A 121,896-nucleotide genomic window follows, 5' to 3' on the forward strand; every position below is an offset into this window, starting at 1 on the left:
GATCCTTTGATGATTGGTAGAGTTGGCTTCCCTGCATGTTAATTGTACCCATTCTGAATACACAGCTTCTGGAGGTCTGCTACCAGACCTGAGGCTCATTGAGACCTGAAGGTGGAGGTCACCCTCCTTAATATTAGAAATGATTTTTCTCTTTTCTTTCCTTCTTTCTTTTGATGCTTTCCCCTTCCTATCCTTGTAGACTTCAGTTCACTTGCAGCTTTGCCTGCTATGAGGTCAGAAGGAGTAGGGCAAAGTTCTAGGGTTAGAGAGGCCTGTGTTTGAGTCTTGGATCTGCCAGTTAGTGGCAGCATGATATTTGAGCAGTTATCCTATGTCTCAGTTTCTAAAATGAGGGTGAGTATATCTCCTGTTTCATAAAGACGTGAGAATTAAATGAAATAATGTATTTGAAGCTGGTCTGGTGCCTAGTAGGGTGCTAGTGCAAGGCAGTTTTAATAATTCTGTTTGAAATTGCCCTTTGGGGTTGCCATCTGCACCTTTGAAGGCCAGGGTACTTGATCTTTAGGGTGGCTAGTACTCTTGGGTGTCCTTTGGGCAGGAATCTTGTAGAGTTGCTATTCTTGCTGGCCACTGGCTCATCCCCAGTGGCCTCAGGGTCTTTTTTGTGACCTTCTCAGAGCTCTTGCCCTCCTTGCAGAGAAGACTCTGACCTCAGAGGAGCTGACCCAGCTGCAGGAGCTGCTGTGCAATGGCTATTGGGCTTTCGAATGCCTCACTGTCCGAGACTACAATGACATGATCTGTGGCATCTGTGGTGTGGCCCCCAAAGTGGAAATGGCCCAGAGGAATGAAGAAAATGTGTTGGCACTGAAGAGTGTGGAAGTAAGTGCCTCCTGGCCACCTCTAGAACTGTCCTCACACTTCGGCAGCCACGTTCCTGCAAGCTGCTCCAGGAGCAGATGGCTCCATTCCTGCCTGGGGGAGATGAGTGGCTTTTTCATCTAAGGAAGGCTGGATGGAAATAGAAGCATTTGTTACTTTCCAATGAATTCATTAAATGTGAACCAGGTGCATTTTCTAGACACTTGAGACAGGGCAGTTAAAAACCCATTAAGTTTCTGTGTTCATGGGGCTCAAATTCTGGTGTAAGAAGATAGGAAATAAACATTATTAATAATTGCATATGTTATATTAATGTCTATTGTATAGGCAGTATGTAGTAATTAAAAGTAGCATAGTAAGAGTAAAGCAGGTAAGGAGAGAACAGTGTGGTGGAGAGACAGAGACTATCTAGAGGATAGGGGGAGGCCTCCCTGATATGGTGGCATTTGAGGGGAGATCTGAAGCCCACAAAGCGTTCAGGGGAGGAATATTGGCAGAGAGAGCAGCAAGACAGAGTCTGAAGTGGGCTTACTGTGCATGGTCGAGGAACAACAAGAAGGCCAGTGAAGCTGGAGCCATAGGAGTAGCGGAGGGAGTGGTAGGACTTGCGAGGTTCAAGAGGCTGCAGGCAGCCATACTCTCCATGGGGGCATGTGGGCCACTTTCAGGACTTAAAGCCAGTGAGCTGGAGATCCAAGGGTGGGTTTTATGGAAAAGAGACACCTAATCTGTGACTTGGTTCTTAACTAAAAAAGTGTTCACATGAAGATAATACCAAATTCATATGGCCTCAGACATTAATTCTAACAGCCAAGAAATACATGATCCTGATCATAAAAGACTGGCAAAAGCAGATAAATTTCCTCACCTCATTGTATAAGGCCAGATAACTTTGGAAATAAAGCCAGACATTTAATATAAGAGAACAAATTGGAGCTGATTGTATTCTTGACTGTAGATGCCATAGTGCTGAATAAGATAATAGCTAATCATCTATAACAGTGAAGGAAGTAACCCATAATGACAGGCTTAACCCAGGAAAGCAAGAGTGCTTGAAAATATACTAATGTAATTTGCTCCTGTATAGTTTAGAAGAAGAAAACCTGTATAATTATTTAATAGTTGTAGAAGAGGGTTTCATTATCATTCAACACCTATTTATGATAAAACTCCTAGTAAACTGAGAAGAGTAAGAATCTTTCTTGACCTGGTACACAGTGTTTTTAAAAAAAATCACATAGATTGCTGAACTCTGTCCCATGGTCATGCTGAGAAGTGTGGTCTGTGTGCATAGCTATGGAGTGCCCCATGGGTATGCTAGTAATAACATGGGGAATGGGGTGAGCTTTCCAACCCTGAACTCCAGCACAGAGACAGAGAGGACTGGAACATGAACTCTCCCTTTAGGCACTGGACCTGCAGCTCAACTGTTCACCACCAGGGGTGGTGCGGGCCCTTGAGAGAAAAGCCTGGGTGCATTTTGGCATGGCCAGCTGATCCTGTGAGGGATTTAATACATATATCTCCTTTTCTTCCCAATTTTAAAAAAAGTATACATTTTGATCACATACCCCATTTGAAAGGATGATGTTGCATAACAAGATACATGAAAGTAAGTATAATGCTTTCTGGAGTCTTCTAAATGTTCTTTGTAGATAAAATGACCGATAATAATTTTGCTTTTGTGTGTTATCTCACCAAGAGGCTATTTCTACACTCATTCAGATATCCTTGTCTGATGGTAATGTAATGGGGGTGGTTTTTGTTTTTTGTTTTTGTTAAGATTTTATTTCTTTATTTGACAAAGGGAGGGGTAGCACAGGCAGGCAGAGTGGCAGGCAGAGGGAGGCAAAGAGAGAAGGAAAAGCAGACTACCCACTGAGCAGAGAGCCCAGTGCAGGACTTGATCCCGAGACTCTGGGATCATGACCTGAGCTGAATGCAGGCGCTTAACCAGCTGAGCCACCCAGACACCCCTAATGGCATTGTTAGCAGTGACCCAGCTAGAATCTCGTTGAGCACGTTACCACCTATGCTGGGTTCTTACACTGTGCTTAATGCTTGACTGAAAAACACATCTAGCTGCAGAGACCATTTGGTTTTCAGAAGTGAAGAGAGGCCCACCCCCCTGCAAAAGCTCACATCTCCTAGTTCTGCCTGACATCTGCCTTGTCTGATCAAGGCTCTTACTCACAGAATGGAGTAGAAGTCCCTTCACTCTTGGTGTGCCTGTTTCTCCTCTTCTACGATACTGGGTATATCTTCTGAGAGATCGAGTCTAATTCATTTTCTCCCTTGTGCATGTGCAGAGTGGTGTGGTGCATGGGCAGAGAAGCAGGTAGAGGGTGTTCTGAGGTCAGTGAGAGGAAATAGTTACTGAACGAAACTCGAGTTGTTCAGGAGGAGACAGTTTGGTGGCCTCTCCCCTCAGGGACTATATAGAGGAGGACCCTCTAGACTAAAGACAGCATATCACACTCAGTTGGCATTCCTTGTCCCTTTGTTTTGTGGAGAGAGTGGGCTCAGTAGCTGTGAAGTGTGGTGGGCGTTTCGTGCTGTGTACTCATAGCATGCACTGGCATCATACAAACTGGTGGGGACACACGACTTGGGCTTTGGAACTAGACTTTCGTTCCCATTCTTATTCTGCCCCTTACTGCGGTGGTCTTACCTCATACAGCCCCCCAGACTTGTGCAGTAGTTAATCAGACAGTGTCCCGACACGTGACAGATTTCGGCTACAGTAGCTCCCCTTTCCTGGAGGCTCAAGGAAAGAGCTTGAACAAAGGCAGGTGCAGAAGGGACTAAGGGCTGTTCAGGTATTGGGGACAGCTGTGGTATGGGGGAGGGGAATGTGGCCAAAGGTAGGTACGTACTAAGATGTCAGCATTGGGGCCGGGTGCCCTGACAGTGCATGGCTGTCTGACACCAACCCCCACCTTGTTGTTCCCAAGTGGATCAAGAAGGGGAGCTCTTGTGTTGCTAGTAGTTGGTGGTGCCTACAGTTTGATCTTTTTTTATCCTGACCTTTTAGTTCACCTGGCCTGAGTTCTTGGGCCCTAGTGAGGTAAACGTGGAGGACTTTTGGGCCACGATGGAGACCGAGGTGATTGAGCAGGTGGCCTTCCCTGCCAGCATCCCTATCACCAAGTTTGATGCTTCTGTTATTGCCCCCTTCTTCCCACCACTCATGAGAGGAGCTGTGGTCGTCAACACTGAGAAGGACAAAAACCTGGATGTGCAGCCAGTACCTGGTAAGAGCACCTGGTGGCTGACTTGGATCAGGAGACAGCCCAGTCCAGACTCGGGAACATTTCCATGGCTAGACAGTACCAGTGGCAGAGCGGGGTGGGGATAGGCTCATGGAGAGGTGAGATATCGACCCACTGAGCTGACTTTATAAATATTTAATATGTTGTGATCCATTGGTTCTCACACAGTGCTTCCTAACATTAGATGCTGAGGGCCCGTCTCATACTTGCTGTTTCAAGGCCCAGAAATTGGTTTTTGTTAAGACTCCCACCTAGCTCACCGTTGCTTGTGCAGGTTCAGGAATACAGTGTAAAGAGAGTGTTTTTGGAATGAGACCTCCTTCTCATCATGTTGCTGCCCTTGTGGCAAGCCTCTGAGAGCTTGGTTCTGAAAAACCTCAAAAGAGTAAAAGCTTATCCATTTTGAGGTCCTTTGCAAGGGCACTCTGCTGGATCTCTCCCTAGACATTCAGGGGGCAGAAAGCCAGTTCTGAGAGACTTCGTATATCTGCAGAAGTTAGAAGATCTGCCTTGGTCCACCACCCTCAGCATGTAGGGCAGTGCTCAGGGTAGAGCCTGCTTGCGCCACTTCCTGGACTTGGGCCTCATCCCCGGGTCCTCATCCTCACACATAACAGGCTCCCCGTGTTGTACTGTCTGGTGGCAGTGCCCTCCCTTCAGTAAGGTCGTCTCTTGCAGGCCATGGCAGTACCCTGGTGAGGCTGCTTCACGAGGGCGCCTGCAAGCTTGAGGACATTGGCTCCTACGGTGAGGAGGAGCTGCGGCACCTGTTGACGCAGTGTGGCATCCCCTTTGGGACAGAAGACTCCAAGGTGAGTGGTGGGGGCGGCAGGGCAGAGAGGGACTTAGGGAGCAGGCTGGTTGCCTGCTTTCTGGGTGAGGAGAGGAGCCACCTGTGACAAGTACCTGTTTTGGACACAGGGTGCTAGCAGTCAGGGGCATGGTAGATCGTTCACAGCCAGGTCACCATAGCTATGCGAGTCCTTCCCCTCCAGTCAGTTCCTCTGGCAAAGGTCATTGGTCCAGACTCGGGGGTCATGTCCTGGCTCCCACACTGACTGGGCATGACCTTTCTAAGCTACCTTTCATCTCAGCCTCATTTTCCTGGTTCACAAATTGGAAATAACCAAACTACTGACCTGACGATGTTGTAAGGAAGGCACTTTGCAGTGCGTGGTTTATCTCCTCTCCAGGCACTTAGAGAATGAGCATCGTTCTATCGGGGGTGGGGGGAGTGTTATCCATACATTATTCACTTCATACTAAAGTCCTGCTGAAATTTCATGCTTTCTTCAAGTTTAGACTCAAATATTAGCTTCTCTTTGAAGCATCCGCTTCCCTGTGAGAAGTAGGAAGATCCGCTAGGCTCAAGATAGCACCTTGATAGCTCTGGCTGCCTCTCCCTGGGACCTACCTGGTCCTCTCAGGTCCTCAAAATCGCCATCTGTACCTAGAGGACGTTAAGCTAGTGAGGCGCCAAGGCACACACTGGCCTTGACAGTTTCTTCTTTTGCTTTGGGTGTTGAAGTGAGCGTTTGGTGCTGCACACTAGGCCTGGTCCCTTACCATTTACTGCTTTGTATTTAATCTTGTCCTGCTTCAGGAACAGCTCTGCTTCTCCTTGTTGGCCCTCTATGAATCTGTACAGAATGGAACCAGAACTAGACAGCCCCCATCTCATCTCACAGGGGGTAAAATCTACAAGGTGTGCCCCCATCAGGTAAGGGGGTAGTAAGGAGGAGCTTGGGCTGAATTTGTCCATGTCAGATTGCCCACACAGAGAATGTGGTTGATCCAGCTCATTCTGTGGGATCCGGCACTTAGGTCACTGGGCAGCCTGTGGGATAGCTTCTTATGGGTCAGGTGCCACCCTTTGGACTAGGAAGGGAACCTGTGTCATCACCAATGAATATTAAGCACCCTTTCACATCCTGGCCCTGCGTCAGCTGTTGAGGGTACAGAGGTGAGCAGTGAAGATTCATTCTTCTCTAGTTGACCTCATGTTAAGGGGGAGATAGAGTCATCATGGCTTAGGGAGCAAGCTCTAAAGGAACTAGACAAAGCCCTGAGATAGAAAGCGACTGAGAGGGACCTGCTGTCTGGGGTAGCTAGGGAAGGCTGAGCCCAGTGATGAGTTTTGGAAAGAATGTTCCAGCAGAGAGAAGACTGACCACTAAGTCCTGAGTGGGGAAGCCTGGTGAGCCCAGAGGAGGAAGGTTGGGACCTTCCAGAGGACCAGAGAGCAGACCATGTAGAGCTTTGTAGGCCACAGTAGTGGTCTAGGTTTCCCTCTGAGAATGCTGAGTGGCCTACTGGACAGTTCTGAGTGGGAATTGGGGAGCATGTAGTTCTGATTTTGGTTTAAGGAGAGCACCTTCACCTTCGCGTGGAGCGTGGACAGGGTAGGCACTGGGATAGCACTGGGAAGACTGAGCACTAGATGACAAAGCAGGCCCAGGAAGATACTGGGGTTGATAACCCCCTGAACGGGTACTAACTGGGGGAGGGATTGCTAGCAGAAACTTCAGTTCTCTCAGGTGTGAGAGTGGGCGGGTCGACTGGCTGTCAAAAGAGAATCCAGTTCTCAACTTCTTCAACCAAAGCTGCGTTTGAGGGACAGACTGGATGCCTTTGCCCTAGCAGAACAGAGCCTGTTCAGAGGACTGTGTTCATATGACTGGGGACCCTTTTGTGAGAAGCACTTGACCATAAGGGCTGTGAGAGTTACAGAGCCTCCAGGCTGTGATGAGCAAGCAGTCTTACTAGGAGGTGATAGCTACGGCTGGTGGGGGTGAAGGTAGGGAGGAGGCGGCTGATGCAGGATTTCCCACTATACACGAGCTCTGCCTCTCCAGCCACAAAGTGGCGCCTGGGAGCACTGTCAGTGCAGGTATTTACTAGTCTACGTTGAGGTTCCCATGAGGTTCCCATCTGCACAGTATATCTAGGTCTGGTGGGGAGCTGCCCAAAATAGAGCTGTTCAGAATGCCCCACCCCCAGAGTCTAGTGCCTTGGGTTTGGGGTGGGGCCCAGGAACCTCCATCTCTAACCAGCTGTAGCTACCAGTGCTGTGGGGCTGGGAATTGGAGCCCCTGGACTAGATGGTGCTTGGTATGGCAGTGTGGAGGGTGGGGTTTGGAGTAGATGCTCATGGGGGCCTCTCAGCCTCAGTCAAAGACTCCCAGCCATGTTCTCTCAGGAAGTCACGGATGAGCTGGCGACTTCATTTGGGGACAGAAATGGGAAGCAGAACGTGATGGGCTCTGGAAGGATGGCTGTGGTGTTAGTCATGAAACCTGATTTTTCATTTTCGTGGGAAGAAGACTCAACTCTGTGTGCTGCTTCACCCTTTGCTGTGACTTTCTTCTTCCTGCTCAGGTGATCTGTGGCTCCAAGTATCTTGTGCGGGGCGAGAGTGCCCGCGACCATGTGGATCTGCTGGTCTCTTCTCGTCATTGGCCACCTGTCTATGTGGTAGACATGGCCACACCAGTGGCCCTGTGTGCTGACCTCTGCTACCCAGAGCTGACCAACCAGATGTGGGGGAGGAACCAGGGCTGTTTCTCTAGCCCCACAGAGCCACCTGTGGTGAGTCCCTTCTGAAGAGCTGGAATAAATCCCTCAGACCGTGTCTCACCTCCTGGTTGTTTGGGAAGGTCTTCTGGGAGCCGTTTCCAGCATCCTTTGTCTCCAGTAATATTTTGTCTTGATGCTCTGAGCCAGCATTTCCTCCACAGATTTTTACTCACCAAACCCTGTGTGTGTGAGGCCCTAGCATGTCACTTAGGAGTGCCTAGGGTGTCCCAAACAGGTATTTTGCGGTTGCCTTCCAGATAAGCCTGTGAAATTGCTGCCTTTGGGAGACCTCATATACATTGGTGTACTAAAGGTCTGGACCAGTCAGGTCTTGGGTCTGCCCATGATTGTACTACATGGCATACCAGTTGTGACCTAGAGGCACAGAGACTTAGAAAACACCACCGTATCTAACTCTCTCCATTTAGTAAAAGGTAATGGTCCAGAGAGGGGAGATGGACTTAGCCAGTGTCACACAGCAGATAAGTGGCAGAGCCCTTGTACTGTGTATTTTGGTGCTTTGTACGAGACAGTGATTCTTCCTAGACCCACGTGCCCTTTTCTGGGAAGAGATGTTAGGACTGGCAACAGAAAGAAGGGGACATTATTGTTACCACTCAGCCTTTTCCTTATTCCCTGGGACTCACTGGCTGTGCGAGCTTGTGCCTGGCACTGCCGAAAGGCAACAGCCTCAGCAAGAGCCCCGCTGCCCACTCCTTGTAGCCCCAGCCAGAGTCGACTAGATACGGCAGTAAGCAGTAGCAGCTCAGGTAATCGAGCATCTGTTCTGAAAGGTGGTCCCTGTGACTGTCCCTGTCTTCATGAGGAGAGGGAAACACAGAGGAAGGGGACTTGCCCCAGGAGGTGTGAGCATATTTGGTGACGTGAGGGTGTAAATGGTGCTGACAGCCCCTCCTTTGCTGTCACCCACTCCACAGCTTCTACCTTAGTCATCCCTCATGTCAGATTGGTTTCTTCTCTCTCCTCCAGAGCGTATCCTGCCCAGAACTCTTGGACCAGCATTACACAGTGGACATGATGGAGGCTGAGCACTCTGTCCAGCACCCAGTCACCAAGACTGCCACACGTCACATCGTCCATGTAGACACACAGCCCAGTCCTGGTGACCCCAGTACTGGACACCACTCTTCAGCCCTGTGCCCTGAGTTGGCGCCCTACACAACCATCCTGGCCTCCATCGCAGACAGCAAACCAAACAGTGTCCGCCAGCGGCCCATTGCCTTTGACAATGCCACCCACTATTACCTCTACAACCGCCTCATGGACTTCCTCACCAGCCGTGAGATTGTCAACCGGCAGATCCATGACATTGTACAGAGTTGCCAACCTGGCGAGGTGGTTATCCGAGACACCCTCTACCGCCTCGGGGTAGCTCAGATTAAGACAGAGGCAGAGGAGGAGGGTGAGGAAGAGGAGGTGGCTGCAGTGACGGTCTGAGCCAGGCTCTTGCACAGGGACTGTACCATCAAGCCATAGTGAGGCCCTTGCCCGAGGCAGATCCATCCAGGGGACCGGCCGGCGCGTTCACCTTTGGGGAGGCCTCTGATGCTGGGACTGGCCAAAGAGCTTCCATTTCCTGAGCACGGTGGGGCCCGGGGTCAGGAGAAGCACCAGAACACTCCTTACTTGGGGACTTAGTATGTTCAACAGAGGGGAAAGGAGGCTGAAGGAATGCTGGTAGCTGGTGGCTTCCCTGGGGCCTCCTGCAGGTCAGGGTGGAGGTCCTGGGGTAGGCGAAGGTGGAATCCAGCACAGGGGAGGGGGAAGGCTGCAGAGGTATCTCTTCCCACCCCTGGGGAACGCTCTTTCCAGCCCCTGCAGCCGCACGACTTCCTTAGCCTGTTGCCTTTGACTTGGGGCCTTGAGGGCCTCATTAGCTCTAGGGGTCCCTTTGGGCTCTTGATTTTCCCAGAGGAGGGATGCATTTCCCTCCTCCTCTTCCTGCACCCAAATTGGGGGGAAGCTGAGGAGGGGAGAAACAGCCACAGCTTATTTCCAGGACTGTCTTCTCTGCCCTGAGCTTTGAGGAAGAGGATCCCCTTCCTCCTTTCCCTGGCCACTGCTGCTGCAGCCTACATCCTTTCTGGGCCCTGGACCCTCACCACAGAGGGGATGTGGCCCGTTGGCATGACATAACCTGGCAGCAGTAGGAAAAACTCCCTTCTGTGAAGGGGAAGCAGACTGGGCCATAAGGAAACAGCGGGACTGGCTCAAGTGCCTGAGGTTTGCTTAGGGCACGGGAATTGGCCGTGTTGTTATTTAATTTATTGAGAGGAGTGGAGTAGGTGGCTTTTTTCCCTCCTTCTTCCCCTGCCAAGAATAAAATTTATTAAATTATCTGTTTTGGTGAAGCAAGAGTCAATTCCATGCTCATTGTATGGGGTACAGCGTGGTGGCACCCCAGGTGTTGAGTTGGTCACTCAACATGAAGGAAGATGGAAGAGGTCCCAGGGAATCCGCAGGCCCCGAGTGGCACAGAGAACTGGAGGCCAGCTGTGTTAATGCTGTTAGTTTAATGACTGAGACATCCCGCAGGGCAACTGTTAGTTACAGGGAGTCAGCTTGGTGGCATGCATGCTGCTTGCTTGGTGTGGCCAGCCACACGGGCCCCCTGCCTTCCAACTCAGAGTGACGGGGGACTGGGCAGAACCCCGAACTTTAGCTGCCACCTGGCTCATTGTAGCGACCAGATTCGGGGTGGGTGGGGCTATAGGGACCAGAAGGTGGGGACTAAGAGGTATAGTTCCTTCTTAGAAAGGAGCCATGCCACGGCTCTGAGGTGCCTGGGCTTTTCAACGTTGGGAGGTACAACACGGGTCCATTTCCAGTGAGATAGTGGGGAGTAGGAAAAGGGGTTCCTGTAAGTGGGAACAAGGTTAAGAGAGTGAGCTGGGAGTTCTCCCAGTTGGCATAGCGAACACAAGGCCATAGCATTGAGAACAGTGGGCGGGGGGCTCAGCCCTAGCCCCTGACTGGCAGTGATGGCCCAGGCCCTGGAAGTGGGGTCCTCCCCACACTCCTGTGGATCTCACATTCCTGAGTTTCAGAGCTGGGCCGGGCTGTTGAGTGAAATGACCAAGGGCAGAGTCTGTATGTTCTCCTCGCGGTGCCCCATCCACGGTGGAGTTGAAGCTTGGAGGAAGGGGAAAGCAGTGCTTCCTGGCCATCCCCTCAACAGAACTGGTAGTTGTTGGGTTGCAGCAGGGGCTGGGCGATATCACCCTGCTCACAGCAGGCCAGGTTCTCACTGGAGCTCTCTGGCTCACTACTGCTGCCGCCACCACTGCCACTGCCACTGCCGCCACTGCTGCTGCCGCTGCTGCTGCTGCTGCTGGGCAGATTGGTGTAGTCCTGAGGGTGCGAGAGCCCAGGAGAGGTCAGTCCTGGCTTAGGCCCAGCCTGGCCTGCTGGAGCCAGCCACCCACCCTGAGGCTGGCCCAACTCACGGGTGCTCTCCTGTCCGCTGGGGCCTGCTCCTGGAGGAGGGAGCAGATCTGCTGGAAGGTGGGTCTGCGGGTGGGCTCCAGGGCCCAGCAGGCCTGCATGATGCTGTATCTGAGACAGAACAGAAGCTGCCTGTGGGTCTGGGTCCTGAAGCCTAGTGAGAAGCAAGCCTGACGCAAGAACTGTGCTAAGTCCTTGACATGCATTGTCTTATTTAATCTCCCCAGTAGCCCTTGGAAGGTATTTCCATCTTGCCCATTTGACAGCTGAAAGGAGAAAAAGCTCAGAGATGTTCTCTTTCCCCAACTCCTAGAACTAAGAAGGGGCACTTTCGCTGCCTACAGGTAGGTTTGCCAGGCGGACTGAGAGATGAGTGAGTGGCCAGCTGTAGCAAGAGGTGAATAGGGCACGTGGGCTGCAGGGGCCATGGATCTGGCGAGCCTGCGAGCAGTGAGTGTGGGGCATGGGGAGTGGCTGTGCCGAGAGTGGCAGGGGAGAGGTGCAGTGGGTGAATTCATGGCCCACTGGCCTGTGCAAAGGTGACGGTAGGGAGGTGGCTCGTGATGGGCCGGCTGCAGTGAGTTGGTGGAGGGGCTGTGGTGGCAGGCTGGTCGGCACCACAGATTGCCAGGACAGAAGAAATGACAGGAGCTTTCCCCGAGGTCGTAATAAGAGAGTGTGACTTAAAAATCTATCATCTGAGTTAGGATCAGTCCCAGTTAAGAAACCTCGGAGCACATCCTCTAGGCTACCTAGGAAACCAGTGGAAACCCTGAACTCACTTGGAAAAGGGGTTGGTTTAGGCTACTGTGAGGGAGATAAAGCCTGACCCTGGAACACTGGGCAGGGAGACCGGGCTCATACACACACTTCCATCCCCTTCAGTCAAAGTCTGAGATGTCCTCTTTCCTCCCTGGGGGCCTTCACTTACATGTTCTTTGGGGCGAACGCAGGCTGGGCCATTTGGTATCCATCCTTCACCAGTTTATAGAACTTGCTGTTCACCAGGATGCCAGGATAGGGGTTCAGCCCTGCAAAAGCCAAGATCATGTAGGAGACCATGCTCAGTGCTCACCCTCACCTGCCCCCATAACCACGTGCATCTTGGTGAGACTGGGCTGTGAAGAGTTAAAAAGGGCATAGGCTTCAGTGGAACTGGGGAGCCTTCACGCAGGCCTCACCAGACCCCACAGAGAATTCCAGCACAGGCTTTGGAATAAGAGGTCAGAGGAACTTGATGAAAGGCTTAGCCCAAGTCCCTGTGCTTAGTGCTCCAGAAATGGGATATGCACGTTATGAAAGAAAACCATTCAAGGAAGCAGCAACTGCTCCGGCAGGCAGAGGAGGGAAGAGTCCGGACGGAATGCCCAACAGAGGAGCATCAGCCCAGCCCACACAAGAGCTGCACTGCTTCGTTGTCAGATGCTTTGCCCATCATTTCACCAGCCTTTGCCCTGGGCACCAAGTTCCTTGACTGGCATCCTCCACAATGCATAGGACACTGTGGTGACCGAACACGATCGAGCCCGGGGCCGGCAGCTTACCGAGCGAGAAGATTTCCCAGAGCAGGATGCCGTAGGACCAGACGTCGCTCTGAACCGTGTAGACACAGTCGAAGATGCTCTCTGGAGCCATCCACTTCACGGGCAGGCGGGCCTGGCACAACAGACCCCGGTCACCTCGGACCCTGGCTCATTGCCCCTCCCCAGCCCGGCCCACCCTCCCCAGCACTCACATTGCCCTTCACAATGTAGTTGGAGTCATTCATGATGTCCCTGGCCAGCCCAAAGTCCCCAATCTTGGCCACATGCCCACTGGTCAGCAGGACATTTCGGGCTGCCACGTCCCGGTGGATGCACTGAAGGGAAGCACTTGTGGGTTAGTCTCGGCCCCTCCCCTGCTTGAGCCTGAGGTGCCAGGGGAACAGCCAGGGCCCTAGAAGGCCTTGGGCTCCTCACTGAGGGGATTGGCATCCGTTTTGGTCCTATACTCTGGCTCCTGTCCCCACCTTCTACCAAGACCCAGGTCTGAGGAAATTCAATGTGGTCAGACAGTTCAATATTTAAGAACCACTGTCACTGCGGCCCTCTGGCCCTGAGCAACGCTTGGGCAAGAAGCAATGAGCCCTGGTGCTGGAAACAGCCTCTGGACCCACCCCCCACCAGTTACCAATAATGGCAGCTGCCACCTCCAGGGCTCTGCCATGCCAGGCTCTTCTCAAAGCATCTGCACACATTGCAACCCTATTTTGCCCTCAAGACAATCCTGTGATTTTGCCCATTTTTATAGGTACAGAAACCAAGGCTCAGAGAATTGCTGTAGTTGCTCAAAGTCAAGCAGCAAATGGCAGAGCCAACGATCAAACTCTGGACCCCCAAATCTGTAAGGGGCACGGTCACAGCTCCCACTTACTGGGACCTTCGTGGGTTGAGTGTGTTGCACACGTCTTATCCTTTCACAACTCAGGGAGCTTCCTTTATCAGCCCCATAAGACCAGGGCCTTCACAAAGGGACACAATGGTTGTCTTGTTCACACTGTTAACCAAAACTGAAGGAATAAAGCCTGTTCTTGGAAATGGGGTCCTCCATTTGCTGCACACCAGGGAAACGGGTCTGCTCAGGCTGGGAGCTCCCACCGTCCCCCCATGGAGGAGCGCTCAGCCGTGGGTTTGTCTTGCGCACTCCTAGAGGCTGTGTGGCACTCTGGCTCCGCCTTGGCTCCATCATATACCCCCTTTCCTGCCCTTGTCCTCAATCATCCAGCCTCACAGCAGGGTGGCAGTGGGGGGGGGGCGGTCAGCTGCTTCCTGGTCACCCTGGGTGACCACACTCAGACCCAGTTTACAACTCACGTTCTTGGAAGCAAGGAAGGCCATGCCCTGGGCCACCTGGCTCGAGAAGTGGAGCAGGTCCCGCAGCTCCAATGGTCGCCCATCCTCCTTGTCCATGTCTGGTGTGGGGAGAAGAGTCATGGCAGCCCCAGCACACTCCTGCCCCTCCCTGCCCATCCCCCAGTCGCCCTTCTCCTCTGCCTCTGCCCCACCTGCATCCCAGTACCTCCTTACCTTGTTCAGAGAAGGAGTCATTTGAAGAAGAAGTAGAGACAGGCCTCATCTCCACATAGGTATCTACACCCTGGCTGGAGAAGCCGCTGTCCCTATACAGGAGAAAGGTTGGGGGATGGGTGAGAACCTGTTGCTACATTGCCCAGCTCAGGCCTTGGCCACTGGCTCCCCATGGTCTCTCCAATCGGCCAGGAAGGACGGGGATGTCAAGGTCCACTCAAACATCTGTTTCTGACAGGGAATCCCCTGCCACATTCTGTGCGTGTGATCATTGATCTCTGCTTGGCCATCCAGGGAGGAAGCTCACAATTCGTGAGCTCTCTGCCTGTTAGAAAGTTCTTCACTGTTCCTAATGCCACTCTGCCCCTGAGATTTTCCTCCTGCTGGTCCTCGCTCTGTCCTCAAGGGCCACAGAGAATGAGGCTCGCTTTTCCCATAGCAGCCCTGCAGGGATTTGAGCATACTCTAGGCCCCCTTCTCTGGGCAGTGGCTCTCACGGCTGGCTTCACATTCAATCACCTGGGGAGCTGTCAACTCTCCCTGTGCCCAGACCACCTCAGAAATTAGGGGCAAAACCCGGCCGGTCACACTTGGAAAGCTTCTTAAACTAATTCGCGAGCACATAATCCACCTGGGGCGGGGGGGGGGGGGGGGGGGGGGGGGGGGGGGGGTGGTCTTACTGAAATGTTGATTCTGCCGCAGCAGGTCTGGTGGCCTGAGCTCCTGCATTTCTAACAGCTCTCCGGTGATGCCTTTGAGCTCACTCTTTGGGTCACGGTTGGAGAAAGCACTTCTCTACATTGAATAACCACTGCTGCTTCTAATAATCCAACTAGGTATGATTTCTGGACTCCCCCCTCCTCGATCCCCTCTGTGATGGAGATGTGCGCCTCGACAATGCCCATACTCTAGTGTTCCCAGAAAGAGAAGGAGGTGGCCCACTTATGCTTTGACCATGGCAAAAACTATCCCCTCCCTTGGTTTAGAAACTCTACTTCCATTAATGTAGCCTGGGAACCAAACTGGCAGGATTGGTTCACATGCCGTGTGCCCTTGAGGTCACATCACTGAAGGCTTTCCCCACCTGTACATTTGAAGATCAGAAGTTAATAGTTTACTTCAGTTCTCATTTTGATTTGCCTGGCCTGAGATTCCAGCCTGCAGAGGCCCAGTGTGAGCTACCCTCTCAGAGGGACGGCAGAGAATAGAAGAGGAAGCAGATCCTGCTCAGTCCTCATCTTCCAGGATACCAGATGGAATGAAATGGCCTCCTTCCCCTTTTGCCTCCCCAGGCTTGGCAGCTGACAGTAGCTGAGACAGGGGCCCCGTGTACACCCTTTTTGTTCTGATCCTGTCTCAGCAGCCTCACCCTGAGGCCCCACATGCCCCAGCACTGAGACTTCAGGACAGCCAGGAGGCTTAGGTGAGTACCGGGCCAGGAGTCAAGGGAGCCGAGTTCTAGTGTGGGCTCCGCCTCTGCCCCTGACTCATGTGTGACACGAAACTGGCCACTTCCTCTTCTCTGGTTCCCTGTGTGGCTTTGTCCATCTGCCTCAAGGGTGGCTTCCAGGAATCACAGCATTACAGAATGACAGAGTAGGAAAGACTCTGAGAGGTTCAATCCCCCGATGGCTCACCCCGGGGAAACCAAGGCCCAAGTAGATCATGGGCCTGGCCACAGTCACCCTGTTTTATCCCCATCCCCAGACTCTGTCTGGGTGCTGTGCAGCCCCTGACAGCCTGAGCCTGTGGGAAAAATGGGCAGTTTGCCTTCAAGCTCTCCCCATCTCTGGCTAGAGCGCTGAAAGGATCTTGGTTGATCTTTTATGTACATTAAAGTGATGATTTCATTGGGGTGCTGGGTGGCTCAGTGGGTTAAAGCCTCTGCCTTCGGCTCAGGTCATGATCCTGGGGTCCTGGGATCGAGCCCCGCATCGGGGTCTCTGCTCAAAGGGGAGCCTGCTTCCCTTCCTCTCTTTGCCTGCCTCTCTGCCTACCTGTGATCTCTGTCTGTCAAATAAATAATTAAAATCTTTAAAAAAAAAAAAAGTGATGATTGCATTAACTAACGCCTGTCTCCACCAGACTGTGAGCTGCCCATCTTTGCTTCCATACTCCTAGTTGCCCAAACTGCCCAAATATTTGTTGGATGATAGGAATAAGTAGTAGAAAAACCGAGTTGGCCCATCTAAGCTGGGGTGGGGTGACTATTCCCCATGGCAGAGATGGGAATGTGAGAGTCACACGGCCACCCAAGCCTGAGTTAGCTTCACAGACAGACACAGCAACCCGCCCCACCCCGTCCTCCAGCCCCAGCCTCCTTCCTGTCCTTTGCCAGGGTCCTACCTGCGGACATATTTCTTCTCCAGGTGGATGTTCTTGTAGCCAGCGCCTGCCTCGGGGTCCTGGCCCACACTCAGGCTGGGTCCCAGCATGGCTTCGGCCTTCCTTCGCAGGAAGTTGAGCAGGTCTCCATAGCAACAGTACTCAGTGATGACCAGAACAGGGCCTAAAGCAGCCAGGACCGTGGGGTAAGTGCACTTCTTAGCCCACTGCCCCAAGTGGACAGACACATGGGGTGGGGTGCTATGGCCTTCTGAAATGGGACTCAGGAGCCCTGAGTTCTAATCCTGATTGTCTATGAGCAGCTTTTTCTGCTTTCTGTGCCTCAGTAATTCCATCTGTCTAAAGCAGAGGAATCTCAAAAAACTGTAGCCCAAGAATTCCTTCTTCGAAGGAAATCTGTGGCAGTTCCATATGGGTCAAGGCTGCTACAGAAGAGAATGGGACAGACTGGGAGTCCTGACAGGCTCTGCGGACCCTGTCATGAGTGTCCAAGTGTCTCTGAGTAGAAGCTTCACTCCAGACCCCCAGAGCCAGACTCCCGGCAGCAGGGCCCGGAGAACTGCACTCTTATACCCCTCTCTGGCTGACTTGGACATCCACCAAGGTTTGAGAACCATCGAACAGAGCTTATAGAACCTTCCCTCAGTCATAAGCAGCTTCTGACCAAACCAGGCACCTGGTCTAGGAATTTGAGGAATGCTGAGGTAGAGATCCTGCCATCACTTAGAGCAGGTGGGAAGAAGATGGAGTCAGGTGGCCCTGGGCCCTCAGACACCCAAGAGGCTCTAAGACCATGGGACCCAATGCCTGCCAGGACCCCTCACCTCCGTGAGTGCAGGCTCCCAGAAGGTTGACTATGTTCTCGTGCTGGCCTAGGTGACTCATGATCTTCAGCTCTGACATGAGGGCCTCCTTCTCGTCTGCGTGAGCCGTGGCTGGAAGAGGGAACCACAGGTCCCATAGATGGGGAGAGGGCAGGGCATAGAGAGCCACACAGACAGACATGAGACACCCAGGAGAGCAAGCAGGGCACACCCAGTGCCCCAAAGTGATTAGTGACCAAATGAGAGAAAAGGAAAAATTCAGACACACAGATAGGAGTTAGGGAGAGAGGAGAGATGGCCCGTCCCTGAGCTGCTCTCTAGGGGCAGGAAACCAAGCTGTGGCCAGACCATGGCCCAGGGTGGCCTCTGTGCGCCCCAGCCTCTCTGGGGCTCCATCAGAAGCCCCTCCACACCCAGGAGCCAGGGGGAGGCTGGAGCTCACAAAAGAAGCCAAGAGTCCTTGCCCCCAGTCCCAGGTCCTATCCCAGGCCAAAAATGTGGGTGGTGGCTCTTGTGATGACCAGGAGGCCCACCCCCAGCAGAAACCGCCTCCTCCCCACTCCCCGCAGATCCCAAAGCCCCCTCCCCTCACTCACACTTGAGCATCTTCACAGCCACCTTCAGGACAGCATCTTCCGTGCCCAGACCAAAGGCTGTGGCCTCCACCACCTTCCCAAAGGCACCGGCTCCGAGAGTCTTCCCTGCCACACACACACACACAAACACACACACAGTCTCCTTAGGTCCCTGGTAACAAAGAGCCCTTTGTCTAAGGGCCCACAGGCTCCCTACAGCACATGCTGACCCCATGGGGGGGGGTGGGTGCTAGGATCCCATCTCACCAAACTGCAGGTTGTTGCGGGGAAACTCCCACTTCTCATTGTAGGGCAGCTGGGTGGGGTCAATGAAGGTGTAGCTGTTGCCCTCGTAGCTCTCGATGATCTTCCAGCGCACCTGGTACTTGGGCTTCTGTAGAGGGAACGGGGCGGGGGGGGGCGCATATGTCAGCTGCCCGCAGGCAGATCTGGTATCTCATCCCTGACCCCCAAAAGCAGGGGTGTGGGAGGCCTGAGGCATGCGGGAGGAGGCGGGGTGGCCTGTCCTTGCCTGGCTTGGCCTCACCATGTGACCATCCCTCCTGCAAGCCTTGGTTTCCCTGCCTGTGTACTGAAAGACGGTGGGGGGCAGGATCACCCCCGAGAACCCTGCCAGCCCTGATAACTTGATAATTTCTGACCCGGCAGGGGGACATTTCCATCTCTCCATCCGTCCATCCTCCACTCCAAATACAGTCTGCTTTTGTTTTCAGGTTGGGGTTAGATACACACAACATGCAATTTACCATCTCAACCATTTCTGAGTGTACCATTCAGAAGTATTCATTCACACGGTTGTGTCACCAGCCTCCACAATGCTTTCCGTCTTGCAAAACTGGAACTCCGTCCTCATTAAGTGACTCCCCTTTCCTACCTCCCCTGAGCCCCTGGTCACTTGTTTCCCGAATCCAACGACTCTAGGTACCTCACTTAAGTCCAATCAGGCAGTATGTGTCCTTTTGTGACTGCCTTATTTCCCTCAGCCTAATGTCTTCAAGGTTCATCCATGTGTCAGAATTTCTTTCTTTTTTAAGGCTGAATAATATTTTCAGACAAATATTTCACCGAATTCCTATTTGTGCCAAACACCATTGATTCAGAGCTGAAGAAGATAAATGTAAAGCCCTTTCCCCCAGGCAAGGGGCTAAGACAGGCATTCAACTCACATACACACATGGGTCGGACATTTTCCGACAGTGCCGTAAGATAGTAAAGCGAGGTAGTGGGACAGAGAGCACCAGGTGCAACTGAAGGAAGGTCAGGGAAGGCCCCAGAGGAGGTGAGGAGAAGGCAGCCAGATGACTGATGGAGGAAGCTCTTTGCAGGCTTGTGAAGACCAGATGCAGAGCCCTGCAGGTGGGCTGAGTCCTGGCAAGTCTGAGGGACCGGAAGGAAGTTTCCCCAGGGGTGAGGGGCTTGAAGGAGGTGCAGATGTTCCAGAGACAGGAAAGTCTTGAGCGCTGGGATAGGTGAGTGGATTCCCTCCTAACTGCAGAGAGAAGCCCTTGAGGGTGCGACGCAGGGGAGGGATACTTTGGACTTTATGTTGTCAAAGGAGAGGGAGGGGGCACAGCCAGATGCAGGGAGGGAGGAGAGCAGCTGCCTCGCTCTTTCCTGCCCAGGATGGCAGCTGCTTGGGGGCATCACGCCAGGGGGTGCCCATGAGAAGTGCTGATGGAAGACGGACTTTAGGTGGAAAGTGGAAGCTGGGCCCGGGTGGTGGAGGACACTGAAGCCTTGGGTCAGCAGTCCCACTCTTTCCGGTCCGTCCTAGGGGACAGGGACCAGCTGGGCTGTGCTTAGCAGCTGGGCTCCTTCTCTGGGCACCCAGCCTGGGGGACCTAACGGGTGTGCGAGTGGGTGTTGGGGAGGGAGGCGGCCTGTGGCTGCAAGTTGCACGGGATTAGGAGAAAGACTCCAGAGAGCCATAGGGAAGAACTTCCGGAACTTGGAAGAGGAGACTGTAGTTAGACACAAGGAAGAACTTCTGGGTTCTGACTCAGGAGGGAGGCTGCAGGTAATCCTAAGAACATCCATGCCATGGCTTGGGAGGAAGAGTCTGAAGTGGGACCAAAGGAGGAACCTTGTGAATCACAGAGGATTCAAGCCCCACATGTGGGTCCCTTCCCGACCCTAAACATGGAGAGAAAGCCAGGAGGGGATTCTTTGACCCCCCTAAGCAACTTCCATCTCCAGGGGCTTCTGTGGCCAAAGCTTTTTTTCTTCTCACCACTTCTCCTTCTTCTGGCCCCTGCAGCTGGGCCTGAGTCAGTCTCCTCCCCAGCGCCGCACCCCCCCCCCCCACAGCCAGGCAGAGGATACTGGGGTAAGGTGGGGGAAAGGGGGTTGTCAAAGGAGGAAGAGGTTATCTGGTTGGATCTCAGGTCTCTGAATCCCAGACTCTACCCGCAGGAACACACAGCTCTCTCCTGCCTCCTCCTGTGCCTCGGGCATCCCTGCCCCTTCCTGGAAGATAGCCAGCAGCTCTGCTTCTGGACCACCTTGGCTACCCAGGGCTTCTACCTGGAGAGGTCTCCTCTGAAGGACAGCCCTTGCAGGGAAGTTGGGATGGGCCACTTTGGCCAGGTTTCCTAATGGAAGTAGTTGTCAGGATAGGAGGGAGTGCTCCCTGAGCGCTCCTGGTGAGCAGGGCACCGGGCTAGCACCCTCAGTGTGCGTCATCTCACGCCTTAGGACAAACCCAGGCTCACCCCACTTCCCCTTGGTGACTGAGATGGGCAGGGAGACGTCCCAGTCCTGTGACCCTCCCCATCTAGGCCTGATGGTTCTGGGCTGCTAGATGTTCTCTCTTAGGGAAGTAGCCACCTCAACACTTCCTGCTGGAAAACCTGAGGGGCCTCCCGTCTGGCCCCAGTCAGCCTCCAAGCCCCAGAGCTCAGTTCTGACTCCAGAATCCCAGCCTCCGTGCCTCCCTACCTCATCCTTTCCTACTTGCGTCCTTCCTCCTTCCAGCCTGCTGACTCCTGCCCTTTCCTCCACCCCCTTCGGCGCCCCCTGTGGTCTCTCTGGGGGCCAGAAAGGCGATGACTCAGCTCTGAGGCAGAACCAACCCCTCCCCCCACCAGAGCCACCCCTCACCGAAGGTTCAGGCAGTGAGGACAGGCCAGACAGAGTCCCCGGGGCAGAGGCAAAGCTCAGAGCCCCACGGGGCACAGCAGAAAGAAATTGGCTGGAGGGCCCAGAGGTAAGAGTATTACCATCTTGACCCTTCAAGGTCTCGTCCCATGAGATGCCCTCCTTTTCTTGGACTTCGATGGGTTCAGGGGACAGTTACATTTCCTGGTTGGGAAATGAGGTGGCTGGGACTACATGTTCCAAAAATGGTCCCATGGAGAGAAGGTAAGGTGTCCCCAAACCAAAATTGGTCAAGGGGGCTGGGCACCTAAAGGTAGAAGGGGCTGGAGAGGGAACTGGGCCTTCTCCAGAATCTCGGCAGAACTGTCCTGGGCTGAGGCCACAGCTCTGTGGGGCACAGGAGGGGGGCAGTTTTCTGTTCCATAAAAGGAAGAAACTGCTCAGAGAAGGAACTCATAAGAGTGAGTTAAGGCCTGTCCACAGGGGTGGGTGAGCGAGGCCGGGCAACCACCGTGAGTGTGTGGTCAAGGAGGTGCCAACCTCAGACACTCCTACAATCCCGAGAAGCGTGAGCTAACTCAGGTTCTCTACAGTCAGCTTTCTCCTGGGCCAAGGGCGTGCAGGGTCAACCCTGAGCACTGTATCCAGCACCCTGCTAAATCCCCTCCATGCGGTCTGTCGCTGAATCCTGACAGCCTGGCAGGGTGGCCTCCATTATTAAACCCATTTCACAAATGGAGAAATAGAGGCAGAGAACCGCCCCCCCCCCCAATTCCCCAGAGTTACAATAGCTGGAGACAGGCAGAGGCAGGACCCACGTCTGTCCAATTCCCAACCCCTGGCTCTTAAACCAGAGGCGGAAGACTGTTACTAATCCCATGGTACAGGTAGGGAAACTGAGGACCAGAGTGGGCAGTGAGTCAGCCAAGGTCGCATGGCAAGACAGTTTCAGAGCTGGACCCAGATCCCAGGACCTTTGTTTCTTGGAGTCTGCCTTCAGAGCTGCCTCTCCATGATGGGTGCTGGCGCGAACATGAGAGCCGCCCCTATGGGCCCCTACATCCCATCCACAGTGTCTTAGTCCTCTTCTCATACTAAAACCCCCAAGGCAGGGGTGCAGAAGAGAAAATGCAGAGGAGGAGGCCCACAAGGTGGGTTATTCACCCCTAAATCACACTGTTCCCTTGTTCAAACCCACTGACAGCTCTGAACCTACAGGATGGGCCCAAGTCCTTGGACCCCCCAGCCTGCCTCCTCTTCCAGGCACCAATATTTCTGGAACTCTTTTGGTCCCCCCAACCCTCCCCTTTGCACACAGTGCCCTCTCCCCCAGAGATACTTTTGCCCTGAGTCTCGTCTCCCCTTGCTGCACCCCCCATTCTCCCAGATCTGTCCTACCCATGCCTACCACCTTCTCCAAACGGGCTCCCTTCTCCACCAGGGACAACGGACACCATCTTTCATGTAGGACGGCAGTGAGGCAGGGTGGGGGAGGCCTCGGGCTGTCATGTGGGGAAGCACCGGGGACCCTTAGGCCAGTTCTTCCCCCTTGCCAGCCCTCAGTTTACGTACTATAAAATACTGACTGCTACAGTTCCTGCCTCCAGGTTGTGCGGGTAAGATAAGAGGAGTCAGTGTTTCACATAATGGCTACAAATACGGCTTCTTAAAAACCCAGCCTCTGCCACTCGAAGAGGGCAGCTGCCTCTCCCTTTCAGAATCTCAGCTTCCACCTCTGTAAAATGGGGTTAGTGATGCTGTCCACATGCTGTGACTGTCGAGGGCATTCAGCGAGAGGATGTAACAGGCTTCACGAAAATGCCCCTAAAGTTGCCATCACCAACTCTGAACTCAGTGACAGGCAGCGCACCACACGTCAATGGGCCATCAGTGGCAGCTTCGATGAGTAGTAACTAATGAGGAGGGTGATGATGGCTAAGCCTTCCTCCTCCACTAGACCACCCACCACCTGCAGGGACCCACGGGCCTGGCCCAATGATGCCTTCTCTGTGTGCTTGTGTCCCCCAGCGGGGACAGGACCCCATGTTCTCGCTGTCCTGGAACAATCCATCTCTCCCCCCAGTGCATCTTTTCCTCTGCACCCTCACTTTTCTGGTTGTTGGACGTGTAACCATCTCCTGCTCTAGACAATGAACCCAACAAGGGAAGAGCCTCCGAGCCTCCAAGTTTAGGCTCATTCAGCACCCAGCCACCCGCGTTGGCATAGAGAAGACACCCACTGAGGAGCTGTTGGCTGAATGGCTGACAGAACGAGTGGGTTCTCGGGGACTACAGGGTGAATCCTTGCAACCTGGTGGCAGCGTCCCAGGGTCTGACTCACTCGGTACCTGGTCACCCCCATCCCGGCCCCGCCCAGGCTTACCTGCTTGTACTTGTAGAAAAGCAGTAGGAGCAGCAGTAGCAGCAAGGCCATGATGGACATGCAGGTGACCAGCACGGGTGTGAAGAGTGGCTCGTCAGAAAGCTGCACGTGGGCTCCTGCAAGGGGTGGGGCAAAGGAGTGAGCTGGCAGAGGGGGCCTCCAAGACCTCCTGCCACCACTGAGATCAGACCACTGCACTGCCTGGAACACAGTAGGTGCTCAATAAATGCCTGTTGACTGAACACAGAGTCTTCTCACCCAGAAGCCTTCAGAGCCTCAGAGGGTCTTACTAGAGACCCTCCCCCAGCCGGAGGCCAGGAGGACAGCCCCTCCAGTTCTGCTTCTGTCCAGCCCCAGACCCTGCCTGGAGTCACAGCTTCTGTGGCTGGGGAGCCCCTCGGGTCACGTAGTACCCCCTTCTCTGCAGCAGACTGGCCTCGTGCCCAGCTGTGGCTTCTGTGTGTGTGCGCACACACCACACAGATACACACACACACACACACACACACCAGTGATGGGTGTCTACCCCCTGCACCTTCAGGCAGCTCAGACAGAAAGACCTAGAGGTTAACCTGAAATCTGTCCTTCCGGCCTTTCCCCCGCTGCTTTCCCAAGCACCCCTTGGAGCCACACAGCCCTTCTTAGGGTCTGAAAGCTTCGCTTATAGCCCCTAGGTCTCCTCCAGTTCCATAATCTTATTTCCTTTAATATGTTTAAAGGACACAGTGTCCATCCTCTTGCCCAGATCAACAGTGTGGGTCTGAGGCCAAATCTCACCTCTGCCACTTAGGACGCGTGTGACATGGAGTGTGGGATTTCTCCCTAAGCCTCCGGTTCCTCCTCTCCCAAGTGGGAAGGAACACAGTGCTAACCTCCGAGGGCCGTGTGAGCTCAGGGAGATAATGACCGTGAGGAGCTCCGCGCAGTGCCTGGCACAGGGGACGCACTCAGTGGAATGGCCATTTAGAAGGTTTGCTGTGGGACGCCAGCAGTGAGGCTGAGCAGCCACAGGCCTTGGGTGTGTAGAGTCCGGCCCCAGTCGCAGCGGCTTCAAGGCACCTGCGGGGCCATCTCTGAGCCAGACAGAGGCTTCCATTCTGTGTTGTCTGCCCAGAGAGTCTGGCCGGGACCTGGCACACAGCGGTGCTGAGTCCTGGTTGGTAGAAGTCTGGAGGGGCTGTGGGTCTCCACAGCTGTGGGCCACTTGCGCTCAGACAGCTGGGGTCTTTGTGCCACACAGGGAGAGGCATGCCTTCCTCTGAAGAAACCCCGCCTTTGTCAGCCCGGGGCTGGCCATCAGCCCTACCCAGGGACAGTGGCCCTGAACGGATAGGACTGTGTCTCTGGAGGGAAGAGAGTCCAGGAGGAATGGAAGAAGAGGTCGAGGCTGGCCCTGGGGTGCAGTTGGCCTGTGTCTCTCCCCAGCCTTTAATCTCCATGGACATCCTGACACCAAGTGAGTGCTCCCTGACACCGAGTGAGTGCCTGGCATACAGCTCATGCCAAGTACATACTTGTGAGTTCATGGGGGAGTTCAAAAGCAGGAAAATGAGCAGAAGGCCAGATGAGGCCTCGCTTCCAGCTGGTGTCTCCCTGGACCTCATGGCTTCCTGCCCTCTGTTCCTCTCCTCCCTGCTGCGAGTCCCATGGGTTCTAGATCCTCCACCTGGCCTCTGCAGGAGACTGTTGGTCAGTAGGCGGCTGCAGTTGGGCCCAGAGACACGGAACTCAGTATGGCTGGGACCTGCTCACTTTGGCACTCAGGCCAGGGCTCCTTGGCTCCCTGGGGCTGGCGCAGTTTCCTGGGCCCACCTCCCACCCTGCCCAGGAGGGGCGAAGGCTCACCTACAGAGATGGGCCCGAAGGCCTGGGAGCTGTTCCCCACACTGTTGAGGGCCTGGCACTCGTAAGTCCGGTTGTGTTCCAAGCTCCCCATGGCCAGCAGGCTGTGGACGATCACCTTGTGGAAGGGCTCCCGGCTCAGCACCTGCGACTGTGAGTCCTCTAGGACCAGCGCTTGGGCCTCATCACACCTGAGAAGAGCAGAGTGTGGCTTAGAGAGTCAGGACACTCCACCGCTTGGCCCCTCGGCCTGGGGTGAAGAGGGAGACCAGAGCCACCTACCTATCCATGTGGCTCCTGCACTCCAGCCATGTCACATTGGGCTGGGGGTACCCGGAGGCATCACAGAGCAGTGCGTCGGAGCCATTGACGACGGTCCATGTGACCCTCACCTCTGGGGGGTCTGAGCAGAAAAGAAGGGGTGGAAGAGGAAAGGATCAGCCCCGGAGGTCCCATGCGCTCTGTCTGACCACTCTGAACCCTTCATGCCCACCTGCAAGCCTTAGGGATGTAGAGGCTGCCCCAGGGACCTTAGTCTCCTGTAGCCCCTGTCTCCCCCACCCCGCCCACCTGCCGCATCACTCACATCGCAGCGTGAGCTCAAAGGTCAGAGAACTCTCGCCTCCAGTGTTTCTGGCCAGGAAGGAGTAGCGACCGGCCTCCGAGGGCTTCAGACGAGGCAGGGAGAGGATAGAGGTGTACCTGCACAAAGGGGCAAGCCATCTGGTGTGAACCCCAGTTCTGGTATGGCCCCTGCAAGAAAGTGGGCTCAGACAACCTTCCTAAAGGGCTTTGTTTTATTTTTGGTAAAGTGTCCAGGACACAAGGGCCTTGGCTGAGCCAGGGATCCAAGCTGAGTGCCATTAAGACACAGGAAAACCACGAACCGAATTTCCTTAATTGCTTCTCTCATTTTTTTTTTTTTAAAGATTTTATTTATTTAACAGACAGAGATCACAGGTAGGCAGAGAGGCAGGCAGAGAGAGAGGAGGAAGCAGGCTCCCTGCAGAGCAGAGAGCCCGATGTGGGGCTCGATCCCAGGACCCTGGGATCACGACCTGAGCCGAAAGCAGAGGCTTTAACCCACTGAGCCACCCAGGCGCCCCTGCTTCTCTCATTTGTCTTAAGATTTTATTTATTCATGTGTCAGAGAGAGAGCAAACACAAGCAGGGGGAGCAGCAGGCAGAGGGAGAAGCAGGCTCCCCGCTGAGCAAGGAGCCACTTTCGGGACTCCATCCTAGGACCCTGGGATCACGACCTGAGCCACCCAGTCCAACTTGCTTCTCTCATATGTAAAGTGGTTTTGTTCTGAGGTCTAATAGAAATGATGTCCGTGAAGTGCCGACACTGGACAGCACATCCCAGGCCTGCACTAAATGTACCTACTTTCACCATCGTCACTGGGCTAAGGAGTCCCTGCTCAAAACACCAGTACCCAGGCTAGCTGCTGTTCCTAAAACACCAGCCCTGCCAGGAGGGACTGTGAGAGGGATGAGAGTCAGGATGTAGCCGCAGGGCTACAGAAACTGGGGTTCAAGTTCTTGCGCTGTCTATCTTAGCTCTTTGATCTTAGACAAGTACTTAACCTCTCTGATCCTTTGCTTCCTTTTCTATGAGGGTGACACTGATGATAATTCATCCACAGGCTTGGCCTGAAGATTAAAGGGACATACATTCAGGGTGCTTGACACAGAGCCCAACTCATTATAGCTACGCAGTTCAACGGTGCCCTTTGTTACAGAAGACCCAGAAGCAGATATGGACAATATAATTTATTCTCAGCTGATTACAGGTAATTTTTCATTTTTTTTTCTTAAGCTCTATTTTAGCATTTCCTTAATGGACATGTATTGTTTAGGTAGTAAATAAGTTTTTTTTAAGTCAATTATAGCATTTAATTATAAATTATACTGGACTAATACATACGGTATTCAAAGGGCATCTCATTCAGCCAGACCTTTGGCATACAGAACCCCTCTACACATCTACCTCTTAAGCGGAAAGAATTTAACTTTTTTGCATGACTCAAAGTCACCATATGAACACACCCATCACATGAGCTCAATTGTGCGGCTGTTGGGTGCCCAGGCTTATCTGCCCTGTGCCAAATGGCCCCACACTACCGTGTTTGGGGGGATCTCCATGGTTTCTTTCTGCATGTCCCTGTTGCATTTGGACCCCTGAAACCTGTCCGTGGACCAACCCCCTCCCAGGGGTCTATAGACTCCAGATTCAGAACTTCTGCTTTAGACAAAGGGAAGCTAGAAATCCTGACCAGAATGGATGAGAAGGGAACTGAGAGGAGAAAAATGAGGACAAGGGAACATTTTTGTCCTGATGAACATTTTGTTCTGCTTTGATTCTGACAATAGGCAAACTGGGGAGGCCAGGCATTCATGAGATCTGGGCTTCAGGAGCTAGGAAGAGAACCCCAGAGAGTTCTGGAATTGGAAGATGGCTAAGGGATTACCTAGCAAATATCTAGCAAATCCCCAAATAATGGCCAACACGTCTCTTCTCCTGAGTCAGTTATAATGAAAATACTGGCTGAGAGACTGTGTCAAGAAGGACTCCCAGGCTGCACTCAGACCCTGTGGGAAAGGGCTCAACAGTGGATTAGAGATGTCTGTCAAGAGTGTGCGAGGGGGAACGGGTTGCACGCACAGCACATGCTTGCTGTCCTTGAGCGCCGTGCTCTCATTCAGACACAAGTGGGTAAAGAAGCTATCGTTTTTAACAAATGGTATTGGTGTTCCTCCTGTGGAGAAGGCTCTTACGTAGGAAACTACCTGTGAGGCCACTTTGGAGGGGCAAGTGACACTTCGAGGATGTAAGGAGACAGGAAATGGATTTCTAACGTGCTGTGTGTGTGTGGGAGAAGTCAGATTCTGGAAGTGGAGAGAAGGGAGGAAAGAGGAGATGGAGTCAGATAGCACTTTATGAGAAGCATTTTGAGCCTGTGAAGAAGAATAAGGGAGAAATTCTCAGGGGTGGGTGACCACAGGCCTTTAAAGAATTTTGATGTATCTGTGTTGGTGTGATGTTGATTCTCTCTGCCCCCGGCCCCAAGTCCATGGCTTACGTGGCAGACTCCCTGAGCCATCATTATTAGGAGTGTACCTAGGAGTAGAAATCATGGAACAGTGTCTTCTACATTTGGATTGGCCACGAAAGAAGAGACTGATGGGATTTGGAGTTCTCGAGTGAGCATGAGAATGCATGTCCCAGGAAATGGTAGAATTCTTGAGGAGGGCATGGGACTTCCCAAGGATGTGGGACAGAGGGGCAAGCCAATTTTGTCCTAGTCAAACACAGATGACTGATACTGAGCTCCTAGAGTCAGGGCAAGGGAGACCCAGAAAGGAGGAGGGATTTGCTCCAGGTCACCAGGAAGGTTGAGACATGACCCAGTCAGTGTCCTGCCTTCTGGCTGAAGAATTCCCCTTGTGGTTGTGGGTTGTGGGAGCTCATTGGTCATACCTGTATGTGTCCTTCATCATGACAAAATTGAGCTTGGACTGGTGGTCAGAGAAAGGTCCCAGATAGGTCCAGTTCCAACCTTGCAGGCCTGGGTAGGCTTCCACCTGGACTTGAAGATCGACCTTCTCACCCACAGTCACCTCCTGGAGGAGGTTCTGCTTGGAGGTCAAGTTCAGGTAGGCTCTCTCTGGAAAGCAGAATACATACAGATCTGGCATTAGTGGGAAGATGTCTCTGTTTGGTTGCTCATTTGGTGACCTACCCATTGATTCAGCCATTCAGCTGGAGCCTTCCTTAGTGCCTACTGTGTGCCAGGCTTATAGCCCCCGCCCCTAACCAAGACTCGCCCTCTGATACCTTCCCTCCCATCACTGCCCCACAGAAGTCCAAATTTTTCTCTTTGCTGAATTCTTGGAAGAACCTGGACAAATTCCTATCCTCCTTGGTACCTCTAGATCCTTATTTATATAACAAAGAGATTGAATATACTTGTGTTGTTACAACTTTTTGAAATTTTTTTCAGTGGCAAAAAAGTCTGTTTTTTTTTTGTTGTTGTTGGGGGGGGTGTTGGACACCCTCACCCATTTCCCCTTCTCCTGCTAATAGTTGGGGCAGTGAAGCTTCCACATCCAGCTCTAAGGGGGCATGTGACCCAGGCCAGCCAATCAAAGTAGCATGTCCCCTTTGGAACAGGGAGTGGTTTGGGGGGTAAGTCATGAGCCCACAGGTCCTATGACACTTATTTCCATGGTTTTTCTTGGAGTGCTGGGAAAGGAGAGGCCCTAACGTCACTGGGGTTGTCGAACCCTATGTGACAAGGAGTCCACAAGAAAAATGGAGAGCGAGAGGTAGAGGTGAGAAGCAACAAGTTCTTGTTCACATCAGCTGAACCCCTAGATCCGATTTACCTGACGCTCCTATCTACTGGTTTTTTAGCTAGAAGGCCAAGAAAAATCCTCTTGTGATCAGGCTAGCTCAAATTGATTTCTGTTCCCTATGCCTGAAAAAGTCCAGACTAGTTTCTTCTAATTAAAGCTTGCATGAATTCAAACCAAGTTGCTCTGGTTGAATCTCACAAAAAGGAGCTATGGCAAGGATCCCGCTCACTCAGTCTCTCCATGCCCCTTAGGGAAGCCCCTGAAAAGCTTTCTTAAGTCCCCAAGACTTTGCAAAAAGCCCTGGCCTATATGATCTCTAAGGGTTTCTCTCCTTACTCAGGTCTATGAAATCTAAAGTTCACTCTTGTACCCAGTGATACATCTGCTCTAATGTCCTTATGGCTCCCTGTTGCCTCCACCAGACAAAGTGGCATTCGAGCCTCTCTCAATCAAGTCTCCTCTTTATGCCCATGTAGCCAGCCCCCTCTTCCTACACACACACACACACATACACACACACATCTGAGTCTCTTAACATCCCCTGAACACACCAATACACAACAGTCTTTCCTACCTTGGAGGTTTTGTTCAAGCCATTTCCTCCACCAGGAGCCCTGTCCTCTTCCTCTTTTGTATTTAAAGCCTTCTCATCCTTCAAGGCTTATCCCTGTCAGGGGTTTGTGCCCCCCCAGTCCAGGCCACAGGGAGCCCTCCCTGCCCTGGACTCCTGCGCCCCTTCTGGACTACACATTCATTACGCACCACATCTAAGCTACTTCCGGCATCTGCTTCTCCCTTTGGGTAGCCATCCTCTCTGTCCAACCAGCCTGTGAGTTTTTAGGACAAGGCTTCTGTCCTCTTCTCTCTCACCCCCTCGATCATCTATCTGTCTACCTGTTCTCCACCCATCTTCCCATCACCTCTTCCATCACCGCCTCAATCAAGCCACTTTCTCCTCTAGCTTGGATAATAGCAGTAGCCTCCTACCTTGTCCCCCTGCTTCTACCCTCCACGCAGCACGAGAAAGCCATATTAAATCTCATTACATGCAAGTCAGATGATATCACACTCCATTACTCAGACCCTCCCATGGCACCCCATCTTTCTCAAGGGGAGAAGACCCAAGACCTTCCCTTACGGCCCTGTGGAAACTGCCTCCTCTTCCGCTCACCCCTCTGATTTCACCTGAGCCCCACCCTGGCCATGCTGGCTGGCTCATTCCTTGCACGCGGCAAGCACAGTGCCGCTCGCCCTCTGCCCCGCGGCTCCGTGCTGCCGCGCACCTGCAAGCTTACCCCTCCGCCAGCTTCACGCCATGGCTCAGATGGCAGCTGACCGGTGAGACCATCCTTGAGGACGCCCTATTTTAAACAGCAAACCCTAGAGAACTGATGTCGTCTCCAGAATTTGTCAGCTCATTGCTGGTCTTTCCCCAGCTGGAGCGCAAACTTCCCGTGGGCAGGGGCCTCCATGTTTGCAGCTGTGTCCTCAGCCTTTCAGAGCAGTGTCTGACCAGAAGTAGGCATGAACACAAACACGGAGTGACTGCTGTATCCGGGCCATGGGAAACACTCAGGCTCAGAGCCCACGGCTGTGCAACAATTCGCTGTGCTTCTCTCCTCCTTCACCGCGCGTGGCTCCCAGCGCAGGATGGGGGCCACGGCGGAGATCATATTGACGGCAAGCCTCGTGCAGTGCCGCTGCTCTCAGGGGTAATGGTCATGTGTGCTCTCCCCGATGCCCCCCTGTCTCCCATAACATTGAACACACGAGGCGTGGCCAGACTGCAATCACTCAGCCCGTCTTGACCTTGAGAAACTCCCCCTTAGCTTGTCCAGCCTCCGATCTCCCATTCAAAGCATAGGACATTGGACTGGCCTTCTCAGATGACCTCTCCTGTGCACACTTAGTGTTTACTCTGGGTCAGAGTAGATAGATAGATGGATTGACAGATTCACTTAATTCTCACAACTATGAGATAGTGACTGCTAGGAGTGTGGGCTGCTGGCCACCATGACGTACCCTGCCACGCAGTCTGCTCCCGTCACTCTCTCTTCAACTCCCAATGACTTCCCAACAGGATGCGCTGCCAACCAACACCCGCTTTACCGTCTGGACGCCGCCTCCATCCCTGCCTCTCTCTGGCCACATGTCACACCACTCACAGCCCTGCCATGGGCAGCTTCTCTCCACGTCTCTTTCCCTTTGCGCCTTCCACATGCTGTGCTCGTGCCTGTCCTTTCCCACTCTTCTGCCTCGCTAACCTACCTCTGTTCTTTGGGGCCTAGCTTAGGCCACTTTGTTCAAGCTGGGGCTGGGTGGTGGGGGGGGGGGGTTGGTGTTCCCAGCAACCCCGCGCTTCCGGCATGATCTCGCGGGGTGAGCATTGTCTGCTCCTGTGTGGTTGTTCCAGGCATGAAGGATGAATGAAGGAGAGAACAGCAGTCTAATAGGGAGCAGTCCCAAAACAGAAGGCAGTAATGCCCTGTAGGAGCTCCAGGAGGGGAGCGAGGGATTCTGGGGAAGGATCTGGGAAGGCTCCCAGCAGTGTGGCTCCCTCCACCATCAGCTCCCTCCTTCCCAATCTCCCTACACACTCCTTCACCCAAGATCCCTGGCAGCCCCCATCACCCTGATGCTCACCTACTACCCGGAAAACCATGGACCTGGAGTTGATGCCTCGGACATTGGTGGCCACGCAGGAGTAGTTGCCGGCATCTTGGAAGCCTACGTGATCGAGCTCAAGGGTCAGGACCTTTTGGTACTGGTTACCTTGGAAGTCGGATTGTTGAGGGATTGTGAGCTGTAGTCAGAAGGAGTGGAAATGGGGTAGCAACATTGTTTAGGAATTAGAAAACTCTGAGTTCGAATTGCCAGCCTTTAAAGAATACTATCTGCCATTCCTTGGGCAAAGGACTAACTCTGAGCCTCAGTCTTCATCTGTAAAATGGGATGAACACCAGCCCATGCTCCTAGGGTTGTAGTGAAGAATAACGAGTTATTACATGTAAATAGGGGTAGACACAGTGGGGCAGGGAGGAGCTCTTAGAAGCTGCCCAATGCCATTTGGAGATACTCCCTCTGCGTCCCCCTCTCTTCGTTTTTCTGAAATGGCCTTTATATTCCTGGGCTTCAAGGTGGCCAAGGAACCCCTTGCTAAGTCAGAGGTGAACTGACCTCTGGTTCTTGTCTATAGGCTGGGGCAAAGTTCATGGGTCAAGGGGGGAAGAGTACTACCTCCCCCCACCAACAATAATCAGTAGCATGAGCCCAGGTCCTGGTTTTGAATTAGTTATTGACTGGCAGTAAGATCTTAGGGCTGGGCTATGCCCTCAGTCCAGAGAACCAGCTGGTAGCTGGCCGCCATCCTGCAGTGCCTGGTGTGCAGGGAAAATGGGCACCCTTCCCCCTGCTGTCTCCCCACGGACTGACCTTGGTGTCTCCATGTTGGAGGAAGACGTCAAAGCTAACATCAACGTTGCTGGCTGCGCACACGATCTTGGCAGTCTCTCCCTGAATCCGTACCAACTCTGCAGGTTCCAGTGTCAAGGTCGGGGGCCCTGGGATGACTGAGGTCAGGGGAAGCGACCCATGAACACCCAGGCTGGAGCCGTCATCACTCTGCTCCCTGCCACAGGCCAGAAACCGGCTGGGGCCTCCCTAGGTCCCCTTGAAAATCCTGTGAGGCAGACCGGAGGCCTCTACAGCTCGTCTTGTCTTTGAAACAGACTCGGAGAAGTCCACTCCCTTTCGTCACCACACCTCTCCCCAGTCTCACCCTGTGTTCTGCTCTGGGCACCTGCAACACCCACCTAGAAGGACCCCACTTCCCCTCGGACCCCCGCACAGTGAGACTCCTTGAAGCAGTTCAAGGGGCCTCTTAGGAATGTAGATTGGATCACATGCGTCTCCTGGGCCAGTATCCAGTGGCTTCCCATCACTCTTGGGATGCAAGCCGGGCCCATGACCGACCCCCCAAGCCCCTGCCGCCTCGTGCTTATGCCCCGCTCTGCAACCTCACTGGCCTTCCCACCAGAAACTGCACACACACACCCCCTGAAGTACTCTTCCTTCCACACCGGGAGCCAGCAGCCGCTTTCACCCTCCAAATCTTCTGCTCTGAGAAGCCTTCTGTGACCGGTCAGCTGGGTGAGCCTCCCCCAGCCCACACACATTCAGCTTTCTCCAGCGCAACTTCTTGTGGATCAGCCAGCCTGTTATTTGCCCTCTCTATTCTGTCTCTCCCTGGAAGCTGATGCTATCCCCAGCAGCTTGTACAGTGCCTGATGCAGAGCACGCATTGAATTCAAGTTCATGGTTATTACTTACATTGAAAGATGATCTAATCCAGTTTCTCAAGGCCCAGAGACACTAAGGGACTCATCCAAGGTCACCGAGGGCCCAGGGCTTGACAGATGGAGTGCGGGGGAAAGAGACCTAATGGCCCCCTCTGCCCACATGGTGGGGTCCCATGACTTCCCAAACAGGTTTCATGGCTTCAGAGCCCAGGCACTGTTGCCTGCCACATGGCTGTGACCCTGGCCCTTGTTGCAGAAACCTGATTCCTATACTAAGCCAGGCGGCAAGCCTGGGGTCCTGCATACTCATGCCAGGCCTTTCAGAATGAGGAATCCTGTGTACCAACCTAGCCAGGGCAAGGGGGAGACTTCACACCATTGTCACCTCCACCATGAGAGCTGTCGCGTGCACCCACCCAGACTGTCCTGAGCTGTCTCTTTCTGCCCAGCACACCTTGCTTGTCTTGCCTCCGCAGGAGCCCCGTGGATGACCATGGTGCAGTTGGAAGGAAGAAGTGAAAGAAGAGGGATGGTCCGTTGTTCCCCACCAGGCCCGGGTCCTCCCTCGGCTCCCATGTCTGCGGGCTCTCCGGCCCTGCCCTCTGCCCTGGCCTGTCCCTCCCAGCCCCACGCACCTTTCTGCACTTTCAGCCAGATGCTCTTCGATGTCACCGTGCTGCCGCCTACCCGGGCGCTGCATTGGTAGCCGTGGGTCTCCATGAACTGGGCCTTATGGATGGTAAAGCCATACCAGGGCGAGAAGGAGTAGTTGGTTTGGCGCAGGACGGGCCGGCCACGCACCCGCATCAGCGAGACGCCGGCCTCCAACTCGGGGTCGGTGAGCAGGCAGGGCAGCAACGCGTCCTGACCTTCCATCACCGTCACCTCCTCGGCCAGCACCTTCCAAGGTCGGACGGGGTCTGCGGTAGAGGGATACAGGGTTACAACTGCCCTCCCTCCGCCAGGCTAAGTGGTGCCTGGACCCTGGGGACGGGGAAGCTCGGAGGGGCTGATGGTTTGCCTGAGGTCACACCATGTACCAGAGCAGCCCCGCGGATGCTTCTGAGTGGGGGGGTGCTGGAGCCAGACACAGCCCCGCTACTTGGTGCTGGGTTACTTTGGGCAAATGACTCAACCTGTCTGAGCCTTTGGAAAATGGGCACAATTGCGGCACCTATGTCACATTATGTTGCTATGAGAACTACATTGAATTGGAAGCACTGCCACCAGTCATGGTCAAAGGCATGCCCTTGCTTGGGGAGGAGCTGTTTTACTGTGGTTGCTAATGTTAGGGCCCAGCCCTCTTGCCCATTCTTGGTGGTTCCTGTTGGGCCAGGCATCTTGGGAGTGAGTGGGCCCAGAGTCCTCACCTTTGACATAGAGGTGAATGGTGGCGCTGTCCCTGAGTGGGCCTCCAGGCTCCGTGCAGCGGTAGGTCCCAGTGTTTAGGAAGGTGGCATTATTCGTGGTCAGGGTGCTGCTGGAGGCCTCAGTGTCCAGGTTCCAGTAGGGGAAGATGGGACCGTCCCATTCCACACTGTCGTTGCCCACACAACGCAGGGTCACCGTCGTGCCTGGCTCCACAACCAGCTCAGGGCCACTGGGTTCTATCACGGGGACTCCTTGTACTGGTGGCAGGGGGAGGGGGAAGGTGGTGAACAGCGGACAGAAGTAAGCCCTGAGGAGGCACGCGCTGGTCTGATGATCCTAGCCTCTGAGGTCCTCCTGGCAGGAGATATGCGGTGCTGGGGTTTAGCTGTGACTGGGGGTCACCTTGAGCAAGTCCTGGCCCTCTCTGTCATTTGCTCAGTCCCCCATTTCCAATCTGCTCATGGAGGGCCCGATGTCCAGCAGCCCCCTCCTCCGAGAAACGGGCCCTGGGAGATTTCTGGGCACCCAGGCAGCTGCTGACCCACGGGTCCTCCCCAGCCTCCTGTCTCAGCCTTCCCAGCTGTGCCTCCAACATCCTCCCCACGGGCGGACCCTTTCGGCCCCATGTACAAAATGGGCTCTGTCCCTAGTGCCAGACCCAGGACCTGGCTCAAAGCAGGGGGCTCGAACAAGCAATGGAAAAAAAAACAAGGGAATGGAATGTTCGTGGCAAAGTCCTCCGACTTGATCCATATTGGGAAAAAGAGAAGGGTCGTGGGATGTCGGCCCAGCCGAGTTAGAAGGGTACCGGGGGTCTTGTGTTGTGCCCACTCCCACCACTGGACGTCTGCCCTGCCGCATAGTGGGACGGCTCAGAGGCTCTGTGCCGCGGTTGCCCCGCCTGCAAAGTGGGGACAATAATTGTGCACATTTTTCGGGATGCCAGGAGGATTGAGCACATGAGAGGCCTTTGGAACCTCATCTGTCACCAAGTAAATACTCCGTAAGGGTGGCTTGGCAGCTGAGCCCAGCACGCGGCACTGCTGTTTACTAGGAAGCCAATCTCTTTTAAGGAAAATTTTCTTGAAGGAAAAAAAGAGAACTTGAAACCCCTATCAGGCCCTCCGGGAAGAAGGCCCGTTGCCTCTGCCGTGTCAGCATTTCTCCAGGCCTAAAATAGGGGCAAAGGAGGGAAGTGAGAGCTGATTCAAGGCCTTGGAGGGGCAGCCAGGCGCCCCCCGAGCCTGTGTGGGCGGAAGCACATTGCTGGTGTCCAGCCCGGCCCCTAGTTTCCGCTCAGCCCGCAGCCCTTCTCACTTCTGTTTCCTGGCCCTCCTGGCTACCGACCCCTCTCCCACGGAGAGACCCCCGGAAGAGGGAGGGCCACCTGCAGCACATTGGAACATTCTGGGCTGCAGGGCCTGGCTCTGCCACTGACGAGCTGGATGTCCCCACTGAATCAGACCCCTCCACTTTGGGGACAGAGTCCTGGATACTGCTGCCCCCAGGGCTTCAGCTGAATTCATGGTTCTCCACTGTCCTGCACAAAAGTGGCCAAAGTGGGTTTTTTCCTCCCCATCCCCACCACAGACTCCAGACCTGGAAAAATTTCTCTGTCGAGTTCCTCCAGGATGGCCTCTTGGTGTTTTGCTGTTATACCATCTAGAGGGATTGGCCTTGCCGTCAGCATAAAGAATCCAGCGCACTGTTGAACACTGCCAAGGCCAACGCCTGGGGATTGTGTCCGCGCTGGGCCACGTGACCCCCAGGGAGAGGGGCAAGCGTCTTTTCTGTCAGGCTGTGGGCAAATCCCAGCCGAGCTGCCGCAACGCGGGTTCCCGGCTAGGGTTTGACCATAGGGACGAGCTCGGCCTGTGGGGTCACATCCTCACCGCCTGATATTTGGTTCTCCCTTACGCCGGGTGCGTTGCTTACCCTCTCTGGCCCTCAGACTACTCTTCCTTCTAATGGGAATAGTCCCTTTCCACCTGGGAGGTCCCTGGAGGATTCAGGAAGGCCATAGCGGCCCCAGGCCCAGTCCACCGCTCTTACCCTGGGCTACTGCTTGCTGCGACATTTCTAACCTCCCTTTTGGTCCTGACACTCTAGTATCTAAAGTTTTAAACTTTTTAAATATTTTTTATTTTATTTTTAAAGTAGGCTCCATGCCCAGTGTGGACCCCAACGTAGAGTTTGAACTCATGACCCTAAGATCAAGACCTGAGCTGAGATCCAGAGTCGGATGCTTAACCGCCTGAGCCAAAAGTTCTAAACTTTTCAAGGTCACAGTCTCCTCCGAGATCTCGGAGTCTGTGAATCTCGCTGGGTTCCGCTTCCGCACCCACCCAGTCTCAGTGGCACCTTCTCCTTCCCCTCCCCTGCCCTGTCCCTCTAGTCCCTGTCTCAGTCTCCTGGAAATGCGGTCAGAGAAATGTGTCCTGTTTTGTCCTGTCCTGTTGTCCCGGATATTCACGCAGGGCCAGGCTGACACCCTCCACTTCTGCCCCTAACTTCCCCCTGATGGTTTAGCTGGCGGGAAGAGAAAGACTGCTCAGGCCCATCCTCCTTGTGGGTGGGGGCTGGGCTTGGCCGACACCGACCAAGATCGCCTTCTGTGCCGGCCTCTCGTCTCAGCTCCCAGAACGGAGACGCGGCCCAAACTCCACTCCTCTCCCTCAACACCACCCCCATACCACACACCAAGGCCTGGGACATAGCCCCCCTCCTCAGCCTAGAATCTTAGTGGGCCTCTCCCCAACTCAAGGGTGTTCGGAACCTGGCCCCTGACTCCCTCACGGCCGCCCCGGTACCCCTACTCTCTCACCACTGGTCTGTGGGGCTGAAACCTGAGGCTTCTAGCCTGCTGCTTCCTATCTTCTTTCTTCTGGGTCTAGACGCCAGACAACCTTTCCACTCCCCAACAGTGCCCCACAGGCAGGTGCTGGGCAGGCGGATAGGACAAGACAGTGAAATAAAACCCGTGGGACTTTCTGGAGAGAGGGGAACCGTTTCTGTCTTCACTGGGGTGGTGGGTACCCAAGCACAAGCATTTGTCAAACCTCATCAGACTGTGCACTTAAGAATCTGAGCATTCTACTGTATGTAAATTACATCTCAATAACAGAACAGACGCTCAAGCCCAGAAGATTGACAGGGCCACAAAAAGACCTTCAGCGGGCCGTCTCTTCACTGGGGTCCAGATACACCTTCTCCACAGGGTCCTGCAGCCCCAGAACTATGGGGAGGCCAGAGCTGAGGCTGCTTTCCCATCTCACCCCACCTCACCCCCATCCTGGCCTAAGATCCCCCCAAATAAGCATGTGATAAAATATAACTGAAGTTACCAGCCAAGCAGCAGCCCCTCCCCTCCAGTGAGGCGCCCTCCTGGGATGGAGTCCACCAGGGCTGCTGTCAGCAGAGCTGGAAGTGGGACCAGGTCTGCCACACAGCTCTCTGTGCCGAGGCCCAGCAGCCTGTGTCTGGGAGCACTCTGGCCAGGGAGACCCGCACTGCCCTCCCTCCAGGCCCTCCTCTAGTCCTCCTCTACTCTCCTCCCAAACTCACCTCACTCGAGCCCTGGGCCAGAGAGGCTAACCCCTTATCTCCCTTCCAGCCCCTTACCCACGCCTCCCAAGGAATGACTGCTGCCCCCTTTCTGAGTCGGGTCCTGCCTGCTCTCGAAGGCTCACAGGCTGGGAGCTAGCAGAGCCGTCAGGAGCTCTCTATGGCCTCCCGATCTCCTAGGAGCTTGTTAGAAACGCAGAATCTCACGTTGTACCTGGAACCTACTGAGTCAAAATGCACATTGTAACAAGATCCCTGGGGAATCTGTGTGCAGAGTGGAGTCTGAACAGCATTCTTTAGTCCAGCTCACCACGGCCCCCAACACCTGCCCTTGAATAGATGGGGACACTGAAGTCCTGGGGCTTGTTCAGGACACCTGGGGAGTCCCAGCCTCTGACCTGGTACAGATCCGCAGCCCTGGTGGAGTTGGTTCCACCCCCCACACACCCTCTTTTCCCTCCACTGCCTTTCCAAAGCAGACACATGCAAACCTGCGGTCCAGAGTGGCAACACCTGGGGACGGGCAAGGTTTTACGGGATCCTTGCACAGCGGTCTTCCCTGTCATGCACCCACCCCAACGCGCAGAGTCCCCAGTTTTGCTCTTACCACGCCAAGTTGTGGCCCCCAGCAGGACCAGCAGAGCCCCTGGGCCCATGGCCTCAGTGGGGAGGTGGCAGGCTGATGTGGAGCTGAGGGGTGGGCAAGGCACGGGGCAGGGGTCTCAGCTTCTAGCTCCACAGGGACCAGGACCTCTGGGCACACGTTCCTCTCTGCTGTACTAGCTGTTTCTCTTGTTTTCCTCTTCTTCCTCCTCCTTGGGCCGATCCTCTTCTTCCCCTTTTAGCTAGGCAAGGCAACCACAGAGTTTGGAAATCTTGGGTCTTCAGAAGAAAACAAAGCCATGACCCCCAGAGGGAGGGGTTGGAGACTGGGACAGGGCCAGCCTGAGCCTGGGGGAGCTGGTTAAGTTTAGGGCCCTTCTCAAGCCACCTCCAAAGGATCCTGGGAGAACAGACATGCCCAAAGTCAAGCAGTCAGTAGCACAAATGGGGGAGTCCCCAGGGTGACCAGGCAGCTCTGGCTTAGCCAAAAGCAAAGTTTGGTTGTTCTGGGAGAGCCTGGTGATAGAAGCAAGAAGCTTCCATTTCCAGGACTCTCCGCAGCTAAGCCCTTTACATTCACTGTTTCCTCCAGCTCCATAGAACCTTTATGGAATGGGCACTACTGCCATTCCCATTTTGCAAATGGAAAAACTGAGGCTCAGAGAGATCAAACACCTTAAACTTACCCATAATTACAGGGCTACCGAGTGGCAGAAGTGAGATTTGGATCTAGACAGCCTGGTTGTAGAACATTTTTTTACATCACTTATTTTTTTTTTTTAAAGATTTCATTTATTTATTTGACAGACAGAGATCACAAGTAGGCAGACAGGCAGGCGGAGAGAGAGAGGCGGAAGCAGGCTCCCCGCCAAGCAGAGAGACCAATGTGAGGTTTGATCCCAGGACCCCAGGATCATGACCTGAGCCGAAGGCAGAGGCTTTAACCCACTGAGCCACCCAGGTGCTCCTTAAGTTATTTTTTGTTTGTTTTTATGAAGAGTCTAATTCTGCTGCTGTATTTCTTCAGAAAAATAACATTCTTCTGCTCCTTCCTTTCCTGCAGTCAATTGTTTTTTACCCCTTTTAACGGATTCCCTTAGAGGAATCCTTATTTCTAAAGTTGTAAAGTTGTAATTTCTTGGTTGAAAAGTTATTTCTTGAAACTAAAAAAATTCCCATGTAATATTGATCCAGGAAAATGACTAGTCTTTTCATGTCCAGGTATATGTGATATATTTTATATATACATTTTTTTTCCCAGAAAAGTGTTTTGAACCTCAAGTAACCATGAATACCAACCAAAGCTGACTCAAGAAGAAATAGAAAAACTGAATAGACTTATAACTAGTAAAGAGATTAAATCAATAAACAAAAACCCTCCAACAAAGAAAAACCCACGACCAGATGACTTCACTGGTAAATTCTACAAAGTTCTTAAATAATTTACCCCCCCAAAAAAGAATTTACCCCCATTCTTCTCAAACTCATTCAAAAAATAGAAGATGAGGGAATACTTTTCAACTCATTTTATGAAGACAGCATTACGTTGATACTGAAGGCAGATGAAAACATCCCAAGAAAATAAAACTACAGACCAATGTCCCGATGAACATAAATGTAAACTTACTCAGCAAAATACTAGCAAGCCAAATCCAACAGCACATTACAGTGATTGTACATCAGGACCAGTGAGATTTATCCCAGAAATGCGAAGATGATTCAACACATGAAAATCAGTCTAAAACACTACATTGCCAGAGTGGGGAAAAAAAAAACACAAACAAACCCATGTGATCATCCCGATTGATGGAGGAAAAAGATTTGACAAAATTTGACAAACACCAACAAACTAGGAATATAAGGCAACATCTTTAACATGATTAAAACCGTAAATGAGGGACACTTGGGTGGCTCAGTTGGTTAACTGTCTGACTTCGGCTCTGGTCATGATCACAGGGTCCTGGGATTAAACCCCACATTGAGCTCCCTGCACAGTGGGGAACCTGCTTCTTCCTTTCCCTCTGCCTGCTGCTCCCCCTGCTTGTGCTCTCTCTCTCTCTCCAACAGATGAATAAATAAAATCTTAAAAAAAAAAAGTAGGTGAAAAACTCACAGTTAATTCAATGGTGAAAGATTGAAAGCTTCTCCCCTTAAATCAGGAACAAGGCAAGGATTCCACTTTCACTGCCTCTGTTCAACACTATACTGGAAGTTCTGAGCAGAGCAATCACAAAGAAAAAATCCAAAGTCAAAAGGAAGAAGTAAAACTATTTTTCTTCACGTATGAGATAATCCTATGTATAGAGAAATCCTAAAGAATCTATGGGGGGAAAACCCATTAGAGCTAATAAATTCATCGAAGTTGTAGGGTAGGAGATCAACACACAAAACTCTATTTTATTTCTATTCAGTGACCATGAGCAATCCAAAAAAGAGGTTTAAAAATTATTTTATTTGCAATAACACCAAAATGAGTAAAAATACTTGGGAATAACTTTAACCAAAAAGATGTAAGATATTTGCCCTGCAAACCACAAAACACTTCTGAAAGAAATTAAAAAGACTAAATAAATGGAAAGACATCTCTTGTTCATGCATTGGTATTGTATTGTAAATATTGTATGTAAACATTGTAAAGATGGCAATCCTCTCCAAAGTGATCTGCACGTTCCATGCAGTCCCTATTGAAAGCCCAGTGGCATTTTGCTTAGAAATGGGAAAGCTGATTCTCAAGTTCATATGGAATTTCAAGAGACTCCAAGTGATCAAAAGAATCTTAAAAAAGAACAAAGTTGGAAGAGTCACACTTCTCAGTTTCAAAACTTACTACAAAGCGACAGATACCAAAACAGTGTGGTATTGGCATAAGGTTAGGCATATAGATAAACAGAATAAAATTGAAAGTCCAGAAATAAACCTTTACATCTATGGTTAATTGATTTTCAATAAAGGTGCCCAGACTGTTAATGTGGAAAAAACAATGTCTTCAACAAAGGGTCTTAAAAGAACTGGATAGCCACATAGAGAAGAATGAAGTTAGATCCTTCACACAATATATAAAAATTATAAAAAATCAGATTTAAATATAAAAGCTACAACTAAAAAACTCTTAGAAGAAAACATAAGGGTAAATATTCATGACCTAGGCATGGAAATGGTCTCTGTGATATGTCACCAGCAAAGCAAGCAAAAAAAAGGTCAGTAAGTTGGACTTCATCAAAATGCAACATTTTGGTGCATCAAAGGACATTATCAAGAGAATAAAAAGACAACACACAGAACAGGAGAAAATATTTGCAAATCATATGTATGATAAGGATTCGATCTCCAGAGTATATGTATCTCTTCTAACTCACCAACAAAAAGGCAAACTACTCAATTAAAAGTGAGCAAAAAAGTTGAGTAGCTCTTTCTCCAAAGAAGACGTACAAATGACCAATAAGCATGAAAAGACGCTGAACATCACTGATCATCAAATTAGAACCACAAGGAGATACAGCCTCACACCAATTAGGTTGTCCATAATTGAAAAATCAGAAAATAACAAGTGAATGATGCGGAGAAAAGTGAACCCTTGTGCGTTGCTGGTGAGACTGTAAAATGGTGCAGCTGCTATGGTAATCAGTTTGGTAGTTCCTCAAAAAGTTGAACACAGGGGTGCCTGGATGGCTTAGTCAATTGAGAGGCTGACTCTTGATTTCGGCTCAGGTTCTGGGATCGAGCCCTGTGCTCAGTGGGGAGTCTGCTTGAGGATTCTCTTTCCCTCTCCCTCTGCCGCTTCCCCAGCTCGTGCATGCTCTGTTTCTCTCTCAAACAAATCAGTAAGTCTTTAAAAAAAAAAAAAAAAGTTAAACACAGAATTACCACATGACCCAGCAATTCCACTCGTAGGCATATCTAAAAGAATTAAAAATAGAGATTCAAGCAAATACTTGCACGTGAATTTTTTTTTTTTTGAAGATTTTATTATTTATTTGACTGACAGAGATCCCAAGTAGGCAGAGAGGCAGGCAGAGAGAGGGTGGGAAGCAGGCTCCCTGCCAAGCAGAGAGCCCGGTGGGGGACTCAATCCCAGGACCCTGGGATCATGACCTGAGCCCAAGGCAGAGGCTTTAACCCACTGAGCCACCCAGGCACCCCTGCACTTGAATGTTTAATGCAGCGGTATTCACCATAACTAAGAGGTGAAAGGGGTTGATGAGTGGATAGATAAAAATCCTGGCATCTCCACACAACGGAATGTTATTCAGCCATAAAGAGAATGAGAGGCACTGTTGGAAGAGCACAAGACTCTTGATCTCAGGGTTGTGAGTCTGAGCCCCACACTGGTTGTAGAGATTACTAAAAAAATAAAATAAATAATAAGAAAAGAGAAAATGAGTACTGATAAATGTCACGACACGCACAGACCTCAAAAATGTTATGCTAAGTGAAGGAAACCAGACACGAAGTCACGTACAGTACGACTCCATTTATATGAAACATCCAGAATACGAAAGTCTGCAGAAACAGAAAGCTGGAGGGAAGGGGTAGTGGGGAGTGACAGCTTGATGGGGAGAGTGTTCCTTTTTGGGGTGATGAAAATGTCTCAAAGCTAGAGGGAGGAGATGGTTGCACAACACAGTGCACTCGACGTCACTGAATTGAAGTCATAGGAGTTGAAGTTCATGTTATATGACTTTTACCTTGATTAAAAAAAGAAGAAGAGATCAAGACTTTCTTAGAAAAACAAAACCATAAAATTCATTGCCAGGAGATCAGCACTACAAAAGAAAAAAAAAAAAAAAAGAACAAAAAACCTTGGGGCACCTGGGTGGCTCAGTCGGTTAAGCAGCTGCCTTCTGCTCAGGTCATGACGCCAGGGTCCTGGGATCAAATCCCACATCAGGGGGCGCCTGGGTGGCTCAGTGGATTAAGCCGCTGCCTTCGGCTCAGGTCATGATCTCAGGGTCCTGGGATCGAGTCCCACATCGGGCTCTCTGCTCAGCAGGGAGCCTGCTTCCCTCTCTCTCTCTCTGGCTGCCTCTCTGTCTACTTGTGATTTCTCTCTGTCAAATAAATAAATTTAGAAAAAAAAAAAATCCCACATCAGGCTCCCTGCTCAGCAGAGAGCTTGCTTCTCCCTCAAGAAGATAACAGACTGTCTGAAGGAGACATTGTTGAAATCTTTTGTAAAGAACCGGATAGTGTCTATTTTAGGTTTGGCAAGCCATTCAGTTTGGGTGGCAACTGCTTAACGAAGCCATCATTGTAAAGAAGCAGCCGCAGACGACACCCGGGCTATTGACTACAGCTGTGTTCCAGGGAGACCTGACTTACAGAAACAAATGCAGGCTGGGTGTGGGCTGACTTAAAGCACTGAAGGTGGCCGATTATTATGTGTGTCTGGCTTCTGGGAGGCGTACAATGTAGGGCAAGGATATTACAGAAGACACGAAAGTGCACTCTGTAAGGCCCTTATACTATATTTAGAGCAGTATAATATGATTTGCAGGCAGGTTTTGGTTAATTAAAGATATATATTTTAAAATCTAAAATATTCATTAAAATTGTTTAAAAGGTGGGGCACCTGGGTGGCTCAGTGGGTTAAAGCCTCTGCCTTGGGCTCAGGTCATGATCTCAGGGTCCTGGGATCGAGCCCCACATTGGGCTCTCTGCTCAGTGGGGAGCCTGCTTCCTCCTCTCTCTCTCTGCCTGCCTCTCTGCCTACTTGGGATCTCTGTCAAATAAATAAATAAAATCTTAAAAAAAAAAAAAAGAAAGAAAGTCTAATTCTAAAATAAAAATTGTTTGAAAGGTATATGTTATAAGCCAACAGTGGAGGTAAGATAGAGTCATAATAGAGTCATGAAATATAGTCAATTAATCCAAAGAAGGAAAAAGAGTAGGAAGGAAAGACCGGGTAAAACAAAAAGAAACATCTAACAAGATGAGAGGTTTGTCTTATTAGCTTAAGCGTCAGCTCGTGTCCTAGAGGTAAGCAGCCCAAACATACCAAGTGAAGACAGAGATGGTCAGCACACTCCCGCTATTTGCTTTCTACAAGAAACCTACTCTAAAAATAAAGACACAGACAAGATAAATGCAAAAGGATGGAAAAAGATATTCCATGTAAACAATAATCAGAAAGGGTTGGTGTGCTGCACTGATAGACCAAGTAGGCTTTGGACATGGACTACGTCTCAGGATAATGAAGGACATTATATAATGGCAAAGGAGTCAATCACCCCCGATGACGTAATGATTCCAAATGCATATGCACCTCAGTTACAGCAGAGCTTCGAAATATAGGAAACAAGACCCATGGAATCGAAAGAACAGACAGACAAATCCTTGGCAACGCTTCTCTCCCCATAATAAATAAGCACAGGAGGAGAGAAAAGAGTAAAGATATTGAACAAGGCTATAATCCAACCTGACCTAATTGAAATTTATAGAATAATCCACTTAACGGTAGCAGAATACACATTCTTCTTTAGGGCACATGGAGCATTCATCAAGATTACTATATTCTGGGACATAAAATAAAATAAAATAAAAATCACAAATAACTAGGGGCACCTGTATGGTTCAGTTGGTTAAGCGTCTGCCTTCAGCTCAGGTCATGATCTCCAGATCCTGGGATGGAGCCCAGAGTCAGCTCCCTACTGAGTGGGGAGTCTGCTTGTCCCTCCACCCCTCCGCCTGCTCATGCACTCTCTCTCTTTCTCTCTATCTCGTTCTCTCTCTCAAATAAATAAATCAAGTCTTTAAAACAAAACACAAATAACTAAATCTTATAAATTATTTCTTTTTTTTATTTTTAAAGATTTTATTTATTTATTTGACAGAGAGATCCCAAGTAGGCAGAGAGGCAGGCAGAGAGAGAGGGAGAAGCAGGCTCCCCGCTGAGCAGAGAGCCCAATGAGGGGCTCGATCCCAGGACCCCGAGATCATGACCTGAGCTGAAGGCAGAGGCTTTAACCCACTGAGCCACCCAGGCGCCCCATAAATTATTTCTCGTACCAAAACAGAATTGAACTTGAATTCATTAACAGAAAGATATCTGGGAAATCCCAAATATTTGGAAATTGAATAACACACTTATAAACAACCCACGAGTCAAAGAGGAAATCACAAGAGAAATTAGAAAATACTTAGAATTGAATGAAAAAATAATCAATGATTTGTACTTCCAGCTTAAGAAACTAGAAAAAGAAGAATAAAACCCAAAACAACTATAAGGAAGAAACTAAAGATACCACCAGAAATCAATGAGATCAGAACAAAAATGTTAAGAGAAAAACCAGTGAAACCATTGAAACAAATGAATAAAATATCCAGGAAAACAAAACAAAACAAGAAAGACACAAATTACTAATATCAAGAATGAAAGCGTGGACATTACCACCAACCGTTTGGACTCTAAAAAGTTAATAAGGAAATGCTCTAAACAATGCTAAGCCCATAAATCATTAGGTGAGATAAAATGGACTAATCCCTTGAATGACACAAAGTGCCAATGTCACATGAATGGCCCTGTATTTATATAAAGCCTTCTAACAGTAACAACAGACCCCAGATAACGAAAACAAAATTCCAGGCCCAGATATTTCTGTTGGCAAATTCTACAAAACAAGGAAGAGATAATACCAAGTCTACACAAACTTCTCCACAATGTAGCAGAGGAGAGAACACTTTTCAACTTATTGTATTATCCCAGCACTACCCTGATAACAAAACTATACAGGGACATTATAAGAAAATAAAACTACGGGCCAATATCTCTGATGAACACAGATGCAAAAAATCCTCAAAAATATAGCAAACCAGGGACTGCTGTGGAACTCCGTCAGTAAAGCCTCTGCCTTTTGGCTCAGGTCACGATCCCTGGATCCTGGGATCGAGTCCCGCATCAAGCTTCCTGCTCGGGCGGGGAGCCTGTTTTCTCCCTCTGCCTGTCCCTCTACCCTGCTTGTGCTCACTCGCTGTCTGGCAGATAAATAAATAAAATCTTAAAAAAATATATTAACAAACCAAATCCAACAATACATTAAAAAAAAAAAATCACTCACCACTTCCAAGTGGAATTCATTCCAGGGATGGTTTGAGTATTTGCAAATCAATCAGTATGCTACATCACATTAACAAGAGAAAACAAAAAACCGGTATGATCATCTCAATAGAGTGCAGAAAAGACATTTGACACAATACAACATCCATTCATGATAAAACCTCTCACTAAAGTAGGTTTAGAGGGAAAATATCTCAATATAATAAAGTCCATATATGAAAAACCCACAGCTAACATCCTACTGCATGGTGAGAGCTTTTCCTCTAAGATCAGGAACAAGACAAGGATGTCTGCCCTCACTACTTTTATTCAACATAGTGCCAGAAGTCCTAGCTGCAGCAGTCAGGTGAGAAAAAGAAATAAGGGGCATCCAGACTGATGAGGAAGAAATACAACTTTCACTATTTGCGGATGGCAGGATACCATATATAGAAAACCCTGAAGGCTGTACCAAAAAATTACTAGGACTGATAAACGAATTCAGTAAAGTCACAAGACACAAAATTAATGTACAGAAATCTGTTACATTTCTATACACTACCATTGAAGTAGCAGGAGAAATTAAGAACACAATCCCATGTACAACGGCACCAAAAATAATAAAATACCAGGAATAAAATTAAGCAAGGAGATGAGAGACCTGTACTCCAAAAATTATAAAACATTGATGAAAGAAATTGAAGGTGACACAAATGGAAAGGCATTCCATGCCCATGGAAGAAAGAACCAATATTGTTAAAATGTTCATACTAGGGGCGTCTGGGTGGCTCAGTGGGTTACGCCTCTGCCTTCGGCTCAGGTCATGATCTCAGAGTCCTGGGATCAAGCTCGAATGGACTCTCTGCTCGGCAGGGAGGCTGCTATCCCCACCCCCCACCCCCACCTGCCTGCTTCTCTGCCTACCGTGATCTCTCTCTGTGTCAAATAAATAAATAAAATCTTAAAAAAAAAAATGTCCATACTACCCAAAGCAATCTACAGATTTAATGTAATCCTTATCAGAATACTGACAACGTTTTTAACAGAACTAGAACAAACAATACTAAAATGTGTATGGAACGAAAAAAGACCCTGAATAGCCAAAACAATCTTGAGACAAAAGAACGAAGTTAGGATTGAAGATCTCAATCCCAGATTTCAAGATGTACTAGAAAGTTGTAGTTATCAAAACAGTACGGTAATGGCACAAACACAGAACCATAGAACAATGAACAGAATAAAGAGCCCAGAAACAAACCACATTTATATGGTCAATCAACCTATGATAAAGGGAACAAAGATATGCAATGGGAAAAAGACAGTCTCTTCAAAAAATGGTGTTGGGAAAACAGGACAGCTCCATGGGAAAGAATGAAACTGGACTAGTGTTTTACCCTATACCCGGAAATAAACTCGAAATGGATTAAAGAACTAGCTGTGAGACCTGAAACCATGAAAATCCTAGAAGAAATCTTGTTGACATTGGCCTTAGCAATATTTTTCTAGATTTATCTCCTCAGGCAAGAAAACAAAAGCAAAACTGAACTATTGGGACAACACCAAAATGAAAATCTTTAGCCCAGCAAAGGAAACCACCAACAAAATGAGAAGACAGCCTACTGAGTGGGAGAAGATACTAGCAAATGATACATCCAATAATGGGTGATGGAACTATGTCTTAATTGTGATAGTGATAACATGAACATATACATTCGACAAAAGTAGCACAATGGGGGTGCCTGGCTGGCTCAGGCTGAAGAGCGTGCAATCCTTGAGCTCCAAGTGTTGAGTTCGAGACCCAAGCTGGGTGTATAGATTACACAAAATAAAATAAAACAAAACAAAACGTAAGTAGCACTATAGACTAAAGAACTGCAGCCTAAAAAGGGTGAATTTTACTGTTACTTAAACCTTAAACAGAACGAATGGAGAGGAAAAGTATAGGGTTGAGAATAGCCAAGACATTCTTAAAGAAGATGAAAGGAATGGAAAGCCTTGTTCTATTACGTATGAAGAAATACTATGAAGACAGTACGGTTGGGTTGGCTACTGACTCACAGACAGACAGACGGTACAAAAGGAAGATCCTAGAAAGAGATCTCTACATGCAGGCACTTGGTAAATGATGAAGGTGGCAGTGTGAGTTTGCAGGGTGGGGAAGGACAGCCTTCCCAATGGAGTAATCGGCTAGCCACACGATTTTTTTAAGTATATTTCTTCTACAGATATCTTTTGTCCATTTTTCTATGGGTTTTTGTCTTCTGTTGATATTCTCTATTATGTCTATTAACCCTAACATCATATATGTTGAGGTATCTTCCACACTCAACCGTTTCTGTTTGAACCCTCTTTTTTGGTGACTTTACGTACACGGAAGTTTTTACCTTATACGTTGTCAAATCGTTTGGTCTTTTCATTTCTGGCTTCTGGGTTTCATGTCTTGCTTAGGCAGGGTGAGCCATTTATTGTTTACAAGGCACTTTCATTTCCATGTTCTCACACAGGCCTGGGCCACCCGGACCCAGCAAGTGCATATTATCTCCACTGGAGAGATAAGAAACGGGAAGGTCACCGAGGGTAAGTGACTTACCTCGGGTCACCCAGTTACTTCGGGGAAGACTCAGAGCCAGTTTGGGGATTCTCACAGCCTTCAGTCCAAGGTCACCACTCCCTACTCCTGGGACCATTGGGCCAAGACCATTCCTCTCACCCCTCCACTCCACTCCCCAGCAGGTGACCTGTCTGCCTCCTGTTGTCGGAAAGCTGTAGCCCTTTCTTCCCTCCCTGGGGCACCTCCTGTCCCTTTTAGTGCTGCATTCTGGACTCCCTGACAGCCTTGCTCCTTGCCTCTCAATGGGCCTCCCATGGGTGGAGGCAGCCCTGTGCCCCCTGGAGGCACCGCATCTTGGGCTGGGTCTGCTGGTTCCTTAGCCATCCTCTTCGGACCTGGTCTCCAAACACATCTGGTCATCCTCATCAGATCTTCAGCATGTGCAGGGTCATGAGTGTGACATTAACTTTTTCAAGTCCAACACATTTGGAGGGAGCCCCTTCATGTAGAGACAGAGGTACGAGGGGGTAAAGATGTTGTGGAGGAAAAAGGACAGATCATCTGTGAGGGTTTAGAGGGCGCGTCGGAGAAGTCCTCCAGGCAGAAAGGGAATCTAGGAGAAGGACTGGTGTCGGGACGGAGAGGGGGGAAAGCAGGGCCAGTCAGAGGGAGGGAGTGGAGGTGGAAGTAGGAAGGGGTGAGGTCCGGGCAGAGTCCCTAACAATCCCACCTGGAGCTCAGACTTTATCCAGTTGGCCATGGCCATGGGCTCTTAATGGGAGCCTGTGGATGGGTGCCTCCAAGTATGGTCCAGGGACTCCGGCCTCAGACTCATACACATACCTGTTAAAATGTAGAATCCAAAGCCATCCCAGGCCTGCTGAATTAGGGGTGAGAGGTGGAAACCTGCACAGGAAACATCTCTGTGCACTCATGGTGGAGGCCACTGTCCTCAAAAACCCATGGATGGCTTCAGGGAAGCCTAAGAACCCTATCATGTTGGTGAAGTTTGCATCTGATCTCAGGATCTGGTGCCCGGCTTCCATGCCATTCTCACCAAGTCCCTGACTCAGGGACTTGGTAGACTCCTGACCCAGTCTAGCAGAGACCCTCTCCGGTGGAGGGAGTGAAGGTAGAGAAGGGACTTGGCCGGCGAGGTGGCTTAGATCACCTCCGCAGAACCTGTCTCTGTCGTTTCTGTCCTTCCAGCAAACACCCATCGCTCCTCACCCTCTCTGCCTCTAGGAGGGCTCCCTAGCCCTGACAGACGGGCAAGTGTCCTTCCTGTGTGTCCCAGGCTAGTCCAGTACTTTCCTCACTCGGCAAAGGTTGATCAGGACCTCACTCGGCAAAGGTTGATCAGGACCTTACTATGCGTCGGAAGCATCCCACTCCCTTTTTGAAGTTTTCTCACTGAATCCTCAGGCCTAGAGGTAGGTGTTGCTATTACCCTCAGAGAACTTAAGTCACTTTCCCAAGATCACCCAGCCAGTGAGGGTATTCCTGCCTCCTGAGCCCATGGTGTCCATAACCATTCTGATCCCGTGACTTTAGATATTTGGAGAATGAAAGAGTCCACGAGTAAATGCTATGTTCCCCAACTCTGCAAGCAGGACAGACTCTCCCCTCCTGGGAATGTGGCCTCAGAAGCCCCCTATTCTGAGTGTGGCTTGTGTGCAAGGCACCACGGCAGGCCCTTTGCACATTTACCCTGTTTCATCCTCTCAGCCGTGAGTCCGGTTCTAGTGATTATTCCCATTTTGCAGATGAGGAAACTAAGACTCAGGGAGGTTAGGTCACTTGCCTGAGGTCCCAGAGCCAGCAGGTGACACAGCTCTGGGGTTGGAACCAGGCAGCCTGGGTGCAGAGCCTGTGCTAATGACCACTGTGGACCCCAGCAGCAAACATGCTGGTCACAGGATGGACATGACCTGCGGTTCAGTGCAGTGATACCCAGCAAGGAAGCCGTAGTGATGCAGCCGGGAGGGGGAGGAGCAGGAATCCTGAATTGACATCACTCCTTCCTGCAGCAGAGGAACTTTAAAAAGTTTTGCACGTCAGCCCAAGGATTAGGAAATCCCAGAGTAACTGTGTGGGACGTGTCTCGCTTCAGCACTGACTAAGGGCCTGGAATTAATCTCTCCGCCTGGCTCTTGGCCCCTGGTGCCTCCAGGCCTCACAGGAGGGACAGCTTGGCCCTCCAGATCCCTCAACCCCAGCCCCTACCCATGTCCTGGGATGCGGGAGGTTCCCCCCTCTCGGAGTGGAGGAGCCCCAGCCAGGAGCCAGGGACCCATTCTGGTCCTGCTTCTTGGTCCTGCTTCCACCCCAGGTCCTTGTCCTGCTTCCACCCTAGGCCAGAAAGGTCCAATCACCCCTCCCTCTTGCCTCTGGGGAGTCACTGGGCTCTAGCATCTGGTGTGGGACACGGTGGTGCACATTTCCAGCTCAGTTCCCTCCTCTAGCAGGGCTCACAGGAGCCCTGTGACCTGTTCACTGCTGGTATCTCTTCCTCTTGTCACCCACACTCCTTCTGTACTGCATGCTGGGATTTCAGCCCTGAACTCACTTGGCTCCTTCTTACTGCTGGAGGTGGACCTGCCTCGTCTGGACTGAGCTCCACACCCCATGCTCTCCCTGGCCCCCAAGTGCACGGCACCCCTCATGGGCCCAGCACAAGCTCTATTCTAAGGGGGTTACTGACACAGGGGCACAAAGAGGGCTCATATTCCATCACCCTGCCCCTTGGGCATGCCCTCTGTGCCCGTCTCTGCATGGCTCATCCCGTCTTACCCTCACAGCCACATGTGGGGATAGCTATAATTATCCCATGTCACAGATGAGGAAAGACAGGCTCAGAGATGGTAAGGGCCTGCCCAGGGTCACACAGCTAAGTGACGGAATGGCATTTGAACCCAGAAACTTGGTCCCAGAGCCCATGTGTTTAATCATCGGCCTTCAGCAATAGCTGGGGCTCTCAGAAAGGTCAAGGCTAGAGGGGAATGACCTGGGCTTTAGAGCCAGGGAGACCAGGAATCACATTCTCCACTCTAGGCTATGTGACGCCAGCCAGGCCCTTGGCCTCTCAAAGCCTCAGTTTCTTCATTGGTGAAGTGGGGGAAGGGTTACTGACTCAGATCCAGTGAGACCACAACGCTTGGTGCACTCGACAAATATCTAGCGTGTACTCTGTGCCCGGCCCTGGGGACACAGTGGTAAACATGGCAGTCATCATCCCCTGCTCTGGAGCTCCCAGCTTGGTGGCAGAGGCAGGAGAGGAACCAGGAGCTCAGGCGGTGGTAGGACTTCTTGGGAGCACTGAAGAGAGGAGTCAAAAAGGGGTGTGCCTAAGCCGACCAGAAACTGGGGGAGGTACAGGGAGGAGTGGGGAATATTCCAGGAAGGGGAGCTGGCATGGTTCAGGCCTGGAGACGGGAGAGTACCCTGGACATCCAGAGACTGAGGCGGTCAAACAAAGGACTGGGAAGAAAAACCACTTCCCGCTGAGTGATTGGGAAGGCTTCTTGGAGGAGGCGGCTTTGATCTGGGCTGGTTTGCCCTTTAGCCATAGTGTGCTGGGCATCCTCAGGGGTAAGGACAGCACCAGTAAAGGTACAAGGGTCAGGCTTCTGCACAGCAGAAGAAACAATATGAGACAGCAACTACCAAATGAGAGAAAACATCTGTAAACCATCTGTCTGATAAGAGGTTGACAACCAAAATATCTAAGGAACCCTTATAACTCAACAGCAAAACAAAACAAAACAAAACAAAAACCCAAATGAACAAACAAAAACCCCACAAAGTATCTGACTTAAAAATGGGTGGAAGTAGAACGCTTGGTTGGTTGGTTGGTGGAACGCGCCTCTCTTGATCTCAGAATCGTGAGTTAGGGCCCCAAGTTGGGTGTAGAGATTACTTAAAAATAAAGCCTTTAGGGCGCCTGGGTCGCTCAGTGGGTTAAGCTGCTGCCTTCAGCTCAGGTCATGATCTGAGGGTCCGGGGATCGAGTCCCAGATCGGGCTCTCTGCTCAGCAGGGAGCCTGCTTCCTCCTCTCTCTCTCTGCCTGCCTCTCTGCCTACTTGTGATCTCTCTCTGTCAAATAAATAAATAAAATCTTCAAAAAAAAAATAAAATAAAGCCTTTAAAAATATGGGCGGAGGGGCGCCTGGGTGGCTCAGTTGGTTAAGCCGCTGCCTTCAGCTCAGGTCATGATCTCAGGGTCCTGGGATCGAGTCCCGCATTGGGCTCTGTGCTCAGCAGGGAGCCTGCTTCCCTCTCTCTCTCTGCCTGCCTCTCCATCTACTTGTGATTTCTCTCTGTCAAATAAATAAAATCTTAAAAAAAAAAAAAAAAGGTTTAAGTTGCCCAGATTTACCATTTAAAAAAACATATATATATGGGCGGAAGAACTGATTAGACATTTTTCTAAAGAAGACATATAAATGGCCAACGTGAAGAGATGCTCAACATCACTAATTATCAGTGAAAAGCAAATTAAAATCACACGAGGTATTACCTCACACCTGTCAGGATGGCTAGTGTCACAAAGACAAGAGATGGCAAACGTTGGCGAGGCTGAGGAGAAAAAGAACCCTTACATCCAGCTGGAAGGTTGGAAAGCCTGTGGTCCACATGGGGGTAGAGAGGCCCTGGAGGATAGACATCGGGGGCATAGCGGGAAACATTGGAACCAGGTCAGGGATGGTCTTGAACACCACACTAGGGTGCTTAGACGTTGTGTGTTGGGCCGTGAGGAGCCCCTGAAGGCGTCTTAGCTAAAGAGAGTCGCGGTCATGGTATGCTTCAGGATGATCAATAACCTCAGACGTGGAAGCTTCCACCTTGTCCTTTCAGAAGGGGAACAAGTGCCCTTGAGAATTCTGTGATTTTCCAGAGCTCTGTTACTTCCCCATGTTTGTGACTTCTCTAGTTCCTTGCAGTGATTACCATGAAACCCGAAACCAAAAAGAGACTATGGACCTGCCCTAAGTCTGTCAGACGGAGAAGAACCCTAAGAGGGTATAAGGAGCTGCTGGAGAGGGCCGGCGGGATACCACCAGGAACCCAGAGAGAAGCGCCAGGGGATGAAGCCAGTGGGAGGAAGTCCCAGGGAGACAGTCTGGCTTCTGTGGTGTCCCTCGGTCCCTGCTGGATCCGGAAAAGAGCCAGCCTCCTGCCCAGGCTGGGACCCCCTCATGAGGCCGTCGAGGCAGCCATAGCAGATTTTATTCTGAGCTGTGGGAATCTGTGATAGCCCAGAGAAGCCCCGGGACCCCACTCCAAGAAGAGCCCCACCCAGGGATTCCGGGAATCACATCCTGAGTGGCAGCCAGCACGATGATGCCGGGGCCCAGTCTGCTGCTCCCTCTGGGTCCGGGAAGTGGCCTTAGAAACTCCCAGAAGAAGGTGGTCGAAGGACACAGGACGGGCAGGCAAGAGCGTCCTGTGTGTGACCTTGGGCCAGCCCTCCATGGCGCTGAGCCTCAACTTCCTCCTCAGGAGCTGAGGGAGCCCTTGACTTATCTCCCAGGCTGATTGTGATCATCACATGGGACCACTGTGAGGAACAGCGAGGGACACGTGCAGGGCTCAGGTAGCCAGAGTGAGCTGGGTTTCCCAACAAGCAGGTGCCCTCTGAATGTGGGCTGGAGGCCATCCCTAGGGGGGCCCTGAATATCAGCGTCGGAGGCAAGTTCCTGCCTTGGCCAGTCTTCTCAGCCCTCTGGTCACTCCACGGAGAAAGTCTCCACTTGGCGCCCTCCCTCTTTGTCTCTGTTCTACCCCTGGTTTGTAGCTTTTTCCTGCAAACAGAAGAGGCTCCGGACTTCCTTCAGGAAGTCAGGGCACCTGGCCAGAATTGAATAATGTTGTTTTCATCACTTTTCTGTTTGATTTTTTAGCTTCTCAGAAGCTTTATGATTTTACATAAAGGCAACGTTTGGATTCCAGTAACATTTCAAATGTTTATTCTGTTTCCTAAGCAACTCTGTGTCTAGGAATTTAACCTATGGAAATAGATACTTACAGAATGTACAAATAGAAGTATACTTTACGGGGGTATCTGGATTAATGTCAGGTCTTGATCTCAGGATCACGAGTTCAAGTCTAGCATGGAGCCTACTTTAAAAATAATATACAAACAAGCAAACAAACAAACTTTATGAACAATGGTCATTCCAGCATAACTGAGAACCTGGAAACACTAAATGTCTATTACTAGGGGACTCGTCAAATAATGTATGGCTCAGGCATACTTTAAATTATGCGCAACTTTCACAATGAACACATTACTTTCTACACATACCACCAACCTGTGAGTATTCCCAGGATGTGTTCTTAAGGGGAAAAACAAAAAGTTGCAGAATGGTAGTGGTAGTTTTATTTAAAATTGTAATTATATATTTACACATACAGGTACAGATACAAAATGCAAATATTAGTGTAGCTGTAAGGGGGGCAGGGAGCCCCAGAAGGATATAACTGAAACATCAATGGTGAGAGGTGAATTTTCCATAAGATAAATTCCTACACACACAGTTGCTAAATGAGGAAAAGACATTTACGATGTTACTGGAGTCTAGAATACAAAATATACCAAGGAAAGACTTTCTATATTAGATATTTTGAGAGTGGATTTTTTTTTTTAATTTTATATTTGACAGACAGAGATCACAAGTAGGCAAAAAGGCAGGAAGAGAGAGGGGTGGGGGAAGCAGGCTCCCTGCTGAGCAGAGCCTGATGCATGGCCCCATCCCAGGACCCTGAGACCATGACCTGAGCCAAAGGCAGAGGCTTAACCCACTAAGCCACCCAGGCACCTGAGAGTGGATTTTTAAAATACCGGTGTATGTTGCATAAATACTTTTATAAAAGTAGTTTTTAATTATTATGAAGTTGAACAAAGAAATAAAAGAGAAATTTAGACCGTGTCCCCTAGGGCAGAGGAAGGACGTTGGTGGGGGTTATGAGCCGTGCATCAGCTGAAGGGTAGGGCCCCACGAGCAATGGCTCCTTCCAGTCTTTCCCTCTTTTTCCAGGAACAAGGCCCCGGCTGTGAAAGGGGAGGGGAAGAATTGTATAGTCCAAGTGGCTCATCCGTCTGGGAGGAAAATTCCAGCTCACCGATTGCCTTGGGCCTGCCTGAGCAGCAAGGCTGGGAGGCAGGAGGCAGCAAGAGGTGACCTGCAGTTCTCCCCTCCCCCAACTCCTGCACACCCTCCACTAGCGCTCAGGTTCACTTTAGCTCTTTCCTCTTACCCAGCCCTTCCCTATGCTGTCTGGGCAGCACACAGGTCTGCAGTCTGGAGACAGGGGTTGGGACCCAGGCTTCTCCGGTCCCCAGCTCTGCAACCTTGGCTCTGCAACCTTACCTCCCTGAGCGCCGACCCGGGAGTCTGCCGGGATCCTGTCCCTGCCCCCCTGACCAGATGGCCTTGGGCAGTTCGCTTCCAAACCTTCTTGAACTAACTTCGAATGTAGTATGAGGACAGTAGTGGTGCCTATTCCCCTGGGTTGGTGTGAGGGTAAAATGAGAAAAGGTTCACCGACCTTTCCTCGTCCTTTCTCTCTCTGTGACATCATTAGCTCCATTTACTGCTGGAGAAATCGAGGCCTGGTGTGGTGTAATCTAGCCCAGGTCCCCTAGGGAGCAGGCCTGAAGTGAAGGGAGCCCAAGTCTCCTGACCAGGGAGGCTTTTCCCATGAGCCAGGATAATCCCCATCTGGAATGTGGGTTGTTTATTCTCTTTCCCGGGCAGATCTGGGGATTGGCTTATTCATCTTCTACCACACCCAGGGAAAGAGAAGGTCACAGGCTCGAGGTGCTCTCTGAAGCCAGGTCCCCCAGGAGGGTGGGCTTTGTGTGGCCAGGCCATGTGGCGGGTGGGGTTTTCCCCTGGCGGGTTCCGCTGCCCCTGCGTTGGCGGCTGGGCCTGTGAGTCAGAGCTGCCCGAGTCTCCCCGTGGGCAGCCACAGCCCCAGACCCATGGCGGCAGTCCAGGGAAGTGTGGGCTTCCAAAGAGAGGTGCCCGTGCCCCAGAAGCAAACGGAGATGTCCCTTTCCCCACATCAGAGAGAGCAAGGGATGGCCAAGGTCACACAGTGAGGCATGATAGATAGAAACCCAGGTCTACCTTGGGTGACCCCTGCCAAAAGGCCCAAGTGAGACAGTCAGGAACCCACAACCTGGGTCTAAGACGCTTGCCCTCTGGCCCTTGCTCCCATTGGTTCTGTTGCCCTGGGGTCTGTCAGGCCTGGGCTGTGCCGTGCAGCCAACTGTGAAGATGGAGCTGGCAAGCAGGCACCAGGACGCCTGGCCTCTGCCAGCCCCATTCGACTGAACTGCTGTGGTCATGAGGGGCAAGGGGCCTGCTGGGTCTGCACCCTGCTGCCCGGCCTCGACCTCGCTAGCTCAATTGTGTCAGAGACACAGCGGGGCCTCGCTCACTCCCCAGCCTCACCCTGGCCGCACCCACCTCCTCTCCCCGCCTACCCTCCTCTCTCTCTTCCTCTTCCTTCCCTCACTTGCCGTCTCTCCTCACTTCTTTCTGCTCCCTGACACCCATGGGTGCTTGTCTGCTCTGTTCCTACTTGAGACCCCACTGCTACTCACCCAGGCCTGGAATCTGGGCTGGAGCCGATGCTTGTCCCAAGCCACACCAGCCTCCCTCTAGCCTGCGAGTAGAATGGGGGGGAGGACAGGGGGTGTCCAGGCTTACCAGCCAAAGCCAAAGCACATGGTGTGGCGGGGCGGGGGCCACAGGAGGGGCTCAGGCTTCTCTACAGGAGCCTGTGAACCGTCTGGCCAGCCCAGAGCCAAGCACTGTGGAGCTGGAGGGGCCTTCCCGTTTCATACCCTGGGAAGCCGTGACCCAAGGCCCAGGCTGTCCAGCCGCTAGCAAGCGGTGGAAGAGCGTACGAACCCCATTTTACAGATGGAACTGAGACTCCGAGCTAGAGGACACTGTGTGGGGACACTGTGGCTGGGCTCAGCCCCATCTGCCCCACTCCACTCCTGCCATCTCCATGGCACAGGGACTTAAACCCGCGACAGACCATGAAATCCATGAGTGAGAAGCACCAGGTTTAATATTAAAATCTTTCTCTTAAAAAAAAAAAAAAGTACACAGATAGGAAAATTTGATGGCATATAAAATAGCACTTCTGCTGTATAAATGTGAGTTAATGTGAGTCCTAAAAATACTTGTAAACCTAGGTGATTACATCTTTGGTACCGTAGTGAGAATTCCCTCCCTCTCCCGGCCTGGCAGAGGGGGCTGCCGCCCACTTCCGGCTCTCTTCCTGCCAGCAGTCTTGGCCACAGCCCTCACTCCCCTTGTTCCCCTGATGCCCACTGAGCCGGGGTGTGGTTGGCAGAGAGAATGCAGTGAGTGGACCTGGGCAAGGAGTGAGCCGTATCCCACGGGTATTCCCTCAGGAACTAGGCAGCTGCTGGGTGAGAAGGCAACCCCCAAAATACCCACCTTTTGCACCCCTCTCAGGTTCCCTAGAAAGGCTTCTTGTACTCTCTGGGGTCCCCCAGGAGCCCTCACTGTCCACGATGTCTGTGGCACAGACTTGGACAGCAGGTGCTGGACGGCCGACCGCACAAGGGGTCGGATCTGATCCTCTCTGCCTCCCTCACTCAGGATGGCTCCAGGGCTCACTGGTGGGTCTGAGAGGGGCCCCGTAGTCCTCCCATGGGGCAGCTGTTGGGGGCTTTCCAAGACACTGCCTGTCACTCCAAGTCAAGGCCTAGGCAGCTGGCCTTTTGGGGCTTGCTGGAGGTCCGGGGAAAGGGGCACGGTTCCTGGTGCCCAGAGTGTGATGCATGGTCTGGAATTTCCCCAGACCCCAGCTGACCCCTAGGATGGAAGTTTGGAGTGTTTGGCTTTGCTTCTTCTGGGCAAGTGTGCCACCCCCTGGAAGATTTGAGAGTGTTAGTGCCACAGGCACCAGAAGTCAACGAGTCCACCTTGCTCATTTATCAACAGGGCAGACAGGCCCAGAGAGGGCGAGGGATTCCTCCAAGGTCCCACATCAGGTCCAATGAGCCTCCTGATGGACATTCCTCGCCGGCACATCTGCACGCTCCTTACAGATGCGGGGCCCGCCTGACCCTGGAGACTCTGGCGGGTGGAGTAAGATGAGCGGTGATAAGGAAGGAGACCCCGGCACTTAACGGGGCCAGGCCGACATGGACACGGGCACTTGTACAACGAGGTGTGCCCCAAGTGCCCGGGACAGGGCTGTGGGCCAGAGTGTCCTGAACTTGGCTCAGCCCCCAGCAGGGAGCATGGATGGCCCCAGACCAGCTCGGGCCTGAGAAAGTGGAAACTGGCATCAAGGAGACATGGCTTCCCGATGAACATCACTGTCCGAGGCCAGGCCCCCCGCTCAGTCAGGAGCCGGGGATGCCAGGGTCCCTTCCCCAGCTCTCTGGTGGATGAAAGTGCGAGGAGAGAGCTACAGCTCCTGGAGGAGCAGAAGAACATTAATCTGTGCCTCCTGAACGCCGAGCATCTCTAGGGATTCCAGCCTCCCCACCTGTCAGCCAGGGCGAGAAGCCCAGATCGTGGGTCACCGGGCCCGGAGCTCCCATCCTGCAGATGGAGAAACGAAGCGCCCCGGGAGACCCCTGGCTCCCATCACATGGCCCCCCCAGCGGCAGAGGCCGGTCACGATCCCTGCAGCCTTCTTGCCTCCTAACCCACCCCAGTGGCTGGGGTGCCACAGGCCAGGGGCAAGAGCTTTCTAGAAAGTGACAGTAGATGGGAGGCCAGCCCAGCAGGCGGTGGGCGCTGGGTGGCAGAGGGAGAGCTTCGGGTGGGGCAGGGTGGGGCCAGCCCCCTACAGGAAGCTGTCCTCTGCCTCGGCCCGGGGCCCAGGGCAGCTTGGATCCAGTGGGGGCTGCGGCTCCGTCGGGGGCTCGGGCTGGGGCTCCGGCTCCTCTTGGGGCTCCAGGGGACTGTCACAGGAGATGGTAGAGGAGGTGTTGACTTCATTCAGGGTGGAGCTAGGAGGAGAAGGCAGGTGAGTGGGGGTCCGGGCGGGGGCCACATTAAGATAACAGCAGTGGCCCTGAGCTTTTTGTGCCTTCGAGCCCGCACCCTTTAGGTCATCCAATCCCTGTCAGGACTATGCGAAGCACCACGTCGATGGGCGCTCCTGTTTTCATCCTCAAGAGGACGAAACAGAGGCCGGGGGAGTTAGAGGCAGCTTGTGCGAGGGCGCCGGACAGGCCAGCGTTCACGCCTTAAGCTGTCTGAGCCCTGAGCTTCGCTGTTCTGTACACGGACTGCCTGTAGCCCCGCAACCTTTGCTCCTCAGGAAGGCAGAGAGGGCCTTCTAATTCTCCTGGTGCTCCGAGTGCCCAAGGAGAGATGGAGGCTCGTGGAGACAGGGCCTGGCCGGCCTCACGGCAGCTGGAGCCACAGCTGGAGCCACAGCTGGAGTTGGAAGCCTGCCTGCGGCTACTGCCACTTCACCGGAGAGTGGATCTGGTTTTGGGGGGGCTGGTGTCTGGCCTTGTGGGGGACTCTCCTCTCCAGCTGAGGGAAGGTCCTGTCTGAACCCGAAGTCCAGGCCTTCCTGCAATCCCCGCCCACTGTAACTTCGCCACATCTCAAGGCAAAAGAAAAGCACGAATCTCCTTCCCAGTCAGAATTCTGGCCTCAACCCCTGTGGGCACCAGACCTCCTACAACCACAGCCTCCTACAGCCAGGCTCCCGGGGCCCTTGGGATGTGGTGCTGGAGCACGGAGCCCAGGCCAGGGCTGAAGTGACCCCAGAACAGTACACAGGTGCTGGGGATGCTGATTAGACTTCCTCCTTCTCTGTAGGGCCTGGATAGGGCCTCGGGAGAGGAGCGGGGACAAGGCTTATGGGGGCCACTTTCCAGGAAACTGCTACCTTGCAATTAAATCCCAGACATTCTGTCTCTTACCAGCCTGCCCTTTCCCCCTGAGCTCATCAGAAGCCAAATGAGTCCAGTCCTCCCTTCTGCTCACTGGCAGGAATCAGTACTCACCCCAGGTAATGGACTTCTAAGGCAAGCCTGGCGGCATGAAGACACACACACACACACACACACACACACACACACACTACACACACAATTGCCTTGGGCCTCAGGCCAGAGCAGCTACCTGGCAAGGCTGGGAGAACTCTCCAGTGGGCCCTCATCAGCAGCCTCGGGTTTGGGGTCAGGCAGGGGGATGATGTAGTCATTGTCACCCTCGTTGGGCTGCACAGCAGTGTAGAGGACAGAGCTGGTGTCCAGGGGCGATCGGAGGCCATGGAAGCCAGGCAAACGGGCTTGGGACCGAAGGACGGCTGGGTGGTCGCTCCTCAGAAACTCCTCATCGACCTGCTGGTACTTCTGCTCCACGGGGAGGGAGGGCCAGAGAAACAGCGAGGTCAGGCCCCAAATGCTGTGGGGTTCATGTACCATGAGACCCTGACCTGGCCCCTCCTGCCTTGTGTGAATTGGGCAACTGGTGCTCGGAGAGGAAGGGGAATTGTCCGGAGCCACACACAGCTGGCAGCTCTCTCAGGTGCCATCACACAAGACCAGGTGGGCTCGGAGGCCCCCCAGGGAGGGGATAGTCAGCAGACTAGCGCCTGTGACCCTAACACTCCCCTTACTTCAGAACAGACAGGTGTGGGCTGTCACCTTGCTTCAACCTCCTTCACTGTGGCCTCAGCATCCCTAAGTGCTAAGTGGTGACAACCCAATCATCTCACTGGGTGCTGAGCTGTGACTAAACGTGGGTGGGAATGTGGTTAGGAATGGGTCAGGGGAAAAGGGGTGCGCACCACCCCTCCCTGTAGCTCCCTCTGGTGGACAGGCTGGGTTCTGCCTTAACTGAGCCCGAAGAGGAAATCGAAGCAGCATCAGGGCGGTCAGGCCCTTATCGGACATGCAGCCTAAGGTTGTTCAGATTTCTGAGGGAGCCCCAGGCCTGGCATGAGGAGGGATGCGGGACGAAGGGGGCTGTGGGCAGCGGCTTCCATGCAGGATTTCATTTCAAAAAATGCTGTGCTGTTAAAATAAATTCAACTCACAGGCCCAGCCCATCCCTTACTAGTACCAGCAGGGAAAATGAAGCCCGAGAAGCCCGAGAAGGTACAGGGCGGTCCCTCAAATACCAGCATGACACACAGAGCCTAGTACCCAGTGTCTGACTTCTGGACCAGAACTCTCCGTTTCGCTGCCTCAACATACCTTTTTGTACCCCTCACCCAGCAGCCTCTCGAGAAGCAGCACCAGCTGGGAGAAAGGAGGCCGGATCTCAAACTTCTCTTCCCAGCACTTCTGCATGATCTCGTAACTGGGGAGAGGCACAGAGGGGGTCAGAGTCTTTGGCTCCGGCTCTGCAGCCTCCCGGAAGGGAGTTGGGGAGGACCGGTGGAGAGGGATTGCTTTTCCTATCCCTTAGCAGGCCCTCCTCCCGCGGGCAGGTTCCGTGGGGTCGACCGCATCGGTGAGCACGTGGCCCAGGTCTGGCTGGTAGGAGTTTGCACGGTTCTCAGCTCAATGCCTGGCTCTGGATGGGCACGTGTCCCCAGCTGAGCCCTTGATGGTCAGCTTGGAGCCTTCCGCCCGAACTATGGTGAAAGCAGCAACCAGGTAGCCATCTGGCCTTAAAATGTGGCCAGCGCGAAGGGAAGCAGACCTGGGTAGAACCAGATTCCTGAGGACAGCCTCTGAACACCTAGATCCAGCTATATGGAGGTTTTTTAGATCTCTGGACAAATCCATTTTTGCCTTAAGCAAGTTAAATTGGATAACTATTGTCTGCACCGAAAAAAATCCTCGCAAAGGCTCCACTCACATCTCGTCGGAGGCGTGGGCAGGCTGGGCCATGCGGTACCCCCGCTTGATGGCATTATAGAACTGCTCGTTCATGGGCAGCTCTGGGTACGGGGTGCCACCTGCAGGGGGCAGAGACAAGAGACACACCGGCTCAGAGGTGCTGGAAGAGGGGAGAGGGAAGCACACCAGCCCTAGAATGGACAACGGTATAATGGCCTTGGCATTGAGACTCGTGAGCCCCCTTTAGAGGCTCTGGACAGAGACGGAAACCCTCCCCAGAATCAGAGAACCAGAGAAACCAGAATCATCTAGGCTTTTAGATGTCACTTCCAAACCCATCCATAATCGGCTGGGGAAGTAAAGAGACCCAGAGAGGACAAGGGATTTGCTAAGGTCTTGTAGCCGTGAGAAAGCAGTAGAGAACTGTAACTTGCACCAGAGCCAGTCCCACAGCCCCACCAGGCTGGAGGCACACGGGGGCAGGGTAGGGGCCGTGCCCCTGACGGCTGGGGGCCAGGGGAGCGTACCCAGGGTGAAGATCTCCCAGAGTAGGATCCCAAAGGACCACACGTCGCTCAGGGTGGTATAGAGGCTGTTGAAGATGCTCTCGGGGGCCATCCACTTCAGAGGCAGGAAGGTCTGGGGGAGGGCGGCACCGCACTAAGTATAAGGAGGGCCAGGGCCCACTCCACACCTGGCAGTTTCCCCCCAGTACCTGACTCCCGGGCCCTGAGAACCCACCTCTGTAGGCATGCAGATCCCACAGGCATCCCAGTACTGGCCAGGGGACCGGAAGGCCAAGTCCCTCTACCCACAACTGGTAACATGGCAGTCCCATCCCTGAGAAAGAGCCCCAGGTCTGAGGTCCCTCTTTCTGACCCCAGTAGAGGCCCCTGGACCGGTTGGTAGAGAGCAGGAGAGCCAGAGAGAAGCCAAGGAACCCCCTGCTCTGAGCCGGCCACCTTCGATCTCTGCGGTCTAGAGTCCCTCCAGCTCTGGGATTCACCGTCCTCTTGTGGAAAATGGGAACATGAGTGGCTGACAGAATGGTCACATTTTAACCAAATACCCATTTGACCTGCTCCCTTTCCATGCTTCCCTTACGCCCCCCTGCCCCCGTCATGACTGGTGACTCTGAGTCCTGGGCTCACCTCACAACCTTAGCACTCCACTTCCCCACCCCCCACCCCATGCACAGCTGGTGGCTTCCCCTCCTGGGCCTGCACACATGGCTAGGCAGGCCAAGCCTGTCACCGCTGGACAGGGCAGGTCACGAGGCACTCAGTCCTCATCTCCCACGTGCCACAGCCACGCTGACCAGGAGAGAACCTGCTCCCAGGGTCAGAGGCACATGGTACTCACGCTGCCTTTGGAGATATAGTTCGAGTCTCGCATGATGTCACGAGCCAGGCCAAAGTCACAGATCTTGACCAGCTTGCCCTCACAGATGAGCACATTTCTGGCTGCCAGATCTCGGTGGACACACTGGGTTGGAGGAGATGGGAGCTGAGGCCTTGGGGGCAGTTGTGGAGAAAGACCTCCCCGCCAAGGGCTTGGGGAAAAAGGTATCACCACACAGGTGAGGGTAGCCACCCAGTGAGGGCGTCCTCACCCACCACAGAGGACACAGCTGCCATACAGAGCTTTGTACTTGGAGGACCCTGGCCGGCTGGGTGTCCCACCTCCCCACAGTGACCACACGTACGTTCTTGGAGGCCAGGAACTCCATGCCATTTGCCACCTGGTAGCTGAAGCCCACGAGATCCGTGTAGCTAAGCACTGGGGACTCGTTGATCAGAGTGGCCCGACAGGTCCTCTCAGGAGCTAGGGGAGAACAGAAGTTCACCTACCACTGTGGGTCTCCACATGGCCCAAAGGACCCCTGCCCTTTTGCTCACTGAGGCCGACTCTCTGTTACAGGTAGCTACTGATCCTCTAAGTCCTCCAAAAAAAGGAAGACAATTTCCAAACATCTAATGCAAACCTCTCCTATCTCATCAGTGTGCTTTCATGGGCCAGAAAAGCCTTTGATGTTAGCCCCAGGTCACCTTTGCTCAGCCTGACCTGCCTGCTTCTCAGGGACCCTGGGTCAGCCCGGGAGCCTGGGGCCTCCTCTGGGCCCATGCCCCAGCAGGCCCAGGACTCCCTCCACCCCAACTCTTCCCGCTCTGGATCCAGATACAGAGGTTCATTCTGGGACTCCCTCACAGAGCAGCTGTGTGCAGGTGGCTAACCTCAGTTTCCGCATCTTTGAAATGGGGGCAAACCACCTTCCTCCCCCTGTTGTTGCGAGCCTGGGCATACAAAAGGCTCTGATAGGAACACACGACTGCATAGGGGTGGGGGCCGTGCTGAGGTGAGGACCCACCGGTGGGGACGTAGTTGTCATAAGGGGCCATGTAGCTAGAGGACTCAATGTCTGCATATTTGACGCCTCCTTTCATGTCCAACATGGGCACGTAGTCTACCGACTCGTCTTTGCTCATGTCCATGTAGCCACCGTCGCTCTCCCCGGGCAGAGACACATGGCTGGGGGAGAGAGGGACGTCACAGGAGGAAGGGCCACAGGGCTTTCCTTTTGCTTCCTTTCCTGCCCCTTCTCGCCCTGAGGCCCCACAAGGCCCTGTCACTCATGGGTTTCCTCTCTCCCTCCACCACTCCTCTTCCTCTCGTCTGTCACCATTTGAATGGCCACGCAGTGCGCCCTTCCCCCCAGCCTGTGGGGTCCTAAGCTGGGCAGTGGGGTGCTGGGATAACATAAGACCCCGTGCATGTCCCCGGGGAGCTCACGCCTAGGCGTGATCACAGCACTCGAGTGCGAGGGTCAGAGGAAGGGCAGGTAGCACAGTGCCTTTCCGGGGATCTCCATTCGGCTGTGATGCCCTATGAGGGCCCAGCCACAGCCCAGAGTGGGCAAGGAGTCATCCTAATGCCTCTGCCTACAGTGCCAGCTCCCTGGAGAGCTAGAGGACCACATGCGCCCATGTCTTTAGAGGTGGACCAAGGACTAGAAGGAAATCGATCCAGTGGGGGTGGGGGGGAGGCAGGGGGCAGGGCTGAGTCTTCCTGTCTTTCGGTGACAGACCGACACCCCAGCTCCTAAACTGTATCTGCCCACCCTGGCCTCAGCTTCCGTCCTGGACAGGGAGGGAGTGAGCAGGTAGGTGCCCCGAGGGCTCCCCAAAGCCTCCTGCGGTACCTGGGCAGCGGAAGCCCGACAGGGAGGGCGTTGCTGTAGAGCTCGGCGCTGGGCGGTCGGCGCTTGTCGGAGCAGCGCTGCAGGAAAGTGTGCTTGTTGCGGTGCAGGTAGTCTACGAGGTCGCCGTAGCGGCAGTACTCGGTGATGATGTAGATGGGTCCTGTGGGGGCACAGGCTCGGGCTCAGACCTGCCGTCGGGGCCGGTGCTAGCTTGGAAAGGCAGTTTGGTAGGATGGCCAAGAGGCTTTGGCACCGGGCTAACCCCGGTTCTTTTCTGGCTTTGGTGAGCAGGAGGGAGATACTTATTCTCGCCGAGCTTTACTTTCCCCATCTGTTAAATGGGGCTAACCCCAGCCACCTCCCTGAGCACTCATAAGATAATGCCTTTGTCAGCTCGGCCCTGGGCCTGGCACAGAGCAAGGACAGGGTGGTAGATGTCACCCATAGGTTTTCAAATGACGGCGAATGCTGGAGCCCAGTATATAGAGCAAAGAAAGGCAACTATTACTTATCAGGTTACTGTTTCAACCCAAATACAGTACATTTATTTGAAGCCCGTCAGTGGGAACTTGACAATATTGATGAAGACAGACATTTTGAAATGGGTGATCTTGGGGACATAAATTGGCCTCTGTGTGCAGCTCACTTCTGTATTTTATTTTGGTTGCACAATACTGAGGAAAATCCCAAATCTCACAATAAGCTGCAAACAGTGATAATACTTCTTTTTTTTTTTTTTTTTAATGGCCTAACTTGCAGTCAGAGCTTCAAATAAACACACGGGCTGGGGAGACTTCATTCTATGATCTGAATGAAAGCAGCTCCCAGTCAGCTTGCTGGTGTTCCCCGAGTGTAGGGACAGAACTCACCTCACAGGGGCCAGGACTTAGGAGTTTGTGGAATGTATTGAGAAAATGTTAAAGAGTCAGAGGACCCCTGGGTTTGCAAACGGCTAGGTCCTTGGGCCTTGAAGGTGATGTGATTCTGTGGGTTTGTGAGTCCTGCCCCCATCTGGGTCTGTGGAATGAGGGCACTGGACGGGGTGGGTACAGACCCTCCAGCTGGAGTGTCCTGTCATCCCTGGACTGAGGAGGGGGCGGGGAGGGGCCAGGCTTGGGCGGTTGGCGTTTTCTGGAGCCCTCTGGGGGAGTGGTTTTGGTACCTCCTTTGGTGCAGGCCCCCAGCAAGTTGACCACGTTCAGATGGGGCCCGAGGTGACTCATGATCTTCAGCTCTGACATGAGGGCCTGCTTCTCGCTGCTGCGGGCTGTGGCTGAGGAGGGAGATGGGGCCTCAGGCCTGCCCTGTCCCTGAGGCCCCAAGGAGGCTGTTCTGCTCCATAACCTACTGTAAGACCCAGATGGCCTAGGGGCAGTGAGGACCCACGAGTAGGGGGAGGAGAAAGTGGGTGGGAGGAAGGTTAGGGAGAGAAGGAGATGCCAGGAGTCCGGGGCAGAGTGAGGAAGATTCTTGGCCAAAGCAGAGCCTGCAGCGGTGCTGGCCCACAGGTGACTGTACTGCTTGCGTCCAGCAAATGAGAGCCGGGGAGTGCCTGACTGTGCAGGGCCGGTGGCAGGGGACACGAGGGGGCCCAGATTTGATGGAGGGGCAGGCTCCCAGGACTCACATTTCAGCATCTTGACTGCCACTTTCATCGTGGCCTGCGAGTGACTCAGGCCGTGAGCCGTGGCCTCCACCACCTGCCCAAAGGCTCCGGAGCCCAGGGTGCGTCCTGGGGTAGAGATAATCCCTTAGCTCCTGGCCCACCACGGAACTACATACCCTGCTCTCTCAGAGGTCAACCCCTCCAGCCAACCGGGACTTAAGGTGTTCCCCTCCAGGAGTCTCCCATAGTGCTTTGCAGCCCTTCCTGATGTCTCATCTAAGTCCTGCCAGCTTTCTGGTCCATCTTTCGTCCCTGGAAGCCTTCCTCCCATCCCCAAAGGGAGTTCAGCTCCTCTGCACACCTTGGCCTTCCCAGCTAGACTAAGCATGGGCCTGACATGCAGCCTGTCCTCAATCCCTACTTCCCCTCTTGCCCACAAGGGGTCTGATCTCACGTAGTCATGGGATCACAGGACCTCAGCGCTGAACCCTCCCTGGGGTATCACCTTGCCCCATTGTATGGAGAGGGGCACTGAGGGCCCAAGAAGGCAAGACCTCAGACAGTCTTGCCACCCTCCGAAAGTGCCCAGACTGCCCTCGAGAGTGCTCTCGACTGACCGAGCACAAGCTGGTCCCTTGGCAGCTCCCAGGTGGAGTCATAGGGCAGCTGCATAGGATCTACATAGATGTACTCATGGCCGTCGGAGCTCACGGATTCAATCACCTTCCACCGGATCTCGTAACGTGGCTTCTGCAAGACCAATACCAGGGATAGCTCATCAGAGGAGGTCTGAGCTTTAAGACCCACCCGCCATGGCCCCTTATGAGCAGATGGAGCAGGAGACCCTGAGGCCCAGAGAGGGACAGAGGCCTATTTGAAGTCACACAGCAAGTTATTGATAAGGCTCAGGTTCACGGGCTCAGTGAGAACAGGTGTCAAGAGGCCCCAGCTTGGTGCTGGCTGAGGAGCAGCTAATAGCCCAGGGCCCGGCTCATCAGGACCTCCTTGCCAGCTTCTCCCAGAGCACTAGCTGCTTCCCAGATAGAAGTAGCGGGACAGGCAGTCCTGGGAAGTGACACAAGCTAGGAGCATTCAGCTAGATGTGGACAGCCCATTCTCCAAGCTGGGTCATTTGCAGTGGGAATCTCGGAAAGATGGAAGCACACGATGTTGAAATCATAGGATGTGAGAATCACAGGATTGGGCTCTTAGAATGATAAAATCATGGGTGCTGCAATCCTAACTCAAGAATCTTAAAACATTGGGATTGCAGAATGGTGAAGCCTCGGAACAAAATATTGAAATGACACGTTGGTAGGATTAGAATGCATTTCAGTAGAAGCCTGGGATCCTCTGGAGGTGAGACCTGGGAGAATCCTGGGACTCATGTAGTCCCCCCAGAAAGTGCCTTGCCCTGTGGCTGGGAGGGGCAGGGCTGAGGTCCAGGCAACACCCAGGAAGGCACAGCAATGGCAAGGGACACTGGCTGGCCTGGACCAGGCCCAAGATGGTCCTTGCTGTTGGGGGTAGAGGCAGCTCTCCATCGTTTTACACCAGTGCTCTGTGCCAGGCTAGGCCATGACTGGATCCTACAACGTTCAAGGGCAGCTGGGGGCTCCATGTAGAAAGAATAGTGTGCCCATGTGCACCCACCAGGCAAGGGTGGGAGCTTACCTTCTGCCACAGCATGATAAGGATGATGAGGGAGATGACTGTGAGGACCACCAAGGCCAGGATGGCCGAGATCACCACCACCTTGAAGGGCAGAGCTGCAGGCAGAGACAAGAGCCAGCCATAAGCAAACGGGGAGCTTGGCAGCTCCCTGGCAGTCCTCCCGTGTCCCCACTGCTGGTCCGGCAAATCCTCTCTGCCTGTCCTGCCCTCCACCAGCCATGGCCTGTGACGTCAGACTGCCCCGTGGTGGGACAGGTGGGGGTTTCATCCCTTATCTCATTCCCACTCCCATGCATGCACATGCACCCCTGAACCAGTGGGCGCCGGCAGACCAGCCCAGAGCAAGACAGAAGTAAAGCTTTTGTGTGCTGCCTGTAAGAACCCACACCCCTCAGTAACAATGGCACTCAGCTCCCTCTGGGCTTCCATATGCCTTCAGCCTTTGCTGGGCTCAGTCTGGCCTGTCTGCCATACCCCAGACTGGATACCAGCTCCTGATGACTGCGCTCACCTCGCCTCTGAATCCATGCCCTTGCCAGGGTGGTCACAGCTAGGACAGAGCCTAACTGAGTTCCCAGAGCCTGACGAATCCAGTCCATTTCCTACCCTGTTTCACCCGGAGTCGCCAGCAGCGTCGGGGTAGTGACGACAGTTATAAGGTACACCCCCCAGGGAACAGGGGTAACCAAGTGGGGCTAACTCAGGGCCCCCAAGTCCCAAGTCTCCTCCCTAATGCCTCAGCCTCTTTGCTGTACAATTTCCCATTCTCTTCCCCTCCCTCTGCATCCACTCTGGCCAGACCCTCACCTCCCCTACCCTGCCCCACTGGCCACCCATGGGGTCCCCCACAAACTTGTTCCCTCTTCTTCTGTCCCATACTTGCCCCTCTCAGTGCCCCTGGAGGCCCTGTCCCTCCTCCTCAAGGTCCCAGACCAACATCACTCTTCTCCTCCCTCTCCCCACAAGGTCACACATCTCAGGCCTGGGAAGGAAGTCTGAATCTTCTAAGGAGCAATCTGAGTAAAAAGAAGAGGCTTCGTCCAGCCATGGTAGTTTCCCTGTGCGTTGGTACGTAGCTTCCCCCTCGGGCAGTCTTGCTCTGGGCTGGTCTGCAGGCGCCCACCAGCTCAGGGGTACGTGCGCATGCGTGGGAGTGGGAGTGAGATAAGGGATGAAACCCCCCACCTGTCCCACCACGGGGCAGCGGGCTGGGAACAGCTCTGTGCACAGAGAGGCTCGTGTGTGTGTGCCAGACCAACCTGCCAACGCCTCCCACAGCCTTCAAAGCTCTGTTTGCCCTGGCTTCTGCCTAACCCAAGCCCCTCCTTTACCAGTCCTTTCCCTTTCTCTTGTTATCTCCCTGCTCCAGCCCCTAAACACACACATACTCTGGGCTCAAGCCACGCTGAATGCCTTTGAGTTCTCTGATCCCACTTTGCCTCTGGGTTCTTGCAAAAGCTATTCGCTTTGACTCGAACCCCATTCCTTACCAGCCTAACTTCCAGGTATCTTTCAGGTTTTGACCTAAAGATTTCTTTTTCCAGGACACTTTCCTGAATCCCCCAGCTGGACACAGAGCCCCTCCTCCCTCTAGGCTCCCTCGCCCCCACAAAGTACTGCCCCCTGCAGTGGGATTGCCTAGTTCCTTGGCTGCCTTCTCTCTGGACTGAGGGCACTAGAAGTGCCGGAGGGCTGGGCCTTCTCCAGGGAGAAAGAGGAAATGAATGAACAAATGGAGACCAGCACAAGGGGAAACGCACGCTCAGGGACTGGCAGGTAGCATGGGCACCCAAGCGCTGGCTGACACTATTCCCGTGGACAAGAGTTGTGCCTTTGTGTGTGTGTGTGAACCTGCTCACAGACATGCATGGGATAGCAGGCATCTGGGTGCAGAGGCTGTGTCTGCACGCTTTCAGGGGGAGGGGCTGCTGCTGCTCCATGTTCTGAGCCAGTTTGCACACATGCACAGGAATTACACATGCACTATCCACACCCTTGTGTGGGGATCGTGCATCTGCACATACACGCATACAGACACACCCCTGTGGGTTTATATACACGTCTGGGGATTGGGCATAGCCATATCCACGGCTTTATGCATGTACTCGGTGTAGTCCCCCAAAGGCAGGCAGCATGCGTGCTTGTGCACAAGCCTGTAGACATACACTCCAGCTTGACACGTGTATCTGGGGCTTGGGCAGTCTTCATGATGTGGTTTACAAATCTACACTGGGAGGGTCTGCCCTGTGTCCAAGGGTCAAGCCTGCTCCTGCTTATGGCTTAGAATGCACACAGAACATGCGTACACCCAGCCATGGCCTAGACACGTACACTCATGGGTGTACGCACGTGTGCCAGTCCTGCGTTGTTGCATAAGTGCACAGGGGCGCACGCTGGTGGGCTTGGCGAGGCCCCAAGGCACAGCTGGGCTCCCAGGCACAGCTCCAAGGATGGCAGGGTGGAGGTGGGGATGGAGGGTCTCCAGGAGCCACTCGGGCTGGAGGACTCACAATGCGGCACCACGGTGACCTCCTGCATGTCGTGTCCCAGCAGGTTGTGCAGAGTGCAGCGCACAGACAGCGGTTGGTCCACACGGCGCAGGCGCAGTGTGCTCACCACCTCGAACTCCTGGTCCTCGGGCCAGTATGTCACGTTAGTCTCCAGCTGGCTCTCCTCCTCCGAACTGTTCCCCAGCGGCGTGGGCGGCAGCTCGCGTGGACATCTGCTGAGGAAAGCCAGTCCGGTCAGCTTCCAGTCCTTGACTGGTCCTGAGCTCATTCCTCCTGTGCCCCCTCCACTGACCGGCAGGGGGCGCTCCGAACCCAGAACTGAGAGCCCGCGATCGCAAAATCCACTCCCTTCATTTGATCGCCTGAGTCAAGGTAAGGAAATGGGACATTGAGGTCATGCAGAGCATCTCCAAGAAGCCACATCTTCTAGAACGAGGCTCTAGCCTGGAACTTGGTGCCCAGAGAAGGGGCTGGAGGAGATGACCTCCACTGGGTCCTTCCAGGCCGCTGTGGTTACTCTGGGAGAGGGAGGCCAGGGGTCTGCTCACCTTTTGAGGTCGCTGCAGGTAGACCAAGTGAGGTGTGGCTGGGGCATGCCGCGACCGCGACAGCGGACCGTCTGCTCCCCGCTGGCAGGGTGGCTTTCACTCAGCTCCAGCACACGGACAGGCACTATGTGGAGAGGGCAGGAGGCCAGGAGGTGGGGAGGTCAGGAAGGAGACAGTGAGAAAGGCCCTCCAGGAGGATCTGGCCCAGGGTCTGGGGGTAAGGGGGGGGGGGGGGGAGCCTCAGGCTGCAGGTGAACATCAAATACCAGGAATCCCCGTGTGAAAACTGACAGGTTCCCCTTCTGGGCACTTCAAAGGGAAAGCCTCAGTAGGGTGCCAGTCTGTCTCTAACACCTCTCTGAGACTGCTAATCTGCCCTTTTAACAAAGACAGAGCAGGTCTCAGGGTCAGAGAAAGCCCTGGGAAAGCGAGAGCAGGAGAGCACGGAGGTAGAATTTAATAGCATCGCTTTGTTTTCCCAGAGTTTATTTTAGTGGTTGCTTTATATTTATGACATGTGATGCTGATTTTCCATCTACAATTGAGAGGTTAAATTCTCTTTCAAAATACATTTATTTTTAGAAAGTCAATTGACAAAACAGTAAGTCATTCGTGTGTCATTCCCCTGCTCAAAACCCTGCCGTGGCTCTGTCATCTCCGTCACAGTAAAAGCCAAAGTCCATACAAGGGCCCAAGGGGACCCATGCAATCTGTCCCCCCCACCCACTCCACGACCAGGCCTCAGCTCTGACCTCATCTCCACCACTCTCTTCCTTCTCGGTTCCTGCCACACCGGCTTTCTGGTGTTGTCCTGCCTTGCCACTGCCTGGCGGGCCCTTGCCCCCCAGAATCTCCCTGGTGAACACCCTCACGTTCTTTTAAGTCTTCACACAAATGTCGCCTCCTCGAGGCCAACTTGATCAGGCCGCTCCAAATCGCAGCGCTCACCGCCCCATGCCTCATGAACCCTCTGTCCTCCCTACCCAGCTTTTCTCCTCCTTCAACGGCACTTGTTACCTTCTAACCTTCTGTGTCATTTGCTGGTTCTCTGCCCTACCGTGGAGTGCTTGTCCTCCCCCAGCAGGAGACAAGCAGCACAAAGGCAGGGCAGACTGGTGTGTTGGTGTTGCTCAGTGACTACCTAAGTAGTAGTCCAGTATGAGGGCATGTGAGAAGGACAAATCATGGCACTGGCACATGAAGGCCTGAGGTGTTAGGGACACCAGTGTAGCCCAGGCGCCTCCGTGGACAGCTTGAGGCCCAAGGAGGAGACATGCCAAGTTCACAGAGGAGCGGAAATGTTGGAGCTTGGCCTCGAGGCCAGCCTCCTGAGTCCTCCGCTCCCTCTCCTGCTCCCTCTCCTCCTGTGGGTGGGTGGACAGGGTAGGAAGGGAGAGGGAAGCAGTGGAGGGGGGGTTGGTGTGCAGGGAGGCAGGGTGCAGGGCTCCTCACCGTTGACCTGCAGCTGGAAGGAGAGCTGGGCCTCCGCGTCCTCATGGAAGACCCGCACAGTGTAGCAGCCAGCCTCCGCCACCTTCACCCGCACCAGCGTCAGTTCTGACACGTACCTGCGGAGCACAACGGGCCCAGCTGCCGGCGCTGGAAGAACTCCCACAGTCCCCCCACCCAGCCCTCCTTGGATGGACCTGAGAAACCAGGCCCAGGGAGGGGCAGGGCCTTCCCAACATCACACAGGTGTCGCTAGCAGATGCGACTCACGATGCCAGTCTCCTGAATCCCCCACCCATCGGCAGCTGGCTCCCCAGAGCTCAGAGGCGGTTGGGGAGGGGTGAAGAAGGTGGGGCAAGCACCCCTTCCCTCCCCCTCCACATCTCACTCCTGCAGAAAAGCCTGACAGGGCTTTATTCGCAAGGACGGCCCCTCATTGTCGGCCTGCTGGCCTCCTGCCTCCGGGCCACCATCCATGCATGGGTGGTCATGGCCCGTCCGGCACCCTCCTCCCTGATCATCTGGCCTTCTTCTCCTCAGCTGCTCCCAGCTGGCCCCACCCATCACAAGGACAACTGAACATCTGGGTGATCATCTGACCGGCGTCTGTTTCCCCCTCTAGACAGGAGACTCTAGGAGGGCTGGAACAGTCTGCTTGGAGCTCTGCAGCCTCCCCAGTGCCTGGTACGGTGCCTCGCACGTAGTAGGCTCTCAAGAAAAGTGTCTCTAGATGTGTCCCGTGGCTGAAGGCTGTGAGCTGCCGGGCAGCTGCAGAGAATAACGTCAAGAATGGAGCGGATGGGCTGCTGCTCACCGGGTCTCAGACACGTTGCGTGTGGACAGGGAGATCTCGCCAGCGCTGGAGTCGCCTAGCGTGCGGTTGTCCTTGAGCCACAGGACAGTGGGCGGCGGGTAGGCCTCGAACACGACCTGCAGAGTCCGGCTGCGGTGCAGCTCAGCGAATTGTACGGCGTCCAGCTCTCCCAGCAGCCTCACGTAGCCACTCTCTGCAAGGGGCGGCCGTCAGGGGGCGGGCCCCAGGGGTGGGGCCCGGCCCGGCTACCAATAGGACAGCGCCTCCTGGGGGCGGGGCTCCCGGAGGCAGGGCATCCACCGAATGCAAAGGAGCCCAGCATTCTGGGCTTCAGGCTTTAGGACCTGAACCAATGATGGAAGTACGGGATCTGGGGTTGAAGTCGCGGCTGAGCCTGGACCAGGGACCGAACTGGGGGCTGATATTGATTTGGGGACCGGGTTTAAGATTGGGACTGGAGTTGTCATTCTCACTGAGCGTATTCTGGCTCAGGATTGTGGCTGAGGTGAGCTGCAGCATAGTTGAAGTTGAGGATGGGGCGGCCTGGGCCGGGATGACAGGTGGGTTTAGAAATCGGGTTGGGCCTGAGGTTCTGGCTAGGCAGAAAGTCCACCCTGGGAACAGAGTTGGATTTGGCCAACCCTGCGTGCTGGTTTATCCTGGAAATGGGCATTGGTTGGTACTGAAGCTAGAGCTGTACTGAAATGCAGCTGACAGGACCCTGGGGCCATGATAGGTCTAGGTCCAGCTCAGAAGGAGGGTCAGGGCTGAGCCCCAGGACACGCACCAACCACAGTGACATTGATGGACTTTTCATCCCGATGCTCATTCACACTTTCTGATACATTGCAGATGTAGGTCCCTGAATCGCCAAGCTCAGCAGCAGGGATGTGCAGGATGGAGCGTATGTGCGAGGGTATATTGAAGAGGAAGTCAGTCACTGGCTCCACCAGCCGCCCACTCTGTAGGGACAGGTGGGGGAAGCCCCCCCATCAGGCAGAGTCCAAGAAGTTAGGCTACAAGGCAAGATACCCATCCTTCCCTGGCCGTTCCTCCAACCCCCCAGCCCAGCACTACCTCCATGCGTGGGTAGGTCCATTCAAAGTTGACCACCTCATTTCCGGTCACGATGCACATGATGGTGATGTTCTCGCCCTGACGGACCACAGTTTGAACTGCATTCACTGAGACGTTGATGGATGACACTGGTGGGGAAGAGATCAGTTTAGGGCCAAGGAAGTCACCACCAGCCATCACACCAGCCCTGCGGCTTGGGGATAGGGTGGGGATTCAGAGATGGAAGGGATGACTCATGCAGAAGATCCATTAATTCAACAAATATTTGTTAACTATGTTCTGTACGCCAAGTACTATGCTGGGCACTGGGACTTTAGCAATAAACACAACAGACAAAATTCCTGTCCTCATGGATCCGACATTCTAAAATCTTGAATCAGTGTATTCTCTGGGACTCTAAGTACCAGAGAAAGGTATGGAGCACAAACCATGTACCAGGGAGCCTCTGTCTTTAATCCTCCTAATAATCCCACCAGGTGGGCCATCATTATGGTCCTCATTTTCCAGAGGACGAAGCAGACCCAGAGAGATTAAATACCTGGCGCAAACTCTCTCATATGGGAAGTGCACAGCTAGGACTCAAACCCAACCAGCTCCGAGGCCTGTGCCTTTGCCCACAACAGTGTGCAGCCCAGCCCTGCCCCTCACCCTCCCCATGACCTTGGGCATACTCCCTTCTCTGAGTTTCAGGCTTCTCACCCGTAAAATGGGGAAACACTACCTGCCTTCCAAGACTACAGTGAGAATGTGATGAAAAAAGGAATAGCCCACTTCATAAGCAGGGAAGGGCTCTACCCCTGCGGAGGGCCGTACTTGCCTCTGCTAAACATCAGGCCAGAAAGGGGGCTTACCCTGGAGGCTGTAGACATAGTAGGCTTCAGAATCCACTTCCCTGTCCCCAACGGTGGTTTTGCAGACATAGGTCTTATCCTCGAATGTACCAGAGAAGCCACGTTGGTGGTCGTAGGGGATGGGTAGTGGGATATCCACTTTCTTCTCATGCAGTGTCACCACGAGCTTCGGATCCGTCACTCGGCACGGAATCGTGATCTCAGTTATTTCCGTGAGGAAAATGAATAGCTCCTCGGGGTCAACCGGGAGAAAGCCCATCGTGGGATCTGCCAGGTGTGAGGGCCAAGAATGAGGGTCAGGGGAGCTGGTTTTCTGGCTATCCCCTGAATTTCTATGTGACCTTGAGCCGGTGTCTTCTCTCTGCCCCTCAGTTTTCTCATTACAGAATAAGGATGCTCTCAGAGGTCCCTTCCAGCTTTAACATTGGATACAGTCAGCACCAGGGTGGGAAAGAAGATAAGCTACAAGTCAAAGGGCAGCTGGTACCCAGAGCTTGCAGGATAGGAAAGATGAGATGTGGAGGCCCAAGGGAGAGCATATTGGAACCTGCTGAGAAGCCAAAATTCTGGGGAGCCAGGAATGGGGTGGGCAGGGAGCAGTCAGATCTCCCTGATCTGACTCAGGGGGCCAGGGGAGTGATCGTACTCCTGGCCCAAGCCAGGCTGGATCCCGTGATTCATCTGCATGTCAGAGCTGGCGGTGGCTCACAGTGTCACTAAGCACTCTCTGCTCCCCCCAGACACCTGCAGCTGACAGAAGTCAGAGAGTGAGCAGGCAGGTGGGGTGCTTACCGGGCACAAAGATGTAGAGCCGTTTTCGCTCACCAGGCTCCAGCCCATCGGAGCCTTTGTAGGCGCAGAAGTATTCTCCTGTGTCTATCCCAGTGACATTGGTCAGTGTCAGTGTGCTGGAGAAGGTGCCATCCTGGGTCTTGGCCATTTTCTGTGGGAGCTCCTGGGACATCCGTTCCCACACCACTGGAGCGGGGCCCGAGCAGGTCAGAACGAAGTTGCTGGAGACATTGAGGACAAGCTCTGGCCCCGGGGGTGTGATGACCAGGCCCCATGAGGACTGTGGGCCCAGCAGCAACAGCAGGGGCAGCAACAGCACCTGGCCTTTGGGAGAAAAGGCGTCAGATGTCAGCACAGGAACATCAGCCCTTCTCCTCTCGGCTGACCCTGGAGGAAGCCATGTCTGCACAGTCCTTGAAGACCACGCCGCCCTAATCTGACACAGACTGGAAGCCATGGCTTTGAGGCCAGCTTGCCCAGGACTCCTAATCTTAGTGCCTCTAGTTCCCAGACCTTAGAGTCTCCAGCTATGCTGTGTTCAGGCTGCGGGCATGTTCACCCAAAGGCATCAGGAAATCCGTGGGAAGCAATTCCCAGGCCTCCAGTTCCTGCATTACTTCCCAGGTCACTTTCCGAGCCCCTTCCCTGCAGCTGGCCCAGTTGTCCAGGTTCCACCCCACCCCAGGGGTGGCCTTGATTAGGGAGAGTGGGGCAAGGTAGCTCAGAGTAGGGCACACAGGACAGGAGAGACTCAGGGGCCCCCCTCCTGGGGCCTGGAGGGAACTGGGGTTGGATGCCAGTGTCAAGTGATTGGTTCCTCCTCTCCCTGCTAATGTCCCCTGGGCAGGATTCTGTAAGCCGCGTCCCCCAGACCTGCAGGTGCTCAGCCAGCCAGCCAGGCACCTGTCCTTGGTAGGCTGTCGGCTGGTCCCTCAGGACCCCCTGGTGGCCGGTGACCGTTCACTGCCTGGTTGGCCACCCAGCCCCCGGAGCACCGACAGCATAGAACAGGCAGTAGTGAGGGAAGGGTGTGCTCACAGAAGCCCAGCCAGGACTTGGGCACTCATAGCCAGTGAGGGATCGAGGCATGGGAGGGGAGCCCCAGACCGGAAGCAGACCAGCCAGGCTGGTACCCCAGAGTACTGAGAAGAGGTGGGACACAGGGGTGACTGAGCTGAGTGAACAGTAGAAGGAGGCCTCCACTGAGCACCGCAGGAAAGGCAGGAAATCGAGGCTCACGAGCACAGCAGTGTCCCTGGGCTCCCAGGCCCCGGTGCTAGTTTAACAGCCTCGGCCAGCTCCAGGGTTCTGCTCAGTGCCTCCTGGGGGTCCCCTACCCCTTTGACAACAGGAGCTGGCATGACACTTGGAAGCCACAGTGTACCTACCTTTAAGGACAGGAGCTGGCCTCGTGCTCGGAAGCTGCATGGTGTCCTGCAGAGTTAAATATAGGGTTAAGGGCTGAGTGGGCACAGTCATTGCAAAATTGGACTTAGCACCTGGATCCTGCAGAAGAAAACCCCAGCCCAGACCACCAAGCCTCCATGTCTATGGGGCTGAAGTCAAAAGCCACCCATGTCCCATGATCAAGAGGACACTCACCTGAGTTCCCACCCCCTGCATGGGGCTGGGCCTCAGGGCGAATGGATCAAACTTTGCCTCTGCCTCTACCTCTCCAGTAGCCTTGGCTGAACCCAGGCCTCTCTGGGCCTTAGTTTCTCTTTATGTGCAGTGGGAGTGGGGGACTCGGGCTGGATGGTGTCCAGGGGCCCGCCAGCTCTAACAGCCAGTCATCTGGGTGACAGTTCCAATACCAAGCTCTTATCTGCCAGGACAAATATTTGGGAAAGCGTGATGAAAGGCCTGGGGGAGCAGGAGGGGAAAGCCAGAACCCAGAGAACTCCCACAGGCTCCAAAAGCACAACAGGAAGTGGAGGCGGCTGTGGGAAGGGAAGCGGGGGAGTCAGGACTGTGGAATGTGGGGGGGCACCCCCATGCCTGGGCCCCCTTTACTCAGCCCCAAGCTGCACAGGGAGGCCTAGGGGAGAGGGGCCAGGGGATAAGCCCAGGGGCAGCCCCACTGCACGGGAAGTCTTCAGAGGTCCTTGGAGACTGCTGAATACAAGCTCCCCCACCTTCACCCCCCAGGGTCCAGACAGGGAAACCAAGGCTCCAGATGGAAAAGAAGTTCACGCAGGATGACCCAGCAGAGCATGTTCAGGAGGGAGACAAAGAGATCTGGAATGATAGAGGCAGAAAGAGACAGACACAGAGACCAAGAAGGAGGATGCACATGGTAAAGGAGGCAGCCAGAGACAGAAGAAGGACCACAGAGAGACAGATCGACTCAGGTGGGATTCTGCTCCATCCCTGCCCTTAGCAGCTCCATCTGCGGATTCCAGACAACCACCAATAGCTAAGCTGGCAAGGGTCTGCCTGCAGCATCGATAAGAAGGTGACCAGAAGGAGACAGGGGTCACAGAGCAAGAAACGTGGGAAGAGACCGCGTGACCAGGCACAGGGCGCCTCCCGGGCTGCGGGTCTGCTGACTTCCCTGAGTGGCTGCCGGGCCAGGCCTGGCTCTTCAGGCCACGCCCAGATGGCTCTTTACTTCCCAGTCTAGGGCTGGGCTCCAGGTCTGAGCCCCATGGGGGCTGCCTCCTGTGCCATCGCTCTCGCGGTGTCCTCAGTTGCCAGCTCAAAATGGGACGATGGGGAGTGGGCCACTTATGGGGGCAGCATTTACTCCTACTGCCCAGCCCCCCAGGAAGCTCTCTGAGCAACTCTGCTTTGCCCTTCCTCCTCCTCCCCATCCCTTCCACCAGCCTGCCTGAGGGTCTCCTCATTCCTCCCCATTCCTCTCTCTTGACTCTTCCAGAGACAAAGCCCAGCCCTCCCACAGCACCCCCACTCCCGTCCCTCCTGCCCCAACCTCTCCAGCTGGATGCCAGTCTTCCACCAGCAAGAGGGCTCAGTGCAGAGGCAGAGCCAGCAGCCCCCACAGAGGCCCATGTGCCCCTAGCTGGGTGCCCCTCTTGCTCCCCCCTTCCTGCCTGAGATCCCAGCCAAAGAAAATCATTAGCAGCCCAGGCTGGGGGAGGGGGTCATCTCAGCCTCCCTGCCGCTCCCCTCCCAGCCTCCCTGGCTGGCCACACTGTTTATTATTCTAAAGGAGGAATTTGGTCGGCTGGCCTGGAGATGGGAGGTCACTGCGACCAGGGCTGGCCTGGCTCTGGAAGGCTGGGCCTTGCAGGCTGGGCCCCCAACTCCCCTGACCCTGGCTCCTCTCCTGCTGGGCGTGGGGCCGGGGGCAGCTCAGAGTTTCTGAGACTCTGAGCCAGGAGGGGCCCTCTTGAACAGGCAGCGGCCCAGAGAGGGACAGAATTGTGGCCTAATCACACAGCAAAAAGGCAGAATCAGGCTAAGGAGAGGATAGTCTGGGCAGAAGCGCTCAGGGCCAGTGTAGATGCGCCAGGGATCTTGGACCGACTTCTCACTCTAGGAAATGAACATTTTGGCTCCAGTCACAAGGGATCTCAGACTCACCGTGAGACTCAGCAAGTCTCCTGCCTTCTCTGGGACTCAGTTTCCCCCCCATGAATACAAGGAGAAGTTTGGAAGGGGCAACTCAAAGAGCTACCCTTGTTCTAAAACTGTGCTTTTCATTTGCTAGAGAGAAGGTTCTGGTCACTGTTATTCTTGCTGGGGTGGTTTAGGGAGGTGAGGCCGATGAGAAAGAGGGGGCTACGTTACCGAGGCTGGAGTCACGTTAATCCACAACCCATCTCATTCCACAGGTTGAATTTCCCTGACCATTTGGTCACAGACACGCTGTGTGGACTTGGACAAATTGTTTCCCTCTCTGGGCCCCACTTTTCCCATATCTACAATTGGGAGTTAGCCGGCCTTTCAGGGGACTTTGAGACAAATAAACAGGTGATCTGGAAACCCAGGAGGTGGCAAAAGAAAAGGTAGTGTGGACAACAGAAGGACTGGGAAGAACAAGAGTACAGTTTGGGGGCCCCAGACTCAACCTCCCAGGCCCATCTTAGATGACTCCCTGATACTCCCAGTTATTTACCCAATGCCTTATGGACCTCTATGCTTCTCAGAGGCTGCTGTAGGGCCAGCCAACCCCACAGAGGCCCAAGCAGCTAATTCGGAGGTTGTGGGCTTGCCTGTGACAACTCCCCCTTCTTCAGGGGGAGAGCTGCTCTCCAGGGAGGAGTCACCTGGGACAAGATGGATGTCACAGTCAGGATGCAGGCACCCTCCTACCTGCCTGGGGAGGCCCCTGAAGCAGAGAGAGGGCGGGGACTCTCAGGGATCCCCTCTTTGCCCATGAGGAGGGTACTGAGGGCCAGGAAGACCTCATGATTCCTCTTACTGGTGGGGGCAGAGGTCCAAAGATGGAGTCATTGTCCCGCTCCTCCCAGTGAATTAGAAGGACCCGTTTGGGGGAGCAGAATGTGGACCCCAAATCTGGGAAGCAGGCATGCTTGGGGAACCACTCTGAGCCCAGACTTATGTCTTTCCAGCTCCTGTGATTCTTTCCCACCACCTTAATCTAAATAAATCCAGTCCTCTGGGCCACATCCGCCAGCAGTAGCTTCCCTCCCTCGGGGTCCCGAGACTCCCACGACACAGGGAGGCCAGGGAGGAGGGCTCCCTGGCTGCCGGCGGTGGGGGAGGCTTGCACACGGCCGGCATGCTCTCACACACCCCAGAGCCCCACCCACGCACTCACACGCTGCTCGGAAACACACCCGTGTGCACCAGGCCATGTGTGTGCCCAGCCCTCAACGCAGGCACTGCACATGTGCGTGCCCACACAAATCCCACGTGCACACAGCTCCCCGGCACCTGGCACACATGGCCGCACACGCGCTCTCGGCGCAGACTGCTGCCTGTGCGCTCTCCCACACACCCATGGGCGGGGTGCACACGTGCCACAGATCACATGTGCACCCGGCCCCAGCCAAGCTGCACACGTGCAGGGGGGCCTGTGTGCACGCAGGCCTCAACACATCCGAACACACAGCCACAACACCCAATACAAGCCAGTGCTCACCAGCCGACTCTGTGGGCTACATCCAAGGGTCACTCCTGTTTTGGATGGGGAAACCAAGGCAGTGAACCGGTAGGGAACTTGCCTAGGAATGCAGAGCAGAGACCGAACCTCTGTCTGCAGAGTGCTCTCGGCCAGCCCGTGCCACCGCCGCCTTCTGTGTTTGGGCTGGGGACAGAGTGGGACTGGTTTAGCTGAGAGGCGATGGGACCTGGTGATAGAGACTGGAGGGGCTGGAGTGAGAGGTAGCTTGCACGAGCCCCTACTCCTGATTCTGACTTGGAACATTGAGGGGGGACAGGAGTGTGTGTGTGTGTGTGTGTGTGTGTGTGTGTGTGTGTGTTGGGGATGCAGTGTCATTTCCTGAGAATGAGGCAAAGGGCCAGGATTGAGAGCTGCCATCAAGCTGCTTCAGGGTTTGGAGGGGCTGTAGGCTCCCGAGTGGATGGAGGGACCCTCTGTCTGGAGGCAGGGAATGGGCAGAAATAGCAGGGAGGTGAGGATGGGAGGCAGCCCTGCTGCAAGGAGGAGGGGGTGTTGGGGCGGGCAGTCTCAGGCCAGGGATGCTCTGAATAAACAAGATGCCAGAGGGAGGAGGAGGCCTAGCCAAGGAGTCACGGGGTTAGAGTCACAGAATATCAGAGCTTCACGGCCCTCGGGGATCATCTCTCCAAACCAACCCTCTTCCTGTGCCCATTGTACAGGTGGGGAAACTGAGGCTTAGAGAAAAACAGGGACAGGTGTCAGTGTTTTGCCCTAGGCAAGCCAGGCTCAGGTAGGTAGCTGATGGGGCGCTGGAACACACCTGACTGGGCAGCCCTGGCTCCAGCCCTATCCCCGATGTGAGGCTGGTAGCTCAAGACCCAAGGTTCAGGCTACCTTCATGGCCCACTCTGTGGGCAGTCACTCTTTCTGTCCTGTCCTCAGAGAAAGTGGCTAAGTTGCAAGCAGAAGTGGGGACACTGCTGGCAGCCTCCTCCTCTCTTCTGTACACCCCTCTCCACTCTGCGTCCCCGGGGACAAACCAGGACAGATTCCTGGCTGACGGGAATAAGGTTATGTGGGTTCTTGCCCCAGCTCTGTCACCCACCTGTCGTGCTGTCGTGCCCCTCACTGAGCCGTGGACTTCCCATCTGTACACAGGGTGCACTTCCAGGGCTGCCTGTGGCTCTCAGGACCCCACTCGCTCGGGGAAGGCAGCTGTGCAGAGCTGGAATGCTGGGATGGGGGTGGGGACCCGGGGAGGCGCCCTGGCCTGGATGTCATGACTCAGCTCAGAGAAGGCAGCCCGCCTGAGGCCTAGGAGTGTGTGGGGGCAAGAGGCATCTGGAGCCAGGGATGGAGTCCTCCCTCCAACAGCTGCGAGAGCACATGAGTGAGGGCCGCATCGGCTGGACCTGGCAGAGGGCGGCCCAGGGGGCCTTACTCCAAGGAGGCTGAGATGTAGGTGTGCTCTGGCAGCATGGGTGGGGGGCCTTCATCCCAGGAGCCAAGGAGGACTGCAGACTCCCCTGGGTAGGGAGACAGTCGGGGTAGAAGCCTCAGAAGGGGCTGAGGCTGGGGGGCTCCCACCTGCCACCCTCAAAGCTAAGCCCCCCTCCTATCTGTTGGTGAGGGCTCAGCACTCCACCTCTACACAGTGAATCTCCCCACAAGCCAGAAGAGCCCCTCAGGGCCAGAGAGAGAGCAACCTGGCCCAAATCGCACAGTGATGTAGCTTGACATTCAGGCCTCATTCTGCCATGTGGCTCCAGACCTACAGGAACTTCTGGTTTCTGGGTACCTATGAGGTCCCCCAAACAAAGCAGCAGAAAAAAGCTAAGTTGGGGCCTGACCCGGGCTTCAGACATTCTGGAAGTCCAGGTGGGTAGAATAACAGTGCCCATTCCATGGGCTGGCATTCTGATCCCCCCACCCCCGCCCCCTTCAGCAGAAGCTTGGTCACCTCTGGCTGTCCCATGGCACCGCCACTCTTCTGTCTCACCAGCTGCAGGCTGTCCCCTCCAAACCAGGGGAGCCTTTCTGAAATTCCTGTCTAACCACCTTCTTCCCTGGCATGTCCGTGGCCCCCCACTACCCCCAGGACTGGGCTGGCTTCTTAACTCAGCCACTAAGAAACTAGGCGCCCCAGCGGCGCTGCCGACAGCTTGTCATGACTGAGGAAGGGAGGTCGCTGCCCTCCCGGCTCCCTGGGGCCCAAGTGAGGCCCCCACGCTCTCGTCACTCACTGTGCGCTCCTCTCCCCAGGAGGCCTCCCCAGGGACACAATGGAAAGAAATGACCTATTTTCTGGAAGTTCAAAATAAAACGAAACATCTGTCTGGATCCAAGCCAGGCTGATAAAGAACGGACTGATTCCCCCCAAGCCTGAGCACCCCGCCCTGCCACACATCCCCTCCCCCGCCAGGGTGTGTGCACGTGGGGGTGGGGGATAACACAGGCCCGGGACTTGGAACAGCTCGTGGGAAAGCACTCAGTGTGTGCTTCACGGCCACTGGGGGCCCAGGGGAGGGGGCCTTGGTCCGCACACAGGCTGGGAACCCGTCCTGAGAAGGAGGTCAGTGAGGGAGGGAGGCCTGCAGTGTGCTCCTGTCCCCCGCCCCCGGCCTCCCAAGCAAACGCTTCCTGCCTTCTCTGGTGCCATGCTGGCCTCCCTGCTGGTCCCCCCACGGCTGCCCACCCTACCCCCAGGGCTCTACGCAGGCCCCGTGGATCCCCCGACTGGAGTCCTCTGGATCCCATCTGGACCCCCCAGAGCCCCTGTGAGTTGGAACAAGGAGCTAGCTGGCCTTGAAAACAACAGGGATAACAATAGGTCTCTCTGAATTCTTTCGGGCCTCCCCCAGTACCTGGGCTGATGTCAGCGGAACAACCCATGACCTCTAGGTGGCGGCCCCCTTTCACAGAGGAGGAAAGCAAGGCACAGAGGGGTTAAATCATTTGCCCTTGGGCACGGGGCTTGCCAGTGGTGGAACCGGTGCTCCAGTGCTGGGCCGACTGACCACCAAGCACCCTGGCTCCACACCCGCAACACAGCCTCCCTGAGGCAGGAGGTAAAGATGACAAAGCCATGCCTGGCACCCAGCACAGGCTCCGTCCACGAGCCACACCCGCCTTGTTCTTTCCGCTCTGCTTCCAGACCTCGTCTGTCGGTCCAGGCCCTCCTTATAACGGGGTGAGCCTGAAGCCGAAGAACAAGGCGGGAGTCATACCACCTCTCACAGAGCCCTACGGCCCTGGGGCTGGGAGGGGCCCCAAACACTCGCCCCCACACGCCTCCCTCTTCCTCTCTGCAAACCAAGGGGTGGTCCTGTCCACAATGGCACACCTCCCATGGCCAGGGGCTCACCCCCTCATCCGTAAACCCAGGCCATCCTTGGAAGGCTCGGGACCCTCAGAGGTCAGGCTACTCAGAAATGTTCATTACACTGGGGATCTTGTTTTGTCCTCACAACAGTCTGTGACAATTGTTATTCTCCTTTCATGAGGAGGAAACTGAGTCTCAGAGAAGTCTGGTAACTTGCCCAAGGTGACACATTCAGTAAGCCATGAAGCCGGGGTGCAAATTCAGACCAGTCGGACTTCAAACCTGTCTTCTTAACCTTTCTGATGGGCGGCCCTGTCTCCCGCCCAGAAACAGGTCTGTCCATAGGGAAACAGGACTACACAAGGTTACCCTAATGGGGTCTGTACAGAATCCAGGCTCCCAAGGACTGAAGGATCCTGCAGTCTGAGAGTCCTTAGCCTTCCCTTGCTGCGGGGCCGAGTGAGCACGGGGCGTGCCCCAGCTCACCCAGCAATTTGAAAGTAAAAGCTAGGGATAGAGCTCAGACCCTTCCAGCAACTTCCCTGCAGAGCCTGAGGGTCAGCTCATGGGTGGGGAGAGGAGTCCTTGCTGAGGACAGCCTGGGTCTGGCACAGGCCGTGCCCCAGCAGTAACTGGCCTGCTCCGAGGCCCCTCATGAGGGCCTCCAGCTGGAGCACCCTGGCAGTCGGGCTAGGTGTGTGGCCGGCTCCAGCACAGGCCCAGGCCCGCTGTGCTTGGGGTCCAGGCCTACCCCTGCTGGGGCCCCAGCACCTCGGCAGCTGCAGAGTTCTGGGCCTCCACCATCCCCTCGCTGCTCTCCCTGCACTGCCTTCCCTGCCCTCCCCCGGCCCCCCTGAGCCTCATCTCCGGCCGGTGCCATGGCAACGGAGAGCCCAGATCCTGGCAGCCAAAGGAGCCCCTGAGAGGGGTCCCAAGCTGAGGCTGGGGAGGGGGGTGCAGCAGACGCAGACAAGCAAACCTTCTGTTCCCCGGGCTGCTGCCAGCTCGGGATCAGCCCCGGGCCGGGGTGGGGGCCGCAAATAGAATGGGTTCTCAGAGCCAAGTGGGCAGGGGGCAGGCAGGCCTCAGGCCGTTTGTCCTGACCCACCAGCACGCGGCCTGCCCCCACCAGCCTCGAGCCCAAGCCCACAGGCGGGCGGAGCGAGGGCTCAGAGAAACCCTGCCATTAATTGGAGCCAACGTGGAGCATTGAGATTCCCCTCAGAGCCCTTGGGGCGGCAGAGCCAGAGGGGAGAAAACGCCCACATTTTGCTTCCTTCTCCCTTTCTCAGCGTCTGTCTCTCATCCTTCCCTCTCCAGTCCTGCACCCCGACTCTCCCACAGACAGTTACTCCGCTTTTCTGCGCCTCAGCGTTCCCATCTGGAAGTCGGGGCTCGTCACTGAGCTGGGGAGGCCACTGAATGAGTTCATACAAGTAAAATGCTTAGAACAGGGCCTGGCACACGGCCCTGTGCCAAGTCAGGGGCCTTGTTCTTCCTGCACTCACGGGAGAATAAGTCACTTACTCACTCACCCGGCCAGTGAGTGCATAGCTCAGGCCCCCTGGCCGGGCCTGTCAGTGAAGGGATGCCTGTGATAAATGAGATGGGAAAGGCCCTTCCAGAAGGACTTCTTAGGAAGTGTAGCTGCCTGTTATTGGTACAGCTGGCAGTCTCGGCGGGCAGGGGGTGTCCCTTAGCAGAGCTGGGAATTTAAAGGCCCACCGGGGACCAGAACCCAGGCCTTAATCCCAGGTCTGCCAACCACCCTTCCTGTACCTTTGCCTTAGTTCCTTCACTTGATTCCCCACAAACGAGGAAACACCTAAAATTTTTTCAGATGCCCCCAAATTCCTAATACAGAATTGGGCTTATAGTAGATGCTTAATAGATGCTTACACACCATAAGGGATCACACAGCCTTGTAGGGGTTGGCCCTTCTGGTCTTCAGGCATGTCCTCTAATGGCTTGGGGCTCACTAGGCTGGAGAGCTGACATGGGCAGACGATGGTGACTCTTTCCCTCCAGGGTGGTGATGGGATGGGCTAGGTTGGAGGGCAAAAGGGGACCCTGAAGCCAGCAAGCTGTGCCTGGTGCCACCCAGGGCACCAAAAGCACACAGGAGCCCAGCCAGGTCAGGTGCAGTAGTCCTGCTCTGAAGCCACTTAATCCAGGTCCAAGTTAAGTGCCAGTTCTCCTCCCTCATAACGGTGTGACCTCTCTGACTTTAACTTCCCTGAGTTCCAATTTCCAAGAAAATGACACAAGAGACTTCCTCTTCCAGACTTCCTTTTCCATTGCTCTGAGGGGCAGCAATGATGATGAAAAGCACCTGTCACAAAACAGGTGCTCAGTAAATGGCAAGTGTCCTGAATATGGGATTCTTCTAGCGGGGGAGGGGGCGTCCTCCACCTTAGCCTCCGGGATTTAGCCAGTTTCTTTGGTGGATGATGCCAGGGAAGGGTATCCCACAGTGGCTCTGTGTGGGAAATGGGAGATCTCAGGGCATCTGGGAGCACAGCAGGGGGGGAGCTCTGACATCAGAAATCAGGGCTCTTTAGCAAAGAGGTAGGGAAGGGCTCATGTCTGATACCAGGAAGAAAGGCAGAGGTCACTCTGGGTCCTGGGTGAGGATTCAGGCTTTGTTCCGGAGGCACCAGGACATTAACAGTGGGATAGGGGGTGGCTGGCTGCTGGCTGGGCAGCGGTAACAGGCCAGCTCCAAGCACTGCGGGAGGAGGGAGCTCCCCATCCTCAAACGGGAGTGACAGGGGCAGGTTAGCATCTGTGAGAGGGTATGGCAGCGAGGCCAGTTTGGGATATGAAACCATCTCAAACCCCCCACCAAGGCCCCGGGATCGAACCAGCTATGTAATTTGTGGAGCCAAGTGCAAAATGGACACACGGGACCCCGGTTCCAAAATCATTAAGAATTGCAGGGGTGTCTGGTTGGCTCAGTGGGTTAAGCCTCTGCCTTCGGCTCAGGTCATGATCTCGGGGTCCTGGGATCGAGCCCCTGCTCAACAGGGAGTCTGCTTCCCTCTCTCTCTCTGCCTGCCTCTCTGCCTACTTATGATTTCTGTCTGTCAAATAAATACATAAAATCTTAAAAAAAAATAATTGCAAATGTGGGGGTGCCTGGGTGGCTCAGTGGGTTAAAGCCTCTGCCTTTGGCTCAGGTCATGATCTCAGGGTCGTGGGATTGAGCCCCGCATCAGGCTCTCTGCTCAGCAGGGAGCCTGTTTCCTCCTCTCTGTCTGGCTGCTTGTGATCTCTGTCTGTCAAATAAATAAAAGAATCTTTAAAAAAAAAGAAGAAGAAGAAGAAGAAGAAGAATTGCAAGCATGAGGGGCGCCTGGTTGGCTCAGTGGGTTAAGCCTCTGCCTTCAGCTCAGGTCACAATCTCAGGGTCCTGGGATGAAGCCGCACATCGGAGTCTCTGCTCAGCAGGGAGCCTGCTTACCCCCCACCCTGCCTGCCTCTCTGCCTACTTGTGATCTCCGTCAAATAAGTAAATAAAAATCTTTAAAAAAAGAAAGAAAGAAAAGAATTTTAAGTGTGGAGCATCAGCCCTGCTCCCTGGACTCAAAGGGAGGCCAGCTGTCCAACCAGGCAGCAGTGTGTCTATCCGTCTCTCCCACGCATTATTTATCCATTCCGCAGACAGGTCGCAGAGTGAGAAAGGATAAGGGTGCAAATACAGGTTGAGGGGTGGGGTAACTCACCGTCTACTGGGTCAGAGCAAGCCTTTTCCTTCAAGCTCCATTCCCTGAGCTACGGCTGTGACGGGTTCCTAAAGCTGAGCCTCGCCCTATGGACTGACCCTGGAATCCCCCCATGCCTAAATGAGGCTCAGTTTCAAGCGAGGAGACCCTGAGCCGCCAGCTGGTTCAACTTCTGGGAAGGAAGGCTACTAAGGGCAGCAATGAGGATTTGAAACAGCCACAGAAGCCTGGCAGAGGCTAAGGGCAAAGCAGGATGGAACATCTGGGGTCACTGAGTGGCACCCTAGGTCACCCCTTTTCTCATATAAAAGGAAATTTTGGCCAGAATAGAGAAGTGACGTGGGGAGAGCTCTGGGTCCACAAAACTCTACTCATGGAAATGGCATTTCCTCTTTAGCCCAAACTCTGCCTTGTGACCTCAGCCAGGGAGAACTGAGGCTGAGGGAGTCCCCCAGATGGCAGAGGTGATGGACAGTATGTACTTGGCTGGGTCCCAGGCTCAGTGCTACCACTGACCGTCCATACGACTGGACCTCTCTTCTGGACCAGCTCTTCTCTGGACCTCAGCTTCCCACCTGTACAACAAGGAAGTCAAACCAGGTGACTCCCGGAGTCTTTTCCATCTCTGACCCTCAGGGACTGACTCCCTGACCCTGCTGCCCTCACTTCCCAAGAGAAGCTGGTACCTCTGGCAGATGGAAGGTTTCAGGCTCCTGAGACATCAAAGAGCCCTGACCTGAAGAGAGAAGAAAGGGTACTAATGGTGCAGCTAAAGCAATACACTTTGATCTGCAGCCTCCTGAACTAGGCTGGGGGCAGGGTGCCCCAGAAAGCATCCAGGAAGGGGGTGGTCCCTGGGGTGAGGGTCTGGGGGTTTACAAAGCCATTGGCTCTGAGTCTGAAGTCTTGGGAGGGTCTTAAGGTGGCTCTTAAACTGGAAGCCACAAGTGTGTAAATTGCACACCCACTCCCATCAGGACCCCGCATCGCTTCCCTCACTTCTGGACCCCACCATTCATCCACGCACCATTGAGCCAAAGCCCTTCTTCCTCTTGAAGAAACCTGCAGCAGTGGGCCCTCGCCCTTGGAATGCAGGGAGATCTTCCTCCATTGTTTTCCATAGGCCTTCCTGAGGGTCCCCCAGGACACAGAGTTCATAGCCCCTATGCTGGGGAGCAGTGGGGACAGGGAGCACATGAGATTTGAAAAATCAGCCTCAGAAGGAGCCTAAAGGCTCACAGCATCCACCCATACACACCCCAACAGGCGTATATTCTGACTTCCTCCCTCTATACCCCAGGAAAATGGGCACAGGGGCTCTGCAGGTACACACCCTTGGAGCTCCCCAAGAAACCAAGTACATTAACGAATGGGCTGTTCTAACTCTGGAAAGAGTTAGAAACCTCCTCTTTATAGCAGGTTACAGTTTTCCATTAGTGAACATCGATCCTGACCTCTTTCTGTAATGGGTGAAGAAAGAGTAAGAAAAAATCCTTTCACTGTGAAGTTAAAGATACAGGATGCCTGTGTATCCAACAGGCTGTGTGGCTGCCAATCTGGGTTGGTGGGGCTTGGAATCCTGGAATTGTTTTCGGCCTGGAAGGAGCTCAGAGATCATCTCGTTCAACCTCCTGGGTCTTACTGATGGAAAACTGAGGCCCGGCTTAGGACTGACTCAGCCACCGTCACACAGGATGGGTTCCAGGGTCTGAGGACCACCTCTGGAACTCTGAGGGGTCCCCACAGCTCAGGCCCATTGTCAGAGTTTATGCTGGTTCCCCAGGGGTGGCCCGCACCCCACCCAGCCTCTCTTGGGCTCTGGGGTCACAAACACCCAGACGAAAACCCCAGCTCTCCCACTTCCTAGCTGTGGGAACTTGGGCAACTGATTTAACCTCTCTGGGCATTTCCTCATCTGTTAAACAGAGAGAGTTTATATCTACTGCTGGAGGTTGCTGTGACGATTATATTAGTTTGGCAAATATTTATTAAGCACTTTCTGAATGCTGGGCCTGTTCGAAGCCCCAAGGACCACAGCAGTGAACGTCACAGTAATGGGATGGGAGGCACTATGAAAGCACTCAGGGATTGCTGGTCCCTGTTATCTCACCCTGTCCCCACTGCTCCCCAGCATAGGGGCTATGAACTCTGCCTCCTGGGCAGCCCCCAGGAAGGCCTATGGAAAACAATGGAGGAAGATCTCCCTGCATTCTGAGGGGAGGGCGAGGGCCCACTGCCTGCAGGCTTCTGAAATGTACAAGGACACAAGGTGGGCACAGAGGGCATTTCAGGGCAGTCAAAGGACCCTCTGCTTCCTTCTTCTTTCTCCACCACACTCAGCAGCCCATCCTGAGCAAAACACGAAGCCCCCTCCTCTAGTCCAGAAGGCAGCTGGTCTCAGAGCCAGACCATGCCTGGAAGGTGGAAGGGGCCTTTACAATACCTATGGTGTCCAGGTCCCTCCCGTGGGCATGGTCCTTTATGGATCCCAGACTAATTCACCGCCGAGTCCCATGCAGGAGAAGGGAGAGCAGTGGCCCTCTCTCAGCCCATGACCATTAGGTCCAGCCCTGTGAGAGCCCAGCAAGAGCTGCTCAGCACCTTACCTATGTTACACTCGCAGGGCTTACGTGCCCCTGCTGCTCGCAGAGGAGGGAACTGATGCCAAGAGTTACAGAGCGCTGGCCCGGGGTCACACAGCCAGCCAGGAGCCAACTAGGGATTAATGCACAGTCCCCTGATGCCCAAACCTGATGTGGTTTATCCATGGTGTCCACTGCCTTCCGGATGTAGATGCCATCCAGATAAAGGACACGGGGACCCGGGGCTGGCCAAGCAATGGACTTGAGTTGAGCCAGGGCCAATGCCAGGTCTCCTGACTCTGAATCCATGGTGCTTTCTGCTGTCCCACATCTGTGGGCAATTACAAGTCTCAGCTCTTCTTCCCACACAGGAGGGAGGGCCGCCTGGTCACCAGTGAAGGGAAGGTGCTGGTCAGATGGTCTCCTTCCTCACTCAGGACCCGGCCAGACTCCAGGTGGACCCGGGAGCAGGTGGGGCCTGATGCTGAACTTCCTGCTGTGGAAGGTGCTGGAGCCAGGAGTAGCCTCTGTGGGAGGATGGAGAGTCTCTCCCTTCTGACCTGGGCCTCCGTGGGTAGCAGGGGTTTAAGTCTTTGGTTTCAAGCAGACCTGGGCCTAAGGACCAACTCTAACTGTGTGATACTGGAAAAGTCAGGTAGCCTCTCTGGGCCTTGGTTTTTCCTTTTCTGCCAAACAGGGTAACAGCCGTATGAATTCCCAAGAGCTGCTGAGGGGGTTACAAGGGGCATGAAGTCTTGGGCTCTGCACCTGGCACAGAGCAAGCGCTCTATGACAGTGAGCAACACGGCCCTCCATCCCTGAGCGTTGTGGACCCAGAGCCTCCTGCTCAGAGGCAGGGGAGGCCTGCACGACTTCAGACATCTGGCTAGAGGCCTTTGTGCACTCTGGGATTGCAGAGACAGGCCGGGGCGCTCCCCCCTGTTTGACATAGTAAAATGCCATTGGGAGGAACAACGTGATGTTCTGTGAGGGCACCTGAGGGAACCGAGGGGCCTGGTTCTGGTCTCACATTTAGGAACAGAAAGTCTTCAGTGAGCCCCCTCCTACCTTTGATCAGCACATTTGCCCCCTGCCCATGCTGGGGACAGAACGCAAGATGGGGGAACCTAGGGCCCAAATGATCTCTGATGTACACACAGGAAGAGAAGGCCAAGCAACCAGGCAAAGGGCATGGCAAACACTTAGAAGACTTGAAGAGCCTGGAAGGCTGCCTGGAGGAGGTGAAGTCGGGAAGGTCCATGAAGGAAAATGGAGGTGATGAGGAAGGGCATTCTCATGGGCAGGATTGTGCATACTCTTCCTGAAAACCCTAGGATCTGACTGGCAGGAACACGAGCCCCAAGTTTGGAGAAACAGGGCAGGGAGCTTATTATCTCCCAAGCTCTGCCACTTACTAGCACTGTGATAACAGTTTCGTAGCTGCCTTGAACCTCACACGCAAAACCAACATAAAATCCGTGCCCACCTCGGAGCTGCTGGTGAGTTACGTGAGATCAGGCCCATAAAGCTCTCCGAGGGGTCCTGGCATGCAGTAGGTGCCAATCAATGGCAGCTACTGTTAGGAGTTGGGGCTTTCTACACAGGAGAATCAAAGACGGGATCAAGATCAGATTCATGTTGTAGGACAGAGTCAAAGCAGCGTCCGGAAGGAGGGAGGCAGCAAGGCGACCCAAGAAGCTGCCTGGGTCCAGAAGGAAGGACCCAACAACCGACTCCACCCTTCTTCACAGAGGGGCCCCCCACATCTTTCGGCCAGGCCCAGGCCCCCAGCCGCACGGCCCCAGCTGCGTGACTGCTTGGCTAGGCCTGCCACGGCCCCCTTGTCTTCATGCTTTCCCAGCCACTGGGGGTTTAGAAGGACATCTTAGGAATCTGGAAAATCTGCAAATCCATTTAAATCCCCAGAGGTTGCCTGGCGGCCGACTGGCCTAGGGCCAGACAGATTCTTAAGGACAAGGCTTGGGCCCAGAGACAGGGGCCATGGTTCCGAGGTCCCCAAACCCCGGCTAGATCCCCTTTCCATGGACCCCGCTTGCCGCGTCCCAACTCCCCTCTCAAGCTTCTTCCAGCTCTCCCAGCCCCCTCAGGCCCTCAGTCTGCACCCAGAAACTTCTGAGGTTCCTTTGATGAAAGCAGGGGGCAGCAGGGCTCTGGAGACCAGGGCCACCCACCCCAGATGCAGCCTGAGCAGGAGAGGAGAAAGCTGGCTCCTTCAGCCCTGACGTCGCCCACAGCCTCCCGGCCTCCTCCCATCTGGTTTTGTTAAAAATATTTTCCATTTTTTGACCTACCCAAGAAGGCGCAGACTGGATCAAGGGGAATGGGCAAGGGACTGGGGATCCCCTTCTCCCAGCACTTACCTTGCTGCTAATGCCTTCAGGTGTGGGCATAGTCCTGAGCTGTGGGCTGTCACCCCCTCCAGGAAGTCCTCCTCACTGACCTCTCATTAACAGAAAGACTTTGTTGGACCCCAAATGGGGCAGGAGCTGGGCAGGAGAGCAGGGAGGACAGCTGTAGTCTCCGGGAGCCTTGGGAGAATGGAGCGAGCGAGGGGCTGCCGGGGTGAGGAGTGGCCTCACTCCCAAAGCATCCTTCTGGAGGAGCAGGGCTGCCAGGAGGGGCCGCCCTGGGTCTGGCCGACTGGGCTGCGCTGCCCGGCACAGGCTGCTGCCCCGCGCCGCTAGTCAGAGGGGCCGCTTCTCTCCTTGCTGTCCTCCTCCTCTCTGCTCCCAACTTGTTCACAGAGGGATCCTGGGTTCCAGACGGGATGGGAAGGGACTGCGGGCGCTGGCAGCCCCACGAGCTCACACCACTGTGGGCTTCCTTGCCCCCCCCCCCCCACTTTGGGGGAAAGGCTGCAGGGCCGTCGCTGATTGGCTCCGCTGGAAGAAGGGGGGGCGAGGGGGCGGGGAAGGAGGACGCGTGTGTCTGTTTTCAATTTCAGTTTCTTCCCCCCCTCTCTTTCTTTTCCCCCAAGTTTCTTGTTTTTCTTCCTTTTTTCCCCTCTGCTTGCTCCCTCCGTCGCCTGCTCTCTCAGGATGTGAGGGGATGTTTAGAAACTCTGCAGCCCACGCCAACCGCTGAGTCACTTTTATTAAAAAGTGGCCTGGCCTCCCCTCCCTGATGCCTTGCTGTGGCACCTGGGGCGGGCTCCCTTCTCCGAGCCTCTTTCCCCACGTATAAATGCAGCTCTCATAACCCATATAATTGATTCAATCAACATCCATTTATTGAACAAGCATGTTGAGCACCTACTATGTGACAGGTGTTGGGAACATGGTAGTGAGTAAGACACAGTCCCTGACTCCAGCCAGGCCTGCCCAGGCTCGTGAGAGATACAAGGAGGCACAGGCAGGTCCCCAAAGAAGGACAGGAGGCTGAGAGTGCCTTTAACTGATGCTTTTTGAATATCAGTCACTTTTTGGAAGAAGAAACCCAAGGCGGGTGTGCATTGGCGCAGAGAGGGAAGAGAGACCTGCTCCATGTCACCGGTGTGCTTCAGATTTCCAAACATATTCCTGCCTGTCCTCTCACAGGCCCTGGAGCATCAGGAAAGGATTATTTCCCCATTTCATAGACAATGAAACAGAAGCCCAGAGGCATGAATGGAGCGTCCCAAACTCACACAGCAAGGGCAGAACTGGCATGGAATCAGGCCTCCTGAGTTCCATGATGGAGCAGACACAGGGGATCTGACCCCACATTGCAGACCCGACTGGGGCTCCTGTCCCACCTTCTTCCTGGGGACCCTGTCCCTGCTCTCGCTCAGTCCCCCAACACAGATTTTTGAGGACCGGATGTTCCATTGCCAGCCTCTTGCCATTCCTTCCCTGCTAAGGTCTGCTGAAGCCCCTCCAAAACCTGGTTGGACCTCTTGTCCCACCCAATTAGTCCGCCCTCATTTCCTCAGACCAGAAGACATCTCTGGTCATAGACTCCTGGCCCTTAGATGCCCAAGGGCATCATTTTAAAAGGGTTTAGAGAGTTGAGGCAAATTGCCTTTTGCCCTGACACTGTATACATGGGGAAACTGAGTCCCAGAGAGGGAAAGAAAGGTATCCCAGGTCACACAAGTAGAGCCTGACTCTACCCAGGGCTCCTTCTGTCCTACCTAGTGCACCTCTGTCTACTCCCTTCTTCTCCTGGGCCTCACCTTGGGCCCCAGTTCATGAGCAGGAGTGTTTGCCTGAGCTGGGATTTTATGCCATCACAACAGCACATCCATCTTGAGGTCCCTTCTTGGTCTTATCTGAGTGGGGATTGAGAGGGGTCCCAGACCAGTGTGGTAGCAGTGGGGTCATGGGGGGAGTAGGGGGACTCCAAAGACCACAGGGTCAAGCCTACGCTAATATTTCTTACGCCCGAAGACTGTATGAGTCTTTGCAACTCTTAGCATTTGCCTTGGCCATTCGCTTCCAGAGCCTTGACCCAACGGCTAGGACCAGAACAGCTCCAGGGGTGGTAGGGGGTGGGGGATCAAGGAGGCATTTCATACGCCTAACTCCCAACCCCCAAACAAGTCTGGGAGTGAGGAGACCCAGCTGTGGAGTTGCTGTGTAGCTTTGGATAGATATCTTCTCCTCTCTGAGCCTCAGTTTCCCATCTGTACCTAACAGGGTTGAACCCACTGTGCTGGGAGGCCCTTGGGATGCTTTGTTTACAAGTGGCTTAGAGTTGGGTTCTGGCTAGAGAGAGGAGGCTGGTGGGCCCCAGGGCAAGGGGACAGCTGGGGGCCAGAGATGCAGCACAGAGGGGAGGGGGTGGCTGGTGGCGGCTCCCCCGGGAAGCTGGCGGCGGCCGGTTTCCGGCCAGCCCAGCCGTCCGGCTGGCCCATCTGGAATCACTTAGCCCCTACCACCATTAACCCTTGGCAGGCACCAGGGCTGCTAAGCCTCCTCTCAGCTGAGATGGGGCTGGGGGATGCAGAGCCCCACGGAACACCACAGGGAACGCACCAAGAGCTGGACAGATGACGCAGGGGGGGCGGTCATGATGGAAAGGGCAGAGTCCAGAGCCAGAAACAGAGCTGGGTTCAAATTCCAGCTTCTGCAAGGCCAAGCTGCATGACCTTGGGCAAGTCACTGAGACTTCCAAGCCTTAATTTCATCCTCTGGTAAATGGAGATGGTTTGAGGGATGATTTGAAAGACTACTGCAATTTGTACCACACTTAAAGGACTCAGTACAGTGTCTGGAAGTATTACCGACATACGGAGTTTCCCTCTTTCCAGCTGCAGCCCATCGCTGTGTGCCCCTGAGCTGAGCTCTTCCTTCTCTGGGCTTCGGTTTCCTCTGTGCACAGAGGGCAGTGCGGTACCATCAAGCTTGGGGGGGTGGGGGATCCATATGGCCCCCAGCCCCACCGTGGACAGGGCAGGCACTGCCAAGATGCAGGGAGCCTGGTCCAGCCTGGGACAATGCTGACTTGGAAAAGCTAGGCTCACAGTGGGTGAACAGAGCATCCTGCCTGAGGTGGAGCGAATGGGGTCTAGAGGGAGAAGGGAGCTCTGGACCTTGGGGTTCAGCACCCCTCCTCCCCACTGCATGGAGGCAGGTCAAGAGCCTGAGCTCTGACATTGGAAGTTCCAGCCCAGCTCCTCCACTTCCTAGCTGCGTGGCCTGGATAAATGACACTACCTGAGCTCTAGGAGCCTCAGTGTTTTCAGCTGTAAAGTGGGGATGCATGTGTCTCCCTTGCAGAGTGGTTGAGAGGTCCACATAAGTGACACACCTGGTGTTTTATGCAAGGACTGGAGCAGAGCAAGGGGGCCCCACCGAAGGTGACAATTCTCAGGCGTCTCCAGGAGCCACTGTCACAGAAGTCCACCATCCGGGCTTCAGGGGAGCCCATCCAAATGCTCATCTTACAGCCCAGATGATGGCAGCCCGCGCTGGAGAGTGACTGAGCAAGGCTTCGTCATGTTCCCGTCCCAGAACAGAACTGCTCTTCCCTGAAGGAGGGAATCAGGCTGAACTGAACCCCCACCCCCCAGACCCCCACCCACGCTTGTCAGAGCCGGAAGCCGCAGCTCTCAGTGGGACAGGGGGAGGGGGGCCCGGAAAGGGCTCCTGAGTGGGAGAATTCCCAGTAGGCCAGCTCAGCTCTCACTCAGGCAGGGCCAGCAGCCACCACATCTGGCTCTCCCACGCTCCCAGCACTGCCCCCCTCCCAGGCTCTCCAGGCCTGGGGCAAGGAAGCAGCACACATGTCCCAGGCATCAGCACTGTCATCCTGGATATCTGGGCGGGAAGAGTCCTAAGAGTGTGCCCATAGGACAGGCATGGAAACTGAGGCCCAGAGAGTGGAGAAGACTTCCCAAACTTAGCAGAGAGAGAGAGGTCCTGGGATGCAAGGATCCTGATGTCTAGCCCAGTGTCCTTCCACCCTGCATACTCTGAGCAGGTGTTACCTTGTACCTGCAGCTAAGGAGGCAGAACAGGTACACAGTGGGAATTGCCCCTTCCCATCCTGGACACTCAGCATGCTAGCTGTCCGGTTGCACAGACAAACCAAGGGGGGGTGGACTTTGGGCCACATTCCTCCCCTAGATTTCTAGGACTGTTCTTACTAGGCCAAACTATAGCCACTAAAGTCTGCCAAGGTCCCAGGAGATAGGGCTTTGAGGCCCTGCCTGGCTTGGCCTCTCTCAGCATCCCACTGACCTCAGGCTCAGTACCCTAGAAATCAAGGGTGTGCTCTGGCACCCAGATGGCTCAAGGATCCTCAAAACAGTGGGGCCATCAGAGGCCACCTATCTCCCCAACACTGGACATGCTGGGTCCCAGAGAAGGCTCAAACCTGCATGAAGGCACACAGCAAGTCTGGAATGGGATCTCTGACTCACAGGCCATGCTGTCCCTCTTGCCACTTATCCACGCAATGGAAATTAATTGAGCACCTGCTGTGTGCCCCACCCTCATGGATCTCACGAACACCAAAGGAAAGCACAAATTAATAATATCAAATTGTGTTTAGTGTGAAGAGATGAAGAATAATGGTAGGGCAGTTGGAGGTTCTTGTTTAGGTCAATTAAGGCCTCTCTGGGGAAGAAATATATCAACTGAGACCTGAGGTTAAGACACAGCACGAAGGTGGGAACAGTGTTCTAGGCAGAGGGAACAGCATATGCAAAAGCTTGGAAGCCAAAAGGAGCTTGGTGTGTTTGAGCAGAAGGAAAAGAGTGGTGAGGTGCAGAAAGGAGACATTCAGGGTTATAGGCTGGAGAGGAAGCCAAGAGGCTAGGTCTCAGGGCCTTGTGGCCCCAAGAGGAGCCTGGCTTTATCCTGAAGGTCAGGAAGGTCCATGCCTGATCTTAAACAGTGACAGATAAGACCAAGTCTCTGTGGTGCACTCCGGAGGATGGGCTAACACAAGTGAGGTGGGGGACTAGCATGGAGGCTATCATGGTCGACCTTGGACTGACTGCCCTCCCCACAGCACTAGGTCCTTCTGAGAGGCTGCAGGAGTGCCCCGGCCAGGGAGCTGGGACTTCTGGGCCCCAGTCCTTGTGACATTCCTTTCCTTCCCTGGCTCTACTGTGTCTCCTCTGAACAATGGGTCAGACACAGTGATTCTTCGGCACTCTACCCCTATGCCTTTGATTCTAGCATCCCTTCTGAACCCTCAGCGGCTATGTACTGGGGGACTGCCTCCCTCCTCCACAGGGAGCAGGAAGAGAACCCACAAGTCTGTCCAGGGGTCACGACTGACAGCAGCCCGCGAGCCCTCTGGCAGTACCCTGCAGTCCCAGCAGGTGGCGCCCCAGCCTCTGGAGGGTGAGAGGAAAGGTGATGGAGGGGTCCAGAAGAAAAGGACACCTCCACAGGAGCCCCAGCACCCACCTGTAAGCCTCCCGTCTGCCCCCTGGAGGTGGGAAGGGCAGGAATTACCAGCCCCTCTTCCAGCCCAGAAAGCACTCAGCCAGGGAGCGTTCCTGGCCCAAGGTCACAGAGTGAGTCAAAGCCCTTGGGCTGGGACCTGGGTAGGCTGAAAGTTAGCCCACCAGCTTCTCTTAAGCAAACTATTTCCAGCAGAAAGCTCAGCCCAGGATCTTTCCTCTTTCAGGGCCATAAACCTGTTTAAAAACTAAGTTATCACCAAGATCTTTATGAGACTGTGCCTCTGCACTCCACCCCAGGAGGCCGTGGTCAGGCCCGAGGAGAGAGGGGCCACCACAGGAGCCAGAGGGAAGGAGGGTCCAATTAACAGCCTCTCCTGGAGATAAGAGGCAGTCAGAGGAAGAGGGAGGCTGTGACATGGACGGAAGCTTCTCCATACACACAGTCCCAGTACCATGCTGGGCCACTGTCCGACACATCCCAGTGGGGATACGGGGACACTGAGACCCAGGTGGGAAAGTGCTCAAGGTCACATAGCAAGTCTGAGGCTAAGGTGAAGCAGACTAGCCATCCCAAATGCCCAGCCCGGGACTTCTGAACAAAGTTGCAGTGTCCTCGGGAGGGGGGAGCTGGGGTGTCATATCAGGGCTGTCTTGGGTCTCTGGTTGCTGGGGGGCGTCCATCTAAAGGTGAGGCTAAGGGGAGAAGAGCTGAGGCTCTTTTGCATGAGCCAGAGAAGGAAGAGGAAGCAGATATTTGTATAAGCAAAATCCCAGGTTTAGGAGAGAGACACTCACACGGGTGCACTATCTTCCCAGGCTGGCTTGGCTGGAGAAGAAAGAAAAACTTCCAGACAGGCCACTCTCCTGCTCTGTGGCCTCAGGTGGGTGACTTCACTTTTCTGAGCTCCAGCTGCTTCATTGGCAAGATGGGGATAACAGGACCTTAGCTCACCCTACGGGAAAGAATACGCGCAAATGTCTTGGCCCTGCTCCCAGCACTTAGTGAACGTGTGCTCTCTCTCTCTCTCTCTCCCTTGGTAGTAGTGCTATTGTTATCATTGTCACTCGGGCACCAGGCGGAGGGCCAAACCCTGCATTCTCGGAGAGGTGGGATGAAGGGGCACTGAGCTGGCAGTCAGAAGACCGAGGTTTTCCACGAAAGCACTGTCCTGCTGTGGGACTTGGCAAAAATCCCTTCTCCCTTAGGCTTCCAGGCCTCAGTTACCCCATCTGTAGAATGAGTAAGTTGGCTCTCCAAGTGTCTTCCGTGAATGGGATGCTGTGAAGTCTCCTATCCCTGCTCTCCTACTCTAGGTGGACCAGGGGTGGGTTTGGAGGCTTAGCAGGGCTGGGTTGAGGACCCCTTGGGCACTCTGGTTAGGCACCAAGAAAGGCTGTTGGCATCAGGAGATCCAGCTTCTGTACCCAGCACTGTCCCTCTGTGCCCTTGCCTAGATCCCTGAACCTCTCTGTGCTTCCTCAACCAGCAATGAGGTGAATTTGCCTCACCCTCCCCAACAACAGGGCACAAGAAAGAGCAGGCCTAGGGCAGGGGGGAAATAGAGGTCTACCCCAGCACCTGTCTGTGGAGAGGGAGGCCTGTCCCAGCCCCTATCCAGGGGAGGACAACACTGAGGGGATTAGGGAGAAGCTGGCATGGCTCCCCCAGGCCCTCCCCCATCTCCCAGCCACCATCCAATCCTGGGCACCATCTTCTATCATTCCTGGACCTGTCCACAGCTTCGCCGCTGCTCTAGAGCTCCCCGCCTGTCCTCTGGCTCATTCTCCACCGTCTTTCAGCTCCCATCTCCACCACTCAAAGCTCTCAAGAAAGCCTTCTCACACCTCTCAACAGGCCTTTCCCTAGGCCTTGCTCTGCCCTCATCAGACTGATCTCCTGCCTCCCATCACTGCGCTCCAGGTCCGGTTCTACAGACCAGGTGTCTCCTTGGGCCTCAGCACCTCTGTTGACACTGTCGCTCTGCCTGAAATGCCCTTCCCTATTCCAAGGGACCCTGACTCCTATGTCACTTCCTCTTGCAAGACTTCCATGTCTCCTGCCTTTGGGTCAAACATCCCCATTCTTGGGACCCTTACCAAGATGTCATTTTACCTTTGTTTGTGATTATTTGATTCATGCATGCTTCTCCCTGCCCTGCCCCCCCCCCCAACTGTGAAAACCCCAAGGGCCAGGCCTCACCCACTATCAAACACAATGTCAACACAAAGGAGGAGTGTTAATATGCCTCAAATGAATGAACACGCAAACAAAAGAATTCCTATACCTACTCCCAACCTTTGTGCTTTTAAAAGGCACCTAAAAAGCACCAATCCCTCACCCCCCAGATAGGCACGATTTCTGTAGCATCCTAGACCAGAGCCCTCCAGCAATCACTTGCATACTTCCTGTGACAATCAGCTCACTCTCTATTTCTTGACAGCCTATTTCGTGCTGGATGGCCTTTTAGGGAACACTTTATTATGGAGGGGTTGAAATCTATGTCTGTGCCTACAGCTTTCTCTGGGAGGTCCCAGGTGTGCCCTGCAGCCCTCCCCAAGCTCAGTCCTTCAGTCCAGATTTTTCTCTTCCTGGTCTGAGCAGGAAGAGAACTCAACTCAGAGAGAGAGAGAGTTGAGAGAACTCAACTCAGAGAGAGAACCCAGTCCTCCTGGGCCTCTTCTCCCTTCTCTGTGTACTTCCCATTTTTTACTGACCCTTCAAAAAGGTCAGTCCTCTGCGGAGCCCTCACTCCAGATGATTTCTGAGGAAATCTCACCAACATGTCCCCTTTTCAACCTGGGAAAGGGAGACTTTCCTGCAGAGGCAGCCCCGTGCACCTCCATGTGAGTGACAACCCAGGCAGCAGCCCCTCCCCCACCCCAGCCAGCCTTCATTTTCCTGCATAAACTTGGGCATGGTCCATTTCCTTTCTGGGCCTCAGTGCTTCCATCTGTACATGAGCCCGAAGGGGAGCCCTGTCTTTACTGCCCCCATTCTGTTAGAGTACCATACCATCAGAACCCAGAAGTGCAAGAAACTGGCCAGGGCCAGCTTCCTGGGGTGGGGGTGGGGAGGTGTCACCTGTACAGTCACACAGGGTCCCGTGTTTAGAAGGGCCCCTTACATAGTTGAATTCTCTCCTGTCACCATCTTGAATTTCTTAATACTTTTTGAACAAGGGACCTCACACTGTTATTTTGCACTGGACCCTGTAAATTGTATCCAGATCCTGACACATCTGTCTAGTCTTGAACTGATGCCGACCTGCCCTATCCCATGCAGTGATCTGGGGAAGGGACAGGTCAAATAGATAAGACCCTGATTCTGTCCACCTTTGGGGGGCCTCATGTCCCTGCACATTTAGGGTGTCCTCAGGAAATGTTGGAGGATCAAACAAAATGGGGGGCTCTGTGCAGCTTATGGACACTGAACCCCCCCCCCCACTGGGGAAAAGAAACCCAGCACCCCAAGACTTCTTGACCCAGAGTCTTGTCCTTCACGAATCCTTCCCCAGATCTCTCAACCTTGCTACACACTCCCAGCTCCTCACCTGTTTTAGGCACATCCCCTTGGATAGCTAGGAAATGTTTACCAGTCTTTAACAGGGTAAGGGGATTCAAGACTCACTTAAAATACCAGTGGGCCCCAGCTATGATAAATGAATCAGGGCGTTTAGATCCTGATTCACCCAATGCAACTGTTACAAAGACATGTTTGAATCATCTGGAGTATTTGGCCTATGAACGGAGTGTTAGATAATACTCAAGAATTCGTGTAAATTTTGTTAGATGTGTTAATGGCATATTATGTAAGGAAGCGTCCGTGTGTTTTAGAGATGCATGCTGAAGTATGTAGGGGTAAAATGAGATGATGTTGGGGATTTGTTTTAAAATACTGTAGCAAAAAAGGGAGGGGAGTGATGAAATAACTTAGGAAATCTTGCTAACGGTTGGAGCTGGGTGATGGCTATCTTAGTGGTTCACTACACACTCCGCTTCTGTGTCTGTTTCAAACTTCTCATTAAAATAAAGGGCAGGTTTGGGGAGCTAAAAGGGTTCACCGAGAGAATTGTGAAAAATTCCCTAGAAGTTCCCGCAAAGACGCACATACACTTCCTCTTAAAGAGCTTTCTCAGGAGAGTCAACTCAGGAAAACGAATGCAGTCGAATGCAGCCTCGTGTATGTGCATATGTGCATTTCCCCGGGAAAAACATCCACAGCTTTCTTTGGCGGCTCCAAGGGGTCGTGACCCCTACCCCCCCCCCCCCCCCCCCCCCCCCCCCCCCCCCCCCGCCACCAAGATTAAGGACCTGCTACCTTCCAGAGGGAACCCTGTTTGAAGTCAGGTTGACCGGTCACCTCGAGCTGATCACTGCGGAGTGCAACACGGGGCCCACGCAGTTGTGCGACGCTGGCCTGGGGTCCCCCCGCGCCGCCCCTCGGATCCCTTTTCTCCACCTGTAAAATGGGGCCACGGGCGGTGCACGCGGCCGGCCCGGCGAGGACGAAGCGTTGGTGGCGCTTGGCGGTCGGGCCCCCAGGAGACTCCCGCACCTAGCGAAGCCTCGGACTCCCGCCCGGGACGCGCCCTCCGCGCCCCCACCCCCTCCAGGCCCCGGCCAGTCCGCCTCCCGCTTGGGGCGGCAATTTGTCTCCTTTTGAACCCCCCGCCCCCGACGGGTTTCCCCCTTTGATTCGCGGCCCTGAGGCTCCCCCCGCTTTGAAATGCAAACCCGCCGGGGCTGGGGCCGCGGGCGCCCGGAGCTATAAAAGGCCTGGGTGGGGCGGGCGCGGCGGCCGGGCCCGCGAGTTCAGGTGAGCAGTCTGCTCGTCGGGGCGGCCGGCAGCGGCGGCTCCAGGGCCCAGCATGCGCGCGGGCCCCCGCGGCCACCATGTACGTGGGCTATGTGCTGGACAAGGATTCTCCGGTCTACCCCGGCCCCGCCAGGCCTGCGAGCCTCGGCCTGGGCGCGCAAGCCTACGGCCCCCCGCCTGCGCCCCAGGGACCCCCGCAGTACCCCGACTTCACCGGCTACTCTCACGTGGAGCCTGCCCCGGCACCCTCTGCGGCCTGGAGCGCGCCCTTCTCCGCGCCCAAGGACGACTGGGCCGCCGCCTACGGCCCAGGCCCCGCGGCCCCCGCCGCCAGCCCAGCCCCGCTGGCATTCGGGCCCCCTCCGGACTTTAGCCCGGTGCCCGCGCCCCCTGGGCCGGGCCCAAGCCTCCTAGCGCAGCCCCTCGGCGGCCCGGGCGCACCGTCGTCGCCCGGAGCGCAAAGGCGGACGCCCTACGAGTGGATGCGGCGCAGCGTGGCGGCTGGAGGCGGCGGTGGCAGCGGTAAGGACCCCTCCCTCGCCCGGCGCCTCCGGACCGTTCCCTTGAGCACCGGCAGGTGCTAGGGCGAGGCCCAGTCGCCCCCTATCTAACCCCTGCCCCGGCTCCGAAAGGGTTCCCACTGGGGCCTCCCTGACCATTCTGGTCCTGGGGTGCTTGTCCCTCAGCCTGCCCCTTCCGAATCCCAGCCTGCTGAGCCTCGGTAAGCGCGGCCCGTGTCTCTGTGTAGATTAAGGGAGCAGAGACCACGAGACGTGAAGAAACGCGCCTGTGGTCGCCTGGCCAGGCGGGAACTAGAGCGCAGCTCCCAGACTGAGCCCAGGGCCCTTGAGCATCCCTGGCCCCCGCTCGTCATCCGCAGCTTCCACCCCTGTCCCAGCCCCAAGAGGAAGCTGCCAACCGTCCCCAGAAGGGGCGACCTGCTGACACAGGCCGGCCACTTTCCTGTCCAGGTCTCAGCACCCCCATCGGTGCTGGGGAGAGACTGTGGCTCCTAGCCTTTGGACTGCAAAAGAGCCCTCTTTGGTTACACTGGTGTGGGGGGTCCCTACCTTACCATCCCAGGGCCCTTCCTGAACTCTTGACCCTGGGGGAGGGGCAAGCAGGAGCAGTTGGGAAGGTGGCTACTGTTTGGCTCCTGAGACTGTGAGCCTCCTGCCCCCAGGCAGGCCTCTCTGATCCACCCTCTTCAAAGGCAGAGGAGGGGGCAGGACAAAGGGCTGGCTTTAATGAGGGGCGGCCTGACCTCCTTTATAGGTCCCCCCTTTGTCATGTAACAGACTGCGCCTTAGCTCGGTAGTGACTCCTGTTGGCCGGAAAGTGAACACGATACCCCATTGTCCCGACTGTGTCCGGCCTGTCCTGACAAAGGCCACCTGGCTTTAGGGGCGGGAAGTCAGCCTGCCCACCCTTTGATGTCCGTCCCCTCCCCCTCTTCCCCCAGCTGGGAGGGAGCCTGGGACTTCCCCCACCTCCTCTCTCTCTTCCATCCCGTGTCCCCATACACACTCCTCACTCCTGGGGCAGATGCTGGGGAGGTCTGGCCATAATCAGAGCACCTTCTTGGGAGTCCCGGGGACACAGAGGCTCCTGTCGGCCTCCGGAGGTCTCTCCTTTGCGTGACCTTGGCTAAATAAGGACAGCTAATGTTATGGCACTTACTAACGGGCCAGGCACTGCTGTGATTTCTCACAGCACTATTGTAGGTACCATTATCATAGCCATTTTTAATGTGAAAAATCTGTGGCCTAGAGAGGTTAAACCCTTGAGGATGTAACCTAGAGAGGTTAAATCCTTGCACGAAGCCATATGACCGGTAAATGAGGGTGGGGCTGGGACTCGAACCCCAGCAGACTGATAGCCAAGCTTGTGTTCTCACCCTCTCAACAATAGCTTCTCTTTAATTGATCATCTTTCCTCGGTCTCAGTTTTACCCTCTGTGACATGATAGGGAAGGGTCTTATACTTTTGCTGAAGTTATAGAAGGAGCTTTTGAAAAATCTGGTGGAGAAAATACAAGTCTTCTGTCTAGAAAGGAAGTGTTACCTAATTCTGCAGACAATGTGAGGGGTTCTAGAAGCTTCTGAAAAACTTTCCATTAACTCTGGTTGAGAACCCTGCATGAGATTAAATGAGAGAAGGTGTCTGGGGCCACTGACCCCCCCCACCCCCCTGGTTCTGTGTCCGTCCCCTGGAGAGGGAAGCCTGCTTTTCCTGCACCTCTATTCCAGTGTTGTGCCTGCTGATCAGGCAACTTTGGAGATGGGGATGAGTCCCAGATGCAGGAGGAGTTCCTCAGGAGCGAGGACCTGGAGAGAGTGCGCCAGTGGACCTCAGAGGACTGGTGGGAGCCGTGGGGGAGTTTTTAGGCTATGTGACTATGTGACGTCAGCCAAAAAACTTTTTCTTTCTGGATACAGGAGCCACTTGCAAACACCGCCCAGCCTCTAGTCTCAAAAGTCATTTGGAAACTGTTGTCCCCAGGCAGATGGGGGCCTAGCAGTTTGTCTGCCCAAACGCCAAAAAAACCTTTCCCCCTTTATTCCCAGAAAGTAGAAAGAGAGAGCCCAGGGAAGTCTGCAGGCTCCCAAGGAAAGGGGCTGCCCCAGAAACCAGGTTAGACCCATTCTGCCAAGAACTCAGGACCATCAGCTTTCTAGAAGCTAGAAGCTGCTGCCTGTCTGCCCAGGGCCATCTGATGTATGCGCAGTTTACAGGAGGTTGTGCCCCCCCCCCAACTTTGGCCTCAGTTTCTCCTTCTGGGCAATGAAGATCCCAGGGTCTCTAGGATGGTGCTTGTGTAATGCTGTTCTAGGATGGCAAAGAGAAGGTCAGTACACGCCAGTGCCCACCCTGTGCCCCTGCTCCCCACAGCAAGTGTTGCCGGCCACCTGGTCTTGCGGTACCAGGTCTTCTTACCTGCTGCTTTTCCCTCTTCCTGGAAGCTCCTGTGCCCTAACTCTTTGCAGGCCTACCTTGTTCTCACCCTTCAGGTCTTAGCTTAATGGCTGTCTCCTCAGAGAGGTCCTCCATGATTTCTCAAGGAAAGCTCCCCCATACATATCGATAACCTTCGCTGTGTTTCCTTCAGAGCACCAGCCCTGATTTCAACTTACTTCCTTATCTGTGTGTCTGTGCGCTGTCTACTTCCCCACCCACCCACCCATTTGACCCATCACTACCTTCCAGGAACCACTGTAGTGCATGACATTTAGTAGGGACTCAGTACATTTTGTTGAATGAATGAACAGGACAAGTGTGAGGAACAGCAATGACAACCAAGAGAAAAAGGAAGAGATGAGATCTTGGCTTTGACATGTTTCTGTGGTCCCAGCCCTAGGGATGGGACCCCTGACCGTTGAGCTGAGCAAGTTCATGCCAGGGATGGAAGACTGGTTGCTCCCCTCTCCCTCCTCGGATGATCCTCCCGTCCCAGCTGAGGACTCGGTGTAGCTGAGGCCAGGGCTGGAACTATGACCTGTGGTTTCCACCTCCGCCTCCAAGATTCTATTTATTTATTTATTTATTTATTTGACACGGGGGAAGAGAGAGAGAGACAGAGAGAGAAAGCGCACATGCAGGGGGAGCGGCACGCAAAAGGAGAGGGAGAAGCAGGCTCCCCGTGGAGCAGGGAGCCTGATGCGGGATTTGATCCCAGCTGAGCTAAAGTCGGATGCTTAACTGACTGAGCCACCCAGGTGCCCCTATGACACAGGTTTATCCTAAGGAGGGACAATGAGAACCAGAAAGATGAGAGAGAGGCTCTTAGGCTTCAGCCCGTCATCAAAATATTACCCAGTTCTGAGGGATTACTGTCACCTGGCTGAGGCCAGGATAGGAAAAGACTACAAGGGGTTCTCCTCCGTGATCCTCCCTGTTTGCATCTACAAATAGCATCATTTTCATTAAGAGGGTCAGACATCAGGGTGCCTGGGTGACTCAGTGGGCTAAGCCTCAGCCTTCAGCTCAGGTCATGATCTCTGGGTCCTGGGATCAAGCCCTGCATTGGGCTCTCTGCTCAGCAGGGAGTCTGCTTCCCACCCCCCAACCCCCACCCCCCGCCAGTCTCTGCCTGCTCGTGATCTCTCGCTGTCAAATAAATTAAAAAAAAAAAATCTTAAAAAAAAAAAAAAAAGAGGGTCAGACATCATCCTGTCAAAAGCCCAGCATCCCTTCCTTATGAATAAAGAGTACTTCCCAGGTCCGTGACCTCTGGGGTAGGCCGAGGTCCCACACAACGAGGAAGATGCTTGTTGAGATGATGAGACTATAGCAGTAGGGTTCAGGTCTTGGTCCAGTCCCTTCAGCTTTCAGATGGAGACACTGAGGCCCAGAGAGGGGAGGAGCCCTGCCCTCTCCCCCCACATTCTAGACCCTCTCCCTTGGCCCATTGCCACAGCCACCAGCCTGGCCTCTCTCCTTCAGCCTCTCTCTGATGCCCCAGCTATCTTCACAGTCATCACCAGATTTGCCTTTTCAAGGCACATCTCCTGCTCAAGAGCATTCCATGGCTCCCCATGCTATGGAATTCCCATTTTGTTATATGCCCTTACACTGCTGTCAGATCCAGCCCCATTTCTGTGGTACTTGAGAACTGGCTCCAACCCACTATTGAAGCCACTGTCCCACTAGTTTGTCTAGATATGGAAGTGCTTACTGGGGATGGCTAAGGGCTGAGCTTCGGAGCCTCAGGCCTGGGAGTGCATTTCTGTTAGAAGCTGCATAGCCTTGGGCTAGTTAACCTAGATCATTTCCCCGAGCCTCAGTTTCTTTAGGATAACAATAGGATTGTTTGAAGCCATGGTGCCCATCAAGCCCAGCCACTATGCTTGGGGCACGGTAGGTAGGTAGGTAGGTAGATAGGAAGAGCGTCTGTGCCTAAGACCTTCTCTGCCAGTCCTTAGCAGGTGCGTGGAAACACACCTCACACTCTGCCTCTCCAGTCTGGTTCCCTCCATTGAAACTACCCTTCCTGCCCTCCTACATCTTCACCAGCTCAAATGCTGTGCCTTCACCAAGGCCACCTCCTCTAAAAAGCCCTCCTGGGTTTCCTCCCCTCCAAGCACTGTGTTAGGTTCTTGTTGTAACAACGCTCACCACTATCTTGTTTATCGCTTCCATCTACCTCAAGGACTTGTGGTCAGCCCCATCTTTCTCACCAGGCCTCGCGCCAAGTAGGAGCCCATGATAAAGCTGGGAACTGTGGTGCTGGCTGAGTCCTTACCGCATGCCAGGCAGTGTGCCAAGAACCTCACACGGGTCTTCTCACTCAAGCTTCATAACAACTAACAACGCTCAGAGGTGTGAGGATCTATTATTGGCCTCATCTTACAGATAAAGTTAATAAGGCTCAGAGAGGGTAGGGTGCCTGCTGCAGCTCACACAGCCAGGATGCCGAAGCGTGGGGTCCAGACCCAGACTCTACCGCCTAAGGAGCCTCTGTCAAATAAAGCAACACACACAGCAGCCCCAGACCCCTCCCCATGCGCATCCCAGCCCAGGGTGGGGGAGGGGGGTAGTGGGGGGAGAAGGCTGGTTAGGGAAGAGCCAGGAGAAGATGATGGGGGAGGGTGGGCCCAGCAGGGGCCAGGCTGTTTAAAACTGGTTCTCTAAGCAGAAGCTGCGTTTGACACCTCATCTCTCAGATGTAGCTGGGAAGGGGAATGACCCAGTTAGAAGGTGGCAGAAGGCTTTTTTTGGTTGGGTGTTTTATCCACCACCACCACCCCTCCCACCCCGGCTTTGGCAGCTATTGCGGCTGAGGGCTTAGGGAATCACTGTGAAGGTCCAAAATGGCTTTGTTAACGGTAGGGTCTGGCTTGTCAGTAGCAAGTTATCTTAATGCGCTGGCCCTCTAGTTTCTGTCCTGGAACTCCTGGGATTTGGAAACACCGTGTGCATTTAGAGTCAATATGGGTTAACCTGTCAAACACTCCCTACGCCATGCTCAGCCCCCAAGCTTGTAGGGGTGCATAGGTCCCCCTGCATCAACACAGATGAGCGAGCAGACGTTAGTGAAAGCCAAGATTGATGCTCCAAGCTCAGCACCTACCGGTGACTTCCCATTGCTCTTGAAATCAAATTCAAACCCCTCATCCCAGGGCAGAGAGCTCTGCTGGTCTCTCCAGGCTGATCACGTGCCTCTCTCATTCATTCATTCATTCAGGCAGGCTGGGGATTCAGGCCAGAATGAGGCAGACAGGCCTTCTTGGGGAGCTGGCACTGCTGCTCCTTCCTCTGCTACTCTCTGCCATAGGGCCTTTGCACACGCCGTTCCTGGAACATACCCTTCACTGGTGACACAGAAACCTCTTCAACCTTCAGGTTCCAGCTTAGATGTTGCCTCCTGGAGGAGATAAGCTAATTAGAGTAGGTCCCCCCAGCCCCTGCCCCTGCCACTTAATCTAGCTCTCAGCTCTAGGCTTACTTTCCTTCATGCTAATCCGTTTGTGATGATTTTCTTAGTTTGTTTTTAATCTGTGCCCCACCACAAAAGGGGGGAATGAACTATTTAACAAGTCCTGAGCACCCAGCATAGCAATAAGGATATAACCTGGATCTACTGAGTACTCAGCCCGTGCCCAGCATTTTCTCAAGTGTAGATATTTCTGACCCCAGGATCTCATGCACACCTCTGCATTAGATTCATGGCTTTGCGAAAGCTTCCAGGAAGATGTCCTTTGGAGATTGAGCTGACCAGCTGATGGATTGGCTGTGGGAGCCGGACGTGCCACCTCGGCTTTTGGCCTGAGTATCAGGAAGGTGGTGGCCATTTAATTGAGAGGAGGCCCCACTGGGAAGCAGGAAGTCTGTGTCATGTTCTGCAAGGACTCATCCAGTACTCCCTGTGTGTCAGGCACCATCTTGAGACTGGGTGAGCAGCAGACCGGGAGCAGGGCACTGAGGGGAGTAGATTTGCAAAGATCACCTAGGGAGCTAGGAGAGGGCTGGAGTCCAGAGCCCCTCCCTGGACCTCACCCAGAATGGGAGACCTCGGGACCCGGGCCGAGGATGACCGTGTAAGGCAAGGCTGGAACACACCCTGGGAAACAGCTCAGGGGGGCCTCAGGCTGTTCAGGCCAGGGAGAAACTTGAAGGGACACAGTTGCTGTTTGCTAGTCTTGGAAGGGCTATTCTGGGCCAAGGGTGCCCCTTGGGTTTTGTTTTTTTTTGTTTTGTTTTTGTTGTTGTTTTTTTTTTTTAATGGAAAAATACAAGCAGGTGGTCTCTGGGAGACCAGGCTGCTTTGTGGAGAGGACAGGCACAGTCTGGTTAGGACGTGATGCCGCTGTGGGCATCTGGCTCAGCGGGGGAGCTTGGGTTAGCGGGGCTGTCCAGTAGAACTTTTCTGTGATGGAGGAAATGCTCTGAATCTGTTTGGTCCAGGGTTCCAACCACCAGCAGCACGAGTCTCTCTGGCCCTTGGAAGATGGCTCACATGACTCAAGAGCTGAATTCTTAATTCTGTTTGGTTAATTTCAATTTAAGTAGCCACACGTGGCTTGAAGCTGTCATTTGGGACAATGCAGGACTGGCCTTCTCAAGAGTTCTTAGAATAGTCATCTGTTCCCGATGGGCTCCTTATTCTCCACCGAGGGGCCTCTCAGGCCTCTTCTGTCTCTATGGTCATCTTCATCATTGACTAGCTTTTATTAATAATTACCTTGTTCAATAGGTTCCCACACCTCAACTCTACGTCCCTCTGAGGGACCATGTCCTCAGTTGACAGGTGAATATCCTGGGATCCAAAGAGGGGCGGGGCCTTGCTGGGTCCACACCAGTGGCCTGTGGCCAGGCTGGGGTAGAACAGACAGGTCTACCTGCCCCTGCGGTTTCTGTCCTCTTTGCTGCCTCCCACAGCCAAGCCAGACCATGGGCCTCCATGGAGAAGACGAGGCAGGGGACAGACGACAATGGCCAGGTGGCCCGGAAGGAGAGGGCGCAGTGCCGACTGAGCGCTGTGCCTGGAAAGGAGAGCAGTGGTGGGAAGGAGAAGCTTGCCTAAGGCTGCAGAACTCCTCACCCCCATGCCAGCCTCACCCCTGCTCCAGGGCTTGAATGAGGAACCATGAAGAAACCACCTGGAACTGGCAACTCAGCTGGAACAAGGATCCAGTCAGGGCCCAGTAGACAGCTTCATGATCCAGGAAGGGACAGCCATTCAGCATCTAACTGGCTGGGTCCGGGCGGCCCCGCGCAGAAGAAGTCCACCTCCTGCCAGTGGGACGGGGAATCTAGTCCAAACTGAACATGGCCTGTCCATCTGGTGGCTGGGCCAGGTCTCTCCACTCCCAGGCCAATGTGTTCCTTGCCCCGCAGCTCCCTATCAGGCGGCATTCCTCACTCTCCCAAGGGACTCCTCTAACATCCGCTTCTGCAAATAGCTCAGCTCTCCTTGACATCCCCTTAGCTCTTTGCCCTCTACAAACTGCTTTCACGTCCAAAGCCTAAAGAAGTTCAGTCTCTCGTCAAGTCCATTAGCTAAGGATTGGTCATATCCGGGCCCAAGGCCTGAGAGGAGGGCTCTGAGCTACACAGAACTTCAGAATCTCCAGGCCCTCGGGGCTGCCCCTCTTCTGAGGTCCCGAACTGGAACCAAGACCTACTGACATCAGCTAGTGGTTCAGAAACCCCAAGGGCTGTTAAAGAAGGCGGGAGAGCAGAATGCAGTGGGTCTGGGAGGGAGTCTTTCGGACAAGCCGGCATGCGTGCCTGTGTGCACACTGCATGTGTGTTTGTGTGTTGGGGGGGGGGGGTCAGGATGCACAGTCAGGCTGGGGCTGGACCACACAGAGAGGGGACATGGAGGGTTGAGGCGGGAAGGGTGTTCCAGTCCCCAGGGCCAGAGCTGGTGGTGTCCTCCCCCAGGGCTGCGGGGACCCAGCAGGAAGAGAGCAGAGGAAGTGCTGACCCAGAAGCCATGTGACTTTCTTGGAGCCACCCCACCCCGCCCTGGGGGCAAAGGCTGAACCCTGTCCTCCCCTGGCCCAGGCTGGATGGGGAGGCCCCACCACCAGCCACTGTGCCTCCTGCCCCCTCTCCTCCAGTTTGGCAGGCCCGGTATCTAGGCTCTCAGACAGGGAAATCAGTCTTAGAATTCTTTCAGCAAAAATAACAAACCCAACCAGAGAATCAACAAACATTAGGAGCTTCGTGTTTCCAAGTTGGAAGGGACCTTATAAATAAACAGTCTCATCCAACACATCACCCATCGCCCAGATCCATTTCCCAGCCTTTCTGCCCCATGGCTGGCCCACCGCTGTTGGGGATGAGTAAGACCTTCCCATCCATGTGTGCCATTTTTCTGGAGTGATCCCCGCGCCCCTGGAGGTTGGAGGTAATGACGGGAAACCTCACACTGTGTGAGAGGTTCTAGAGCTGTTTCTGAGGCTGGACAGACCCGAGTTGAAATCCCACCCTCCAGATGTGTGGACCACTCAGAGCCTCAGTCGGAAAAAGGGGTACCAGCTACCCAGCTTCAGAAGTTGTTGAGAGATGTATACAAATACCTGCCACAAGGAGAGGCTGGCCACTATCAGAATAATAGTGACCCCCACTTTATAGATACAGAGAATGAAGCCCAGGAAGATGGGGTGACCAGTCCTCGGTCACCTAGCCAGTGAGAAGCTGTCCCGTCCAATCCTAGAGGTCCGTTTGTCCCAACAACCACATGTCAGGGTCCCAGGACAGCCAATCAAGTAGCAAATCCATGAGTCTCATTTTAGCCTCACTGAATCTGAATTTCTGGCCTAGAATCTGTGCTTTTGAAAAGCTTTCCAGGACCTCCACTGTGCATGCTTTAGAAGAAGGGAAATGTGCTCTCTTCCCAGCAGCCTGATACATGTGGATGGGCCATTACTCGAATCCCAAAGCCAGAGCAAAGAGGGAGTCTCTCCTTCGGGTGAGTTATCCAAGCATCTTCCCTGCTGCACTCACCACTGAAGAGCCAGAGGGGGCTCCCCACCCACCATCCTGCCCCCTTGCACTGGCATCTGGCCCAGAGGGTTATTCATTAGGTGGCTGGGAGGGGCTGGCCCCCATCAGACACCTGTTGCAGGAGCCCGGACTGGACTTCCCTCTCCACACCAGCGTCCCAGGGGCCTGTAAATCATTCATCCTGGGGCCCTCTTCCTACCCGCTGCTCTCACGCACCTCCCTGTCCCCTCCCTCCTAGGCTCCTGGGGAGGCACAGGTGCTCACAGAAGGGGGAAGGGAGGGTGGCTTGGAGCAGCTGAGAGTTCTGGCTCAGAGGCTAGAGCCCAGGGCTCCTGACTGTCATTAAAATACAAACTCAGGGGCACCTGGGTGGCTCAGTGGGTGAAGTGCCCGACTCTTGATTTCGGCCCAGGTCATGATCTCAGGGTCATGAGATCGAGCCCCACTCCAGGTTCAGTGCCGGGCATGGAGCCTACTCTCTCTCTTAAAAAAAAAAAATCATAAAAAATACAAATTCACCTCGCACACAGTAAAAAAAAAAAAAGAAAGAGAGAGAGGGGGAAGGAAAGGAAAGGAAAGGAAATAAATAAATAAATAAATAAATGAAAGAAAGAAAAAGAAATAAATGAAAGAAGAAAGAAAGGGTCATCCCAAAGACTCTCACTTACCTGTGGCCCCACAGCTTCTGGTTCCTTCTCCAGAGGCTTGTTATTGATTTATATTTTCTTTCAGAAATAACTCTACCTACACATGTATGAGTGTGTGTGTGTATGTGTGTGTCGATCTGTTACACAAAAAGCGTAACATACAATTCACAGCATTCTGTCTTGCTTTTTTTTTTTAACTCAATATATCTTAGAAATTGCTGCATATCAGTATGTGGGAAGCTTTATAATTTCTTTTTAATGACTGCATAATGTTGCTCTCCATGAATGTGCCATCTTTTATTTAACTTTTTTTTTTTTTTAGGATTTTATTTATTTATTTTTTGAAATGAAAGAGAGCCTGAGCTGGGGGGAGGGGCAGAGGGAGAGGGACAAGCAGACTCCCCACTGAGCATGGAGCCTGATGTGGCACCCTGAGATCTTGACCTGAACTGAAGGCAGCCGCTTAACCCGCTGAGCCCCACAGGCACCCCTAACAAGTACCCTACTTGTAGACATGTACATTGCTTTTAGTCCTGTGCCTTTTGAAACAGCGATGGCCTGTGAGATCACTTCCTGGAAGTGGGATTAATGGGTCAGAGGGTGCGAGCGTATTAAACGAGGCTAGATGTTACCAAGTTGGGCTCCAAGGAGGATGTTGCCTTATTACCCCCTGGATAGCATATGGGATTTCTTGGTTCCTGGACCACAGCAAGATGCCACATGTTTTGTTCTTTGGCAGAGCCATTTTCTTAGCAATGAAATGGTGTGATTTGAGAGCTCCACTAGGAAAAAGTTACCAGTGGTTCCTAAGCCCACCAGCCCATCTCCTGGGCCCAGCAAGAAGGCAACGGGACCTGTGGGCTGGGACCTCCCTGGCAGCCCCGCTAGAACAGAGAGAAATAATTATGCAGCTAGAGTCCTATCCCCTGTCTAGGTCCCCGCTCCTCAAATCTGGGAGGAGTCAGGCTACAGTTGGTTTCACTTGAGCTCAGGGTTGATAGCAATACCAGGCAGGATGGCCCTCAAGAAGGATGGGTCCCTTTCTGAGCCCCCATTTCCCCATCTATGAAAATGGGTGTGATGGAGCCCCACTTGCTCATCAGAAAAGATGGGAGTGAGTACTGGGTGCCTGAGGAAAAGGGTCTTTCATAAGCACTACTTGTAATCTCTCAGGCTGTTTGGGGGGAAGGGAGATTCGTCCCCCCACTTCAGACTGTGACTGTTCTGGGCATTTCCAAGGGCCCACCCAGCCTGCAGACCATATAGCCCCGGCCCAGAGCTCTCTGGGGCCTGCCTTCCCCATGATCTGGGCCCTCCCTTCCCACAAGTACAAATAGACAGGTGGTCTGCTGTTTGAGCTTCTGTTGCTTAGGCTCAGGAGACTTCTTGGGGGGTGCTTTATGGACTCTAAGCCTGATGGGGTGAAGAGTTGTGCCAAGAGTAGGGAGTGGAACTCTAGACCAGGTGACGTGGCTTTGGGCAGGTCCACACTTGTCCAGGGCTTTGTGACCCTAACTGTGCAGGGGAGCTTGGACTTGAAGGATTTACAAAGCCTCTCTTACTTGGACCTCCAGCATCTGTATTAGTTGCCTGAACCTCCGTCCCTTCATCTGTAAAATGGGAGGAGACTAAACTGAGCTCTTTTGGCTTTAGCCCAGTGAAGATTCAGAGCTCTGCTGGGCTCTGGGGGTGGCGCATTAGGCAGAACTGTTTTTGAGTCGGCGTTGAATTTTCTAGGCCAAGGAAGGACCCATCTGGAGCCAAGGCCTCAGCAGCCACTCCCTTGTCCCTTTCCTGGGCCAGGCCTGGCCAAGGGCCGATGTTGTCTCGTGCTACATCGGGTGGTGGGCTGAGGTCAGTGGATGTGGAAGTGTCCAGTGAAGTTCTGCTGCTCTGGCAGGAAATCCAAGGAAAAAAGCCCAGAAACATCTGTTGTCTCCCATTTTCTGCAAAACCATTTGGCTCTTGGGGAGCCCAGCGGCTGTCCTGCCAAGCTGCGTGGGCTTGATAGTGGGGAAGGAGCTGGAAGAGGGGGTCGGTGGTTAGCACGGGGGTGCCACGGGACAGGCAGAGCCAGAGCCGTGACCCTGGGAGGCGAAGGCCAGGCTGCGTGGGGGCAATTGATTGAGGTAGAACAGGGTCCTCGGTTATTCCAAGACCTGCCATGCCCTGGTGGACATGTGCAGGTCTGAAAGTGCTTGCGTGTGCCTCCTATTTATAGCCGAGTACTCAGCTTCTTACGAAGGAAACTGGTGTTTAGTCAGGCCCCCGCACCAGCCCGGGCCAAGCATGACTCTTAATATGCTCTCCAGACAGACCTCTGATCCCAGCCCCAAAGAGTCCTGACTTTAACCCTGGACAGTCCTCAAATCCCACTCCTGCCCTCAGTCTGAGCCCTGTAGAGAAGCCAAGCCACAGCCTTCTCTCTCCTGGGTTGTTGCAAGCCTTTCTGTGCTTCCACCTTCTTGCCAGTCTGTCCTCCATGCAGCAGCCAGAGCCAGATTAAAACCTACATCAGACCTGCTTTCTCTTGGGCTCAGAAGCCTGCAATGGCTCCCATCCTAGACAGAGTAAAACCTGGAGTCCTTTCCATGGCCAGCAAGGCCCTGGACAACCTGCCCCCCTGTCCTTGCTCACTGTACTCTGGCTATACCAGCCTGTGCACTGTTCCTCACACATCAGGTGTCAGGCATGGTCCCACCACAGGGCCTTTGCACTCGCTGTTCCCTGCACCTTCAGCCCTCTTCACCAGATACCTGCATGACCCTTTCCCTGACCTTCTTCAGATCTTTGCCTAAATTTCCCTTCTTAGTAAGCCCTTCGTGAACTACTCTTCTTAAAATCGCATAATCTCTCCTCCCCCAAATTCCCAGTCCTCTCTTCCCGCCTCCTTCTTCTCAGGAATACTTATCAATTAACATATCAAATACTTAGCATTAACATATCAAAGTATTTGGATCTCTGATTATTTTGACTAGGCTCCACAAGGACCTAATTTCACTGAGAGTAGGGACTTTTTTAAGTTTGGCTGGCTGGTGTACCTTCAGTGATTGGCCCACACCAGGAGCTCAGTAAATATTTGTCGCCTGAGCCTGAGTCATGCCTCTGTGTCCGCAAAAGAGGCAGTGGAGTGGATGGCTCTGGGCAGACCCGGGGCTTGGTGTCCAGGGCCCGGGCCTTTGCAGGTAGCTGACAGGCCCTCGTTTTTTCTGTTGGACCAGCAGCCTCCAGGCATTTGACAGGAAGTGAGGAGCACCCAGCCCAGGACTGAGTGGCAAGCTTCCACCTCTGCTCGTGGTGGCTCTTCCCCACTCTCCCCCCTGCCCTGGAGAGAGGAGCCACTGACTTGTCCTTGGTCTCTATCTGCCCTGGGCTGCCCGGTGTCCCTCTGTGTCTCTGGTGTGAGGACCCATGGTCTCAGGATCCTGCATCAGAACCACCCGGGGAGCTTGTTAAAAACGCAGATTCTAGGGGGGCCTGGGTGGCTCAGTTGGCAGAACATGCGACTCTATCTCAGGGTTGTGAGTTCTATCTCCACGTGGGGTGTAGAGATTGCTTTAAAAATAAATAAATAAAATCTAAAAAAATAAAAGAAAATGCCGCCTCAGACTCCCCAGGCTTTCTGGCTCACAGGGTAAGGGGTGCCCAGAAAGCTGTGTTTTTCCCAAGCCCCCCACGTGTCTGCTGCCCTGCTGCACCTGGAAACTGCGGGGGTGAAGTGGGGTGGGGAGAGCTGGTGGAGCTGGCGGATACGAGGAGGGCTCTGGGTCAGGGGAGCTGGATTGAAACCCTGACTCCACCAGCAGTTTGCTGTGGGTCCCTGAGCAGACTGCTTCTCCTCTCTGAGCCTCGTGCTTCCCCGAACAGGCATGAGAGCAGTGCTTGCCTCTCAGGTTGGGGGTCTCCGAGCCTGACCCCAGGGGGGAATGATTGTTACCCCCAGGACCGAGTGGGCGTCCCTCCCCACCTCAGGGTCCTGCTTTCAGGGATCTGGATTGTGTCCTCCCTGCGGCCCTGCTTGAAATTTGCAGAAACCCCCCCCCCCCCCCCCCCCCCCCCCCCCCCCTGGCCCCCCTGCTTCTCAGGGAAGACTCGGACCAAGGACAAGTACCGCGTGGTCTACACGGACCACCAGCGCCTGGAACTGGAGAAGGAGTTCCACTATAGCCGTTACATCACCATCCGGCGGAAGTCAGAGCTCGCTGCCAACCTGGGGCTCACTGAGCGGCAGGTGTGTGGGCCCCACCCCCCCCCCCCGCCAGCCCCTTCACCACGGGAGCAGTACTGGGAGTCTGGCCTCCAGGGTGTCAGGCAGATTATAGACTCCGGGAGGAGAAAAGAGAGGTTGAGTTTCCTGACCATGGTCACACAGCACAGCAGAAACTGAGTTGCTGCCAAATCCTCCCACTTGAAACAAAACCCAATATCCCCAACCCCAGTAGGGGGATGGATGATCTAATTAGCTATAAACTACAGCTGCTAAAATGATGGCTGTTTAAATCCCAAGGAGGGGAGCAGTTACAGGGAACAAAGGGAAGTCTTCCTGGAGGAGGCGTCTTACAAAATGGGGACAGAGAAATTGTCTTTAGGGTCCGGGAGCAGCGGGGGAGGATGTGAGTTGTCTGGGTGGTGAGGTGGGAGGGAGGCCATAAACCCCACAAGGGGAAATAAGAGCCTAGCTGTCCCTCCTCTCTTCCTCGTGCCCTGCCATTTGGTCTCCCCCGCCACCCATCTCTGCTCTCCCACACTGCAGGTGAAGATCTGGTTCCAGAACCGGCGGGCCAAGGAGCGCAAAGTGAATAAGAAGCAGCAGCAGCAGCAGCCCCCACCTCCCCAGCCCCCAGCCCATGAAGTACCCCCTGCCACAGCTGCGCCGCCCCTGGGGGGCCTGTGCCCCGGCTCTGCCAGCCTCCTGGGAGCCGCCTCCCCAATGCCTGTTAAGGAGGAGTATCTGCCCTAGCCCTGTGCCCGGCCTTGTGGGTGGGGGGGGGGGGGAGGTGGGGGTGGGAGCCCTGTGGCTTAGGGCCTAGGAGGCCTTGTCTGGGTCCCAGCCCTGCTGCTGATCTCCTGGGTAACCTTGGACAAGTTGCCACCCAGCCCCTGCATCCCCTTGGCCCATCTATGCCTAGAGGCTGTGGGGTAAGGACCTTTCCAGCTCCTGTGTTCTGGGCCTCAGGGGGGAGGTCTCCATCCCTAGAGGGCTAAGTGAGGTGCCATGATAAATCCCCAGGCCTTACCTCCTCCTCCATGGGTTCAAGGGTGGGAGGTCGCTGGAGGGACTGGGCTGACTCAGGGGGAAGGAGTTAGAGCCCAGCGAAGATGGAATGTTGCAGCCCATGACCCCAGGGGAAGGGGTGAGGTCAGCTTCCACCTGCCCCTTCCTGCAGCTTTACCTCTAGCTGTCTCCATCACATGTCCCCATCATAAGTTACCCTGACCCCTCTCTAGGCTGGATGCAAAGCACAAAGCCCATAAGCCTGGGCCAGAGCAAGAGGCTCTGATGACTGTCC

General features: G+C 54.0%; 4 protein-coding genes across 6 annotated transcripts in view; 2 read left to right on the forward strand and 2 right to left on the reverse strand.

Annotated features, from left to right (window-relative positions):
- HMGXB3 (HMG-box containing 3) overlaps positions 1-10,049 on the forward strand; it is a 45,668-nt gene extending 35,619 nt beyond the window's left edge. For both annotated transcript variants that reach the window (XM_059417142.1, XM_059417143.1), the window contains 6 exons: positions 659-843; positions 3,878-4,097; positions 4,794-4,927; positions 5,719-5,835; positions 7,494-7,703; positions 8,682-10,049. In XM_059417142.1, coding sequence (XP_059273125.1) covers positions 659-843; positions 3,878-4,097; positions 4,794-4,927; positions 5,719-5,835; positions 7,494-7,703; positions 8,682-9,149 — 1,334 coding nt within the window. In that variant the 3' untranslated portion in view covers positions 9,150-10,049. The remainder of the gene's footprint in view (positions 1-658; positions 844-3,877; positions 4,098-4,793; positions 4,928-5,718; positions 5,836-7,493; positions 7,704-8,681) is intronic.
- A 157-nt stretch (positions 10,050-10,206) lies between these two features.
- CSF1R (colony stimulating factor 1 receptor) lies at positions 10,207-39,737 on the reverse strand. The gene is made up of 21 exons (XM_059417144.1): positions 39,508-39,737; positions 35,336-35,593; positions 34,601-34,885; positions 33,100-33,236; positions 32,311-32,470; positions 28,790-28,976; positions 25,895-26,010; positions 25,591-25,711; positions 25,312-25,499; positions 23,467-23,582; positions 18,234-18,360; positions 17,988-18,092; positions 17,392-17,502; positions 16,568-16,730; positions 14,222-14,313; positions 14,009-14,106; positions 12,892-13,014; positions 12,701-12,812; positions 12,088-12,187; positions 11,159-11,267; positions 10,207-11,063 (listed from the first exon to the last, which is right to left on the reverse strand). Exons 1-21 carry the CDS (start codon positions 39,554-39,556, stop codon positions 10,884-10,886), a joined length of 2,937 nt encoding a protein of 978 aa, XP_059273127.1. The 5' UTR covers positions 39,557-39,737; the 3' UTR covers positions 10,207-10,883.
- Positions 39,738-59,159: 19,422 nt separating this feature from the next.
- PDGFRB (platelet derived growth factor receptor beta) lies at positions 59,160-95,944 on the reverse strand. Of its 2 annotated transcripts, none has more exons than XM_059417151.1 (23): positions 95,490-95,944; positions 79,815-79,860; positions 78,427-78,750; positions 77,635-77,901; positions 76,784-76,911; positions 76,494-76,668; positions 75,707-75,899; positions 74,896-75,011; positions 73,444-73,567; positions 72,896-73,107; positions 70,386-70,480; positions 69,329-69,461; positions 68,733-68,837; positions 68,268-68,378; positions 67,106-67,265; positions 66,275-66,435; positions 65,612-65,730; positions 65,269-65,391; positions 64,434-64,545; positions 63,926-64,025; positions 63,316-63,421; positions 62,237-62,469; positions 59,160-61,104 (listed from the first exon to the last, which is right to left on the reverse strand). In XM_059417151.1, exons 1-23 carry the CDS (start codon positions 95,517-95,519, stop codon positions 60,939-60,941), a joined length of 3,339 nt encoding a protein of 1,112 aa, XP_059273134.1. In that variant the 5' UTR covers positions 95,520-95,944; the 3' UTR covers positions 59,160-60,938. The 2 variants fall into 2 exon arrangements, with proteins under 2 accessions (XP_059273134.1, XP_059273133.1); XM_059417150.1 differs by having other exon boundaries at positions 72,896-73,110.
- Positions 95,945-105,802: 9,858 nt separating this feature from the next.
- CDX1 (caudal type homeobox 1) lies at positions 105,803-121,346 on the forward strand. Its single transcript, XM_059416525.1, has 3 exons — positions 105,803-106,307; positions 120,472-120,617; positions 121,140-121,346. Exons 1-3 carry the CDS (start codon positions 105,863-105,865, stop codon positions 121,344-121,346), a joined length of 798 nt encoding a protein of 265 aa, XP_059272508.1. The 5' UTR covers positions 105,803-105,862.
- Positions 121,347-121,896: the final 550 nt, after the last annotated feature.

Source organism: Mustela nigripes, chromosome 12 (assembly GCF_022355385.1).
Source record: "Mustela nigripes isolate SB6536 chromosome 12, MUSNIG.SB6536, whole genome shotgun sequence".
Classification (NCBI taxonomy): domain Eukaryota; kingdom Metazoa; phylum Chordata; class Mammalia; order Carnivora; family Mustelidae; genus Mustela; species Mustela nigripes.

Excerpts from the sequence above, each read along its gene's own strand:
- PDGFRB (XM_059417150.1), bottom strand. The coding sequence starts at position 95,519 with ATGCCCACACCTGAAGGCATTAGCAGCAAG. Across the intron at positions 73,111-73,443 it reads ACCTGCAGCGACCTCAAAAG|CAGATGTCCACGCGAGCTGC; the intron begins GTGAGCAGACCC and ends GGCTTTCCTCAG. Across the intron at positions 66,436-67,105 it reads GTCGGGCTTCCGCTGCCCAG|CCATGTGTCTCTGCCCGGGG; the intron begins GTACCGCAGGAG and ends TCTCTCCCCCAG.
- CDX1 (XM_059416525.1), top strand. The coding sequence starts at position 105,863 with ATGTACGTGGGCTATGTGCTGGACAAGGATTCTCCGGTCTACCCCGGC. Across the intron at positions 106,308-120,471 it reads TGGAGGCGGCGGTGGCAGCG|GGAAGACTCGGACCAAGGAC; the intron begins GTAAGGACCCCT and ends CCTGCTTCTCAG. Across the intron at positions 120,618-121,139 it reads TGGGGCTCACTGAGCGGCAG|GTGAAGATCTGGTTCCAGAA; the intron begins GTGTGTGGGCCC and ends CCCACACTGCAG.
- CSF1R (XM_059417144.1), bottom strand. The coding sequence starts at position 39,556 with ATGGGCCCAGGGGCTCTGCTGGTCCTGCTGGGGGCCACAACTTGGCGT. Across the intron at positions 25,712-25,894 it reads CTTTGAGCTCACGCTGCGAT|ACCCCCCAGAGGTGAGGGTC; the intron begins GTGAGTGATGCG and ends TTTTCTGCTCAG. Across the intron at positions 12,813-12,891 it reads ACTACATTGTGAAGGGCAAT|GCCCGCCTGCCCGTGAAGTG; the intron begins GTGAGTGCTGGG and ends CTGTTGTGCCAG.